The sequence below is a fragment of the Aristolochia californica genome, unplaced genomic scaffold, assembly GCF_029961685.1.
Source record: "Aristolochia californica isolate CCGP_79_NKW_82.1479 unplaced genomic scaffold, dmAriCali1.0.hap1 SCAF_6, whole genome shotgun sequence".
In the NCBI taxonomy this organism is placed as follows: domain Eukaryota; kingdom Viridiplantae; phylum Streptophyta; class Magnoliopsida; order Piperales; family Aristolochiaceae; genus Aristolochia; species Aristolochia californica.
In genome coordinates, this window is record NW_027182257.1 from 2,835,194 (window position 1) to 2,958,909 (window position 123,716).

A 123,716-nucleotide genomic window follows, 5' to 3' on the forward strand; every position below is an offset into this window, starting at 1 on the left:
TTTGCGTCTTTCAGACTCGTCGTAACTAGTAGTTTAAGCTTTTGTTATCATTATAATTATATTAGTGAGAATCTTTAGAGTAACAACACATTTTTTTGCACCATGTCCTTGGATTAAACTGGTCTAATACCAATTCATTATGAAATTAACTTAGGCTAAGTTTAGGCCTTTTTGAGAAGGCCTCTATGAAAGAGCTCTACCTAGTAAATACCTCTTTTAAAAAAAGAAAGTGTTGTTTGGTTACAACTATTTAAAAAGAGTGCATTTTATTAAACAAAATCAGGCACTATGTCTAATTATGCCTACATAAGACATAATTTAAATTTTTACTAAAATACCATTCCTTGTACCTCAAGTATTATAATATAATAAATATTATATATCATATAACCAATTTGAAGGTTAAAATATGAGACCTCAAGTTTGTAAGATTAGTGTGTCCTATCTCACATGTGTGTGTGATTTTTTAAATATTATAAGAATATATTTATCAAGTAAATATTTATTATTTACTATTTCCAAAAGAAAAAATATATTATTTTGGTCTTCATTTTGAATCGAACTTGTGTAAGTTTGAGCTTCGCTCGACCTTAAGACTTCAAGCTTAAGCTCAACACCGAACCATAAATTGAATTCGAGTTGGAGCTCAAGTTTAACATTGAATCTTAAATTAACTTTGAGATTGAGCTTGAAAACTTTAAATGAGTTCAAGCTCAAGTATATACATTTAAAATTATAATAATTAAAAATCACAAAAATGAATAGAGAGAATTTGGTGATCAGTTCAATGCCATTGGATTGCATGTTATTGCAGAGCAGTCAAAGATTTTGTAATGGATCATATTAAAATACAATAGCCAACTTAATAGACATAATGAAAAGAGCAAACTTTTCCCTGAATAGTGTTTATTCTATTGGCTAGCAACAACATCAGATGTTTAGAGACCCAAAAGGACTGACCAACTAATAGTCTTTGAGGTTTGAGGTAAATAAGAATAATCATCAACCAACTAAAGAGGGAATTGATGTGAATAATTAGGGTAAAGGATATTTTCCTAAAGAAATATATAATAACGAGTCGGCTCATAAACCGACAAGTTGAGTTTGGAAAATCTCGAGCTCAATTTGTTATACTTAATGAGTCTAATTCCAAGTTTGAATTCGAGCCAAGCTCAAATAAAAACTGACTTGAACTGGGTTTTTCTCGAACTGAGCTCGAGCAAGTAGCGAGTCAATTTGGTTTACTGCCACCCCTAACTATACCAAATCATTCATAAAAAAAATTATAAGATTAAAATTTGCCCTTTCTTTTTTGAATCCATTCTTAACTTAGAATTGACTCAGTATTAAAAAAACCAGGTCAGATCATTTGAGTTGGATCAACCAGATAGAAAGAGCAAAAATACCGGACTATCCTTCCCTCCCTTCCCTCCCTTCCAAGGCTGCCCAGCTGAGTTTCGGGTCGACTCGCCGGGTCGGACCACCCTGGCAGGGACAGGGCCAGCGCTGACGCATTGATGCACGTCCACGCGAGCCACGCGAGAGTCGCGTTAGCGCGGTCGTAGCAGTGGCGAGAGAAGTCGTAACGGCGTCTCTGTTTAGTTAAAAGGGGCTAAAGGAAAGCTTATAAGAAGTCCGGAGAACAAAAACCCCTAAACATTTCCCTTGCCCTCTCTAGCCTCATCTTTCCAGTCTCACCCGGTCTAATCGCCTTCTGCTCTTTCAGTTTTTGTGGATGCTTCGTCGTCAATCTCTTCTGATTTTGCTTGGATAATTTCTTCTTCCTTCCTTTAGCTGGTCGACGGGGACAGTAAGCTGTTAGGCGCGACATCCGTCGCTCTACTTGTATCGACGTTTTCGTGTTCGGGTACCAATCAAAATCTGTTGCAGATTTCCTGTCAACTTTTAGTTATTTGGTTTAAAATTTGATGGCTTTAATTTATGCTGATGTCCTCAATCTCATCAATTTGAAACTCTTTATTCCTTGTTTTATTGAACAACAAAACATTAAAGAATGGTGTTTCTTTTCTTGAAAAGGAAAACACTGTCATTGGATGTTTTAATTGTTTTTTTTTTTTTGTTGCCGAATTGTGATTTGTTGACGAGTCAATAATTTGTGTTGATGTTATTTGACCCTAGGAGGTCCCAAAATCTTCCAACTTTGTTAGTGCGATATAAGGTACTTAGTTCTGTAGATCGCTTTTTGAATCTCTCTGAACGCATCTAAATGTCTTGCTCTGGACCTATTTTTTTGGTCAATTATTATAGTAATAAATATTTGTAGGGTTTAGCGACTGTTGTATAAGTGAATCTGGATTTTATTAAATTCATTTCCGGTGTTAGCTTGGGAAGGGACATAATCGTCTTGGGGGTGGTTAAGTTTGGATAGAGCACAACCCAGTGCAATTGCATACTCTAAGAGTCCACCTGTGTTATCATGCCTCTTTATTAGATTGATCTGTGTTGTACGCTCTTACATTTGCATGTCCTAATTCCTCTAAAAGTTGGATGGGGTGATGCTTTTCCAGAGATTTTTGAGTTTTTTTTTTTTAAATAAATTCTTCGAGTGCTTTCTTGTCTTGCATGCAAGAAAGATTAACCGTCTGATCTGTTTAGCAATACCAACTGACATTTTGTCTTCATGCATTTATACAGGAGTTTTCAGCTCGTTGGTGGTGTTCCCATTGTTGTTTGTAACATTGAGGTGCTAAAGGTTGCATACAATATGGAGGATTGGGGTAAATATTCATTCATTTTAAGCTCTGGTTTCTTTTTTTGTGTACTGACAGATTCTTTTGTATCAGGTCTTCATATGTTGTAAGGTTTGTTTTGGATCTTTGAATTCCTTTACTCCAAATATCCAAGTGGCATATGGCTTGACCCATAAATTGTTCACGGCTAGATTCTGTAGCCACTTAGTTCTGAATATTTCAATGGAAATGCTGAATTAAGTGATTCCAAAGCTGAAAATATTATCTTTGAGTCCAGTGTTTTTCTTCTTTATATCAAGTATTGAAAATGGAATGGCAGCACGGAACTATTATTTTATATGTGATGGATACTCAATTTGACAGTATCAATGTGATGGAGAGAAAATGCATTTCATTAAAAGTACTGGAAGCATTTGGAAGTTGAATTTGAAAGATTCAAGTTGAAGATACTGACTGATTGATGTATTTTGTGGTACAATGACTGCATCCCTGTCTCTGAACATGAAGTTGTATAATCCAGTTCTGCTTGCTTCTTGGGTAGTCATTGTAACTAAACTGAAAAGAAAACTGGTAGAAGGATGTGGACAGACTAGTTAAAACTGTTAAATAAAAGTGGCCAGTGACGTAGAAGATAGTGAAGTGGAAGAAGTGCACAGAGGGGTAAAATTTGTTAGTTAACTGGTAAAAGTAAGATTTGACTTCATTTATTTATTTCTCTTTCTTTGGCAATTGTTCAGGATATTAGAAATGGAAGCACTGTTTCTTTCACTCTACCACACAAATTTTTTTATTTATGAAAATGAGAAATTTATAAAGAGAAGAGGAAGCTACATTATAACAAAGGAGGCACACCTTCAACAATGAGAGATTGAAGAGAGGTGCCTCGATTAGCTAGAGTAACAGCCAAAGAGTCGGCTGAACGAAATACATAGGACCAAGAGCAAGAAATAGAAGATACAATGTTCATAATCGAGTCGTAAGTCGCCCAAAGGTGCCAAGGAGGTTCAGCGGCTGTGGAGCACCAGCGGATCACACTCTGAGAGTCTCCTTCAATGATTAGAGGTCACCAAGGTGACAGGTGTAGAGCTGGAGACCATGGAAAAGGGCAGCGAGCTCCGATTCAATAGCATCAGCGAGGCCAAGAGGGCCAGCAAAGGAGAGGAGGGTGGTTCGTTGAGAGTCTCTGAACGCTCCCGCCACCCCAGCAATGCCCAAACAGCTTTTAGTACATCCATCAAAATTGAATTTTATGAGGCCGAGAGGGGGAGGAATCCAGGCATGATTGGGAGGTGCACGGGGGGGTGCTGAGAGACTGGCAATGGTGCTCCAATTGTGGCATGATGAGTTACCTTCGAATGAGGCGAACTCTTTCTTGGTATGGAGCTAAGTCACAATCTGACCAACAAGGGATACACTGAGCTCAGTTATTGATTTAGATTTGTGTGTGAACATTCTCTGGTTTTGCTCCTTGCATAGGGTCCAAGGAATATGAGGGAGACATGTAGAGAGGATTCGTCCAAGCTTTGGAAGACGAATCCCCAAGATGGAGTGGCACATGGAGGTGCATACTCGGTATGCAGGTGCTGAGGTGGAGCTCATTTAAGAGGCTGGACCAGATGTGCTAAACATATGGGCAGTGAAGTAAGAGATGAGAGTTGGTTTCGTCTTCAGAGCCACATAGGGGGCACAATTGGGAAGCTTGCTGATTGCCCCCGTCGTCTCAAGTTATCAGCAGTGATTGACCAAAAGAAGAATTTGATTTTTGGAGGTGCCAAGAGGGACCAGGCAGAGCTGGAGGGATGTGGGGGTTCGGCAGTGGACCAACCACCCAAGAGATGATAGGCGGAAGACACGGAGAAGTGGCCTCTGCGCTCAAGGTGCCAGACATTTTTGTCTCATGCGTGCTAACAGAATCGGCATTGCTGGATAGTTTGGAGAAGGTGAGCCAGTAGATTAGTTCTACGAGTTTGCATGTCATAAGAGGCTTCCATTGCCGATATGAGGATTGCTGACGGGAATTGGAATATGAACTTTAGAAGGGGCCTTTCATCGCAGAGGGGACCAGCCCCTATCCACCAGTCATACCAGAAGCAGATAGAGGTCCCATTACCCACATAGAACTTGATTCCGTTGTCCCAGTTCTGAAAGAGAGGAAAGTAGGAACACCAAAGTGGGGAGAGGCAAGCTCTTCGCCCACCCAAAATCCACCAGAAACAGTTAAAATTAAGTTTGGCAGCTCCCATTGGTCTCCAAATAAGGTTAGGACTAGAGTTAAATAGCCAAAACCATTTTTGAGGGAGAGTAACATTCATTAATTTGGTAGAGTGAATGCCAAGACCACCAGCATGCTTCGATTGACAGACCTCCTTCCAAGAAACCATGTGATATTTGAAATTTTCGCTACTTCCTCTCCAGAGAAAGCAGTGCTTTATGGCTTCAATTCGGTTGGAGATTGAGACTGAGCAGCGGAAGAATGACATGAAGAAATTGGGGATGCCCACAATGCATGATTTTGGGAGAGTAATTTGTCTCACTTTACAAAGTAAGCGACCCCTCCAAGTTATTAATTGGAGCTCAAGCCGTTCGATAACCGGAGACCATAAATGCTTATTGGGTTTGCTGCAGAATAAGGGAATACCCAAATGTGTGGTTGGGAGGGTGCCGATTATGCATCCATGGGAGGAAGCCATTTGCTGAAGCAAACTTTCTTCAATGTTTACTCCAATTATGGAGGTTTTCTTCCAATTGACTTCTTGACCAGAAGTAATTTCAAAGAGGCGGAGAAGAGCCTTAGTCTTGATTACTTGATTGAGAGTCCCCACTCCAAATAGGATACAAATTGTAGTAAAGGAATATCGAACTTTTGGTGAGGAGAGGTGGGCAGTAGCCAACCTTTTTCGTTAGCAGTAATGGTCAAGACCGAGAGGTATTTCGCCATTATATTGAAGAGGAGAGGGGAGAGAGGGTCCCCCTATCTAATTCCTCTAGATCCGTGAAAATAACCAATGATGACACCATTGAGTAGGAGAGAATAATGAGCTGAAGAAACACAGCTTCTACTCCAGAATCGCCACTTCCTCCCAAAACCTATACGATTCAGAATATCGTCGAGAAGAGCCCAACATACTCTCTTAAATCTCCATATCGAGTTTGAGAAGAAATCTGAGCTGATTCGAGGCTGAAAAGTGATGAAGGATCTCATGTGTCACCATGGTGGAATCAAGGATTGAATGGTTTTTTTATAAAGGCACTTTGATTTGGGCTGATGATGAGGGGGAGAGAGGTTTTGAGTCTTCTAGCTAGAAGTCTAGCAAGGATGTTCTAAGGGCTGGAGATTAAACTTATAGGCTGATAATCAACAGGCTGTTCGGGGGAAGATTTCTTTGGATTAAAGAGATAAAAGAAGCCCCGATGCTTTAGTAAGTGATACCATTGAGATAGAAGTCATGGATGAATGATTGAATGTCGGCTTTAGGGTTGATCAGCAGTTTTGAAGAATTCCCTGTTAAATTCATCTGGGCCAGGGGTCTGGTCCTAGGCAATTTTGAGGGTGGCTTTCTTGATCTCCAAAGGTGAGAAAGGGAGCTCAATCAGGGAGGCTAGGGAGGAAGGAATTCTGGAGAATTGGAGATGTGGAATCTTTGGATGGCTTGGCATCTCCTCCTTATATAAATCTGCAAAAAAATTACAGAAAATGTTAAAAGTAATGGACCGATCTGAGGTCATCTCCCCATTGACAAATAGGGAGTTGATTCAATTGGTCTGAAGTTTCGTAATTGCATGGAAGAAGCGAGCGTTCTCATCGCCCTCAGAAAGCGATTTGAATCTTGCTCTCTGTTTCCAGCGTGTGAGTTGCTGGAGACGACCTTGGAGTGAGGATCGAAGATGGAATTTATCTGAGGTGAGGGGTCGGATTTCGGCCAAATCATCAATGGTATTAATCTCGGCCTGGATGGAAGTTTTGGAGGCAGCAATAGCAGATCTTTTATTGGACGCCCAAGCCGTTAGAATAGGTTTAATTTACTTCAGTTTCTGAGATAGATTCCAATCCAGGGGGACCTACTATCACGGAATTGGGCCAGAAATCAGAAATGGTTTTGTCAAAATCCTCCATGGAGAGCCAGAAGTTTTTGAATCGGAAGGGTCTTGGGCCCCATTCACCCAACTTGGTGTCAAGAGCAATGTGCCAATGGTGAAAGCAAGCATGATTGAGCACGCAATCCGTCAATTGTTGATATAGTTGAAGCCAAACTCCATTGGCAAGGAAGTGGTTAAGCTTCGAGAGAATGGTCCCGATAAGCAGCAATTTGTCCAAGTAAAATTCTTGCCCGAGAGGGGTAACTCCTACAATTTATTTCCCCCAATAAAGTTAGCAAACATGCGCATGGCAGCGGTGATGCGGTTGCACGACAAGGACTTATCATTGCAAAAATGAATGGTATTAAAATCTTCGGTAATCAGCCAAGCTTGCTGCTTGAAATTGGGAATGGAGTCAAGTTCCTCCCAAAAAAGGTGGGGTTCCCAATATTGGGTTGGGCCGTAGACACCCGTAATTCTCCACTATGCACCATTACTATAGTCTTGGATTAGAATGCTGATAGAGAAAGTTCCCAGGTGTTGATTGAGGACATCGATATTGTTTGTGTCCCACAATGCCAGGATGCCCCATGAATGACCAGTCGTATGAACAGCCGTCCAGTCCAAGGAGGGGCAATTCCAGAGTTCTTGAATGAGTTGAGAATCCAGGAATTGTGCCCGTGTCTTGTAGGAAGATGGTTTAGAAGAGGAGAGGAGGTCATGGATGACTGATCACTTGTGGATGGATCCAATTCCTCGCACATTCCAGGATATCACAATCATTTATTCTTCTTTGATTTGGACTACGGTTTTGAGTTTGGAGACACCCTCAGAAGTTGACCTTGAAAAATAACCCTCATAATTTTGGCTAGATGTATCATCTGACTCCACGTCTCTTCATCAAACTTGTGTCTTTTTTTAATTGGAGAGCCTCCACAAATTTACGAGAATTCTTGTTAGGTGGAGGGAAGATCATGTGTCAAGTGTTGGGATCAATAGGATATCGGGTGGGGGGGGTTACTGGATTCGCTGGGGAGGAAATGTCGGGTATGACTATGCCTCCTTCTGCGATGATATGTGGCAAAATTTGTAGGATTTTTGGATGGGCTGGAGTTCGGGAAAGAAGTCTGGGGATGAGGGTGTGAAGAAGATGTACTTGATTTAGTATCACTTTCTAGTTTGGATGAAGGGGAGTTGGGATCTGAGATTTGGCTGTTATGGGTTGGCAAGATGTTTGGGGATTGGGAGGGAGGAGATGGAGGTGGTGAGGGCATGTTGGACAGGGGAAAATGGGGCAATTGGGATGAAGGTAGTAGAGAATGGCAACAGTTTGTTAATGCCAGTGTGGTGTGGGAGGGTTTTGAATGAGGACAAGGGAAAGGTTGTTTTGTCAAGTGTCAAAAGAAGGGTCTTCCTGGGGTTGGTCAGGTTCTGGAGGGGCATTTTGGGGAGGATGGTTTGAGGTTGCTCTGCCACACAAATTTAGACACCAATAGGAGTCAAATAGGCCTTTGGGTTGCGATGGGTTGGGGTTTGTTGAGTCCTTATATTTCAGAATTCAGTTGATTTCCATTTTTCAATATCACTTGATATTCATCTTACTAGAATTTTGTTGTTGCCCGTACTAACAACTAAATTTGGATTCTTGTCTTTATTTACATACTGCCTAATTTATCAGTTTTTAAGAAAGTATCTGAATTTGGTCTAATCCTGACTAATTGAATGGAAAAATTAGAATTAGATGAATGTGTTCAGGAAAATGTCAATATTGTTTTGGTTTGTTCATGAAAAGAAATTTTTAGTTTGATTTCTTTCTCCGTATGAGTAGATGCCGCATTTGAAGAAGATGATGTTATAAGGATATGAAGTAAATACAATGGAGTAATGCTTCTCTCCAAGGAATAAAATTTTAATAATTCCTTTCTAAACAGAGTGAATATGTTCAGTTTCCTTATATTCATTTCTCTTCATGCTTGTGCCTCTTTTGCCACCAGAGGATGAGCCAGCAGCACTTACTTTGAAAAAGGAGCAACCAATGAAAAATAAATGGGATGATGAAGATGTTGATGATGATGATGTGAAGGAATCTTGGGAAGATGATGATGAACCTGCCCCTGTGAGCTTTTTCTACATGCACTGCTCTAGTTTTTCCTTTTAAAAATATTTTTGTGAAAGCATGCCTGTTCAAATTGGATTCCAGTTTTTTCATACTCATTAAAAGATATAATGATTGGATGGATTTTCACCACCTATTAAAGAACATTTTTGAATTTCTGAAGCAGTTCTGAGGATTGCAGTGGTGCAGTTTCCTTTTCAATGTCTTCTTGTTAAACAATCAAATTGACGTTACTACTATACCTTTGTATTCAGTTGACTTTGAAATAATGCAACTTTCTCATTACTTGACTTTTTTTTTGTTTTTGAAAGTCAAAATGAGAGAAAGGGAGACACCACTATTAAAAGAGAGGGGTGCTGCAATCCTAGATTACAAATTTGCGAAAGAAACCAAGACGAATATGTTACAGCTTTGACATGAGCATTGGCTGCCATAGTTGCAGATCTGGGGATGTGTTTATTTGTACTGGAGAGGGATTGGAAAATGTTGAAAATTTCTGCCAACACGTGTAAGAGTCCTCGTGGGGGGTCATTGCTACTGCTACACCAGTTAATTACTGCGGTGGAATCACCTTCCGTGAGGAATATCGAAGTTGTTGGTAGTATCATTGTTCATAATCATAATTTTCATGAATCACTTTACAACTCTGATACTGTTTTTACTAGAGTTGACCAACTCTATATCAGAATGTGCTGCTGAGTCATTGACTCTTTATTAATAATAAATTATTCATTTTTTTACTTGAATGAGGGTTAATATTTGTGTCAGTGTACATTTCAAAACAATATTTGTGTTAGTTCATCCAACTAAGTATTCATCCAATTGAGGCACTTTGTCTTCTCTGAATGGACCTTGACTTCCTTCTAGAGGGAAAAATGTTTCTGTGCCTTCAAGGATGTCTCTGCTCCAGCTGCAAATAGCTTTGTACCTTTACTCCAGCTCAATGTGTCCCTGGTTGTTATCATGATGTCATGCGGAGATGGAATTTATATATTTTTGTTTTACTCTTGAATCTATGTTATGGTTATGAGATTCACTGGCAGAGAATAATACATTTTTTTTGTCTATGAGGCATATTTTGGTAGCTAATGAATCTTTGGCTTAGTTTTTATATGTAATTAATTATCATTTGGGGTGTTTAAATGCTGCAGGCACCTGTTCCACAGCCTCCTGCAGAGAAGCCAAAACTCAGCACAAAAGTCCCTGCTAAGAAAGGAAAAGCTGTGGAAGTAGCAAAGGAAGAGCCTTTGGATCCTGTGGCAGAGAAGCTTCGCCAACAAAGGTGGAGCAAATAAAATTTCATGTCATCTATTTTTGTTACTCTTTGGAAATATATCTTTTGATATTAGTTACTGTTTGTTTTATCTGTATCTTAACATTTTGTTCTTTTGTGATCCAGACTGGTAGAAGAAGCAGATTACAAGTCGACTGCTGAACTTTTTGCAAAGAGAGGTGATGAGAAATCTCTTGATAATTTCATCCCCAAGTCTGAAAGTGATTTTCTCGAGTATGCTGAGTTAGTCTCTAATAAGCTTCTTCCATATGAGGTAAGTTTGTTATTCAAGTACGCTCTCAGGGCAAATCATCTAGCGTTGGATAAGTTAAATAAGACACTTACCTACATCCCCATTGATGTGTGGAGATGTGGAGACATTGCCTCCTTTTTTTTGTTTTTTAGGTTTTTCTGTCGTAGTCATTTTGTACTATGTAAAAGGTGTAGGTCCAGGTCTGAATCCAAGGTGTGCAGGATGTGCAAGATGTGCCCATTACAAATGTTTCAAAGAATGTATGGGGATAGGTATACTGTTGGTGATGCGGATACTTGGGACTCATTTGTTGGGTCTGGCCGCAGATATATGGGCAACTGGGTTGCACTCGTTTTCTTGACCCTAAGCACATTAACATCCTCTCACAGCATTGAATTAATGTTGTAAACATAGCACTTAGGTCCTAAAGTTTGCCATGTTCGGATAGTTTCTTGTAACAACAATCTGTTGCCCGGGTTTAGGTATCAAGGCTTTGATTATACTTGCTGATTCCTTTTGCTTTTCTTCGTAATTTGTAGAAAAGTTTTCACTACACTGGCCTACTTAAGGCGGTGATGAGACTCTCCATGACTTCACTAAAGGCTGCAGATGCCAAGGAGATTGCTTCTTCTGTCACGGCTATAGCAAACGAGAAGTTGAAAGCAGAGAAGGAAGCCAATGCTGGAAAAAAGAAAACAGGTAAAAAGAAAGTTCAAAACCGAGATTTTTACTTTAATAATATTTTTATTACTTTTTTGGCTCTTCTAATCCCTTACTTTCTCTGCCCCAATGTCAGGTTCCAAAAAGAAGCAGCTTCATGTTGATAAGCCAGATGATGATGTGGTGGTAGCCTATGATGCCCTTGATGATTTTGATTTCATGTAAGAGCATATGAGCGACATGATCAAATTCATTCAATCTTTTTTTTAAACAAATAGACTAGGGGAAACCAGTTATTTAAATAGGAAAGCCTATGGGGGGGGGGGGGGGGGGGGGGGGGGGTCCTACGGCCGTAGTTGTAAGGGATCAATTTGAGTGTGGTAGTGATATTGTTGCGTTCTTCAAATAATTTGGTTTTGGTTTTTTGTTCATCTCTGCTACCTCAAATTTTTTTTCCTGTTATGTGTAATACGGTAGTCGAATTGAACGACTTTTGTTACTCCTAGTGTCTGTCTGTAACTGTTGTTGCCTATTTGAAATACCAATTGAATTTAGCAGCTGGAGTTGCCAATCAGCCTCCACTGATATTGTTCTCATTTTTTAGTGATGGTTTCATGTCTCTTAAACCACCACATCTTTTCAATCTCAGCCGTTTACCCAGGGCATGATTGATCATCTAGTATGTTAGAAGACAGGGTTATAAGGCTTGATCGATAAACCCTTACAGACATGATCAATCTTCGAGAATGTTGTCAGGCAAGTATATAAAATATTTGTGTCGATAATTTTCCTTATAATTTGATACATATTGCCTGAAAACTGACGCCTTCAACAGGCTTCAAAGGGGCCAGTGCGAGACAAAGTTGTCGTCCTCTTTTAACGGCAGCGAAGGGATTACTGAAGGCCGTCGGTTAAGCAAAACCCATTTGGAAATCTTATGAATGTGAAGAAACGGTTTCCTGGTTACTGTAACTGGGAATAAAATACAGATTGCCCTTCAACTTTCGGCTCAAAGATCACAATTCTACTTTCAAATCCCAAAAGTTTAATTGTTGCTCGATTCGCCTGATTTCTAACCGTGATTGTGAGTTTTTCTAGTGAGCGGGTCCCTGTGTTTCCGTATGCACATGGTATGTTTCATCTTTTTCTTTGATTGAGAGCATGCTTTCTACGGCTACAAACGGCTATTTTTTTTTTTATGTTCGTTCCAGAATTTGACCCGTTTGTTCTGTTTCTGCTCTTCAAAATTTTTATCCCGCAGTTTGAGATTCAGAAAACTGGTATAAATCTACCCAGAACTCTCCTGAAAGAGAATACGAATTTACAGATGTTGCAATGGACTGACCTGTCGTTTGCAGAAAGTGTTGATTCCGCCAGGTCGTGCATCACATGAACGAATTGGGTGGAGCTGGTTTTATTAGAGCGGTTAGAGAACTAAATGCCAAAGAAGTTTGTGATCCAAATTTGTCTTTCTGAGTTTAAACGACAATACAGAGAATGTTAAGAACAAGAACACCGAGAACGGCAACTCTTCTCTAATATGGTTGCTGGGTTCTTTGTGGCTATCTATATAAACCATACAAATCTTCATACAAGCAAAAACGGTAATTCCCCATTCAAAATAAAACCAGAAAAGATTAAAAAGTAGGGAAGAAAAGGAGTTGAGAATTGCAGTTGAAGCACAAAAACAGAAGAAACGGAAAGATTCGACTGTTTCTAATTAGATAAGCAGTACTTTACGTTGAACTTCTGCTGGTGCGCTGTCGAGTAGACCTCTTGATTGATTCGATCCTCTGTAGTCTGATCTGCTCTCTGAATTTGGCGATGAACTCATCGGCTTTCTTGTCAACCTCGTTCTCTTCGGAGGCACCTTCAGCAACAGAAGCTGATGCTGCGTCTTCTTCATTGTAGTAATTCGAGGTGAAGCTCTCATCTTCTGAATGATCAGATTCCACGATGACTTTCTCGGCGGGTTCCTTCTTGGGATACTTGGGCGGAGGGCGAGGAATCTCACGACTCGGTTTCTCATATCCGTTTGATCCTGCTGTCTCCATCGCTACTGACTCTACTTCTTTCGGCTTCTTCCCGCTGCTATTCGTCTCTGCTCCACCTCCGCTGTTTGATCTCACCGTCCGAACTGACTTAGCGACGGGGTTACCTTCAGTGTAGTGTTTGGCTCTCGTCTCTGACCTGAAAGACTCGCTGCCTGAATCTTTACTCCCCCATGAGTCTTGTCTTCCAATCGACAAGCCTTCGTTAAAGAGTTTCGACTTCCTTTCTAATCGAAAAGATTGGCTACCCAAATCCTTACTGCCCCATGAATCCGGCTTCTCCGGAGGAGAACTTTCACTGTACTGTTTGGTTTTTGATTCAGACCTGAAAGAGTGGTTACCAGTGTCTCTGCTTGCCCCGGAATTTGATATTCCCATCATCAAACCTTCATTGAAAGATTTGGCTTTCATGTCCAATCTGAAGGGCTGGCTCCCCAAATCCTTCGTACTGAAGTTGTTTAAGTTTTCTCTGGAACTTCTGTTCAGATCCTTCCCTTCATCTCTGGGACTTCTTCTAGTTTCTCTGGGGCTTCTCGCGGTTTCCTTGGGAGAAATCAAGGAAGAATTCACAGGATACGGTTGAGATTTATAACTGAAGGGTGGTGGTGGAGGTGGGGGAGGAGGAGGAGACCTATAAGAAGGTCCCTTCTTCTTCATTGAATCCTCGCCATTTTTACCACGAAATTCAGGCGAAAGAGATGGGGAAGGCGAGAGTTTTTTGGGCGAGGGGGTAGTAGAAGAATTTTGCCGGGTGAAAGAGAGTGGAGAATGGTGAGAATGAGACTCGAACCTGTCGAAATTTGATTCGTTCATAGCAGGAGGAAGAGAATACAGAGGTGGAGAAGCCGCACCAAGGCTACCCAGTTCATCGTCCTTCACCTCAATTCTTTCCGATCTGGATCTCCATGGAATCGGTGAAGGACGAACGACTGTTTCCTCCAGATTTTCCTCAAAATCGTCATTATCCATTGCTCCGAATTCGTCATTCGTGATCATCATTCTTTCAGGACAGTTCAGAGCACCCATCTTCACAGAGCTCCCATAACTTCTATCAACAGAATCCACCGTCTCCGGGTCGGAAACTCGCGATTTCAAGCTCCTAACTGGCAACAAAAGAGGCTTATTCACATCGCCCATACCGTTCTCCTCCGACACGACGACCATGGGATCTCCCCGAAAGTATTGGTGGTTCCAAGTTTGGATTTTGCTATCATCATACCCAGACTGGTTTTCGATCTCGTCATCGAAAACCGACGACACCTGCAGAATTTTAGACACATACGACTGGACATTATCGGGCTTGGTCGCCAAGCTTTCCTTCTCCATCTCCAAGTTCCTCCGACTGAACACGCCATAGGAGACGGCTATCCCAACCAAAAGAAGATGGAGCAGCTCCCAGCTCCTGGTAAAGATGGTCTGGTTGATAAATTCAGGCGCTTGCGGCGGGAGAAGCGGCAAAACGGCGATGATAACGACCACAAAAAGGCTTCTGAAGAGGAAATGAAACGAAGACTTACTTGGGTTTTCTGGGTTTGGAGGGACCGGAGAGGTGAGATCTGTGACCAAGCGCTGAGCAGGGATCTGTAGGCGTTGCGGGACGTCAAGGTTGGCCTCGCCCATTGAAGACGAAAAGGAGCTTCTTTTGGTGCGTTTCAGAGTTGCAGAGGCGCAGAGAAGGGAATGTGGGGAGGAACAAGAAAGGGAGAAGTCTTAGGATCGAAGGAAAAGTGGGATGGAAAAAGTGAAAGGAAGGCCAAGGAGGGGATCAGTCATGACTGAGCAGATTTTAAGCTGCGTTTCTGCTCCTTCTATCCACAGGGAAGACGTTAAAGGACGTAATTGGCCTAATCTTCACCTGAATTGGCGGGAATGCCCATTAACTCTTTCCTACCAAATTCTTCGTTTTTTTAATTGGTAATAAATAAGGTAATAAATAAAAAAAGAATGCCTTAAAATTCTTGGGATATTTTCATAAAAAATGACCAAAAATAAGAAATTAGTATTAATTAATTAAATATATTATTAAAATAATTTATATTAAAAAAAAAACTTTGCCTTTGCATTTATTTCCTATTTTTACATATTATTAATTATAATAGAAATTCTAATTTGGTATTATTGAAATTAAAAAAAAAGATAAAGAGGGAAGGAGAGTTTTGGCGAATAGGAAAAAAGAGAAGGGCAAGGAAGGAAATATAGATACGGTTGGGTTGGGATTCTCTTTTGGGTTGCGTAGGCTTGCCTTTTTTTTTTCGGCTTAGAAATTTGCGTGGTGAGAGCGCGCTTTTGTTCCATCTTCTTCTTCCTTCGACCCCTTTTCTGGTTTTTTCTCCACAGTTCTCATTTCTGGCTTTATTTTAATCGCAATAACGGAGAGATGCTCTTAACGACCACGCAGACATAGTTCTCTCTCTCTCTTTCTCTCAGTTTTTAACTGGTTTCGAATCGATTTTTTTCGAATCAAAATGAAAAATCATAGTTATATACATTTTTAATTAAATAATTATTTTTTTAGAGCACTACAGATCATAAGTGATATCAATGGTGACAAGTTCAGGAAAGAAGTGCAGTGAGAGTGGGATATTCTAATTTATGTAAGAATCATCTACAGATGATGTAGAGAACTCCAGTGAGACCCAGAGGGCAGAACTGAAAAGACAGAATCCAATCTCCCACTAGTAACAAAAAAAAAAAAAAATCTAGAAAGGGAAGTTTGTGGAAGAATCATCCTCTAATCAAGGGCTCTAAAGTCCCACAATAATCAAATGAAGACAAGAAGAGTAAGCAATCCCATTCTTTAAATCCTTGCTCACTGAAAGCTTTCTGCAAGAGAGTTTTGTTAAACCATGCAAGTACTGATTCTATTCCTTTCTACAGAGGAATCCACTCACTTCCTGCTCCCTCACCACTGTTTTTTATTTCCTTCTTGGAATATTAAATGCCCTTTGCATCAAGCAACCGCATGCTTGTCACTTGAAAGTATTCCCATATCTACAGTAAATTTTCTTCTTCCTCTTCTCTCTCTCTCTCTCTTTCTTGTTTTCCACAGTGCTGATGCAAAAGAGAGACAAGAAACCATCTGGAAGATAATAGTGTGAAGGAACAGTAAGGGGATGATGAACAAGTCTGGAAAGTTTTCTGGGTCAAACAAGCAGTTACAGTAAAATCTCCATTAAAGACTTTGAGGGAAAGCTTTTTGGTGTTAATTTGTTTGTTGTTTTGTAGTTTTTAACTGTCTTTTGCTTCTAAGACAGTGCTGATGCAAAAGAGAGACAATGAACCATCTGGAAGATAATAGAGTGAAGGAACAGTAAGGGGATGATGAACATGTCTGGGAAATTTTCTGGGTCAAGCAAGCAGTTACAGTAAAATCTCCATGAGACAAAGCTTTTTGCTGTTAATTTGTTTGTTATTTGTGTAGTTTGTAAATTGTAACTGTCTTTTGCTTCTAAGACAGTGCTGATGCAAAAGAGAGGCAAGGAACCATCTGGAAGATAATAGTGTGAAGGAACAGTAAGGGGATGATGAACATGTCTGGGAAATTTTCTGGGTCAAGCAAGCAGTTACAGTAAAATCTCCATTAAAGACTTTGAGGGAAAGCTAAGCTTGTTAGTTGGTTGAGAGAAATGATCAGATTTCATAAAAGAAGATGATCTCCCCTTATTATTTTAATATCAAATTATTATTATCTTTATTTAAAATAATAAAAATTGGCCTTAAAAAATGAATCAAAGCTGTCTATTGACTCGGATCTTGCATGTTTCAATAGCCCTGATTTAATCTCATGAGCCTCATGAAATTTAAATGCAATTGCTACGATAAATTCAATCTAATTGATTACAAATTTTCCATCTTTTTAATTAGTTTCTTTAAATTCACATCCCTTATTTTTCCTTTTTTATTAAAAATAAAGGATGACGGTCCTCACGATTAATCATTCGCAATGATTAGTAGCCATTCATCACTCTTAGCAAAGCGGCCTTGGATCGTCCCACTCTGTACATTCCTTCCGCCATTAGAGCCCCGAGACAGGAGAGACTGGGTCAACGGATGTGGCTTCTTTCCCGATGGGAATTTGCGTCGGCTCCTACGCTTTCGCCCATATAAAAATGTACGACGCTTCTTTCTCGCGGGGATTTTGCGTCTGCTCCTTCGTCCACTCTTTCATCCTCCCTCTACCTAGTTAATTTCGGGTTCGTGCTTGGGTCCAAGCTTTTCCTGTCAATTGCTGCACACCCTTGTTTTGTTTTTTTGTATCGGCTGCTTCCGTTTCGGTTCCCGCCGGCGGAATCTCTCGAAGGCAGCCGAAACATTAACCGACGACCATTTTGTTTTTGTTTTTTCTTCTTTTTCCGGTTATCTGATCGTCATTCTCTGCGAGTCAAAAACTAGTCTTGAAAACTCTTTGATGCAACAGTCGCCGGAGGACTGAAGATACGGCGCACCAGGTTGAGACTTTGGCGATGAAGAAATCGGCGCCGCAGATGGTGATGCGTCAGCCCACGGCGTTGTCCCGGGAGTGCCCCTCTACGAGCTCCAAGTTTGTGGAGACGGCTGGGGTGACGACAGCGGAGTGCGCCGCGGTCTTCTGCTGTTGGCCCTGTGGCCTCATCGACCTGGTGGTGACGGCGTTCGTGAAGCTGCCGGCGGGGCTCTGTCGGAGGGCGATCAGGAACAACCAACGCAAGCGACGGGTGAAGAGACTCTGCGCTCTGCCTCGGAGGCACGACGACGAGTACGACCTTCGGATTCATCCCGTTGACGAAATGATGATCCCCTGGCTGCCGGAGAGTTCGCCGTCGGCGGTCGTGTCGGCATTCGAGAAGGAGATGTGGGCCGAGTTCTGCAACACAGGATTTTGGAGGAACCCATCGGCCAGAGAAATGAAATTTTTTTTATTTCCTGAAACGAAAATGGACTCCATCGGAGCTTCCAACGAGTAAAATTTGTAACTTCGATTTTCTTCAAAATTATGGATTTCATTGTTTCTCTCCATTATCGTCACTCTCACCAAAAAAAATTGGGATCATGAAGGCAAAATAATGTTGAAAATAAATATATAATATGAAAATAAGGCTGAATCGTAACTCGGAACGTTACTCGAATATATGAAAATCCGAGTTAAATCAAATATCGCCAATTCGATTTCTGAACTCGGACGAGTTAAAAAGGATTCCGCTGCTGGGTCTCTTTCCCCACGACTATCTCCGACACGCCCGAAAGCATGCTTTGGAAGTCGACACTCCAGAATTAGCTTCAAAATCAAATTTGAGAAAGTAAGCGAGAACACTTTCATCTCTGAGATTCAAATGGTGGAAGCGGAGTTGGTGGGTGCAAATCCCTCCGAGCTGTGAACCTGTATTGAATACAACAATGGTCGGACACGAGGGTTTTGTGGAGGCAGATAATGCAGAAGCCATAATCGCTAGAATTGAGCACAAATCGCGTAAAATTGAAAGCTTACTCAAACTGTAAGGCGTTTCACTTTATGTAAAATAATTTTTTTGTCTTCTGCGTTCTCTATTTGTATAATTTGCATGCGCTGTTTTTTCATTTAGGTCAAAACCGATAGAAGCCCTCAAGACAGCTCTCGAGGGATCGCCGCCTAAGACCAGGGATGAAAGATGCAAGGTTATACTCTTTCCGATTTTTTTTTTTTTCTGTGTGTTGTTGAATTCTATGTTGGCCTTTTTTAAATACTTGATATTTTTTGCAGTCTGCGAATTGGATAGCGGTGCATCGGGCGCTCATGGCTATAAAAGATATTGATGCGTTGTTTTCCTCTTTGGATCCTGAGTACTACGACATCCTCATGAAGTGAGCTTTTTTCCCCCCTACCCTCTTGTCGTTTCCTATCTTGGTGTTATAACTGCGTGGTGCAAACACTAGGCAGTTTGATTTAGTCGCTTCTACTGATCTTTTATCTAAATAGCGCGCATTCTCTGTAACATTATTTACATGAAATGTCTCTTTTTTTGTGTTTAGCATCTGAGAGACAAGGGGAAATGTGGACTATCTTTTGTACAAACAAACTTAGGGATATGCAGTGATTGCGTGTCTCGTTTGTGAGAAAATTCTTGAATTGGGAATGAGAATATGTTGATGAAAGGAGGATGACTGTATCAAGACTTCTTCCTGTGAAAGACGACTATAGTAATTTGAGTGGTGAAGATCAAGAATGTGAACAAACCAATCTTAAATGAAGATTGTCTTACAGAAAGCCTGCCTAGAGTTGAATGGGCTGCTTCCCTTTCAAGAATCTTTATTTGACTGCACTGTTAACTATTTATAATGAGCATGAATTTGGGTGACCAAGTGATCTACCTGAAAAGATCTTTTATTTTGTTCTGTGAAACATCTAAAACTATTTACACCTAAATACATATGAACAATTGAATGTCTAAAGTTTCATCTCTCTCATTTGTTTATTTATTCTTTTGAGAGTATGCACTGATTTATTAAAAAAAAGGAAAGCTCAATTATGATACAAGAGGTTTTTCTCTGATCTGGTTTGCTCTTGTATTAGGTGACAGTATTGTCCACAAGATGGTTTTAAGAAAATGTGATCTATTTATCTACAATATCAGCTACTATTATAGATTAAGGAGTGCAAATTTTTTGATACAAAGCTTCTTATATGGAGGCAATTTTTTTTAATAAATGATTTAGCCTCCGTGGTGGAATTGAGCCAGACTGCAACCAAATGATGATGAGTAAAGACTGGTCTTCAATTCCATGTGACACTCTCTAGACATGGTTTGCTGACTTGATTGATGTGGCTTGTTTAGTCAAGTCAATTTGGGTTTGGAAGAGAGTGTCACGGTTCAAACCTTCCACATCACGAATATGACTTGGTGTTTTAGGCTGCTCAACCTGGTTCCAGATACCAAGTTGGCTAATTTTGTTATCTATTTTTAAAGTATGACATGAGCTTTGAGATTCCACACCAATTGGATCGAAAGTGGTCAAGAGGGCTTGACTAGAGGGTCATATTACTCCATCATGATCATGAATCTGCCCTCTGCATTCTCCTCGGCTTGGATTTTTCATTCAGTTATTAAAGACCATAAAAAAATGAGTGTTATAATGTTAAAAGTCAAAACATAATGTGATTATATATTTCAAATAAAATCTACTGCCAGTATGCTCTTTTCTCTTCTTTCTTTATAATCTTAACCTGTGAAGCTATATAAGGCTCAAGTAGACATAAGCCAGTTAAAATAAAACAGACATTTACAATTGCAACCCAAATAAACAACTAAATGTCAGTTTCTAAATCTACTTGAATTACACAAACTCAAAATTTAGGCTCTTTATTGGGCTAGATTGCCAAATTTATCATTTTCTTCTTTGAATAAACTTGAAACTCTTAGCCGCCAGCAATGATCGTACAAGGTATACAATGGAGGCTGCTGCTCGTAAAACTTCTTGAGCATACTTGCGCTGTCCCTTATGAGAGCGATGGAACCTTCTTTTTCTGGTCCACTAATTGGTCATATGGCTTTTTCTGACTTCTTTTTGTTTTAAGAATGTTTATATTGTTTTGAGAAAGGGGAAATAAGGAAAATAAGTCAATCTCAGTATGGATTTTTTGGTGGTTGTGTGGTTGGACTTAGGCTAGACATTTTTCAATTCAAAACTGAACTTAAATACTATACTTTCTACCCATATTTGTGGCAATGTTATTCAAGACTTTATAGATCTGAATCAGTTATCCAATGTATTGTGGGGAGTCCTGTCTAATGACATCCTAGATAAAGTTCGTGCTTTATAAAATAGCAAATTGGAGACAAGAAAAAAATGTTCTATTGGAAAGAATCGGCTTCACTTGAATTCCTAAATGTGTGTGTGGTTAAGCAGTTTGATTTTATTTTTTTGAGTGTCCATTCCTTTTTTTATGTAATCATAACTATCATAATAGAAAAACCCTGACTGCTAAAGTTGGATAATTTATTGTATCATTGGGTTGGGTTAATCTGTCAGGAAATCGACTACTGGATATATTTGCTGGATTATTATCGATTATTGGAATAAGCATTTCCAATATAGAACTCCAGAATTAGTTTGCTATCTGAAAATATAAAAAGAAACAAATTCAATTTTGAGAGCATGGAAATAACCTGTAAATTTATGCTTTGTCATGCTATAAAATTCTGTTTTCCCTCTGCATTGACATGGACTAGCTAAATTTTCGTTGGCCTTGGTTTTACTTATTGTAGATAGTTCAGAATTAAGTGCTCACTCAAGTCTCAACCTTAAATGTTGAGGGTATGTGAGTTATAAAGTCAATCATTTTGTGACAGAAAAAAACTTAAAGAAAGGAAACTAGCTAAAAGTGTCAGGTTTAACTTCAAGGACATCTTGACCTATGTTAATAAATTGGCTTCTTTGATTCTCTTGTCTATTTTTATCTGCCTCGGAAAGAAGCTTTTGTATCATTTTAGTTAAAATAGTCCCACATGATCCTGTGCTATTTACTGGGGAAGAGGCCTCTTAACTTCAGCTGGTCGTTTTGGGAGGGTTCCCAACTTTAATTTGGTATTAAAGAAAGTACTTGTATGTGGGTCTGCGCCCAAAGTTATCCATATGTAAGAACCCAAAAGAGTGTCCACACACGAGAGGGAGAGTTAAGAGTAGTCCTTGTTAGAAAAATCTTGTGGTTATTACATGGGAAAAGGCCTCCTAACGTCAACATATCATTTTGGGATGGACATGGACCCAACTTTAACATTTCCTCAATTTTTTTCTTATTCCAATTGCCCCTTTGCATCTCTATTTCCATTCAAAGGATTGATCTGTAACTGCTGCAAGGACTGATTTGATTAACCATAAAGTGTCTGGAAATAGTGTTTGCAATTTCTGATTCTTAGATATAGACCGCGATGGCAGGAAACTGCTGTTAAATTTATTTTGCTTGGGTGACTGACAGCAATGTTGGCCTCCTCTGTTGGCTGTCGGATCTGACATTTGGTTCTAGATGTCTGATTCTGTCATTTGCTATGTTAGTTTTTTCCATTGCCTGAGGTGATATCTACCACCTTACAACCAGATTTTAGTTTACCACTTCTTCTTTATTGATTTATTAACTTCTAGAAATTTTCAGTTGACTAAGCTGTTTGAGTGATATAATATGTTGTGAGTGTAGGCTCCTAAGCTTCTTCCTGAAACATAGGCTACCTACCAGAGTTGAGGACACTCAATTAAAAAAAAAAGGTTTGAGATGAATTTATATGTAATCTGACTTGGAGAATAAGCAAAATTTGTAGTCTAAAATCGGGAAATTTGATTGTTTCACATGGAGTTTGTTACATTTTCTGGATGGCTTATGCTAATTGCAGATGTTGTGTCTTTAGCTGTTCTGGTAGATGTTAAAAATCATTGATTTTGTTCCATATATTACAGTTTACATATTATCTACTTTTTACTGTCTAATCACGCTAACTTAAAACAACCGCCTAGCAGGAGAATTTTTTCTGTTAAGCTACTTTTATGTGTATGTGTTATCACCAATCTGGAAGGTGTTAATTTTTGCAAATCCACTGTGGAAACTGAGTGATCCGCAGACTTTGCCTGATTCATAGGCCTCCTAAGGATGGCAGTGGTGTTAAGCTGACCTGCCCCATGCTGCCATGCTTAGAGCATAAGAAGAGTGATTTCACAATACAGGTAGGTGGTGGTAAGGATTCACTGTCAGGATGAAAAACCTGTTTAGGAACAAACTGATGTAGGGTTTTTGTTAATCAACGCTACAGGGTATTGTAATCTTTCTGTTTGTGTGACTTTAAGAAGAGACTAATGGATCTCAAGTTGGTCTTTGAAAAAAAGGAATAGGTAAATATCCAAAAAATGCATAACTTTAGTGGGTTTTATGACCCTTACTGACTTCTTTTTTTATCAAAAGACTAAACCAAGTGAGTTTGAGTTGGTTTCTCGAAATGTGAACGGTAATAGCATACAATGCTAAAAAGTTTGACTTCAGGCTTATGACTTTTTCTCACTTGCATTAAATTAGAATACTTGCTTAAGTTGGTTGTGACAAGGGTTTATAATGATGGTTTTAAGAGAAGACTCTGAACCTGAAGAGCTTAAGTTGGATTTTGAAAAGAAAATTGAAGGGTATTAACACAAAAAGATACAAACTAAATCAGGTCTATGCCTCTTTTTTCCTTCTTAAGTACCTGCTGTGCCTCCTGAGCTATATCTTTGATGAAATTTGTGACCTCTGTGCCAGAGCTGTGGAGTCCAGTCATATTCCCAGAGATGCTGACAAGCTCTCTGATCATTTAGCTAAAGGAGTTTCTTGAGTGCATCTTACCCTCAGAAACTCCCTTCCTTTGTAATAAAGGGTTGCTGGTCCATCATGACATTTATTTTCCCCACTAACTAATAAAGCTTATTATTAGTTAAAAGAAGATGAAGTACTTGCTCAACCTAATGAGTTTCAGTTTCTGAAAATGTGAAAGTAATGGAAAAGCTAATTGAAAGCTTTCCTACTCTTTCTCCTTGCTTTCTATTTAAGACTGGTAAAAACTATAAATTATGCTACTTTTACCCGTCTATTATTGTATGAATGACTTTTATCTGATTGTCTGCGAACTTCAGGTACTTGTATAGGGGCTTGACTACCGGGGATCGACCAACGTGTGAGCAGTGCTTACGGATACATGACAAATTGACACAGAGAGCTGGTTTAGGATCCATACTGAGATCACTTGCAGACACTGTAAATACGGTTTAATGACATAAATCCCTATTGTGTATAGGAAAACAACTGATAGCTGTACTAAAGAAATTCAGTGTTTGGTGATGCCATAGTTGGCGAGTTGTCTTCTCTATGGCTGATCGATTTGTTCTTCTTGGTGGAAAGAATTTGTTTGCTCATTGACCAGGAAAGGAAGGCAACCCATAGAACCAAAAAAAAAAAAAATCTATATTTTGGAGATTAGTTGCTCTACCAGGCCTGCTCTAACCTCCGTTTCTTGTCAAGAACAACCCGATAGCAAAGAGAGAGAGAGAGAGAGATACTGGTCAAGTTGACCAGTTTGATTTAGCAGTTTAGCAACCATTAATCCTTTTGTAAGTTTTAAATTCGAAGAACCAAACATAGACTAGATCGTCAATTGATTTCAGTTCAATCAGCCGCCACGCATGGATCTATAAATGTTAAAATCATCATGGTGAGGAGAAGAAGGGGGAGAGAGAGCCACTTCCATTTCTTTGTTTGCAAGAGTGGTCATTGCCCTCTGCATGTTTAACACAGAGGATGCATCCCTCCCTCTTGCTTCTTTCTGAAGAGAGAAGCTCATACAACTTTAATAAAGCTAAATAATAAATATTGGTGCGGATGTGTACCTCTTTGTCGAACGACTTCACCAATGACATAAAATTTATATAAGAGACGTCTAGTCATTGTCTTTGAAAAAGATTCGCCTCCTAGAGTACATTAGATGTTGGCAAATCAACCTTTGAGGAGTATCATTAAGGGATTCTACTCATTTCATATCTAGTAAAGTAGAACACCTACTTCATAGAAATGCAACATGAAATACATTCACTTTAATTTGGGCTCCTACCAACCACTCAATTGGCTTGTTTTTTTAATTGAATTTTTGTCTATGTGATATCTAAGTTAGATAAGCTGGGTTGCCACTGATGGTGACTCAAAAAATAGGTTTTAATCCCATCCCCCTAATGCATATTGTGCTTGTCCAAGTCCTTTATTAGATGATATGTCAAGTTTTCCATTAATTTAATGTAACTCAAGGTTATAACTTCAATATATGCGACCTTACTTAAAATTTATATTGAAGCTCGATGGTTTATAGTTACCTGATTATCACAATTAATCAAGATTGATAGAATTGGTTTCATCTTGGAAATGTCTAATAACAAACCCCTACACCATTCAACTTTTCTACTAGCCAACTCTAAAGCTACAATTTCATCCTCTAATGTAGATTTGGTAATCAAGGTTTGCTTAGAAGATTTTCAAGTGACAACACCGCTACATAGTGTGAATACCAAACCACGAGTGACTTTTATCTTATTGAAATCAAAAACCTAATTACCATTTTAGTATAGTACGAAATCCAAAACAAGTGTATTCCGTAGTTAATAGTAATTTTCAAATATTTTAGATGTCTTTCAATAGCATTCCAATGAGTTTATCAAGGTTACTTGTGTACCTACTATATATTCATATTGTGTAGGAAATATCCAGTCTGGTATTGTTTGATAAATACATAAAACTTTTAATAATTTGAGAGTACCACAACTTAAAAATACTACTCCCACCGTTTTTTATTAATTATATGCTAAAGTCATACAATGTACTAACCGGTTTAAAATTTTCATAATTTAATCATTTTAACACTTATTCGCATAATAAGATTGACTCAAAACAATTTCATTTTCATTTTTTATAACTTTGATTCCAAAAATAATATTTATTAATCGTAGTTTTTTCATGTCAAAAGTTCTCACTAAGGTATTTATATACCTCTAGAATTTTAATATTTTTATTTCTAAATATTAAAATGTCATCTATGTGTAGACATAAAAAATAAAAAATGTCTCATATATTTTTAAATTACTTGCATTTTTCAAAATCTCATATTTTCAAACTATAAGAAAGAATCACTATATCTAAATTTTCATATCACTGCTTTAGAGCTTGTTTTAAAGCATATAAAAATTTAACCAACTTATACACCTTAGTCTCTTGACCATGAACTACAAAACCCATATAACCTTTTACTACTCCATATAAACTTCTTCATTCAGAAAGACAACTTTTATATCTATATGATGAATTTTGTGTTTGCATGATGTAGATAGTGCAATAAACACTCGAATTCTAGTTGCCCATAATTTGTTTCTAATGTTTTTCATAGCCCTCTAAGTAGATGTGAGATAAAATGTTCGTGAAAGCTCTAAATATGAAAATGGATTGGTTCATGCACTTCATTATGTTACCATTATATATATATATATATATTCAAGAGGCTATTAAGGGTATAAAAATTATATATTTGAAAATTGCCCAATTTTCGTAATTTTACGCCAGAGAAGGGGGCACGAAACTTCTTAACAGAAGAAACTTGTTCTTGAAGCCATGCAGAGTGACGATAAAGGAGAGGAAGAGGTGCATGAACCGACCGAGACACCTCATACACCCTCGAAAAGGTTAAACCATCTGGGCCCCCACTCCGCACGAAATGACTCCCCACCTAGCCCTTAAACGGACACAAGGGTTCAATCATTTGGCGCTGCACCAACCTGCCCTCCCTTTTCCTCTCTTTCTCTTCCGCTCCACGCCCAATAATGGACGCTTCCTCTTTTCCTGCTTTTCCTCCGCATTTCCCGTGCCTTTGTCCCCCACCTCCACCCTTCCTCGCTCCGGCCTCCCCATTTCCCCACCCCTCCCATGCCCAAATCCTCTTTCCTATCCCGTGAATTCCTCTTCAACCACAGCTCCGAAATCTTTACTCTTCAATTTATCATCATTCTCTTCCTCTCTCTCATCGGGAAAAAAATATACATCAAAGGGATTTCTGGTTTCTCTACAAAAAACATAAGCCTGCCAATCCCTGTTCCTTCAGGCTAACAGATCGATAGGCAGTTCCAACTTCGTGCCCCTTGTATAAACCATCTGTAAACCACGGAAATGCCCTCAAATCTCGTCTGCATTGAGTATCCTGTTTCTTCAAGACATGATGACGACGAGGGAGAGAGAGAGAGATTCAGGTGCGCTGGGAGGGAGCGATGGCGTCGAAGACACGGAGAGGAGGTTGGGCCCAAGAGGGGATAGGAATGGAGGGAGCGCCAGTTGGTTGGTGGGGGTTATGGTGGGAGTCGGACGATACGGCGACCCTCTCGCAGGACGGACACATGGTGAGAGTGGTTGGTGGAGTCATGTGCATGTAGAACTGAGGAGAGAGCTTTAGGGCCCTCAGCTCCTGCACCTCCTTCTGCAGTCTCCGGTTCTCGTCTGTCAGATTCTCGCAGCACCGTTTCAGAAACTCGCAGTCCACCTCCGTCTGCTTTAATTTCGTCCTGCGTATGTTATCGTTTTTATTAGTTTCGGTTTAATAATGCACAAAATCCGACCAAAAAACTTAGCAACAGTAGCTAGATGCCTCAAGAACAAAGAAGTTCTCCCTCACCTTGCTCTGCGGTTCTGGAACCAGACTTCTACTTGACGGGGCCGCAGATTGAGTTGCTTCGCCAATGCAAGCTTTTGTTTCTGCAGATAGAAAGAAATGGACATAAAGATGAGCTCCAGCAATACAGAGTAGTGCATGTTGTATCCCAAATCCAGATTTCTGAAATTGCAGAGCAGAGTTTTTATGCGTGCTTACGGGATTGAGAGTGTTGTGTTCTTTGAAGCTCTCTTCGAGAATGGCGGACTGATCTTTGGACAATCTCAACTTCTTTCTCGACCCATCGCCGTCTTCTTCATCACTCATCCCTCGAGAGCTGGCTCTTTCGATCTCATTCTCTTCACCGTTACGATCTCTCTCGCTCCTCTTCCCGCTCACGCTTGATATCGTGCTATTCGGAGACGACACAGCCGTTTCTTCTTCGTTGTCAACCGTAGACGGCATTCGATTAACGTCTATTCCTCTCAAAAAGGATCTGGCCTCGCCTCGATAGATCTCAGAATTTCTCTCTGAAAGATATTCGGCACAAGAAATAATTTAATTTTTGACACAGAAAAATATAGAAAGGAATTCCAAATACTTATTCCATCAGGACACAAATCCACGGCAAGAAAAATCATAAAAAAGGCACTTTTCCCTTCTGCACTTTTCAAAAATACGTCCCAAAATCGAACTTTCCATTACATAAAAAAGGCTAAAAAAGCAGAAATCCTCAGTATATCCGGACCTCGCCAAAACAAAAACAAGAACACAAACATACGACACAATCCAAGAACCACAAATTCCCGAAAAAGATTCACACACAAAAAAAAGCCAGATCAGAACATTCTTAACAAGAAAAAAAAAAATCAGGGTCGCAAATACCTGTGGAAGGAAAAAGATCACTCCAGGGATTCTTCTGTGCCAAAAATCCCGACTGCAACGATGCAATCGACGACGGTAAGAGATTCAACTGCAAAGGGGACCGGTTCTCCACGGAAGTACTCAACCCCAAGCTCAGTCCAAGATCATCCTTTTCAACCACCATTTTCCCCGCTTTTACACTCCCTCCAGAAAAAGAGCAAACAACCCCTCACTCGATCTGCGTTTCCGCCCCCCTTTGTTCGATCTTTTAGGGTTAGGGTTTGGCAGTTGGTATAGCTCTAGAGAGATGGAGGAAAAAAAGAAGGAAATCCGAATCGCGAGGGTTGATTCAGCTTTTCTCAGTACAGAGTGAGAGGGAGATGGGGGAGAAGCGGATTTATATAGAAAGCGGAAGTGTTCAATCATGACTTGTGTCAGAGCCTCAATTATCTCAATCATGACTGCCTAACCACACCCTTCCCTTCTCACACCTACTTAACCTGACCACCAATGGACTTCTTTAACCGCTGTTAAGCCGGTCGGCTTCCTCTCTCAGCTTCGCTTCCGCTTTGACCGTTGACTATCAACAAAGATGACTACGATGATCTCAGCGGAGATGATGTGAATCAATGGTAGGGATGCTTTTGACAGTTATTAGATGGGCCCACCCCAAGGGCACGGCATCCAATTAACCTCACATTTGTTTTTATTAACTATATAATAAATCTTATATTTGATCGGACACCAGGTACTAGTCGATCTGAGCCGGAGATTCATATGGGCCCACCTATGGTTGCCGTTCTGTCCGAACGGAACCAGGAGAATTACCCGATACGTATCTCTGACACCCGAAATAACTGACAAGGACAAATCGTGGGGCTTTCTGAGAATATCAAGAAAAAAGGGTGAAAACGTAATAATAATTAATAAGAAATTAAGAATAATAAGATTGTTGATATTGAGTGCTCCACCTGCCCGGGTCAGAGTCCTGAGACGAAACAGAGGAGGCAGGGGCACCCTTGTTGGAATTGATCATCATCATCCACCCCTATCATTATCATCATTATTATGATCATCATAACCGCCAGTGGGCCCACTTGCACCACGCTAATCATTAACGAGACAAAAGGATCTGGAATTACATTTAATAATTTGTACGTAGCAAATTGTGTGTATTAATACGGGGCAACTACCACGTGTTATGTTAAGTGGGGCCCACGTATAGTTCAAGCTTTTTTTTTTTAAATGTCAGGAGAAAAGGCTGGAGGCGGAGCCGAAGAGAGCTGCAGAGCCGAGAAAGGGGAAGTTCATATTTGATAGAGGACCCCGACAAGGGACAGTGGCGGTCACGTGGGGGGATTAAAATTCAGGGCCAACTCACGTGAAGCGGCATGAGCTGCCTGACACGTGGAAACGTGGTAGGGAAGGACGTGACATGTTGACCCGCATGTGGACGATCATGTCATGTTGTCCACCTGTGACCAGACACTCACTCTTCTCAATCATTGACCTCACTTGCCCCCTCATCATCCACTTGTTTTTACCCTTTTTCGTATAAATGTACCAAAATACCCTCTTTACTCCTTTTGTTAGGCAAATAATCAAGTGGGCCCAGTCATTGGGTCTTTTAGGTGGCTTGGACTGGGAACCCACTCAACCCGTTGAACAAAAAAACAGGCATTTGAAAGGGTAATTTGGTCAAACGACTATTTTTAAAAGGCTAAGATGGGACTGGATTAAGGTAGGAGACGACACAATTATTATTTTATCCAGGAGTAATGAAGCCGGGGAAATGAAAACCCGGCACGGTGTCGGACGATAATGGGTTGTCCCCACGAGTGCGTGATAGCTGTCCCACGTGTTCCCTCATTATGGATCTCCACGCCTAAATCCGACAACCTCCATCCTCACCTGCCCTTGCCGTACGAGGCTCCTTCCCCATGTGTCCCGCACGTGACTCCCTCCTCCCTCCCAAACCGGATTTTACCCCTTCACCCTTCTCGCTGTAGGACTCCCAGCCCTTAAAAAGGCTTTTTAGGTCATTTTATTAACAGTTGCATGTGCGTCCTACGTGTTACCCTGGAAAACCAGCCGAGGACAGCCGGGCGCACACGTGTGGTTAGGTCAAACGATCGGATCCTCGGTCAATGCCAAATCATTGCGATTTTATATCTTTTCTTGGGTTTCTTCGCGCCTTCTCGAGCTGCGTCAGCGATGAAATCGTACGGAGACTCCCCTCATCGTCAGATCAAGTCCGGTTTTTCGAATTCTTCGATCGGGGAGATCAACGGTTTCCAATCCGGAGCTCACTTTCGTGGAAATGGGACGCACGTGGGACCATAGGGAGGCGTGCGATCGTGGGACCCCCGTCGGTCTGGTGGCCATGTGACCGGGCCTGGCTGAGCTGGTCTTCATGTGGGGGTCGGTCCGAGAGAATCCCTGCATGGACTAATTTTTCCCCTTGGACCTGCACGTGGGGGCGTACGGTCCAGATTTGGTCTGGGCTGGTTGGACCGGGAAAAGACTTAATTAGTCTCAATGAGATGGTTAGGCAAGCGAGATTTTTAATGAACAAAGGCAACCAAGAGAGGGCATTTTCGGTATTACGAGGACCTAGATTGGATTGCCTGTTATATTCGGGAATGATGGGAAAATATCACATGGGCCAAATTGCCTATAATTAATCGTGATATAATGATTGTGCTCCCTTAATCATGATTAACTAATCATTTTTCTGAATTTGATCCACGTAGGCCCACTTGTATTTTTATTTTTATTTTTATTTTCCAAGGGTTTGATTTGTTCAATCATGTTTCCTTCCCACATGCGCTCTTTGGTTGCTTGCTTTCTGTGGGTTTACGGGTTTAGAAATAATTTTAGTGGGTCAGTGGGTGCCTGCAAATAATTCGGTTTTTGATTTGATTGATCGGGAGAGTAGTAGTTGGAAAGGCCCACATGTCTTCTATATGGGAAGACCAACTTTACTTATTTCTAGGGTCCAGTACCCCTCTTGTGACAGTTTATGGGTTAAATGGGACCTATACATCACATGGTTTGAAGTTGTTCCTGTTAGGTTTGGAAGGACTGAGATGGGCTAATTCCAGTTTTGGTCTTGAAAATCCACAGATTCTGAGCTGTGTCTTAGACTTATCTATTTCTAGGGTCCAGTACCCCTCTTGTGAGAGTTTATGGGGTAAGTGGAAGCTATAGATCACATGGTTTGAAGTTGTTTCTGTTAGGTTTGGGAGGAGTGGGAAGGGCTAATTCCAGATTTGGTCTTGAAAATCCACAGTTTCTGAGCTGTGTCATAGCATTGGACCAACTTACCAATTTCTAGGTCCAGTACCCATCTTGTGATAGTTTATGGGTTAAGTGGAACCTATAGATCACATGGTTTGAAGTTGTTCCTGTTAGGTTTGGGAGGAGTGGGAAGGGCTAATTCCAGATTTAGTCTTGAAAATCCACAGTTTCTGAGCTGTGTCATAGCATTGGACCAACTTACCAATTTCTAGGTCCAGTACACATCTTGTGATAGTTTATGGGTTAAGTGGAACCTATAGATCACATGGTTTGAAGTTGTTCCTGTTAGGTTTGGGAGGAGTGGGAAGGCTAATTCCAGATTTGGTCTTAAAAATCCAGAGTTTCTGAGCTGTGTCTTAGCATTGGACCCAGATCCCTGAACAGCCCTAATTCCATCTCAGAGGAGAACCAGAGGAGAAGCCTTAGTGAAAGTCTGACACCACATGGACTTCTGAAGCTTCCTCTATTCAATTAGATGATTGAGAATTCAAATTTTAACAAAAGGAGAAGCCTATCTGTCAGCAACAACATGTCATACACATTGAAAATGGAAAAAAATATTAAATCTTAATGCTGCTCTTTGATACCAATATATTGACCTCACTATTTATTTTTGCCCCTGTTTATATACAAAAAGTTTACTTGTCACAGCACTCATTCTGTCTATAATACAAAACACAGATCATCTTACAGAAACTGAAAATTCCCAACTTTGACATCAGCTCAAACTAACAAAATAGCAGATGTAACTAATATAGAGTTTACTAGTATTTCTAAAAATTCTATATGGTATGCAAGCAGTGCTGTCCCTCCAAATAGAAATAGCTGAAGGATCTTCCACTGCAATCAGAATTGATGGTTTTTGGACTTCCACTGCTTAATTGCAGATAGGAGGGTATAATTTGGTGTGAGATGTTTATGTGGAAGAGGTGCATTTCTCATGGGGGATTTGTCACTCATGCTCAATCAAATCTCGGTCGTATGTATAACCATCAGCAGCAACACAGAGATCATTCATCACATCCTGGAAACACACAAAAGAGCAATTAATACCATAAGAATAGTTTGACAGGATTTTGTGATTCATAAGCAACTAAAGGAGCCACAGAACAGCTGACTTCAGAGTAAATCGTAATCAACTAATATTCATGCAACTAAAGGAGCCACAGAACAGCTGACTTCAGAGTAAATCGTAATCGACTAATATTCATGCAAGCCGAAGAATTGGGCAAATGAATTGACTTGGAGGGATAGGCTGCACAAGTGAACCCAAATCTCTTGCCTTCTCGGCAAGCTTTTTCAATCTCTCCAACACAGGAAGAACTTGTGTCTCCAAGTCAGGTCTATCCCTTCGCCTTAACTCAGTACAGCGTAGTCCGAGAACAGCCAATTCTTGTGCCTGTTCTGATGGCCATGACCCAGCTTCAGAATCCAGAAGATGAGCTAAATTGCGCTCTTCTAGTGCATTTTCCACAACGTGGGCCAATCCCATAGGTGATTTTGCAGTCAGCAACTGCAAAATGACAATCCCATAAGCATAAAGATCAGATTTTGGAGAGACCAATCCACTCCTTTGGTACTCAGGGTCAATATAACAAAGTGTTCCAACAGGAGCCGTGTCTTTGAAAACTGTAGAGAGGGGATCATCTTCTGTAGGAAGTAAAGTGGACAGGCCCACATCACCAATCTTACTCACAAAGTTGCCATCTAGTAAGATATTTGAAGGCTTAAGGTCGCGATGAACTACTGGCTTTGGCTTTGAGTTATGAAGGAAGGCCAGGGCAGAGGCTACTTCCCAGGCTATACGGAAGCGATGGTACCATGGGATAGGAAGAGTATTATTTTTCCGCAGCAACCTGTCTTCGAGGCTACCATTTTCCATGTACTCATAAACAAGACAACCATGACCAGGGCATGCTCCAAGTAGCATGAGTAAATGAGGATGACGAATTCTGCTTAAGACTTCAAGCTGTATCCACAAAAAGTAAGGTTAGAAAAGTATAAGTCCAGTCAATAGTAAAATCCACTGTTACTTCTTCTAAATTCTTAAAGGCTGTAGAGCTTGCAGGACAATTATTATAGGCCTAGATTCCTTTGAAACGTTTACATACCTCTTGCTGGAATTGTTTGGATTTGTGCCCCATAGTGGAGTGGAGGACTTTCACTGCTGCTGTGGCATGACCCAAATTGCACTTGTAAACTAACCCATATGCCCCCGTTCCAATTTTAAGAGAATCAGAGAAAGATGAGGTGGAAGAAACTATCTCTTCCCATGAGAACTTCTTGTACTTCTGATCAATACAAATTAGGGACCTTTCAAGCTTTTGCTTCTCTTGAGTGTCCCGGGCTGCTTTAATCTCTGCTTCTTTTCTTTGCAAAGCTTCTCTTTCAGCACATTCCTTCACAAAGTCAGCTTCCCATTTTGCAGCTTCAGTCCTCTCCATCTCTTGTCTAGCCAGTTCCCTCGCTTTTTGCTCCCTTAAGGTTACCTCCCAAAGCCTCATTTTTTCTTCCATTTGCCTTCCACTTAGTTCATCCAACTGAACAAAAAGTACGCATATGAACATTCTCTATTTCAATTGAAATTAGCTAACAATAGGTGGTCAACTTACTTGTTGGGACGCCTCAGCTGTCTCATTTTTGGCCATTGCATACATTCCTCGAACATGTCTGAGTTCAATTCTCAGCTTTTCTAACTCAACGTCAAGGTTTATCTGCAATAAGACAAGCCACTACTTGTTTAGTTACTACTCTCCGGTTGCTACTTCCAAAAGTGCCTTGGACACTGGTAATCTGATTCACATAAAACATGGCGAGCTACACTGCAAAAAGGTTCCCCAGTCATTGAGCCTACCATTCGCAATTCAATTTTTATTGCTACTGGCTGAATTAGACTCTTTGACTATTGCTGGCAATCCATGGAATGGATCTAGAGCAACTGGTGAGATGCAAACCATGCAGCAGACTAGGATATCCTATTATTGATGTTGTCATGCTCAATCATAACTCTAAGTTCTGATATAACGCAACCTACAGTGTATTTTTAATCTCTCACATTCATGCGCATGACCAGTTACCTTATTTCTTTCCAAAGAAGAATCTGTTGGAGTATCCGAAGTTGATGCCTGACCAGAATAACAAGATTGATTATCTGTTCGAGTGCTTGAGAAACTTGAAGATAGACTTTCATCATACTGTAGTTCAGAACAATTGGCATCAGAACTCGTAGCATCCACCTCATAAAGGAGAGATAGATGTCTGTGGTGTTGTGGATCAATTGGCTTCGATTTTCTGTTAATAATAGCATGATTCACAGCTAAGAGAGCTTGATATCGCTGCATAGGTAGAGAAGAAGACTGCACAAAAGAGCCATTTGTGGAGGTGCTTGTTTCTGACCCTTCTGAATATAGAGATGTCCAAATTAGTAGTGGTTCTAAAATCTAAAGCTTTAGACAAGAAATAGCAAAAAAAGTTGATCAATTACAAAAAGGATATATAAGACATCTGATGGTTTGCAAGAAACGGTTGATCAATTGCAGACAAGGATCTATAAGACAGCCGATGGTTCATCGGGTCATTTGTTAGCAAAGCTGATTCATTCACTCTTAAAGATGCATGTTGCAACTAATGCATAGATTCCAGATAACACTCATGTCTTCCAGTTATAGTTTCTTACAGCCACTCAAGCCACATGTTAGTGAATTTCCCCCTAGACAGTGGACACCTTAAAAAAAATTCATCCAATTTTTCAGTTTGTTTCTATACCTGTTTGTGTGCTAACTGTGCAGCTTGTCTCACTGCCGGAGGAATTGCTTCTGTCATGCCTTTCATCATTGTTGCTATCACTAACATCTGATGTGGAGGGTCTAACAGAGCATAGTTTTCCTTTCGAAATGACATAGAGTGTACAGAAGGTTGGAATACATCCTGAGATTCTTGATGCCATTCTTTGGCCTCTAAGTTTCCTACAAACAGCTATCACTTAAAATCATGAGCCATGAGTTTGAAAAGACGCAATCAACCAAGCTACGACAAGTACACATTTGTAACAAGTAACAGACTGGTTTTGTTAGGTCAAGTCATGAGATATACATCTTCACATGCAACAATAAATAAATACATAGAGAAACATGATTATTGAGTACTATGCACATATAAGTCAAACAGCTCTCTCTCTCTCTCTCTCTCTCTCTCTCAGCATTCTCTATCACACTTAAAAAGGAAAATGATGCTTTAATTCTACTGTTTCTCTATCTAATTGCCACCCCCAAGGCCAGGCAGAGGAGTAACATTATCTCAGCTCAGCTAAAACTTTTCTTCAATTGTGCATGATTCCTTCAGACTGTTGAGCATGCGCAACTGGCAAAAGGGGATAAATTGGCTGACCACTAAACTTAGCCAGGAATGTCTAAGACAACGAGGAAATGGGCACGTTGAAAAGACAACAACAGCAGGGTACTTTGTTCTCTTTTGAATTAACAAAAACCCAGGAACGCGAGTGCCTTTCCAGCTACCTAAGAGCAAAGAGATAACGAGTATCCATAGTTTCATATACATGTGGACTGTCTCATAAATCTGCTTAGAATTTGCCTGTAAGAAGACAAAGTGCACTGATGAGGTGCCAGAGACTTGGAAACAACTTTAAGGGGAACAAACAGAGAGACCCTTCTTCCTAAAATCTATCTGGGTGTTTCCTTAAGGCAACCATTTTAGTCTTCAAAGAAAATAACGAAAGTCTTATTGTATCTACTTGATCCTAATCTCCAGATATTGAATCTTACCTCGTGAACACATTATGTGAGGAGGCTCCAATAACAAGAGTAGTGATGGAGAACTTAGAAATCTCATCAGATATTGCTGCTACGACATCATCTGCTTCAATCGCCACAGCCTCTGCTTCCACCTGCAGAGAAAAAATATGACATCGCATTAAATAAGTAGTTCCACTCAAATAGAGCCATGAAGAGATTAGAATAATACCCGTCTCCGAGTACACATCTGCTTGAAAGGGAGAAGCATTGAATTTGTTTGCCACTCTATTTCTTTTCTATAAGCAGAAACTACTTCATCTCGAACACTTGAGATAGGAATAGAGTTTCCCACTGCTATGCAACAGTTGTGAAACAAGTAAGAGATAACTGATCTCAGAATTAAGCACTAAACTGGTAATACATAAGGTATGGAGAAGGAGAGAAATTTAAATTAGCAGTTCTAACTGAGTGAAATTCGAGGACATGAAAATCAATCTAATTGAATCTGCTAAACTCATACTTGGTGTAGGAACAGATGTGATCTTTGGACGGATATGTAAGATTTTGAAAAGAACTATTCCTTCAGGAATGAACCTCTCCAATGCCCACTTCACCGCAAGCTTGCTGTTTCTACTTCCATTAACAGCGACTACCACAGTCAGGATTGAAGAACATGGTGAAACATCCTCTGGCACCACACTCTGAATTTCCATGGTGAAAGTCCCTACTCGAACCCTTCAGATAGCATCTGCGTGTCGACAAAGGAAACACCACTGAATTTTGCTAAGATGCAGTTGATATGTCAGTTCTCTAATCTCAGAGCAACAAGCATGTCAAAGCTAGAAGACCCTGTAATCTACAGCTAAATAACAGCCGAAAGAAATTTCATAGGAGTTTACGGAAGCCTGCCTGTGGCTATGCATGCGTTTGACCATGAATGGCATAAAAAAAATGAATATTTCTTTCAGAAAATCCAAAACCCGCCATTAAGTCATATGACTGAACATTGAAGCAAGGAAAATCAGTAATTTCCGAATGTTTGAGATGAAAATCAAGAGTGTGGAACCAAAAGAAGCTACAACCGAAGCATGTTACGGATGCTAGAAGAAAAACGAAATGCTTACAGAGCTTCACATCTCAACAATGGAAGTCGTTCTAAAACTTATACTAATATGCTCAAATCTCAAGCAAAAAAACTAAAAATCTAAGAGCAGCAACAAACAATTACTTGTATACACTACTTGTTCATAAACATTCGACGCCATACCAACTGAGAGTTTCAAATACAACGCAGAGAGAAAAGAAGTGGGGAAACGTCGACCATCTTTACGGAAAACATTGAACACAAAAGAATTTCCATACCCGAACAAAATTTCAACGAGATATCATCCTCGGATGGCGAATCGAACCCGAGTCAGAAACAAACTCAAAGAATCACTTAAAACATCTTTCGATGGCACTCGTGAAAGGACCCATTTGTTGTTTTCTTCTTTACAAATATCAAAACGCAGCGGTTCCGCAGCAAACGAGAAGTTTTAAATTCTTATGCCGACTGTTTTTCAAATGGATTCTAGTTTAAAAGTCAGAAACATGATGTGCTCGTCACACACGACCTATCCGAAGGAGAGAAAGGTAAGGGGACGGGAGGCGTAAAAGTATGGCCTGCATTTTGGTGGTCAAAGACTTTTCGCATGGCGGCAGTGTACGACTCGGTCAGCGGTCAGTTGTCACTCTCCGCCTCCTGTAGTCTGCACAGTTGGTTCATTTACTGCTTGGGTTCTTTCTCCAGTACGCGGAGAGGTGGTTCAACTGCTGTGAAGAAGCACTTAATCCGAATTGAATGTCGTATACTGAAAAAGAACGATCACGACGATGTTGGGCCATTTAGTCAATTATTTATTTGCATAGTCTGAATTCCTTCGGCCGACAAACGTTAGCATGAGATTGCAGAGATACCGCTGTCGGATGATTCGGAGGGGAAGCCAACTGTTTGGTCACCGGCCTTAAGCTCCATGAGAGAGTTATTAAGATTTCTGAATTCTCAGAAGACTTGCTCTCTCTCTTCTTTCTTTATGACGTAAGAAACTCTTTCGTGCAACATCTTGATTCATAAAAAAAATCTCTTAAGCATTAACAAGGGAAAGAGATGGTGTAGCAAGAATCCAAAAAGATTCCATCACTGACTTCACAGAAATCCAGCATCGCTGAGGAAGTTTCTTCGTGTTGACTCCATTGAAAAGTTGTAGTCTATCATCTCTTCCCACATCCACACGCTAGCAAATATAATACTAATACTAATATACTATACATACTGGGTTATTGCCTGTAATAAAACAACAAAAAAAGGATCAAAGAAAGATTAATCGTCAACAAGAGAAAGAGACGGAAACGGATTTTTCTAATGCCATTGGTGTTATTATATGTGTTTAACGTCGAAAAATCAGATTCTGAGATTTAAAATTTGCCGATAATGAAGCTGAGAGGCATTTGAACACAGACAGCTACAATGTAAGATTCAAACGGAAGGAGAAGAAGACTTTGAATTCTAAAATAAGATCATCCGAATTATGGATTGGTAAAAATAGATATAAAACAATGTTTTGGTCTATGAGATTTTTATAAAGAACTTCGATTAGTTCTTGAAAGGATAGCTGCTACAAAGACAAGTGGAGAGGAAGCGTGCCCCCTCCATTCTGCAAGGAGCACTGACTGAGAGAACAAGCAAAGAAGAAATGAAAAAGGAAATTGTTCAGCTACATCAAAGCACAAACCAAATTCTGGGTAGCTATTGAAATTGAGACGATAAAGTACAAATCATTCCCCTTTTATAAAAGAGGAAAATTACAGTCACAAATGACTCATAGCAAGAGAGGATAGGAGACTCATCAAAACAGTTTGTGTTATTTCTGTTCTTTTTGTTGTTTTAACAAATACCCTGTCTCCTCTCGGAGATAAAGTCAAGAAGAAAAGCCATTCCATTTGGGAACCTGAAAGATGAATTCCCTTCCAAAGATCTCAGACTCTCTACTGGTTGAGCCGATAGCTTCTTCCGCGAAATGCCACACCTGCAGACGGATTCGGCGGCACCGGACTGTTTACCTGGGTTCCCTCACCCCAGTACACAACCAGCTTGTGACTGCAGAAATTTTTTAAGGAAGAAAAGAAAAAGAAAACTCACCGCACAAAAAGCCACATCACTTGTAAACAATTCACATATTCAAAACAGAAAAATACTACTCGAAAAAAGTTCAAAACGAATCTGAAAACTGCATAGAATCAAAAAGGATACACCCATACAGGAGTCTTCAGTATGTTCCTTCCTGTGGAGGGAGGATAAAGAACTGACAAGAAGTAATACAAATGACCTGCAGCAATACCCAAGAAGCCAGTCTTCAACGGGATTCCAAAGATGAGATCCAGAGCAAGAAAAACCCAAGGAAGATAAAACCCCTGCAAGATATTGTGAAAGTAAGATACATGAAATCAGTTCCCGAATCAAAGAACAATTTGTGAAATTGGAAAGGTCAGACACGTCTGAAACAGAATTGAAGAACAACCCATCTGGAAATAATTGGTAACTTCACCTTGATTGTCACAACACCATATATGTTAATTCTTGCATTTGGATTCTCTCTACTCCAAACATAGACAATCATGAAAACCAACGAACAACCTAGGAAGGGAGACGATAATGGTGGCAAGGCTGCAAGTACCTAGACATCATATGAACATAGAAAAGAGTTTTGAGATGCTTGTTGGGGTGGCAATGGAAACGAAGAACATACCAGAATAAAAAACAGTGCAAATATGCAAACAAATGAAATATTACCAGAAGAGATGCTGCTCCAAAAATCATCATCCACAAAAAGTCTGCAGTTCTCTTGTTAAATGCCCCCTTCTCGAGCAGAACCCCGTATCTTGCTCTGTGCCCCAGGCAACAAGTACAAATTGGAACAAAAAATGAAACATACTATGCATCTTTCAGGGTGATTCACAATCCTTAAAAGATTTTTTTTTTTTTTTTTTTTTTGTGATAGTACATATTTAAATAGCAAGTATTACAAAAAAAAAAAAAAATTGAGATGAAAGATGACATCTTCTCACTTAAACATTCTTTGGCCTTAAATGAAATTTATTCTTTAAGATAGAATTTCACTTATTCATTTTTTCCATAATCAAAGTAACTTATTTTCTCTAGGTAATGCTAATTCCAAGCAAACTTTCTATATATACTATTGCATTTTAATCATTTTATCTAAAGAATTTACATTTTGCTTTAACATTTCTAAGTTTTTTAAGGCTTTCAACAACTACTATCTATGGAGATAAGAAATTTGTGGAGATGGATGTGGGGAATAATGAGAAAAGGAAGAATCACAAATGAACATATAACTAGAAAACCCCTTTAAATAATTTTGTAATTTTGTGTAAGGCATGTTTGGAATCGACGGAAAAGAAAAGAAAAGGGGGGAGAAAGTTATTTTCTATTGTTTGGTAACAGAGATTCATTAATGGAAAAAAGTTTTATTTAATAAATTTTCTCTCACAAAATGATGGAATTTGAGGAGAAAAAAAACGAAATAGAAACTTGAAAGAAAATCTTAATCATCAAAATTTTAAAATATATCTATTTTTTTTATTTTTCATTTTCTTCGTGTATCCAACCAAGACAAATTATATTTCTCTTCCATTTTCTCTCTCATTTTCCACGGAACAAGAGAAAATAAACTTCTTTTCTCTCCACTTTATGTGTTCCAAACATAGCCTTAATGTCAAGCTAGATAAATAATACAAAAGTCAATCGATTTCTTACAGCATTATAAGATGTATTGCAAACTTAATGGAAAACGGAGCAAGGAAAAAGAAATTTGTAATAAGCCTCCACACCTGCATGATAGAGACTTTGAGAAGATGAGTAGGTGATAGAACAATACCATATAAGCAAATTTAGAGAGAGAAAAAACAAAAAACAAAATCTTAAATTAAACATAAAATTGGGATCATAGCCGGGTTAATTACTCCCACCCTCCTAAAAAATGGTATTTTAAAAGCTTGTACTCTCACCCCTTGGATTACTTTTATGACAGACAAGCTAAAATAGACAGCTCTGTTCAAGTAATGGCAGAAATGCTAAGAAAGAATTAAAGTGTGATTAATTAAAGCTAATCACCTGAAATTTTTTCAATACAAGCCCATAAGATAACATAATAACTGCTGGGTCATACAGTTGCAGATAATAAGCTGATGAAGTCATTAAACACAGCACACCATAGGCCTTGCTAACTGGCGGAAGAGACCGGTAGTATCTGAAACACCATTAAACAACAACAAAGCAGAAACCAAGAATTAAAGAACTGATCAGATGGAACAGACTTTTACTAAATAAACCGCAAAAAGAAAAGTTCTAAATTATTTGCAGAGAACTGTGTGATTCACGACCCAAGAACAAGAAGAAGAAAAAACATGGTAAGAATCATCAGATGAAGTCCTCAGTGAAGCAAGAAATGGTAGAATCAGAACGAGGACAGGAAGAAAAGCAGAATGATCAGAGAATTCACAACTGCATGCAAGGAGATGAGTTATGCAGCTTACTCGCCGGGAGTAGACATTGAAACAGTCGGTGGTGAGTACCGCAGGAAGGATGGTGGTGGAGTCCCTGTTATAAGATTCCTCGAACATGAACGAGTAGAAGACTTTGGGGAAGACACAAATGACCTTTCAAAGAATTAAATGGTGGGAAGCTTCAGGCCTGACTTCTTCTGAAGTGGGTGGCATTGAACCTCTCGAGCCTAAAATGGTTATCGAGCTCGAGCCCAAAATTTTTAACCGAGTTCGAGCCAAGCTTTGAGCCAAGCTTCCAGCCGAGCTCGAGCTTTAATATACATTTAAATTTTTTTTTAAAATATATATCAAATAAATTATATATAAAATTATGCATACATTTTACATAAAATTGTGCATGACCTCTATATAAAATTGGGAATAACCTATATATATAATACATGTATAAGATTGGACATGACCTCTACTTAAAATTAGGCATAATCTATGTATATAATACCTGTATAAAATTTGGCATGACATCTACTGAAAATTAGGCATAATGTATATACATAATACCTACATAAACACTCCATAAAATTGTCTATACATTCCATAAACACTCCATAAAATAGTTTAAACACTCCATACACTGTATAACATTATGAATAAATTCTATACAATAATCAAACACAACAAAATTAAATGAAATATCACTATCAATTTACAATCACCCAAATAAAATCTATAAATCTATTATAAATTTACAAACTATAGTTGTTTCTCTTCATGCTAGAAAATAATATACGTCCCTGCATGAGCAAAATCTCCACCTACGACAAAAACAAAAAAATAAATTTAATTATTGTCAGATAAAAAAATACTCTTCCACTACTAGTTACTTAATGTCGTTAAAAATATTAAAATTACTTCATTGTCAGGTGGCAGAGCAGCGACACAGGAGACGGCTGGTGCGGACGGAATTTTATCGTCAAGTGGAAGAGCAGTTGCATTGGAGGTGACTGGTGCGGACGGAATTTCATTGTAAGGTGGCAGAGCAGCGGCACTGAAAACGTTTAGTGTGGACAGAATTGCCTCGTCCGGTGGAAGAGCAGCAATACTAGAGGCAGTTGAGGAGGATGAAATTGCATCGTCCGAAGGAAGGACAACGGCTGGGGCGAATGGAATCACATCATCCGGATAGGATGAAGAGTTTTTTTTTAATAAAAAAAAATCCGCACGTGCGAAACTCTTACGTGTAAAAGCCCACGTGCGAGTTCACACGTTGTGCACGTACATGCGCGGGACAACCCATCCAAGGGGGAAAATAATTTTCCCCCTTGAACTTAGGTTGTCTCGTTGCCCCCTCTCCTATTCTTGAATCGACGAGCCGAACTTGGTTCTGGTCGAGCTCGACTTGTTAATTTAAACGAGTCAATTTCTGATCTTGAGCTCGAGAGATAACGAATCGAACCGAGCCGAACTCGAGCCACTCCTAGCTCCAGCATTTGGCTTGTATGTTGTGTATCAGTAATTCAATTATGTAAACATGAGCAAACTTACGTATCTCCCTTATTAAATATAATAATAAAACTCTCTTTTATATGTGCATATACACGATTTGTGTGTAGCTAAAATAAGCTAAAACATAAGCAATATGGATGATATAGATGAACCTCGAAGTTGACTTGTTGATTTCATCTGTGCTTGTACTAGGCCGATGCACTTTATTAGTAGTTATTGATAAGTAGTGGGCACGGATGATCCGATAGGAAAAACCATTTGATGTGAAACATGTAAAAGGAATATCCCAACCGTCCGAACTTATACTAAGTTGATGCATTTTACTAGTAGTTAGTGTCAAGTGACTATGTTAGAGGTATAGTTAATCCAATACGAAAACCCATCTCAATCGTTCAATCATAATTAGATGGCTGAGATAATCGTTGATCATGATCGGACGGGTGAGATAATATTTCGCATATTTTGTACTAAAATAACTTTCGTATTAGATCATCCCTTTGTTAGAGGGTATGGGTATATAAAATAATTTTGGTGCTACATGTAAACACTAATTTAAAACCCAATAGTACATTTAGGCGATCAGACTATATTTCAAGGGAATTGATTCTTTTTAATTCTCCATTCCCTACTTTCAGGAAATCATGCACGAATACCTCCATCTTATCCTTCAAAATGAAGGTATAACTGAAGAATTGTAAATCTACAAATACATTATACCTAATCTATGAAAGTGAGAATGAAATTTCTTCTTACTTCTGCTTTTTAAGCATGGTTTTATGACTCTTCAAGTTGATTTAGGACGCACTTAGGTTGACTAATTGGGATAAGGCAGGTTGTGGCAGGGAATCAGACTCCACCCTACTGCAATTAGTACTTCTCCCTGACTTTGGCTCAGTCTGGTCACCATCCAACTACATAATAATAACAAGAAGGTAGAGATAAGATGGATCAAAAGTCATGGATGATCTTAATGCTTTTTTTATATGTTTTTAAAGTTTCCTGTGGTTGCTAATAAAAAAATTATTTTTCTACCCTCTAAAACTGATATAAATACCAGAAAATTTTGGTCCAACAAAATATTTTCAGTATATTTTAGCAATACCGACCCGTATATAGCCGGTATCCATCATAAAAAAAAAAACAGAGAAAAGAAAAGGCAGTAAGTCTTCAGTTCCTATCATCTGCTTAGACATGTTTTTTTCTTGCAAATATTGACTGACTCAACCCCCTTTATTTTCCTTTTGTATCTTTCCACACCTGCTTCTCTATAATCATCCGATTGTGAAAATTCGGTCCAATTAGAAACAACCTAAAGCACTTTCTGGATCATGAATTCGATAACAAAGACCCCATTTTAGTCACAAGGTCGAAGACCCTAAGCCCCATCTATAGCTCTCGAGGTTATGTCAATCAGAAGTATGCAGTAAAATTGCTTGGTGATTTCACCATTAATACATATAGTGTATCAGCATATCCTTGTCTTATTTCTTCTGTGACATTCACTTGGCTGTGTACCAAATTCCTACATGGGAACTTATCAGAGTTAGTGCAAAAAGCATTTATTTACAAAGAAACAGGAAATTAATAGGTTTCAAAGTTCAAGACCTTGGTTATAAAGGGTCAATTTGCCATGAAGAAATGCTGGAAAATCACGAGCTTCACGCCCTGGTATGATCATAATGTAATTCATTGTCAAGAATATTCAGAGCTATGGAATGCAGAAAGTTAGACCAATCTTTCAGAGAAGGAGCATTTCGGGATTCTCACCTTTTAACTACAAATACATGTTCTACACATCAGGCCCAGATGCAAACATGCTGATTAAACCTCTGAACACCTGTGCAGAGAGTTGGCATGCTGGAAAGAGCTCTCCATCCAAGTTCCAGGTACTTTCGTCGTTTGATGTCGTGAAGGTGAATGCAGTTGTCTGGGATCATGATTAAATGACATTTTTTTATTTTCTTCTAGAAAAATAAATGAGTGATTTAGATGATAATCATACCTTATGATGTTCCACAAAATCTAAGTCTAAAGGACGACCACCTTTTCTTGCAAGCTGCGTAAGGTGCCTACACCATCCAAATCACTTGATTTTAGGGACAGTCGTAATCATGGTTACAACATGTGTACACATTTATGAAACTTTTAATAGCTAAAGATTTATGCAAATTTTCTTCCAGTTACCATAAAAAGAGAGGATGAGGACAGTCTTTAACAAGTATCAGATGCATGAACCCATCAGCAAGATGTGCATCAGCCACCAGGCCATCAGGAGCTCTTTCATTGCGGCATGAAATCACTGCTGCACCGACACTTAGGAAACGCCCCTTGCATTGAAGCCATTTTAGATCTTCAGAATCACAGCCGGATTTTGTTTCTGCATCACAAACAGGACAATTCACAGAACAAGTCACTTTATCGTGGGTTTTTGGCAATCTCCACCACTGTCGTGTACCACTGGCAGTAGAAGTTTTTCCAGCTGGTGGATTCACAGTTTTGACATCTACGTATGCTACGTCTGCCTCATATGACCTGAAAGAAGAAACCTTCATAAGAATGGCTACTAAAGGAGTGAAAGCCAGACTGAAGAATCAAGCAGTTGGAGCAGAGGTAGGAAGTTACTTGTGTTTCAAGAACACTTTTGTTCCAGCATAATCATAGCGTTTAGGGCCCATCCACCGATACCTCTCACTTTCCTTGATGACATCCCCATAGAATCCATACCTGTTAGTTGGTTTCCGAAGTTAAAAGAAATGAAGAAGACTTTAGCATCTTCCATCATCTTCCCTACCATGAAATGCTTCCCACTCAAGCTAATTTGTCTTGGTTTACTTGTCCCCATTATTGCTTTGACAATTGCCAAAGACCAAAGAGTGGTTGAATTTATTTTTCTTCCCCTAGCTGAACTTTTCAAGATGCATTAAGTCAGCATGACAAATACTAGGTACTGTCACTGCACAGTGACACTGTATTTGTAGAGGGATCACACCTCAACTGCTTAGAGATTGAAGGAGGTGGAACTAGCAATTTGAGCAAGTGGCACTTACGGTGCCAGGCCTAGTAACCTTAACATAATGCACCCACTTTCAGTAACTATGATAGTGTATTCATATGCACATGTAAGTGTCTTAGTAGTGTGTGTGTGTGTGTGTGTGTGAGAGAGAGAGAGAGAGAGAGAGAGAGAGAGAAAGAGAGGGAGAGGGAGAGAGACCCAACAAAAGAAGCTGCATAACGGACAGAAGGTGCATCTATGGATGAAGGGCTAGTTTTCCATCTGACAACTTGAGCAATATCCAGATGTCGCTTTTTACCAAGGACAATTTGCAGAGCAGATGTAGCAGCATCTCGAGTGCCAGTAGTACTGCAAAGAAAGACATTGGATTGCTAAAAAGGTCTCAAAGAGTTTCACAACTTAAGGGAAAATTTAGTCAAAAACCAAAGATAAAGCCATGCATAATAAAAAATGGCAAGAAATATTCATGTCTCTGTTTTTTTTTTTTGGATTATGCTCATATGTCTCAGTTTAACCCTATGAAGAATTGAAGCAGTCATTTTATTTTTGTTTTTCTGGGTAGTTATATCACTTAGTTATCCTTCTATTAACTTATTGAGGGGTATTTTTGTACTTTTGATACTAAGCCATCATTAATAAAACCTAGAGAAGGGTTGAGCTGAGCAACAGAAAATAATTCTACTACTTTCCCACTCTCTTTCTATATCCTCTCTGCTATATCCTTTCTCACTCTATCGTAACTCTCTATCTTTTCTCAACAGAAGGTATCAAGCTCCGTTTTTCTCTCCTTTTGTTTTATCACTCTTGTCAAAATAGTATTAACATAAAACCCTGAGATTCCAACAGTCTCGTAGTGTAATTATCAAAATCAAGGAATCACCGATTCCCTATGCATGTGTCAATGGGCTCTCAAAAAACTGGTCCATTCTTGCAGACATGGAAATTATGTAATTACTCTCTTCCTACATGGATAAAAAAATTTTACACACATCAAGAACAAACACACTCAAAATAATGAATATTTTGAATAAAATGATTTGGAGAATAGAAAATTTTAGCCAAAATTTCCTCTCTTGAAAATAGAAAACATTACAAGTTACCTTCTTCTTCATCATTAAAGCTCTTCACAATAGGGCCAGTTTTACTGTTGGTCTTTATTCCCCAATTCTCATCTCATTTATCTGTTTCTCCCAAACAAATACAATAAAAAAGGAGAAGACACTAATTTCAGTTCCATTGCTTTCCCAATGTTATGCACCAATGGGCATGATAGCCTGCCTAGAAAAGTGTGCACAATCTTTTTTATCATTATGATCATCGTCTTATCTTAACTACAATGGCACCAGTAATGTGAACCCTCGCACATTCAACTCTATCCTTAGCTAGCTCCATCATTACCTTTCCTCACGACTTCCGTCAATGTCATTTGCACTTCTCTATTTCTCTATTTGTTTGTCAGTCCCTCAACTGTTATGACAAAATCTCTCCTCATCAATGCACTATAATGCCTCCTTTGACATGTCCAAACCATCTCAAGTAACAAGCCTATGTAAGTGCCCATTTGCATGGACTACAAATGAACTTAAAAAATTAAATGGAATTATGAATATGAGAAATACCAAATCACTATGGCATCAGTTGAGCCTGCAGGTATAATTCCAAATCTAAACCATTCATGTGGCAATGAGAGTACAGGCTCTCTATCTGCAATACCAAACCAACAACAGCATAATCATCAAAGCTGAAGGCCTTTAAGATACTTCATTCCAATAAACCACCAAAAAGTTATATTAATCACAAGTGTTCAATTGTCCAATGCAATTGTTTAGGATAAAAGAAAAGATATAAACTAACCCAAGTTGTGTGATCCATCCTTCACTCCTGTCATCCATGTAAGCACAAGAACATATTAGGGCCTAACCATCATCTGCGAATTCACCCTAACAAGTAAAATCCTAGACAAGAAAACCCAGTAATGCATTAGGGCCTCCATATAGAAAAGCAATTTAGGGCACATACTGAAATTTTTGTGGACTGAAGCAATGGCCTCTGGACTACGAAGAAGAGGTTCTTGGTCTTCACCTTGATCCAACGTAGGGCCAACACTGCTGCTGCTGCTGTTAGATACTCCCTGTCCACTGTGATTCTTGTTATTACTAACAGAGTTCATAAACTCTGCAGGAGCTGGTGGGTAAGGGGCATTGTGCCTTGACAAGAGAAACCCATTCAATATTTCATTGAAGAAACCATCTCCGCCCTGGGCATGTATAGAAACCGAATCAATCTAAGAATCAAGTAACTATGGAATAAGTAGGTAAGAGTCATGGAAATTTAGTCCTTAAAACAAATGACAATCAATCTTCCAAACAGAAGCGAAAAACATCTCACAGAATAATGTCAAATTTTCACGGTGTTGATGTAGAATCATTTAGATATGAATGTTAAGACTAATATCAATGCATTATCATTTTTTCAAAGAAGTAAAGAAGAGTTTATAGGAGTTAAGCTAGTGATCTAGCACAGAAATTAGCGACTTACTACAGCAATAACACCATCATAGGAGTTAAGGTCACTATCTGTAAAAGAAGTCATCATATCAAATGCATGCCCAGCCCTCTCTGTCACCACCACCTGAATACATCAGAGTTCAGTGGAGAAGTTCTTTATACCCAAAATTTGCTCCCAACTTGCAAAAAAAATGGTGTTCGTTTATTTTAACCTACTTATAAAAATGCACTCTGAAAAGTCACCTTTGTTTTTACTTTAGCACGGTTGAATATAGGAGCAACACTTTCCCAAGTTCTAGGGCCTTTCCCTTTACCACTTAATGGATGGACAAAGACCTGATCGTTGAGGCAGAAAGAAAAGCTCAGGGATGCCTCTTCTCAAAACCATAACTGAAGCAAAATTCAGACATCAAGAATTAAAAAGATGTACCAATAGGTTCTTAGGCCTCCCAGCTTGCAAACTTAAAGAAGCATTAATTCTTTTCGTCCACATGAGGCATGTCTGAGTGTCATTGTACCCAAAAATGTACATAACTGGTACCCAAGGGGAATTTTGAGTCTGAGATTTTTGGAATGCATGCACAGCAAAACGATACATCTGCATGCAGAACAAATCTGTCCTATGAGATTTACAAAAACATTGATTTAAAAATATCAAGGAGAAGCATAAACAACAAGAGACCATAACCATAGAAACCCGTGATAAAAAGTGTGCTCCAGATTTTGGGATGATTGGTTCATGAATTGGTCCCCATTTGATGAAATCGGCAGCATAAATATCTGAAAATCTAATCTCAGTCTCAACGTTTGAGCCAAAGCACAGGCAATCCCGCTTCTGGCAACACAATTAACAAATTTTCAGTATTCAGTACTAATTGAAAATTTTCTTTGAAAGGCAATAGGAGCAGAGAACTGAGCTATCCAAATTGAATACATTGAAATGAAAGAACCAAATTGCTTGATTATAGCATCCAAATAATTCTTACTATTCCAAAACCTCTTTTTGATCGTAAGTATTCTTTTTCTAAAAGATGACAGTCATATATATTCAGAGTAGTAGTTTTCCAACCCCAGATATCAATCTTTGATTAGACAAGAAAACAAACTTGATGTACTCCACATCCTCAAACAGAGAATCATCTAATGCATGGTTACGCATATGTAACTAGTTTTTGGAATCATGATGTCCTTAAATTGTACAAAAATAAATAAATAAATAAAAAATAGAGTACTAAAATAACAATCTGTTGCAAAAGGCAAGTAACTCATTTATATTATGCTGCAAACTAGGGAACCCACCCTCAGAAGCAAAATTCAGTACTAAACTACTTAAATTTGTAACAAAATGCTAGTATGAAATTCCTTTTTCAAGTAAATCTAAATCATTTAACAAATTTGTTTTTCAATTGGCAATGGCGAAAAATTCCTAGTTCAATAAATCATACAGAATAACTAAGCTTAAGACGAGTCCCAAAGTTTCTCTCGTTTCCAGGTATCATGGCATACATAAATTCATAAAACTGCAACGGTAATCAGGTCTCAAGCAATTCCATCTCCACGACAAAAGAGCAAGTTCGGTTCTAAAAAAAATAAATTGTTCACCATATCAGGTGAGTCCCACCAACAAAAGATGAATTCGACGAGCATAAGCATCACAAGTTATAAATTTAAGCGACAAAACGCCTAATCAGTAGCATACGCGAGAACTCAACAAGACAAACTTAAAACTTAAATAAGTTTACAATCAAGCAGCATGAATATAATTATAATTGCTCGTTTATCTAGTAGGAGGAGGAAAGTTGAGAATGAAAAATAAATAAATAAACCCACATTTTCCTCGGCTCTAACCGTCTTCCAGGACAACGCATCCGAATCTATGGTGACGACGACCTCTCCGACATGATCTAACCGGAAAGTCGCACTCATCGAATTGGGGAGAGGTCTGTCACCCTGATCATCCTTAGACCCATCTGCGTTGCCTTCCATAGAAGGTAAAAGCAGAAGTCTCCGAGATCCCAATATGGCCGCGGTGATATCCTTGAGAATTCAGCGAAAACAAAGCATTCTTTTCTTCTGTAAGAGAGACATTCGCCACTAAAAAACCGGAGAAATGGCTTGATCCTGACAAAACAGAATCATATATTGGAACTTTCCGTTCCCTTGACGGCTTCACCCTTATTCCAGTCGCATTCTGTCGCCACAGTTTCTCCTCCGCCCGGTTGCATGTACGCGCGCAGCCGTTACCATGACGTAGGCCCACAAGAGGTCAAATATCCGACTCACAAATGTGACGTAGGAGCAGGGTTTTCCGACCTGGAATCAGGATAAGCCCAAACTGATCTTGATGACTCGTGAAATTGGGTCAAGAATTATCCCAGAATGACTAGCAACTTTAGATGCCTATTGCTCAAGCTTATAAAACCAATCCCTAAACAATTTTCAGATGAGGGACTAATACCCAAGCTAACACCACTTCTCATCTCCGAGCCCAATAGAACAAACAAATGAGCCTACAATATGCACTAATACAGATAGGGCACAAACAAACACTGAGGCAAAAATCTAGCTCTGATACCACGATAAGTTTGAGCTTGGATCCATCTTAAAATGATTAGCCTAGTTATGAAGCCTCTTCCCAATAAATAAGCATAGGATCTTTCCAATATTTGATCTACGTGGGACCATTTTTAACACTCTCCCCACGTGAGCTCTCTTTATGGCTCTTACATGTGGACAATTTTGAATGGGGACCTAATTTAAGACAGGCTCTGATGCTATGTCAAAGATGGGTCAAGTTCTATCCCAAAATGACTACCAACTTAGGATGCCTAGAGTTCAAGCTTATAAAGTAACAGATCTCCAAGCATTTTTTGAAGTGGGACTAATAACCTGAAGAGAGTGCCAAATGCGGTGAATCTGACTGAGCAGAACCAATGTTGTATGTAGGCATGACTGCAATCACTTTGTTTGGTGGATTTTCCCTAAATAAATAAGAAACAGCGAGGAAATAAAAGACTAAGACAAAAAGTGATAAAAAGAAGAGTAATTGAAGAGACATGGCAAAAAGAAAACATAAAACCTCAGTATGTTGGCAATTTTCTCCAAGGCTTTTAACACTTCTTGGATGCTACCTGAGACCTGTCTTAAACAATTGTAAGGAAATTGTTGATTGCCAATTCAAACACAAAAGCATTATATAGAAGTTTAAACAACTACATGCTATTAGCTTCAGGCATAGAGACAATTCAAAAAAAAAAAAAAAAAAAAAAATTGGGCGCAACCTGACGCACCTAATGTAAGAAGAATACCACTAGACCACACGGCCATCGATAAAGTTTTTTGGGAGTTAATGACCAGTAAAATAAATGATACTTATATTAAGGAATAAGAAATTAGATGAGGACCAGTGACATAGGCAAGCATCAAATTTCAAATAGAATAGAACAGTAAAATAGAATAATTAATTTTTTCATTAAAAGCAACTTGTGTTTTTCTTCGCTCGAGTCTAAAGGTAGTCAACTACCTCACTAGTTCACCAGTGAATTTCGAAGCATAAACCAGTTTTTTTAGAAAAGTAGGTCAAGCATATAACAGAGAGAGAGAGACAGAGAGATCTGAACTTTTAGGATTCTTACTCATTTTGCTTTTGATTATCTATTCTTCATAGATACAAATATGTATAGTTCACTGAAATTAACCTTCACAATAAACCTCAAAATATATGCTATACATACACTTAGTGTTATGTAATTAGAATTAGAGAACATTAGAAGAATTGGAATTTTCTTGAAAATTTTGAGCCAAAATAAGATATATTGCAAGTGTGTTAGACTTAAAGCAAAGGGCATTTAGATAGATCTTCCAAGATGAACCACACCATCTACTGATTGTAATTGTGGTCATTAAGCTTTTTATTCAGAATCCTATACATAATCCGCTTACTTAACAATTTCAACTCATCCTTGGGTTAGTCCACAACGAGCTTGAAATAAAGTGAAGATTTCAATTCATCTTAAATGAATTGATTAAACTTCAACTCATCCTTGGGTGTTAAAATACATTGGAAAACATATTCCAGTATTAGTGCCCCAAAATGAAAAATATAATATAAACAGGAGAATGAATAACTTTTTGTAATATATTTAAATAGAGCATATACTCAAACAGATAATTAACCAAAATAAACATGGTTACTACACTTATAAGTGATTTAATGTGTAGTATTAAAATATATAAATAAAGTAATTAATGAAAGACTATATTATATTACTTAATGATTACAATTTATTTTAAATTAATATAATAATTATGTGTGACTAGAATAAATTATAAAAAAAGTAAAAAATAACATAAACTAATATAATTAATAAATAAATAAATTATTTTTTAATAACATAAGATATATTTTAACATTAAAAATGACTAATTTAATACAATAATAAAAAGAATGATAAATAAATAAATTATTTTATCAATAACATAATATATATATTTTTCGTATTATTAATTAATAATATATTGCCACAAAATTTAAAACCATTGATTTAATTAATTATAACAATGGGATAATTAAACCAAAACAATTTATCAAATATTTATTTTAATAATATTTTAATTATGACTGTTAAATCACTAATTTAATACAATAATTACGAAATGAAAATACTAAATAAATACAACGTAAAAAATCTAATAATTATCCCATTTTTATAATTAATTAAACTAATCATTTTTTAATTTTGTGGAAATATATTATTAATTAATACAACGTAAAAAATCCATATTGTGTTATTAATAAAATAATTTTATTTATTTATTCATCATATTTATTTTTAATTACCGTATTAAATTAGTGATTTAATAGTGGTATTTAAAATATTATTAAAGTAAACATTAATTAAACCAAAAATTTTAAATTTAACGGAAATATATTATTAACTAATAATACAGAAAAATATATATTGTGTTAAAGTAAGCATTTGATCAATTATTTTTGTTCGATTGTTCCTTTTTATATATATATATATATATATTTATTATAAGCATTCATGTTATTTTTTAATTTTTAATTTTTTAATTTTTTATAATTAATCACTGCATAGTTAATTGTTACACGTAATTATTGTATTAATGTATAATAAACTATAATCATTAATTAATATAATATTTTTAATTAATTAATTAGTATATTAATATATTTTAATTATATATTAAATTACTTATTAGTTTAGTAATCATGTTTATTTTGATTAATTTGGTATTTAGGCATATATGTTCTATTTAAATATATTATTATAAGTTATTTATTCTCGTTATATTTTTCATTAGGGGTTATTCACAGTTTAAACTGTTTTCTAGGGCACTTATTAATGTTGACGTAGTCGTACATGTTGACCCCCCCCTCAAAGTCGAAATTCAATTTCTCCTCCCCGCTTTTTGTCCGGAAAAGGGGAGGTTGGGAAGAGGAAGTGAGGAACAGCCGACGCGTACTCCTTTTCGACCTTCTCGAGTGAGTGAGAGAGAAAGAGAGAGTGAGAGAGAGAAAGAGAGAGAGAGAGAGAGAGAGATGAACTCCAAGGAAGCCTATCGCAACGAACTTCGAACTGCAATCCGTCAGCTTTCCGATCGATGCCTTTACTCCGCTTCAAAATGGTCTCTTACTGTCTAGTGGCCAGTGTTATCCCCTCTTTAGAATTTTCTTCATCTCGATCTGGGTATGAACTGAACGCCATTTCCATTTTGTGGCTTCTCAGGGCGGCAGAACAGCTGGTAGGGATGGAACCGGAATCCGCCAAGTTCACCCCGTCCCGTTACACCCCGGCTCACCGAGGTAGCAGTTCCTATACCCGTGCCCACAGGTTCCGCGCAGGTGACATTACTTCGACCCCCCTCGCTGGCGTCTCCTATGCCTGCACTCCTACTCTTGTTGATGATGAAATGGAAAATGATTATTACTTATTAGCAAAATCTTATTTCGATTGCCGCGAGTACCGAAGAGCTGCTCATGTTCTTCGTAGTCAGACAGGAAAGAAGGCTACGTTTTTGCGATGCTATGCCCTTTACCTGGTTTGTTCTAGTCCCTTCTGCTTATAATCAGAAAACTGTTTTTCATCTTGTTCATCTTGCTGTTATGGGTGTCAATGCCTGAAGTCTTTTTATTTTAAAGTGGGCGTGGAGAAAATAGCAATTTGCAAGAACTCTGCTTTCCTCAGAGAATAACTATGCTCTCCTCTTTGAGGTTTGATCCGGGTCCTACAGTCCTACTGCGAGCAATTGAAAACTCTGTTGCATTTTAGCTTTTTTCTTTTCTGTCGTTCTTGTCTTGTCTTAAAAATTTTCTCGCAGGATGGCATATAGTAGGTGTAATCGTTGTTAGGTTACTAGCTATATGGTCAAAAGGATGAGACTGGTTACTAGTTATATGGTCAAAAGGATGAGACTGGTTACTAGCTATATGGTCAAAACGATGAGACTAGCTACTAGTTATATGGTCAAAAAGAGATAATGCAAACTTAGGAGTAAAAGAGAAGAAGGAAGAAGAAAACGACGGTAGAAGAATAGAGAAGAGAAAGAATAAGAGAACAAGAAGACATCAGAAAGAGGGCAAACCCTGAAATCCAAGGGCTACTACACCCCTACTCGAGCTCCTCATTAATCTTCATATAAATTTTTTTCATAATAACATAAATGCCTTTAAGGTTCGTAAAAAGAATAAAAAATTACATCCAATCACAAATAGACTCAAGTATTTAACTAGTACAATAAACTCTTTAATTCTAACGCTCCCCTTCAAGTTGGGGAGTAGGCATCAGATAATCTCAACTTGGAACACAATGATGCAAAGCGAGCTCCTTGTAAAGACGGTGGAAAGATCTGCAAGTTGATGCTCAATTTTCACATGTGGAGTAGCAATTTCTATCACTCAGCACTTGATCTCTGATGAAATGACAATCTACCTCAGTGTATCCTGTTATCTCATGAAAGACTGAATTATTTGCTATAAAAATTGAGGATTGATTGTCGCAATTCATAACCATAGGTAACTTCATATCCATGCTCAATTCAAATAGAATGATTGTACCCATATGATTTCACACTGTATATGGACCATGGCTCTGTATTCAGACCTTGCTATTGCATTTTGTTTTTACTCCATGTCACCAAGGTGCAAAAACCAAAATTGATTTCGTGTCTATCTTTGATCTAACATAGTCTGCATTACATTATCCTTGTACTTCTATATGACCATAGCACTTGTAGAGTAATCCTTGTCCTCCCTTTGAATGCCTTAAAATTTCTATTCATAACTTTCATATGAGTTTTCCGAGGAGCCTCTATGAATCTAATAACCAAACTCACGACAAACACAATATTTGGATTAATTGTCCGACCAGGTGCAGGTATTGAGTTTTGTCTTTTAGAACTGGATAAGTCTCACTAAACAGGTCTATATTTGCATCTAATGGAGTGTAAACTAGTCTTGCTCCCAAAAATCCAACTTCACTCAAAAGATAACAGACATACTTCCTTTGAGAAAGAAGAATACCAGACTTGTTCCTTGTTACCTCTATTCCCAAAAAAACATTGAAGAGTTCCCAAGTCTTTAACCAGAAAATGCGTATGAAGATGAACTTTAATTTCAACAATTCCACTTGTATCACTTGCTGAGATAATAATAACATTTAAACACAATTAGTATCACAGTACCAATCATCCTCTTCAAAATAAATACAGACTGATCGGAATTGCTTCTAGTAAATCGAAAGTTTAGAACAACTTGGCTGAACTTATCAACCCAGGCTTGGGGACTTTGTTTAAGCCTATAAATAGTTTTATTCAATTGACACACTACTCCAGACTTTTCCTAAGCAACAAATCTTGGTGGTTACTCCATGTATACTTCCTCATTCAAGTCTCCATACAAAAAAAAAAAAAAACATTTTTTCACATCAATTTGCTGTAACATCCAGCCTTATATACTGCCACAAAGATTAATATGCAAACTGAATTAATCGAGCTATTGGGGAAAAAATTCTATTCGTAATCAACTTCATAGGTCTAAGTGTATCCTTTTGCCACCAACTGCAGCTTGTATATTTTAATAGACACATTTGATTTGTGTTTAATGGTAAACACTTGTCTACAATCCACAATTGTCGGGGTGGAAGGAGGAGCATATAAAGTCCAGGTACCCTTGGATTTTAAGGAAAACATCTCTTCCTCCATAGCTGCTTTCCAATAGGGACATTGTAGAGCCTCAACATAAGGTTTAGAATAGATACAAAATAGAGATTAGATAATAACATTTTGTAAGAAGGAGAAGACCTCTCAAAAAACACAAATTTTGATATAGGATGTTTAATACATGCTCTAAACACCTTTTTTTGACAGCCACATGCAAATGAAGATCCTCAAAAAGAGGAGAACAGACTCACCTGAAGAAGAAGGGTTGGAGGAGAACTTGGAGAGGTGGTGGCTCTACTACCTGTGCATTATTTGAATCCTCCACGACATCTCTTGGTAGTGGTTTAGGCATCTCTAGAATGGACATATTTTTTTACTCAACTTGGAGTATAATATGGATATCTTCAAAGAATGAGACATCTGGTGAAACAAGCCAAGTCTTTGAAAGTGGGTTATAACACCTAGAGCTTTTTTGAAGTTGAGAGTAACCAAGAAAAATACATTTAATAGATAAAGGAGATAACTTCTTTTTGGTTGGATTGATATTATAGACATAACAAGTACAGCCAAAGACTTGAGGTGAAAGGGAGATAACATTTGGGCTTCAAAATACATATAGGTATTTTGCCTCCAAGCACGTAGGAAGACATACAATTAATGAAAAAAAAAAAACAGTTGTAAGAACAACCTCTCCCCAATACCTGTAGAGGACATGCATATAGAAAAGAAGACTACTCGTAATGTCCTTGATATGTTTATTCTTACGTTCAGCTATTTCATTATGTTTAGGGGAATAGACACAAGGGGTTCGATGTATAATTCTGTGAGACAAACGAAAACCTTGAAAAGAAGAATTGAGAAACTTTTTAGCATTATTTGGTCGGATAGTAGCAATGGACATTCCAAACTGATTTTGAACTTCAATATAACAATTCCTAAATGTATCAAACACTTCATTTCAAGACTTAAGTAAATACACCCAGGAAACTCTATTGAAATCATCAAGAAAAGTAAAAAAATAAAGATTTCCACTACTACTAGGGGTAGGACAAGGACCCCATACATCAGAATGAATTAATTGAAAAGATTTAGTGGAGTGCATGTTTTTGCTAACCAGGTAGGACACACTATGTTACTTTCCTAATTGACATGCTTTGCATTGAAATGTTGATGCACCAGCGAAGAAACCAAGGGAGGGCAGCACTTGTTTCATTTTCTCAAGGCTTGGATGTCTGAGCTGGAGATGTCAATCGTATGTTGTAGTTGAACTTTTAAAGGCTGTAGGAGGAGATGTCTGTTGCTCCTTAAGATACTAGAGTCTACCATTGAAGGCCCCACCCAATCTTTTTCTTCGTCTAGAGATCACGAATAACAGACATACGAGGATAGAAAGTAATTGAATAATTTAAGCTTTGAGTAAGTTTATTGACAAACAGTAAATTAATAGAAAAATCTGGGACATATAACACATCAGAAAATGACACTGAAGAGGTAGAAATAGGATCAATACCAGACACCTTTGAGGTGTTTCCATTTGCTAATATAACAGCTCCAAAATTAGAAGACATTTGAAAAAGAAGGTAAAGTACCTGACGTATAAGCTGAGGTTCTAGAATCAATGACCCAAGAAGAGGATGAAGAACTCCTTCCAGTTACCCACAAAGTGCATTAAAGGCTTATCACCTTTTTCCCTAGTGTAAGATTTTGTGTACAACTCATAGATTTTGGATAATTTTTTCTTGTAAGAAAGTCTTTTCTTCAAACCTCTCCAGATATCATATGTTGTGTGACAAAAGATTACCTGATTACTGATATGAGGTTCCATACTACTAAGCAACCAAGTCACAACTTATAAGTTCCCGACTCTCCATTTAGATAACCTTACGGTTGGAGGTTCTTGGGAAATATACTTGTCTTTACTCCGAGAACCTATATAAATTTTTGAAGCTCGTGCCTAGAGTATGTCATTATTACCATTTAATTTTGAAGTTGTATGTTACCAAAATGTCCATCCTTCTTTGATGAATCATCTGACCCAGTAACTGAATTAATAATATCACCAACTCCTTCCAAAGGTTCAACTTAAATATATATGTTAAACTTAACAAACTCACTAATAACCACAATTTTTTGCGCATGTCCCATGGTGCCTATGACTCGAGTGAAATAACCGGAGATTCAACACCAAGGATACACCTTGAATAAGACAATTTCTCAGGCAGTGGGCCTTATCTCAAGTTTGTTACATACTAGGAAGGAGTTTGCCTCTCTATCAGGCGTTTCCTTTCGGGAAAATTGGAGTTTTATCGCGCATATGGTGGGCCCCTGCAGGAATCCGGTTATGGCCACCTGGGATCCTCCCCCTTATGATTGCATCAAACTCAATTTTGATGGCAGTGCTTTAGGTTGTTTTGGGCCGGCTGAAGCTTGTGGTGTTTTCAGAGACAACAGTAGAAACCCTATTCTATCCTATGCTGGGCCGGTGGGTATCGCTGATTCAAATACTGCTGAAGTGAGTGCTCTTCTATTCGGCCTCCAAATCTTTAAAGAATGACTTCATGGCAAGCTGCTTATTGAATGAGACTCAAAGATTGTCATCAGCTGGTGTTCAAAAGATAACTCCCCCCCTTGGTGCCATTGGCCAATCACTGATTGTATTATTGACATTGTGTCATCCATTCATTGTAATTGGAACCTCGTTCCTAGATTAGCCAATTCTTTGGCTGATAAATTGGCAAAATTCGGAACCTCTCAGCAATCTCTCATTGTTTGGGAAGGCTTCCCCTCTTGCTGCTCGTTTGAGCTATCTTAATAAAATTCAGCATCACTTAAAAAAAAAAAACCAATCACAATTTTTTCATGGAGGAGAACCAACTTCATACATCACTAGGAAGATGAGTAAATATAATAGGATCCCATGCTCTACATAAACCACATGCACGTATAACCCAGTACATCACTTATACAATAATTGAATCAAAATGAATAACTTTGGCAAAGAGTTAGAAACCTGGTGAAACTCTTACATGTAAGTTACCCAAAGAGCAATCTCACATGTGATAACAACTTCCGAAACTTTCTTGAGCTCTACAACTCCATAATGAGATAAATTCCTGTTCTTTCAATCTCCGCTTTGCAAACATGATTCCACAACAAATTAAACATCATCAAGTGTGATAAACAAGCAGTTCAAGGAATAGAAGAATAGAACTCTCTTTCTTCCTCCCGACAATTCGCAGTAATCTAATGGTTTTTTTTTTATAAAGTAATCTAATTGTGATTTTTCTTTCCTTTTCCTCTCTCCATGAGAGTATACTACTGAGTTGTAGACATTCTTTAAATAGATGATGTTAAGCTCAAGGAGCTTACCTCATTAACCTCTGCAGGTTAACACAATAAAAGACGAACTGAAAAAGCTCAGAAGAAGAACCAAGCGCTGAAGCTTCTCTACTTGACTTTCGAGTATTCTTCCTCCAGCCAAACCTAAGTTTTTCACAAAAAGAACACCCTCTAAACTGCCTGCTCTGATACCATAATATATTTCAGAAGTTGTGTTTAATAGAGAATGTAAACTTAGGAGTAAAAGAGATGAAGGAAAGAAGAAAATTGGGTAGAAGAATAACAGAAGAAGAAGAAGACATTCAAAGAAGGCAAACTCAAGCTCATCATTAATATTTATATGGAAACTTTTACATAATGACAGAAATTCCCTTAAGACTCATAAAGAGAATAAAAATTTGCATCCATTCACAAATGACCTCAAGTATTTAATTACTACACTAAAATCATTGATTTTAACAGTTTTTATCCATTGTTCACAGTAATCCCATCTGCTTGGGTTGTGATATGGTTGTTTTATAAACTGCCTTTGAGGTTTAGCCATTTTGCTTTTGGAGAAATGTGAAGGAGATTCAGTATGAGATTTGTATCTTTTACAATAAAGGAGATCCCCCCTTTTTCATTTACTTGCAAGTTTTAATGTGCAAAAATGATACTCTAAGAGTCCCAATGGATGACCTTAATTTGTAACCTGAGTTTTCATCATGGAGCACTCTTCAGTTTGGTGGACAAGTCAGTCATCAGATTTGGTAAAATTTGTCATTGTATAAGAATTTCTTTGGTGGCTGGGGCCTTACAAATGGTGAATGCAAATCGCATATCAAGTGGATGGTGCATTCACACGTGTATTTCTTGAAATAGCACATTTTGGACTTCAGATGTGGCACACCTAACTTTCTAAGAATTGTGTTCTTGATGTTTCCGGCTTCTCTACTCTGTTTTGTACCTCTATTTACTTGAATATGAACAATTTAGAAACTACCATCTGTTTTACTTAATTTATCAGTCTGTTTAGGTGATGAGATGTTAATCTAGGAAAGAAGTTGCATTCAACATATTTGTGAAATATAAATTATATAAATAAAACTGCACTTCTAGCAATCTAAGTTCCTGTGCAAGAGAAAATTATCTGGATATGTATTTGATATTTCTCACGGTGAGATTTAATATTTGACTTTCTCAAGTAAAGTTTTTTTTTCCCTCCTGATAATGCTCTTTCTTGTAATTCTATTCAGTACATCAAAAGGACCTTTGTTTTCAGGGCTTAAAGTTTGTATTTGATTAATTTTTTTCTTTTCCATCTGTCTTTGTTCCCCAATGAAGGCAGGCGAAAAGCGAAAGGAGGAAGAGCTGATAGAGCTTGAAGGACCTTTAGGGAAAAGTGATACAGTGAACAATGAGTTGGTTTCCCTAGAAAGGGAATTATCTGCACTGCGTAAAATAGGGAACCTTGATGCCTTTGGACTCTACTTGTACGCCATAGTGCTTAGAGAAAAGGGCTGTGAAGATCTTGCTCGACCCATTCTTGTTGAGTCTGTCAACCTATATCCTTGGAATTGGAGTGCATGGTCAGATCTACAAACTCTGTGCACCACTCCTGACATCTTGAATAGCCTCAATCTTAAAAACCACTGGATGAAAGAGTTCTTCCTTGCTAGTACATATCAAGAACTCAAAATGTATGGTGAAGCTCTGTCAAAATACGATCATCTGCAGGGAGTTTTTCGTTTCAGTGACTATATTCAGGCTCAGATAGCCACATCCCTGTACAGTTTAAGAGAACTTGATGAGGCAGAAATACTATTTGAAGAGCTTTTAAGAAATGACCCCTACCGTGTAGATTCCATGGATGTATACTCAAATGTACTATATGCGAAAGAGAGTTTCTCTGGTTTGAGTTTTCTTGCTCACCGGGTATTCTTGTCTGATAAGTACCGACCTGAGTCTTGTTGCATAATTGGAAATTATTATAGCTTGAGAGGACAGCATGAGAAATCTGTCTTGTATTTTAGGAGGGCTCTGAAACTAAATAGAAAGTATTTATCAGCTTGGACCCTGATGGGTCATGAATATGTTGAGATGAAAAACATGCCTGCTGCAACTGATTCATATCGTAGGGCTGTTGAGATTAACCCACGTGATTACAGGGCCTGGTATGGTCTTGGCCAAACTTATGAGATGTTGGCAATGCCATATTATGCCCTACATTACTATTCTCGGTCAGCCTATTTACAACCTACAGATTCTCGGTTATGGAATGCGATGGCGCAGTGCTACCAGTCAGAACAACTTAATATGCTTGAAGAAGCAATTAAGTGTTATAAAAGATCAGCAAACTGTAATGACAGGGAGGGGATTGCACTATACCAATTGGCAAAACTGAATAGTGAGCTTGGGCATTCTGATGAGGCTGCCTTTTTTTATAAGAAGGACTTGGAGAGACTGGAAGTTGAAGAGAGGGATGGGCCTAATATGGTTGAGGCTCTGCATTATCTTGCAAATTACTGCAAAACCCAGGGAAATATTGACGAAGCAGAGGTGTACTACACGCGCCTCTTGGATTATGCTGGTCCGGTAAGTTTTTTGAGTCTCGTTGATACATTCTTTGAAAAACAATAAAAAAATTCTCTAGATTGACAGGGATATTGGCTGGATTGGAGATTTTAATTTGCTTTTAACTTAATTGAGTAACACTAATGATCACATTTTCGCTGCAATGTTTTGTACAAACACAACTCATGAAGTTCTTTTAAACATAGAATCTAAAACTCAGGGGAAGGGAATGTTCTGTTCCCCTAGAATGCTGTTATTCTAAATGTGCATATATTTGTGACAGGAAAAAGAAACAGCAAAGAGTCTTTTAAGAGGACTTAAAATGGCTCAAACAAATCTTCCTTCAATGGATGTTGAGCATTTCACCCCGTGAGTGCCCACCCCTGCAATGAGCATGTCACTCTGAGAGATTCCACCCCTGCAATCAGTTACCCGCCATCCATAAAAGTGATCAGGTAACACAAAATAGCTATTACACTGAAGTATACGGTAGAGAGTGGATCAAGAGATTAAAAAATTAGGGTGTATAAAATTTCTTCTGTACATCCTGATAAGAAGTATAACATTTGAAGAGTATCAGTCTGGTGCTTTTACTGCATAATGTTGTATTTAAGTGTGGAAATCTTGTTGACATGTACACATATTAAGCTGTGATCTACCGAAAAGCAAATTCTAATGTACTTGATGAGTCGCTGAGGCCTGGTGATAGAGGTATGAATTCTTCACTGTAGATGAAGAGCTTATCTGTACAGGTGATCCAAATGTCATATTCCAGAAATGTTTAATTTTTTTCTAGTTTCTCTTTTTGGTAGAACATAAGTTTAGTAGTTAAAGTTTGCATTGGAAAATCTGCTGCCCTCCACTTTTTGTTGTTGTTTACTTTGCACAAGAATCTGCTGGCAGTAAAGTGTTTCATATTATACTTGAAATCTTCTTGCACCTTGTTAGTTTCTTCATCTTTTTGGAGGAGATCTAACAGTTTACCAGTTAGAAAGTTCCAGTATTGATCCGAAGAAAGTTAACCTTGCACAAGAGCTATCAAATCAAACAGTACCTAATAGAGAAGGATTCATGTAAATCATACCAAGAAGTAAAGTTGTTTTAACGACAGTGATTATTGTTTTCTTAATTTGTTTTATGGAAACAATTGAAGCTTCTGAGCGTATTGATATATGTTTGTATTTTTTTATATTGTATTTACAGTGTTTAGGCCAGTCTTGGGCTAGTCCTTCCTGATCACATGAGGGTGAATGTTACCCGTTTGGATAAGGAGATATCCCATTCACCTCCCATGGGAAGGGACAGGCCCCAATGTTAGTCTATGGACTAGTAAATCCTTCTCATTCTAAAGTACCATATTTCTTATAGTGGAGTACCCCTATTTTAAAGTTTTTAAGTTTCAAAATCTGTGATGGTTATCCCAATGAAAAGCATGGTTGGATTGCATGAGCAGTTAAAGTATGATGTAAATATGAGTTGAAGGCATCCTAAGAGATTTTGCTTGGCAATGTGAAAAAAACTAAATCATCTCAATTCTGTGAGAAAAAAAAGTTGTGTAAAAATGAAACCTCATCTCAGTTATTTCTTGAATTTTTTTATTTATTTTCCTAGTCAATAGAAACTAAAGGTTCTTTACTAGGTTAACTGGACCTTATAACTAAACAAAATCAAACTGAACAATTCACAGCCACTGAGATAAACAACCGAGTGTTTGAGTTCTTTTGGCCAATTTGGGTGGTGATTGGTGATGGCAGTTCCCTCCCTCATCACTTGTGTTGCAACTGCCAAGGTTAAATTAGAAAAATAGGTGGATTTAACATACATGGACTTGACCTTATATTCCATTTCACATGTCAATGCACTATGCCAATATGAACAGGATCAGGATGCTCCGCTGCACAAGTACACCGGTAAGGATTCTTTGATCCAGGGAAGTGGAATCGAAGGGTATATATATATTTTTTTGAAATAACAGGAATCTTGAAGATAATCGTGCAGAAATGCTGCTCACCTGATCTGATGTCAAAAGGAACCAAGTGAGTCTGCAATAAATTCATCGTATACTTGCACAAATATGATCGAAGGTTAATTAATATAGCACGAGCAATTGAAAACATTTGGATGTAGCTCATGCTCTATATTCCTCCGCTTGAAAACATTGATAGGACTGGTTCAAGGATTCTCTGGTTGGTGAACTTTTCTTCCCTTTTTTTGTTGAAAATGTCACCTTGGTGAACATTTATTTGTGTTATTCTTTCTTTTAAGGGTCCGTTTAGAATCCCATAGAAAAGAAAAAAATAATAAATATTTAACTTTTATTAATAAAAAAATAATTAATAAAAAAGAGAATTTGATCATTATCTCATTTTTATTAACTATTTGTTCTGTGTAACGATTTTTTCTACGCATTTCCCATATGCCCTTGAGAATAATCCTAAAACCTTGGATTAGAAAACCCCCTTAATGGCCAATCAGCCAAATGTGATTCGCTTTATCTATGACAATTATCACCAATTTGACAACCAGTTGGATGTCATGGATAGCACAAGGAGCCCAGATTTCCAATGTTAGCATCTAGTACTTTTATAGTCCACTGATCGCCTTCAGGAAAAATCGAAGGTTGATCAATTCAGCTAAATGTGTGAAGAGTTTGAAAACCCACCTAGTACATTTGCTAAAATTAGAGTCAGTGGTCATGTTGAGGAAAAACTGTAAACACTTCCACATCCTCCATGCCAGGGCTTCTAACCGAGTATTGAAATATCCATCCATGGCAAGCTCCAGCATGCACACCCTCCTTGTTGACAGCAACAACAGCTCCTACAAAATCTGGATATTTGCGTGCTATTCGCGCTATTGCATCTACAGCAGCATTATGAGGCTTCATTCCCAGTCTCATGCTTTCCACAACTTGATAGCTGTTGACCAAAGAGAGTTTTCATTTTTCAGTCCATGACTCGATTCCATCGTTATGATCTGATAAAAAAAATGAAGCTCCAAAGCTTTGACTTTTGAGACAGAAACATTACCAGGGAAGGAATCGCATCACGATATCTCCATCCCCTGTTGCACCACAAGCACCAACCTCATCATCAGCATATGCTGAGGATCCAGCAATAGGTCCATCACCTACCCTGTAGTTTCATGCCCAATTTAGCACAGTAAGAGCATAATACTTTATGGAATAATCGTTTAGAAGTGTTTTAATCAAAGCACAGAGATTGCAAACACTAGGTAACTTCAGGAGCACCTGTTTCATCTTTTTAAATTACTTCCAGTTATTTTCTGAATCATTATACAATTGAAGTGGGTCTGTTAATACTAACATGTTCTTTTCAAGTAATTTAGGTGCATTGTAAAAATCAAGATTTGGGGTGAATGAAGAGGAAAAAATTGAGAGAAAAGGAGAATGGAGAAGAAAATTTTTCTAAAGAGCCTGAAAAGGTCTCGTTGGGAACTGTGCACGAATTCCCAGACTTCTTAAATAAGTGTTTTGAGTTAAAATTACAAAAATACCCCTATACAGTTAATAAACCCTAATCTCCTTTTATTTCTCTAACTACACATCCTATGTAAATAAAATTTTGACCACTAAAGTGCTAAAATGACCAAAATACCCTTGGAGGTATTTTCTAACATGCATAATACTGTTTTATAATTTAAAAAGATTACCTTCCAGGAATTTTAAAAGTTGCACCATTAGTTGAAGTGCCAACAGCAATATGGCCTGCCTGCAGAGACAACATTTTTATACGGCACCCACAAAAAAATCTAAATATGTAAATAATCATGACTTACTTTATCAATCACAGCCATGGAGATTGTGTCATGGTTGTTGTAGTTGATGAACTTGGAATTTGATTTGAGAGCTCCAAGTAGATTGTGTTTCTGTGTCTCCTCGGTGTAGTGTCCAAAGCCATCCTCAGCTATCAAAGGTGTTATGTCACTTTGATGGTAAGGGCCACAGCCATTTATAGGTATAACATTTTTCCAAAAATTAGGCTGACAGGAATTCTCCTTCCATTTGGTCCACTTCTCAATTGATTCTGGTGAGGTAAGGTTAGTAGGCCCAGGAAGCCCCATGGAAATGGCAAAGACTGATGCCTGTTCCCCAACAAGTAATGTGTGTTTGGTGTGTTTCATCACTAACTTTGCAGCTTTTATGCCATTAGTAACATATCTCATAGCAGCAACAGCCCCAACCTCCATTGTTGTCTACTGATGCCCTTGTCAAAAAAGTTGCAGCAATATTGTCCTCAGTATGTAAAGCAGAGGGAGAGAGAGAGAGAGAGAGAGAGAGAGAGAGACCCCATCCATGACAAGTGCATCAAGAGTAGTTTCTCCGTTTTCATCTGGACTGCCTCCAGGCCCAACTGAAAACTCGAGGTAAGTTAATGAGGTAATGATACCAAAAGATGAAAAAACAGGCACATGAAGTGTTGCTAGACTAGATGCTAATAAAAAAGAAAACAACAAGCAGCAAGTTAAGATGCAGATAATTCAGAAATTGCAAAAACATCTCATGACATGCAGCAATGCATGGGTGAAAAATGCATCTTAATTTTATTTCTGGTTGTTTTTTTAATATCATTCTGTCTGTACTTCAAGCTACTGAAGGTTTATCAGTACAGAACAATTGCAGAATCACTGTAGTGAGGCCCTCATACATTTCAAACAAAAAAATGAAAATGATTAGACTCTTACCAGTACCATCACAACGCAGTTCCTCACAAGCGGAGCAGCCTTCCACCACGGCATCCACGGCTGAAAGCCCATCTTCAACAGCTCTCCAAGCAACTCTAACCGCTTCCAAGAAAGGCCAGGTGCTCAGGACCAAAGGAAACTGCCTCGAATTTCTATCACCATCTCCCAGGACCTGGGAATGAACACCCAAAAGAATCACAGATGATGGTTAGAAAGCAGATCATCATTAACTTTGAAGAAATCAAAGAGAATGAACGCCGATCATCAAAACAGTCAAGAGATGCACAAGAATAAACTCATATGAAGGATTTTAACTCACAGTGGTAGCTATAAACAGTAAGAGAAGGAAGCTGCTGGTGAGGTTTCTGATGGCCATGGAGATAGAACCGCTGCGAGGAACAGAAATGGGGCTGACTTCCCTGCCCTAGCCGAGGTTCCTTTGGGACCATGAATCGTAAATTATATTTTATGTGTATTAAATCCTAATGTATTATTTATTTATTCGTATTGAATATTCCTATTTAAATGTTCACATAAACACTAGTGAGAGGGCAAAAGAGGAAAACCAATCGCTCATCTTTAAGACTTTAACCTGCAAGCCCGGCAGTACCTGAAGCGGCTGCACTTCCTGAGGTCCTCACTCTTATCCATGACGGAAATCTCCGCAACCGAAGCATCGGAAGTAAAAAGCAAAGGTGGGATCTGGTGGTGGGCTGCCTCCTCAGCCCAATTGGCAGTTGGTCTTGCCGCCTGTAGACGAGGCTCCGGAGATTCTCTCATGCCCTTCAAAGCATTCGGCGTCGCCTCCCTCTTCGTCGGCGCCGGAGCCACCGGTCTGGTCGGTGTCCTCCGTGTCAACGGCATACATACGGTATTTTTCTTTTAAAGCTTTCTGGCAAATCTCGAAAAGTTCTTTCTTATTCATGAGGGAAGGACTAATCGTTTCTAAATCCAACGGGGTTTGTTGATTAAAGTCAAGTTCTTCTTTCCTTCCTCATCCTAATTTTTGGTTCATTTATATTTTTATTCGAAAATATGGTGATGCAGGTAGGTGACTTGAGGGAAATGGGCAAGAGCATAAGGAGAGGGTTGGGAATTCCGCCGAGGAAAACTGCCTAGTCCGGATGTGCTTTTCTCATTTTATTGTAACGTGTTTCCTTTTTTTTTTTTCCTCTCTCTCTCTCTTTTATTGAATAAGAATAGCAGAGGAAGTTCTCCTGTAACTTTTGATTGTATTCAGGATGCCCAAAAAAATTGGTCTAACGAAAATGAATCAAAAAAATGATTTCTCAATTCCCTTTCTAAATGGCTAAATTTAGACTTTCGTTTTTTGAGTGCAAGTGATCTCAGTTTATGTATTCAAACTTTTGCATAAGTTTTAACAGACACAAGTATTTTTCTGTGTAATTCATTAACAGTTCATGCTAGGTTTTGAAGGTTTATATGAAGAAAGAAAGCATAATTTACTTTCTGCTTGATTCAATCATAAGCTGCAGTAAACCCACTTTACTGTTCATATTTCAGCAACCATTGCAAACTACTGCCACTGATGAACTGCATGAATGATTAATATTAATTTTTCTGTTTATTGCTTTCTGCATTTCTTTGAATAGAAATATCATGATATATTGTTAAACTCATCTTTCTGATCTAATGGGTGCCATTCATTTAAAAGCTCAAACCAACAACCAAAATCTGCTGGCCATCCTCTACTCACTCAAAGAAATGGTAATGAAGGCAGAGAGCTTGTTCATTTAGTGGTTGTTATCTTCTTGAAGAATCAGGATCTCCATAATGCTGGTGGAAAATACTTAGTGGGACTTGAATTGGATACTTTGGCTTGATTAACAGTAAAACCTAAAGTTAGGGCTCAATTTTTCCCTCCTTTTTTAGAGGGTAGAATTTCATAATAATTGAGGAAGGGATGTCACTTAACTGAGTAGTCTTTTTGTTTTCCTTTTATTCTGGCACTGTTTCTCTACAAGTTTCGATCTTGGCAAAGAAGTTTCATTTACCACCAGCAGCAACTCAGATTGAAGACGGCTCTTCCTTGCTAGTCAAAAAGGCAGTTTTTTTAAATCTCGCGAGGACAGCCCCAAGATTACTCAGCTGAGAAACAGAAATGACCAGATTGCTATGTACTGAATTGCACTGATGTGTGACAGTGAATTTATGAGTGATATTCTCTTGCCTTGGTAAAGTTAGCATCTTAAGCAGCAGAATCCTTCTGGCAGAGTATTTGAGAACTATGGATTGAAATAAATCATGTTTTATATTTTCCGTCCAAACCATGTTAGAAAAATCATCTTCTTTTGTTCTTTTGTTCTTCTGTTTGGTTTGAAAAGAAGTTGTTACTTGGTTGATATCTTGACTGGCTTTTTTGACCAATTGTTTGATAAAATATTCTTTTTTGGCTCAATAAAATGTTCCAGATGAACTTGTGAAGACTTCACAGATTTCTTTTGTTTATTTCACCATTTTCGATCCATTTGAAACCATTTCTTCCATCTTTTTAGGTGGGTGCTTTCTTAACATCTTCTATCGTCCTTACATGAAAATGTGTGATTCACTTCACTTGCTCTATATCTTCTTCTTGCTTTTATATCATAAACAATCGGTAAAATCGATTGAACTTAAAAACCAGATTGGCCATTTTTCATGTTCTACATATAATTGTCATTTGAAACAACCATAAACTGCACTATTATACACATACTTTTGGATCAAAGTGGCTGTAGAAGCTCAACTACAGGAGATTGCCACAGGGCGTGTTGACGAATGGTGATCAAGTCCTCTGGGCTCTTGCAACTAAAACCACAAGAAGCACCATAATGGACAACATGAAGGAGGATCTCAATGTTTCTTCTAAAGGGTTTGCACCGTCTTCCTCCCTTGGTGCCACGAAGAGATCATTCACCAGTTTTGTTATTTTGTCGATGAACTCGATTAACTTTGCCTTGGCACTGCCCAGAATACATTTCAGAATCCTTGCTGCTGGTTTGTCATTGGAGTCATGGGGACTTTCGCTTCCTGATGGACAAGCTGAGTGGACAACAGAGATGAATATTAGTCGGAGGTTTTCTTCCTCTTCCGTAAACTATGCAAAATGCTCCAGTAAGGAGGCACAGTCATGTAAGTAAATCGCTACTGACCTCCACAGAGGGACTGCTTCATTTCTCGCACAACCTCATTCTTCATGACTGCGTCCCATATAGCCTTATCAGAGGACAAAGAGACGACCATTCTCTGCAAAATTGCAGAAGAAGCAGAACAACATTGTTAAAGCGAAAAAAATGATCACCTACTGCATAAAACATGGTTTTATTCATAAACGTCATCGTTAAGATTAGACTAGAACAAAACAATTTGTAATTTGCACAGTCGATTTTTTAGATTATTCTCGTACCTGAACAGATGGATTTATTTGGAGCAAATTGAACGCGGCCATGGCGTTGTCGTATCCATCTAATTGCATTTTTCTTGGATCACGAAGGTGAAGCGTGGGCTCAATCCAATCCGGTTCCGGTTGCGGAGAAGGCGCATGTCTGTTTGTACTGGATGAGTATCGATCTTGGACTCTCGCAAACGAGCGGACGACTCTGAAAGTAGAACATCATCTAACTATTATCGTCGAATCACTTGAAACAAAATGAAAAAAATGGACAATGACGAAACATCCCACGAGTAAGGTGAAGGAGATTCTGTATATTGAGTTGGTTTTTGTTTCGTTTAAGACCAGAAACCTATTGTTCATGTGTTTGGAAATGGTGGATTTGAGTCGGCGAAGGAGCATTGAGGCTGTTTGAGAACGGAGCGAAGAGACGAAGTCCCATTATCGCAGAGTCTCGAAGAAGGGCAAATTTGTCAATTTCTGTGGTACCCTTGTCTGTCTCTTTGCATGTATGCCACTTCAGCTAATACCAGTGAGGCTTTCTCTAGCGTCAGCTCTTCTGGCTTTGGTTCGATTCGGTTGCGAGTTTCGGAGCAAAATTGGGCATCTTATCCACATTTGTGAATTGAAAAGGGATGAAATGAATCAACAAAATGAGCTTGAATTTACAGAATGGTTTCACCTTAACAGAAAAAAATTCATGAAATTTGACGTGAAAAAAGAGGGAAGAGAACGGAGATTCCAATAAGAAAACGCACTGTTGAATTGCAGAAACTGCATCTTCCACTTCGTTCCCGGAGGGAGGATGCCCGAAAACGAACCGCTCAAAGAACTCATCCTCTCCGCCTACTTGATGTTCTTCTTCCTGGTGGATTACCCAGTCGTCGGTGTCGCACAAACAGGAGGAAGAGCGCCAGGCGGAAGCCGCCCCGGAAGTGGCCGACACGGGAAGCGTCAAGGAAGACGACGAGGAGGGAGACGAAGAGGAAGATACGGAGAGAAGGTTGGCGGGCTTCGGCTTCGAGGAGGAGAGGGCTTCCTGGACTCCGCCGACGCCGGCACCCACAGTGCGCCCCACCGACCGCAACATGCCGCCTCCCATTCCTCCGCCCCCGAACGATTTTATCCGAATGCCTCTAGAGGGAACGTGAGACGGAGAGTAGTCTCATATAATCACAAACGCACCATCGTTAAGTCCAAAATTATAGACTTAAGGGTAATATCGGAACCAAATAAAGTTAATAACGGACGGCGTAGATCTGAGGTGATGGACGGCAGAATTAGCCGCTACCTAAAACCCTTTGGTTCGTCCACTTATACTTGGTATCACGAGCGGTACCTCGCGCCTCCTGAACGAAAAACCCTAGAATTGCGTTCGTCTCCGAACGATGGGTAAGCCTTTTCCTTCTCCGATAATCATCGCAACATTGTTTTCTTCTGAGGCGAATTAATCCTTCGTGGTTTGATGTTGTTTGTATTTTAGTAGTATCGTATTCTGCAGATTTGGATTCATGGTACCAGAGTTTGCGTACTTGGTTTTGGATGTATTGTTAGTTCTAGGCATCTTGTTCTGTAGGCGAATCTTATTTTTTCATACCTTGATTCGATTATGGCATTTTGGTGTGGAAGTGGGAATGATAGTGCCGTGCTGTGTTTTTGGCTTCAGGTGCTTACAAGTACGTTTCGGAGCTATGGAGGAAGAAGCAGTCCGATGTGATGCGCTTCTTACAAAGGGTTAGGTGCTGGGAGTACCGTCAGCATTCATCGATTGTACGCGTCACTCGTCCCACCAGGCCCGACCGGGCCCGGCGTTTGGGTTACAAGGCCAAGCAGGTGTATTGCCTTCCCAACTTATTTCAGCCTGTTTATGTTGCATCTTTTGTTTTGGCTCTTTTATATAAATTATTGTTTTTCATGATAAGTTTGTTTCATTTTCGAGTGAGACAGAACTGTTGAAACTGAAATGCTATGTATGAGTAGCATGAGGCTATTAGAAAGATCTGTGAACTGCTCTTTGTTGTTGTTGTTTGGTCATAGTAAATTCACGTAGAGGGAAAGCATTGCTCTCAAATGGTTTTGACTATTTTCAACATGTTTCTCATTGGTTCTGAATGTGTATTCCCAATCCCTGTCTTTCCTGTTTACTCATGGAACTAGTCAGTGTTTGCTCTTTTTTGCCATTCGTTTTTTCTTCAAGAAAAGCGCTCTTCAACCCTTAGAAATTCGTGCTTCATGTTCTGTAGTACTGTTCTGTCTTTCTCATTATAATTGTAATATTTTTCATCATTCATTCCTCTAGTTTTTATTTTGCTATCATGTGTATAAATGCTGTTGTAGTTGCATTTGGCGTTGTTTCTCATAGCTATGTTGTTCTTTTTTCAATGAATAAATTTTCTATGTCAATAGTAAATACCTTGAATAATTGCCTTTAGATCTATTATGTCCTTGATTGTGCATGTTTTATATGTAATTAAGTCTGTTGATCTAGCGTTCATTGATAAGACCATTTGATTTTGACCTTGTTGTTATGATAGTTCTCTTAACCAATCTTGAACTGACTGAAACAGTTACGTATATACCATGAAAAAAGGAAATGAAAATGAATGAGACAATGAGTGCTGACCTTTTCATCTCATTTCTAGCTTTTGTTTTTGCATGTGCATTCTGTTGTCTTTGTTATGTCCTAGTGGACCGAGAGTAACCTTTTTTTTGCAGTTGCATCTACTTCTCCTTTTAACAATAACCACTTGCTATTTCAGTTTCTATTCCAGAAATTTATGCTTGCTTGCATTTGTTATTTTGAACTGCCTTCTACTTTTAATCAATTTTTGAGGGCTAAATAGAATTTTGCCTTAACCATTATTTATTTGATTTAGGATTGTTGAGGGTGGTGTTCTGGAGTTGGTTTTTTTCATTGTCCATCTAATACTTTGCACTTGCTGGGACATTATTCAGCCTGGCTTGATCATGTTGTTGTATAAGCCTTAGAGCAGATATCTACTGTTATTTTATTTAGTTGCTTATAGTAAAATTGCTATTTAGATAAGATATTAGACTTACATGTAATCACTTGTGTTTCATCTCTGGTTCATGTGGCTGCAATTTCTATTTGTGATTTTTTTTATTGGTGTTCTGCATCCTTTCATTGCTCAAATCTCCCAGATTCTGTTTTCTGAATTTATAATTTGTGGTGTTGCTCATGAGGAACTATTTCTAAAATTAAACTTGTTATCTTTCATAAATTGATACGTGCTGATTTATTCTTTAGGGATTTGTGATCTACCGTGTCCGAGTCAGACGTGGTGGACGTAAGAGGCCAGTGCCAAAGGGTATTGTGTATGGGAAACCCACTAACCAGGGTATTACCCAACTCAAATTCCAGAGGAACAAGCGTTCAGTTGCAGAGGAGAGAGCTGGACGGAAATTGGGTGGCCTCAAGGTCCTCAACTCTTACTGGGTCAATGAGGTAGCGAGACTCTCTCTATGCTGTAACATTGTTTTCCTTTTGTTGGTTTCTCCTCGTGTTTGGTTCTGAGATTTGTTCTCTCTTTGCAGGATTCTACTTACAAGTACTACGAGATCATCCTTGTAGATGCTGCTCACAATGCCATCCGCAATGATCCTAGGATCAACTGGATTTGCAATCCTGTACACAAGCACAGGGAGCTCAGGGGTCTCACATCCGCCGGCAAGAAGTACCGTGGTCTCAGAGGGAAGGGGCACCTGCATCACAAAGCCCGTCCATCTCGAAGAGCGACTTGGAAGAGGAACCAAACCCTTTCCCTTCGCCGTTATCGTTAGACATAGACAAGACTAGTTTTACTGCTCCCTTCTAAAGATTAATTTGAGGAAAAATGGAGTTTTCCTATCGCTTTTAAACTCGATAGCATTGGCAATTTTTTTCTCCTAATTTGTAAGAGGCATGTTATTGTAAGATTACGTTCAAAGTCATCCATTTCATTAGAGTTCCTTGTTATTGAATGATCTTATCGTCATCTTATATTAAAACGTGTTTCAAGAATAAGCCAGGTTATTTCTTTTATAAGATAGAAGGTTATTTTTCCGAGATTCGAATGAGTTCATTCATTCACCGGAGTTGAGGGTAATGAAGGGGCGGGAAGAGGTACAGGGATGTCGATGAATGGACGATGAATTCTAAACGAAAGAAAGATTCGGCAGAGAAGGTCAGTTTTCCTTTGTTTGATTCCATGTTTGGATGTTTCTTTTCTGAAAATCAGTGAATCAAATTGCTCTTTTGTTGCACTCTTCCTTTTCTGAGTTTTTCAACTCTTAGGATAGGAATCGACTTTGTAGATCACATTTCGAATTCTTGCTGGAATTTTGAATAATTGGCTTCCATTACTGTTTAGTGGTAGATGAATCTGAGAGGCCTGTTGATCCAGTACTAGTGGAAAGATGTTTCAACTGGCTGGAGCAATGGATCCCAAAAAGTAGCGGGTCCGGGCCTCCACCGTCATTGGTGGCTCCTAACAATCGATTGTATTATTGGTAATGCGGGTCCTGTTCAGAAGATATGCCAAGTCTTTGTTGTTTTCATCGCTTCTGACGTCAAGATTCATGATGCAAATCATCTCTTCTCAATGGCAATGCATTTGTTATTCATTTTTTTCTTTCACTAGTGTAATTTATAAGAATACTACTTGATATTTCTTTACCGGGTAAGGAATTAATGGACTCGTTTATCTGATGAATAACTGGATTTTCTTTAATACAAGAGAACGAACATGGATGAAGTTGGAATGAAACCTGATACTTGTCTCTTTAAAAGACATGCAGGGGTTCAAGAGACGATCTGGATGGAGCTGTTTTCATTAGAAGATTAAAACTCTCTTTTTTTCTTCTCTTTCTATTGGAGAGTATAACATTCACCTAGTCTTGGAGAATGTTATAGATTCCAGAGAGAAAGGGAAGATAAAAGATACAGTTTGAGTTCATGAACCGGCACAAGTTGTCCAATATCTGCTGGCAATTCGGATTTTTCCAAGAGGCAAGAGTTCTACTACTTTGGAGCTATCAACTCTGCTCTTCTTTGTGAGGATATAAAACATGTTTTTAGTCTACCAGAATCTTTGGATAATTTTCTTTTGCTTCTCTTCTGCTGTATCTCTTTACTGCAAAGGCTACGTGCTAGGCAAATGTGAATGGTCTAACTTCCATCTGGTCATACTCAGAGACATAGTTGCCCACCGAGTGGCTGTGACTAATTCTTGACTCATATTGTGTAATCCATTATTTTCTTACTGAGATTGGATTGGACCGTTGAACTTATCATACCTGAACAACACTCTGCAGTTGGAACTTATCAGACCAGGACTGGATGGTGCAGTTGAACTGGAGACCTGATCTTTTATCCAGGTCTGAATTTTTAGAACTTAGAGGTGAAGAACATAAAACCGTAGTTTTCATGGTTCGATCGATCGGTTGGAGAGTGGGCGATCTTGGGTGGATGTTGAAATATTTGTTTGTATCGACCGGGCCGTGGGGTTGTTTTCCTAAGAGGTTCGAGCCTTTTAGCATAATGGTTTTAACAGAGGATGTAAGATTCTTTGTGGTATCATAAATCAAGATTTTTTTTGTATGATTTTGCACTGAATATATATGTTTTATTACCTTTTATTTATTGTAATAAAATATAATTTATATGTTAAGTAATAAAAAATCATATTATAATCGATTTAACATATTTCATTATTGATTTAAGATATTTATAAAAAATAAGTATTGGAAAAAAAATTTGTTTTTAAAAATCTTATTTGTCGGTACCTATTTTATTACCTTGTATTTATTTTAATAAAATTTGTATATTAACTAATTAAAAAATATATTCTGATTTATTTAACACCTTTCATTATCTTAATATATTTTTTTAAAATTTAAATATTTTAAAATTCGTTTTTAAAAATCTTATTTATTGCACATGTTTTATTACCTTCTATATATTGTAATAAAATATAAATTTTATAGATTAATTAGTATAAAATTTTCAATTTAATTTGATTAACTCTCATTATCCTTTGAAGAAATTTTTTAATTTAAAAAATATATTTTAATTTTTAAAAATCTTATTTATCTACACATGTATCATTACCATATTTTTATTGAAAAAGAATATAATATTTGTAAATAAATTAGTAAAATATTTAATTTTAATTTGATTAACACCTTTTACTATCTACAGAAGATATATTCTAATAAAAAAAATTAAAAAAATATTTTAATACTTAAAAATCTTTTTTCTCGCATCGTGTTCATTTCATTTTATTCAATGTAATAAAATATAAAAAAATTATTAGTTATTTAAAAACATCTTTTTTCTAATGTAATTAGCATATTGCATTTTCAATTTAAGATATTTTCTAATTGAAAATATATATTATAAAATATTATTTTAGTTTTATAAAATATTATAAAATATCTTTTTAAAAATATTTTTAAAATTTGTAAATATCTTAAATCGATATTCATAGTTGTTAATAAGATTTGAAGACGCTTATTTTTTATAATTAATATACTAATTTTATATTTTATTTCATTAAATCGAAGGTAATAAAACGTTTTTTGATAAATAAGATTTTAGAAAACATAAATTATTATTTAAATTAGAAAATATATTAAATCCTTAATGAAATGTATTAAATAGATTAGAAGAAGATTTTGAATTAATTAATACACTAATTTTATATTTTATTATCGTAAATATAAGGTAAGAAAACAAGTACCGATAAATAAGATATAAAATTTAATAATCATTAGAAAGAGTTTTTATAGTAATTAATAATCAAAATTTATATTTTTATTATATTAAATTGAATACTAATTGGATTAACCTAATTAAAAGGAGGGTTTATAATAGATCGAATATCTACACGTACTTTCTAGCATGCAAACCGCCAACACTTTGAAGCAACTGAACGCATGAATCTGCACTCATCCTTCTTTCCTTTTCTGCTCTGGAATTATTTTAATGAAGTCGTCCTAGACTGAGACTAGATCCACCAAGTCCGCATAATTTATGCCTTGGATCCGATCTCGTTTCTCTACTCCGTTTAACGAAGCAAAACCTTCCACTTGCAAAAAGAATACGGCCACTGGGTTTCATTTTCCGAGGTATTTTCTGTCGTGATTCTCCTTCTGGGTTCTCTATATAAAGCTACGCACCCTTCTTCTTCTTCTTCACAGACTACTTCTCCATTCTCGTTCACGTAAGAGCTCCTGCAGTAGTGCAATTATGGCTTTGATCCCTTCTGCATTCCTTCTCGTCTCCCTTGCCATTTTCTCCACCGGCGCCCCGTCAGCCGCTGCTCTTCTCTTCAATAACGACCCTATTGCCGCCGTGGATGTGAGGGGTGTTCTCTACTGTAGCATCGATGGAAACCTACCAACGCTTGGACTAGCCTCAGTCGTCTCCGGTGCCCCCGTCGATCTCCGCTGCCCCAATGGCTCCCTGACACAAGTGGTGAAGACCGTGATAACCAGTCCCACCGGCGCTTACATCTTCGCTTTCAATACAGCCGAGGTCCTTCTCTTTGATCCTGCCCAGTGCTCAGTTGAAGTCAACTTGCCGCTGCTCAACTGCGACGTCTCTCTGCCGACTGGCATCCTGAGGGCACCCATCCGTGTTCTTGGCCTGCTCGAGCTTCTCCTTGGCAACTTACTCTACGGCCTCGTCGGCACTTTCGTCCATATTCTCTAGTTATGCTCGTAGCTAGGAACCCTCGTTAATAAGACTGCCTGGAGCTCTCCCCTTCTGTTATCTTCTTCAACCTTTACGGAGCTGCAGGTCCATGTAGCGTCTTTAATACTAAAAATAAGTGTATCGGTGGAATAATAAGAAATGGACCTGGTTTCAGGTGTTTTACAGAATCAAACTTGTTAGATAGGTCTTTATTTGATTTTCGAATTACATTTTACGTGCATGGCATAATGGTTAATCAAAAACTTTACGTCCTGATCCGCCCTCTATGATTTGCAACCAAATCAACAATATCGTCTTTCTATTCTGTTTGTTTGCTAGCTTCTGAACCAGAAGCGACCTGGTAGACTGATTGGGGACGACGATGTTCTAAGCATGTAGAGTGGTTAATATTGTTTAGGAATCCGAAGACGTACTTTAGCCTATTCCATGCTTAATTAACCTGCTTAAGATTCCATCTAAAATTATTAAATCTAATGGAACCTACAACACTAATGTGGGATTTAACCAAACCCCTCCTTATGCCAAAGTTAAGAGCAAATTGCTCTTCTAAAGTAGGACTCGAGAGCAATCCTGCTTGTATCAATCCACCAAGGTTCACACCGAACCTTGGAACATGATCCACTAGCTATTTATAATTACTTATGTTTGAACAAACCCAAAATATTTTGAATTTTGGAGCACTTGGGAATGTGATTTGTAAATCTCAATGCAAAGTATTCTTAAGGATTTCTGAAGTTTCAGCTCTTAAAAATGTGGGTGCTTATTTATTTTTATTTTCACTCAAAAGTCACTTCAATGGGGTATTAATAGAGCTTGGAAAGCCACTAGCTGTTTTTTGGCCAAGCTAACTTGAGTTTTGTGAGCATGCAAAGCTTCACATGTCTATTTTTTAACTCGGGCAAGATAACGTGTCTTCAAGTTCCTTTTATTTTGTTCACTCTAATATTTGGAGCTTGTTAATGTACCGAATAGTTTCAATTTAAGTATTTTGTGATATTTGTGGATGATCATACTCGAGTAACTTAGCTTTAATTAGTGAAAGATTTATCAAAAGTTCTCCATCTTTGATTCCTTTTGGGTTGTGCTTGAAATTCAATTTGACAAAAAAAATCAAGTTGTTTGATCTAATAATGTTAAGGAATATTTCTCTTCTCTGTTTATGATAAAAGAAAGGTATTGTTCATTAATCTTCTTGTGCCTAGACACCCAACAAAATAGTATCTCTGAAAGGAAAAAGAAGCATCATGTCGAAGTTGCAAGAACTTTTAGGTGGTCCATGAATGTTCCTTGCAATATTATTGGTTACGTGTTGTTTTCACGACATGTTTACTTATTAGTCAAAGGCTTTCAAGTTTTTCACAAGACAACACAACTTTCTCAAAATTATTTATCAATTCATCTCCAATTCCACTTCCCCCTCTTGTGTTTGATTGTGTTTCTTTTGTGCATAATCTTTTCGCCATTAAAAATAAATTTAGTTCCAGGGTAGTAAAATACATTTTTATTGGCTACTTAAAAAAAAAACAAAAAAAAAAAGATATTTGTGTTATCCCCCTTCTATGAGGAAATCCATTTTTCAGTTGACACACATTTTTTGAAGATTAACCCTTCTATTCCAATAGTTCTCCTCTTGGGTTTTAGTCTTCTACAGAGATACCAAGGCCTTTTGTTCTACCAGACCCACACATGTTACATGATGAGTAGACTCCTTCAAACTCTTGAGACCTTCTCTCCCATTGTTGATCACTCACCTATGATGTTCCCGAGGTAAGTACATCTCCATGTTCTCCATCAATGTGCTCATCATTTGGTTTATACCTACACTATGTTCATCTCCTCTTGGAGATTGGTCAACCTCATGAAAATCATTCAAAAAATGCAATTATTCATTGAATAAAATTATTAATTGATTGGTTGATTGCGTGATTGATACATAAACTATTTATACAAATCTTTGTTTTGAGAAAAAAAATAAAAAATTTAAAAAGGGTAATTGGCTTTCCTCTTGAGTGTTTCAAAAAATGTGGTGGAAAAACTTTTGAATTTTGAATTATCCTTCATCTCTTGAGTCCTCAATTTTAGGATCTTGGTCGATTCTATTTGAGTGAGAGGTTGTAGGATCTTAAATAATATGTAGAGATGATTGCGTAGAATTCTCTCCATATTATATGTATCTTGAGAGATGGATGATCTTTGTTGTGGGTCACATGAACGAGTGATTATAGAAGACTTTCTAGAAAATAATTTGTCTTAACTTTTTCTCAAACAAAATGATAGTCAATCTCTATGAGTTTACTGTGAGAGATAAATGTGTAGCACTCAAGTTATCACATAGAAGAGTAGGAGAACGAGATGAGTAAATGGGTAAATCTTTTGGAAGAAATTGGATCCTTGTAATTTCAACGCAAGTAGAGGCCATGGCCCTATATTTAGTTTTAGTTGTAGAGCATCTTGTTAAGGGACAACCAGCCCAATTTGCATTAGAAAAGGTAAATAGATCTAACAAGGTTGAAATGCGATATTTTAAGTACTAATTTCGCCAAGGTGATATGAAACTTATTAGGGGAGTGCATGTATTAAGCAACTAAATTAATAGAATATGAGATGGCTAGTCTCGTAAGGGTTGGATATTGAATTGCTCCTATAAGACTGATAATGTGTGGGATAAAAAAAAAAAGGGGTTTTGGAAATCAATTTTTGTATTTGGGGTAATTGTAGTCACTGATGAGCATGATTCTATGTTGACCCTATGTAAAATGTCTTTTAAATATTGAGTCTGAGTGAGAAAAATGTTATTGGAAGTCCTATGTACTTGGATCCTTTAATATATGTCTAAGGTTGAAGGCTTTTAACAAAAAAGACTAATGTAGGGTTTTTTCAACAATATGAGAAATGTATCATTTATGATAAGAAAGATATCATTAACATAAAGCAATAAATAAAGATGACTAGAAGAAAAGTGATAACAAAATAAGGATCAACTTTACTTGTTTGAAAACCAAAATAAAGAAAATTTACTAAAGTCAGGATACGAAACTTGAGGAGCTTGTTTAAGATAGTAAAATGTCTTTTTAAGGTGACATACATGATGTAGAAAATTGTGGTCTTTAAAACCAGGAGCTTGACGCAAGTATACTTCTTCTTGAAATGCCATGGAGGAAAGCGTTACTTACATCAAATTTTCTGTCTCATATGCCAAAAACAATTTAACAATGCTTATACTGAGCTTCACTATAAATGCCAGCTTTATTCTTTGAAGTGTATACAATTCCATATTGGAGTCAAGTACTTTCCATTCTTGTGACATTTTCCCTACAAAAAAACTTGTGATATGGTTAATATTTCAATCTTGCCCCTCTTCATTCTCAATTCTAAATTTCTACATAATATCATATTATATACATATATTCTATAATTTTATCAAATAAATTTCTATGCATTACTAGGTCAGGTTGGGTTTTTAGGGTTAAGCAATCCTTGAACCTATCCGTAACCTGCCCCGCCTCAGGCAGTGCAGGTCGCAAGTTCCCTCTTGAACCCCATCACTTTTTTTGTAAAGCTTCAAGAAATTTTGACAAAGTTGCAATAGAATTTATGTTTGTTATGCATTTTATGAGAATTTTGGCACATAAGTTTCTAGTGTTTCTTGGATTTGGAACTCTAGTAGATATTTTTAACAATTTCTCTTCTCCAAAAGCTCTCATTTCTTGAATTAAACTCTATTTATAGATCAAGAGTGGTTCCTCAATTTTCTCCTCCTTGTTGTTTACTTTGTCTAAATCTATGGGAGTGTGTTAAATGTCATTTTACTAATTCTTCTCTTAATGAAGAATGATCAACCATTTGGGGCCATGAGGGCCCGGCTGGTGAGTGGCCGGGTTCAGGTATTTTTGGGACCGCATCGTGGTGAGCTGATTGCCTTGCTTTTGTCACTCTGTCTCGGAAATCAGTTTCTTAAAGAGAGGATAAGATCGTAAGGATCAAAAGCGGTGGCGCCCATGATTCGCTTGTCGGGTTCGCCCCTTCGTCAGAACTGGCGGCTACGCTTGTCCGGTTCGCCCCTTCACGTGTCTCGGCTTGAGGCTAAAGGCAACCGGTCTGCGCACTCGGCCTTCACTCCACTCTCGCTGCCGGAAATGGGAACCCCCAAAGGTGCAGTCTTCTTCTCAGTCGTCGGTCGTCTCTATTACGGCTTCGACATTTACTCCGTCAAACTCCCCCCTCTCCTCCCCTGCGGCGATGCCTACACCGATCTTACAGAACGACGTCTCACTGACGGAGTCTCCGTCAATTTCAACGGCAACTTCATCGATGAAACCGGCTCTCTCGCTTACGTATCTGAGCGAACCGGCTCTGCGCGGATTTACCAGAACCGCCCCGACGCCAAACACCCTAAGGCTCTTCCGTCCATCGCCGGCAGCCTCTTTCACGACCGTCCTACTGTGAAGAACGGCAGCCTTTACTTCGTTTCGGCTCACGAACCGGCCGATCAGCCGTTCAAAAGCTCCTGCGCTGTTTACGTCTCTTCGGTGCGGGAACAGGGAATCGTTCGGTTGACGCCGCGGGGAGCGGTAGATTACAGCCCCGCCTTATCCAGGAGCGGGGAGCTGATCGCTGTCGCCTCGTATGGCTTCCGTCCGTGGCCCGGCGAGTTTCACGATCTTCAAACTGATATCATTGTCTTTAGGGGATCTGAGCCGGAGAAGCGGACGGTCGTGTGCGAAAGAGGGGGATGGCCGACGTGGTGCGGGGATTCGACCATCTTTTTTCACCGGAAGGCTGACGACGGCTGGTGGAGCATTTTCCGTGTTGATTTGCCGGAAATTTTTGAAGCAGCTTCCGGCGATATCAGAAAATTCGTTGAACCTCGAAGGATCACTCCGTCGGGTGTGCATGTTTTCACGCCATCGGCATCCCATGACGGGAAACGCATCGCTGTCGCGACTCGACGGCAAGGGAGCGAGTTCAGGCACGTTGAGATTTATGATACGGAATCCGGTTCGTTCTTTAAAGTCACGGAGAAATTAAACTCTAGCTTCCATCACTATAATCCGTTCTTCTCTCCGGAATCTGGACTCCTCGGTTACCACCGATTCCGAGGCGAATCGGATGCGGAACCTGGCGAATTGACGGTTCCTCATTTGGAGCACATAATTTCTCCGATTAAAGACGTGAAATTGATTCGTATAAATGGATATTTTCCTTCGTTTTCACCAAAGGGTGATCTGATCGCCACTAATCACGAATTCAGAGGTTTACAGATTCTAAAGAGGGATGGTTCGAAGAGATGGACAGTTCTGAAAGATCGAATGGCGTTTCAGACGTCGTGGAGTCCGACGGAGAAGGGCGTAGTTTACACATCAGTAGGACCTATTTTCGAATCTTCCCATTCGGCTGTCCAGATCGCGAGGATCTCGTTCGAACCGGCGGACCTAACCGATCGGGAAGAGATCCCGGCAGAGGTGAAAACCCTGACGAAGGAAGGTAGCGGCAACAACGCGTTCCCTTCCTGCTCGCCGGACGGGAAATTTCTGGTATTCCGATCCGGCCGGTCAGGGCACAAGAATCTCTACATCATCGACGCCGTACAAGGAGAAACCAAAAGCGAGGCGAGGCGGCTGACGGAGGGACCGTGGACCGATACGATGCCGAGCTGGTCGCCTGACGGGGAAATCATCGCGTTCTCGTCCAACCGGCACAACGATAATCCGGAGGCTTACAGCATCTACATTATCCGACAGGATGGAACCGACCTCCGGCGTGTCACGCTGGCGGGGCAGGAGTCAAATAAGGAGAGGGTTAACCACGTGTGCTTCAGTCCGGACTCGCAGTGGCTTCTTTTCACGGGGAATCTGGGAGGGGTGACGGCGGAGCCAGTGTCGCTACCGAATCAGTTTCAGCCCTACGGGGAATTGTTCATCTCGAGACTGGATGGCAGCGAGTTGCAGAGGTTAACATGGAACAGTTACGAGGACGGGACGCCGGCGTGGCATCCGTGGGAGCCGGACGAAGTCGACTTGGAGGGGCTGTCGTTGGGGATAGAATGCGGCGAGCCGCTGCGTGGGCAGTTCGAAGAGCCTCGTTGGATAACTTTCGATGTGTGAATTGACACGGTCGCCGCCTTGATTTTTAAGTCTTTAAATAAATTATTAATAAATTCGTCTTTGAGAATTACATAATCTGATTTTTTTTATATAAATGAGATAAAATATTATAATTTAATTATAATTAGACTATACTATTTTTTTATATTATAAATTATAATATAGGGACAGTTAGGGGTGGCTACGGTATCGGTTCGGTTCGACTCGTCATTTATCGAGCTCGAGCACCGAAATCGGCTCGTTTACCTTAATGAGCCGAGCTCGACCGAAGTTAGGTTCGGTTCGTCGGCTAGCGAACCGGCTCGAAATGAGTCGGATCGGTATGAATCGGTATGGATCGCGAGCGGGGGAGCGGGAGCGGGAGCGGGAGCGAGAGCGAGGGGGGAAAAATTTTTCCTCCCCCCTCGTCACCGCCGTCGTAGTTGTTCGCTGGCGTCTATATCGTTGTCGCAACTTTTCGCCGGCCGTCTGTTCGATTTTTTTCTCTCCTCGCAGTCACCTCTGTTTCCGTCACCGCCGACTCTGTCGTGGCCGTCATCCCCGACGATAGGTCCTCCCCGGCGCCGTAACCCCCTTTCCTCCGTGTCGTCTCGGCGGAAAACCAGAACAGGGGAGAAATAATCTCCCCCTTCTTCGCAAGAAGATGATCTCGCACGTGCGAGATCATAAAATAAAATAAAAAAAATTTTTCCTATGGAAAAAATTAAAAATAAATTTTATAGAAATAATTTTCTATAAACTATTAGTGTCTCATGTTTTTTTAAACATTTTTCTAATTGAAATTTTTTATTAAAAATTATATAATTTTCTAAGTAAGATTTTTTGTACCAAGATGGGGTAGAAAACTATATAAAAAAATTTTGAATAAGTATTTAACAGTTGATGCTATAATACTTTTAGCATGAAGCAATTTTCATTGCAATTTTGTGTTTGATATTTTATTTAATTAAAAATTTATCGATAAGTATAATAATATATTATATTGATTATTAATTTTTATTTATTTCCCTATAAGAGACAATAAAAGGTCCATTTAACTTTCCTAAGAAAATTTTAAAATATTTCCTGTAATTTTCTAATAAGTCACTAATAGTAATAAGATTTTATTTAAAGGTTTTTTTGGGAATATGTATCATAGGAAAAATATTTTTAGTTTTTCCTAGAATATAAATTTTTATTTAGGGGCACTAAGGAGGCCATAATAAATTATGGCCAGATTCAAAAATTACAAAACAAACTAGACAATAATTGGAATAAAAAATATTAATATTGGTGCATTTTAATCCGTTATTGAAATTCAATCCTGAACCTCTCCTATCATTATATTTTTTAAAAATGTATGTATAATTTTATATATAATTTATTCAAAGCCACCCCTACGTGTGAGATCATAAACAAGGAAAAAAAAAACTCTTTGTCCCTTCCTCATGGCTCTTAAATAAATTGAAAAGATATTTTAGTAGAAATACGTTTCTAGAGACTATTAGTGGTTTTTTCAATAAATGTTGAAAAAACATTTTTAATAGAAATATAGGGACCATTAGTGCCTCATATTTTTTCAAAATATTTTTCTAAATATAAATTCTTTTTAAAAAATCATATAATTTTTCAAGTAAGATTTTCTTGCCAAGATGGGTTAGAAAACCATATAGAAAAATTTTGAATAAGTATTTGACAGTTGATGATATAATACTTTGAGCATGTGACAATTTTCATAGCAATTTTGTATTTGACATTTTATGTGATTAAAAATTTATCGATAAGTATAATAATATATTAGATTAATTATTGATTTTTATTTATTTCCTTAGAAAAGGCAATAAGAGGTCCATTTAAATTTCCTAAGAAAAATTTAAAATATTTCTTGTAATTTTCTAGTAAGTCTGTAATAGTAATAGGATTTTATTTAAAGGATTTATAGTTTTTATTTGGGTGATTGTAAATTGATAGTGATATTTTATTTAATTTTGTTGTGTTTGATTATTGTATGGAGTTTATTTATAATGTTATGCAGTGTATGGAGTGTTTAGATTATTTTATGGAGTGTATAAACAATTTCATGAAGTGTTTATGGAATGTATAGACAATTTTATGGAGTGTTTATGGAGTGTTTATGTAGGTATTATGTATATTGATTATGCCCAATTTTAAGTAGAGGTCATGCCGAATTTTATACAAGTATTATATATATAGATTATGCTCAATTTTAAGTAGAGATTATACCCAGTCTTATACACATATTATATATATAAGTTATGCCCAATTTTATGTAGAGGTCATGTCCAATTTTATGTAAAATGTATGCATAATTTTATATACATTTTATTAAATATATATTTTTTGAAAAATTTTAAGTGTATGTTGAGGCTCGAGCTCGGCTTGAAGCTCGGCTCAAACTCGTTGGGCTCGAGCTCGATAACAATTTTAGGCTCGAGACGAGGCTCGACTCGAAGCTCGGCTCAAAATATTTAAATCAAGCTCGACTCGAACATAGCAGGTTCGGGTTCGGATCGGCTCGGTTCGATGCCAGCCCTAGACTTTGGACCGTAACTCGCACGATGATCAAGGGTTTTTTTCCGGTCCTGTCATCGGATCCTAGCTACCGATACACATAGTCCAGCCCGGCTCCGTTTAGAGCTCCCTATTCGTTCTCGATTCAAATCTTTGAAATACGCAGAGCTGCCACCGATACTTTACTGAGTTTATTTGCTGTTATCCTTCACGGAAGATCTGAGAAGGTAAAAATGAGAATGTTGTTCCATTATAACCGCAGGATCTGATGGTCTGAGAGAATCTAGGAGAGTTCCTTGCGGCAGTTTGGCGGAGATTGGGGGTTTTGCCCATTTCTGAACTTAGGTCCGGATTTCGGCATTTTTCCAGTTTCTGGCACTTGACACAGTCACATTTCGAGAGTCATGACAGTTCAAACATCGCTGAATACCGGTTTAATTTAAGAATCCTCTGGTTCCTTTTACTGTGAATTCGCAATGGAGTTCACAGATGCTTATAAGCAGACGGGTCCATGTTGTTTCTCCCCTAATTCCCGTTTTCTTGCTATCGCCGTGGATTCGCGTCTTGTTATTAGAAATGTTCTCTCTCTCAAGGTACGTCCAATTCCATTGTGCTTACTCACTTCCTGAGGGCTTTGCTGGTTTTCATCGTTTCGCTATGTGGAAAATTATTTCGGATTTTCTCGCTTACTCTCTATGAGCTGAAACTTGAAGTGATATATTTGTTTTTCCTTCTTGACGAGCATCCTGCTCTTCTTTCTAAGTGTCTGTGCTTAAAGATTTCAACGTATGCACTTGAAGCCAAATGCGTATTGGAGGAAATCTGCGTTCGTGGCTAAATCCTTTCCCATCAGGCAAACAAGGTCGGCAGGATCCAGTTCATCAGTTTAGCGCGGGCTGGTGTACTTAATGCTCAGTGTCTTACTGGAGCCGAAAGTGCTTACATTTGTGAGCAAACCCCGCAAATTAGGATATTTGCATACGGCATTCACCAATCTCTTCTTTCTTTGGCAGTGTTTACTAGTTTGAAAGGGAAATGACATTTTAAGCATCGTTTATAAAATTGTATTTGCTGTAGGAAAGGCTTTTACACCTTGTCTCAGTACGTAGAATATTTTTATTGGGGAGTGTCTAGAAACTGAATCTTTCTTCACATAAAAAACACTCACATACTTCAGATTTCATCAGATACCTGAACTGTCCATGAAACAGGCATGTCTCTGGTGACTTAGTAATTCAGGACAACCATCTTGATAAACATCGCACTGATGAGCTACCAAGGGATGTTGGAAAGTAGAACTTATTCATGATTATATGGACACAGATTAATCTACACTCCAAATAACGAGGAGATCAAGTACTAGAGCTGATGTAACTTTAGACCCATAGAAAAAGTTTTCATAACCCACATTGTGACTTGCCATAGTTTGCTAAACCTGATCCTGGCTGCTTAGCTTTGCACATAGCAATGGCGTGAAAGTCCTCTAAAAGGGTATATGCCCACATTATAAAGGCACTATATCATTTCTATGATGCATAGCGCCTTCAATGCGTTATCCATTTTTAACTCTGATCAAATTCAATTGGTAGCTTGAAGCCCCAATATCATCTGGATTTGGTGCTCTTGATGCAAAGAACTATTTCCTTCCTTGGATTACCATGATGGTAGATGTTTCTTGTTACTCCCTCCTACCAAAAAAATAGTGAAAGAGAAAGAAAGAAAGAAAGAAAAAAAGGTAGATAGTTCTTCTTATTTGATATGCTAATCATATTTCTGCTCATGGTTTTTACTCTTGCTGACCGCAGGTTGTACAACTGTATTCATGTTTGGATAAGATAAACTTTATTGAGTGGGCTCTTGATTCAGAGTATATACTTTGTGGTCTTCATAAAAGACCAGTAATTCAGGCATGGTCATTGACACAACCTGAGTGGACATGCAAAATAGATGAAGGTCCTGCTGGCATTTCTCATGCAAGATGGAGTCCAGACAGTCGTCACATTCTTACCACGTCAGATTTTCAGTTGAGGTTGACTGTTTGGTCACTAGTTAATACTGCATGTGTTCATCTGCAGTGGCCTAAACATGGTTCAAAGGGTGTATCTTTTACCCAAGATGGAAAGTTTGCAGCAATTTGCACTCGGCGGGATTGCAAGGACTACATAAATCTACTGTCCTGCCATACATGGGAAATTATGGGCGTTTTTGCTGTTGACACAATAGACTTGGCTGACATTGAATGGTCTCCAGATGATAGTGCTATAGTAATATGGGATTCTCCTCTTGAGTATAAGGTATAAATCCTTCATGCATTTCTTTTAGTATAATCTAATCCCTCATGAAGCTACTGTGGCCATCTGTTATAAATTGTTTGCGGAACTGCCAAAAGGGCTTGAAAATTGTTATGATTTATATACGAGAGAACTTGGGGCAGCCTGCTGACTCTTGTGCACTCAACATAGGATGAGCTATTCCAAGGCCCTAAATAAGGCCAAACATGTATCAAATTCAAGGGTAGTATTTCTTATTCAGCTGTAAGAAAAGATCTAATGAATTGTTCTGGTGCAGATTCTGATCTATTCGCCAGATGGTAGATGCCTATTCAAATATCAAGCATATGAAAGTGGCTTAGGTGTAAAAACTGTTGCATGGTCCCCTAGTGGCAAATTTCTGGCGATTGGTAGCTATGATCAGATGTTACGTGTATTGAACCACTTAACATGGAAAATCTTTGCTGAATTCACTCACATTTCTACTGTTCGTGGGCCTTGTAACACTACCATTTTCAAAGTAAAATTCCCATTTTCTTCATGATTTAAAAACCAGTATATTGGTCAGCTGCATTACCTGAACATAAAATACTAAGTATGTTGAATTATTTGCAGGAGGTAGATGAGCCTTTACAACTTGATATGTCAGACTTTAGCCTAACGGATGATCTTCCTCATAAGACACAAGGCAACTGTCCCGGTGGGTTTAATGAAGAATTCTTTTTTGCTGCTCAGTATAGTTGTTTGAAATTATCTGTCTGCTTAAATTTCTCTCTTTAGATGTTCTAGGAAATTACTGGCCAGGCCACCTAAAATGGTCTGTGCACGTCTAATATAAACTTCCCAAAGATATCTTGGTCTCCTCTACCATGTTTGACTTCTCAAAGAGTTCTCAATAAGTTCTCCATCTCACTAATTTGGTCATGAGAATTAGCACTTTGCTCTTTTAGCAGCTTTTCCGCTATGAGTTTGTGTTCTTGACTTTTGGCTTCTCTATGTGATGTCTTCCCTCCTACTTCAAATTCATTCTCATGTATTCTTTCATTCATTTAGGAAAAGTTTACCGGAAACAGCCTCTTGATAACCAAGACTTGTGGCTAGTCGTATTTAAATAAAAATGCCTGTGGAGAATGTAAGAAACTCCAGTTTCTTATTTATATGCTATTTCTTTTGTCAAATCATTGAAACAAAAAAGGAGCTATCACTAGTTATCATTACTGGAATAGACGACAAGGTTGCTAGTTTATTATCACGACCCAAAAATATAGTTTTTTATTGAAGAAAAAAATTGTACATTTTTCGATAAAAAAAGCTCTGAACTATGACTGTGAGGCAACGATTTATCAAATCCTATGACAAATGAATAGGTAAAAATGTTAAAGAGGCAAAATGTTTATGGATTAATTAATTGATAAGTTTCTATAAGTTATTCATAGAAGGTGGTGAAAGACATTCATCTAGCAATCTTTGTTTAGGGAAAATCTATGTTTTGAATTATTAAAATTTTTCAGAAAAAGGAACTGCTCTCCCCCTTAATGGTTGGAGCATTTGTATTGTTCTAGACTTCTGTAGCTCTCTTTCCATCTCCTGGAGCAGACTCATAGGGATGCAAATTGAATTGCTAATAGCTTGGCTAAAAAAGGAGTCTTCAGACAGCATTTTGCCATGGGTAGCTGTCTCACTCTTGTTCCCTGAGGCTTGCAGATTCTCCCTCCCTCCCCTTTGTATACTTCTTCTCCTCTCATAAAACTTCTCTTTTTTCTACAAAAAGGGTATTCCTGAAAGATCCTATTGATATACCTGTTAGATAATTCCAACATAACTAGTTAATAATTACTTAATTTCATTTGTTTTTTTTTTCCTTTACACTTAGAGAAGACATTTCTATTAGATCATTGGTAGAAAATGTGTTGTATATAATTTGCTTTCAGAGGCTCATTCATAAACTACTTGTGAGACAAATGAGGTACATACACTGATGCCAAAGTTGAGGATTTTTACTACCCTCAGGTTGAAGGAGTCCTAAAAGATATCACCAAAGATAGCTAACTTGAACTGGCTGGATTTCCTTTAATATTTATCTTAGTTATTGACCAGAGATTATAACTCTAAAAAGAATTATTGGTTAGTTAATATCAGCCCTAATCATTTATGCACCATACTAAATTCGTTTCTTCAACTATCTATTGGAAGTTGCTACTTTATTTAGTTTTAGTTATTTATTGCAAAGTTTGCTTTGAGTGGCCTATTCACTGCTTAAGCAATGTGTGGACCAGATTTGAAGATATAGTTTGCTAAATATTTTCAGCTTTCCACACTTCTAAAGGTATTTAAATAGGTAAAAAATAAAAAATAAATTTGAAATATACTAGTCTTCACAATGATATGTTTTTTACTTGCCTGATGTGCCAAACTATTGGAATTTTTTTTTTGTCTTCTCAGCTATTTTTATTATTCTAATATGTCTTTTCTTATTTGTCTTCTATGATACACACCATGCAAGTAAAATGTTTCTCTTGTAAGTTGGAAGTCTTGACAAATACAGAAAGTTGAACCATTTCGCTAAATTTTAGCTGAATATAGAGTTGGTAGTTCTATAAAATTATTTTTTATAATTTTCAAATATCATAAAACATAAACCAGCCATAAATAGAACGTAATTTCTATAAGAAACATCAAATTGTAGAAAACATGATGAATGACATATGCACTCCAGCTTATTCACTAAATTTACTACCATGTTACAATGTCATCGTTCAACTTTAGGAGCCACAAATGAAACTTATTTTGTGTCTGTTTTTTCTAAGTCAGAGTCATTTGATGTGACAGGGTAGGATTTTTTTGTGTGACCCGAAAAGGCTACCGTATTTAGTTCAATTGGGCTATCCAATCTAAGTCTCAGAACGCCGGACATTTGTATGTGTCGGTGGTAAAAAGTTCTACCATTTATGGTTATACTTGTGCTCCATGTCTTAGGCCAGTTGCTTGAGACTGAAATTTGGAGTGTGAGAATAGTCCTGCAATATTTTGGGACTGAACAGATTTTGTACTTTTTGGTTGGAATTTTTTTTCTAACTGTGGCCAATCGTTTTGGGATGGGCAAGTGACTCAACTTTAATTGTGTGTTGGTGTGAAATTTACTATTAGTAAAATGTTGTGGCTCTTACTACTTTTATCTGTTAGTTTTCACATATGCTCCATCTGCAACTTTTTATTACAATATAGTGCTTTGGGCCTGCTGCATTGTCCAACACGATCTATTTTCTTTTTCATTCAGAAAATTCTTCAGAACAACATGTCAGGGTTAGATATAAAGTAATGGATTCACCAATTAGCTTACCATTTCAGAAGCCTCCCCATGAAAAGCCCAATCCCAAGCAAGGCATTGGTGAGTTTGTCATTCATATTTTTTACAGTGCATTTAACTGCTCTCTCTTCCGCTTTATTTTTCTATGCATATCTCTAATTTAAATATCTTTATATTGTCTTTTGCTTGTGTTTATTTATTTACTTGAATGGTTGGTCAGGAATGTTGTCATGGAGCAATGACAGTCAGTATCTTTTCACTCGTAATGATAGTATGCCCACAGTTCTTTGGTTATGGGATATTCACCATCTTGAATTGGTTGCCATCTTAGTGCAAAAGGAGCCTATTCGTGCAGCAGCATGGGACCCAACTTGTGCTCGTCTTATTTTATGTACTGGAAGTTCCCATCTTTACATGTGGACTCCTTCTGGTTCCTGCTGTGTGAGTATCCCACTTCCCAACTTTATGATATCAGACCTCAAGTGGAACTTAGATGGTAGTTGTCTGCTTCTAAAGGATCGTGATTCATTCTGTTGTGCTACCATTCCTGTTCTGGTAGATTCCAGTGAAGATAGCTCAGATGAGTAACTTGTATTGGCTTTGAAGTTGAACTAGCAGCTTTGTAATTATATGTTAGCAGCAAAAACGGGTTATTATGATATTCTTCTTAGAACTGCTATCGAGGGTTTTAGCTGTGTGTATTCGTTGTTTCGTGTTTTGAGGATTACATATGGTAGGTTAGATGTTATTACCCTAACGCAGAATTAAATGGCTAGAAAGAAAGAGTTTGATGCTTTTTTCTTCCTATTTTATACCAAAAACACTTATATAAATGTATTCCCAATTTTCAATTCCATTAGGTGGTTTGGAACTAAGTAGAAAAAATAGAGAAGTTTGATTTGACTGTCATCTGATTCTATAACTGGTTAAAGAAACATTTCATTTTAGGCCTCTGAAATGCCAAGCTAGCAAAACTTTGATGCAATAAATTCAAAATCACTATTGATTAACTCATTATCTGTAAGAAAATAGATGAAGCTGTCTACAATTCAAACATTGGAAAATTTTGCAGGAGGCCAGCAATTCTTCTGCAAACTGAAAAATCACATTGGAGCATACTACTACCCTCACGAAATCTTGGTTGTTGTTACCGCAGGATTTCGGTTTATGACTCTGGCCCATCCAATACAACCTATTACACGAGGAATCATGCTTTTACAACAGAGTTTCAGTTTACCGAAGGAATACAAATGTCTATAATAATACAACATTTATTTGTCAAAATAAGAATATAACAAACACAAGATCTGGCGAAGGTGCCTATTAAGTTGCTTCTGATGAGGTCCTGTGATAAGCTATTACCTGGTCTGAGTCCACTGGATGTGCATGATGCTGTCCGTAGAAGGCATAAATTCCAATTGTGATTATGCTGAGGATGACAAATCTAATCCATGCTTCCTCGTGTAGCTGCAGAAGTCATAGGGTAACAATAAATTCAGGGAACTAGATTTCGTAAGGTGACAAGCTATAGGCTAACACATCAATCCACGGAATCAAAAATGCAAGTAATTGCTCAAAACAAACCAAGATTCACAACCCAATACATGCATAGGCAATATTACACTGGAGTGGACTGAAACGCGGCTGCATATAGCAAAATATGGTAAATAAGGGGATAGCAAAAAGGTAACATCAGGCGCTGCAAAGGATTTTGGTCTTTTCAGGGGTATCGTACTTTGCAGGACTATCAAGATAGGTAATTCAACCAGAAGATTTGATAGGTGAGAATGTTAGGGACGCTCCCGGACCAATTCTGTGCAAAATGGGCCAAACCATTCTCCTATAAGCAGCAATGAAGACACCACATATGACAGCATAAAACACAGTAGAGTTAAGATCCTATTATCTAATGAGTCTTTCCCCAGCTCAGTTATGAGGAAATATTGGCAGCAGATAATTCAATTTGGAACTTGGAAGCCCCAGTTCTGTCCCTTGGGAGCACCTTCCGACAGAAACTATTGGCAGCAGATAATTCAATTTGGAAGCTCACAGCAAGGAACCCTCCCTGCCCTGTGCCAAAAAAAAAAAAAAAAACCCTGACCCAGATGGCACTGGTGGTTTTTTTCATGAACTCAATGGCCAAACGAGGCTGAATCCAAAGCTTGCTAGCAGACATTAGATTATTTGGCCAAAACTTCTATAGCAATTGGTTGTAGAAGGTGATTCAGCCACGTATTGGCTGGATGAGTAAGGATTTAGCTCCCCCTTCAAGATTAAGATACATGTTTGATGAAACTGCTGCCCTCAAGGATTCATGGGAGATGATGTGAAATCATGTCTCTAGATCAGCTTGGTAAAAAGGAACTTCTTTAAAGTGTCTTCGAGTCCTTGGCGCCTCCCTTCACCTCTAGTCATTGAGGATATGTATGTACTTAATGTTGTATCATATAGTTATACAACCTTCCATGCTTTGAGATACCTCTTGTCCTCGGATATCAATGTTTACAATCCAATTTTCAGCACTTATACATAATTTTGTCACAATTGTCATGAATAATGAACTTCCTTGGAAAGAAATAAAAGTAATCCCTGAAATGCAAACCTGGGCAAAGAGAAAGATGTTGAAGAAGATGGAAACAGATGGCAGAAAGGGAACTCCTGGACAAACGAAGCCTGGGGGATCCACATAAAGCTGCAAAAGAAGAAACCGGGTCATTTATCTCGCTTCTTCATAGTTTTAAGGCAGTTTGTGCAACATGGCAAAAATTAAGTCAACACTTGCAGTTAAGTTTGACGCTTTTGAATTTGGTAACCATGTTGATGATCAACTCAATTGCTGCTTGTATCTCATGATGTCATGACTAGAAACCGACAAATTGCAGAGTTTGAAAGTTGGTTGTGCTAACTGAAACTAATCCTTCATATGTGTGTTATGAATTCTTATTTGGAGCAAATGCTATACTTCAAATTTAGAAAGCTTCACACAGTTAAGAATGTAGCTACAAGTATTGTAAAAAAAAAGAAAGAAAGTGAAGCTACAAATGAAAAGGACCGAGATCTCTCTCTCACTATTGTTGCGAAATAATTTAACTTACTTTGCGAAAATGAAGAGCAATAATAGCAAGCACTGCTAACAGTAGAGCCACAACTGAAAACACGAATGGAGCACCATAGCGGTAGCAGAGTCCACAAGCGAATCCACACAAGCTAATTCCTATAAGACATGTAACACCTTCATGCCACATAGAAATCCAACTCCCAGACACTCGATCCACTGCCCTGTCCTTCCAACGAAGGACTATTACACTAGCAGATACAACAGAATAGCCAGTCTGCAAGGATCTCATAATCAGTATCCATGAGGTTGGAATATGTCAAAGGAAAATAAATGCTTTGAAAGTCATGTCAAGAACAGAATCACAATAAATATTGTCCAAGGATTGACAAGTATACCAGTGAGCCAACTGAAAGAATGTGGGACAGTTCATGCACATTGAGTAGCGCTGCCATGATGATAGCAACAAAACCAACCCAAATCTGAGAGCAAATTGGAGTATGACGTTTGGAGTCGACTTGAGAAAAAAATGCAGGCAATAATCCATCCCTTCCAATCCCAAGATACAACCGAGACTGCTCAAAGAAATCAGCCCTTGTTATTACTAAGGAGAAGAAAATCTTAAATTTTTTATCCTTAAATTGCAGTCCTGTCCTGATATAACTCACCTGAACATACAAACCAACAAGAAGAGTTGTAGTAAGACCTGCTACAGCACCTATACTGATAAGTATAGTTACATATTTCATTCCCTTGGCAGTAAATGCTTCAGACAAAGGTGCATCTTCACCAAGAAGCTTGTATGGCACCATTCCAGTAATTACTAAGCAGACAGCAATGTATAATATTGCACAAAGGAGGAGGCTCCCAAGGATACCAATGGGTAAATCTTGCTGCAGTTAAAAGGAGCAGGATGAAAAGATCAGGAAAAGGCAATGGTATTTCAAAAACTGAACACTTGACTCAAAAACTGGTCTGGACATTGAACATCACAATTAGCACCTGTGGCCTTTTGGATTCTTCAGCTGAGTTTGCCACTGCATCAAATCCAACATAAGCAAAAAACACAACAGTTGCTCCAGTAACAACAGCTTGAAAACCATTAGGAGCGAAAGGAGACCAATTTGACACCTCCACTTCAAAAGCACCAGCGAAGATGACAAAAACAACAATGAGGACCTGCAACGTAAGAAAGGAGAGGCACATGAAAGTCTTCAACTAATATTCTTGCAGTAGCTCAAAATTAAATTAGCACTCTCATTTCATCATGCCTGATACCAAAGTAAACAATTTGAAGATTCATAGATGTCACAGCTGAGGTTTGATAATGATGCAAGGGGATGTGGAAAAGGGAAGCTAAATCAGATTCTCATATAGGACATTCAGATCCTAAAACATTAAGACAAGAAAAGAAAAAAAAAGCTTGAAGTAAACCTTTGTCACAGTCATAATTGAATTCACAACAGATGACTCTCCAACACCTCGGCAAAGAATTATAGTCAGAAGCACCAGTAGGATAGGAGCCAACGCATTGATGGAAAGAAATCCTCCAACCTCTTTGCCATGTCCAATCCAACTAGGAATATGACCTTTGAAAACGGGAAAGAGCTCTACTATTGTGATCAGATAGCTTGCCAAGCTTCGAGCAATACTAGCAGCACCGATATGGTAATCAAACATCAGTTGAGCAAAAACAAGGAAAGCAGTCAGCTCATTAAACGCGGCATATGTATACATATAAGCCCCGCCAACAACAGCAGGGAAGCGGGAAGAGAGCTCCGCGTATGATAATGCATTGAGCATACACGCAGCTCCAGCAAGTATAAAACTAATCGTAACACCTGCATTTGACAGAAACAAGGAAAAGAACATAAAATTCTAAATATTCAACATAAGGAAATTTACAAAGAAAAATCAACCCAAACCAAAAGCAAATTCATAACGAAATTAGCTAGAGGACAAGTAAATATTAACCAAACGAAAAAAAAAAAATTACAAAAACAACAACAACGACGGCTTAAGCTTAACTAAAAACACCATCCAAGCACGAGCGAGTTCCAAGATGAAGAATACTACACTACTACTAACTTGGTCCGGTATCACGAGCGACAGTTCCGGTGACGACAAAAATCCCAGCACCAATCGACGCCCCAACGCCGAGGAGAATCAGGTCGAATAGGCCAAGACGGCGAACCAAGACGTCACCGACGACGGACCGTTCTGAAGGCCCGATGAGGGTTTTGGATCTGTTAGCCGAAGCCCAGAAGTTAGAGAACCATGACGTAGGAGAGGAAGACGAAGATCCCTTCTGCCTTCTCATGTTCCGTGCGACTGTCGCCAGGTCGAAGGCAGAGTCCAGGGGTCAAATCACGAGATTTTGATCAGAAGTGTGCCTCCACCGCAAAAGGACTAATACCAGCCCCTCATAATGGGCTTCTTTCACTTTACAGTACACGTAGAGCAAAAGAATTATTTCAGCCCAAAACAATGGGCTTCTGCTAAAGTTGTTTCTTTCAGACCCAATAACTTTTAGTTTGCTGTAGATGGAAAGTAAGAGAAACCGCGAGGCAAGTAACAAAAGCCGGGCCGCCCCTCCTGTGTCTGCATCAGATCCTTCAAGCTCCATACCTCCTGAATATGGAGTTCTTTGACGAGGAAACCCGACCAAGATTCCTTTTCCAATCCCGAGCGTGTTCTTCTGATGATTCCAGTTCCGAACCCCATAAAGTTAACAAATTTCACCTAGCAATTTGTGCCGCTGCTTCTCTAACTACTGCTGTCGTTACATTCCTCTTCGTCGAATCGCAAACATTACAATGTCTGTTCTTTTGGGTCGCCATGTCTCTCCTCGTTGGTCCTGTTGCTCCTATCTCTCACACCGGTGGTGAAATTCGTGTTGGTGTAGGCGAAATTGTGGACTTTCCAGATCAAGATCCTGCAGAAAATGAAGAACCCAAGAGAGTAAACCCTAGTCGCAGATCCAAGGTCAGAAAGGCCGAGGACATTCGGGTGAACAGTCCCGCGCCTGTGGCGAATCCGGTCATTTTGGATAAATCTGAAAAGAAGATCGGGAATTCTGTCTCTAATGCTGTTGAATCAACGAAGACAGAAGAAAAGGAATGGGTAGAGGAAGATTTTGAGCTTTTGAAGAAACAAATATTGAAACATCCGGTGGGGGAACCCAGACGCTGGGAGTTAATCGCGGAAGCTTTTCGTGGGCGCCATGGATTGGATAGTGTGATCAAGATGGCAAAGTCGATGTCAGAGAAGAGAGCTAGTGGTGGAGACCCGTTTGCGCAGTTTCTGAAGCAAAGAAAGCCTCTGGATAAGCGAGCTGAAGCTAGCATCGGAGTTTTACCGGTTATTTCTACGGAGAACGGCGACTCTCAGAAAGCGAATGAGAAAGAAGGCGAGAGTTCAAGTTGGACATCCGGAGAAGACCTTGCTTTGCTTAATGCTTTGAAGGCTTTCCCAAAGGACACTTCCATGAGGTGGGAAAAGATTGCCGCTGCAGTTCCTGGGAAACCTAAGGCAGCATGTATGAAGAGGGTTGCGGTGCTCAAAAGGGATTTTCGTGGTTCAAAGGCTTCTGAAACTAGGGAAAACTAGGGAAAGGGACTGAAAGCTTCGTGGTCTGTTTCATGTATTCTTTCTAGGGGCAACGGTGAGGTAATCTTTGTAACGGTGATACAATTTACATACAAAGAGTTAAAATTCATTTGTTAACGTGCTACTTGGAGAGTTGGAGTTTTTCTCCAGAAAAAAGAAAAATGCTACTTGGAGATTTTCTCTTATTTCTGGAGGCTATAGTTTCAAGTTATTTTCCTTTTCTTCCAAAGACTGGTGTTGGACTCTTAGTTACAGGCACAGGTTCAAAAAAAGCAACTGAAAATACAGCTTTTATGACTGTAACTTCAAGCAATTTATTGCAATAAAGCCTTATACTGTTAGGAGTGATTGCCAAAGAACAGATGAGTTTAGTGGTGTATAATGTTGTTGGTTTTCTAAAAGTTTATTGCATCTGTGACCTATTATTGCCATTTTATGAAGCTGTTTGTTGACATGGCTGATGCACTGGTACCATTAACTATTTATAACTTTGTAGAATGTAAAATATGGATCTGCAGTCGACCAATGAGTTATGTTGCTGTCAAGGACATGAGAAAAAAAAAGAAATCTCTGATGAATAAACATCTATTGCCACATAGAGAGTGATCCTTGCACTCTTGAATCTTTGGTTACATTAAAATGCCAACTTACAGAAAATGGGAGTGGTTTTTGTGTTCGTTTTGAAGAATTTGACAATCAAGAAGGATTACATAAACCTTGTAGTAGTGGATGTCATGCAGTCAGTTCAGTATCAAACAAGTTTTGCAATGACCTTTTAGTTAGAACTTCCCATCTTGAACCTGTTTGCTGGGGTTGAGTTCGATCTCGCTTACATCTCTTTGTCTGCAATGGCATCCACCCTAGTTTTGTCACTTATTGTCAAGTTTCAACCTTGTTATGTTTTAAGGAAGGTTTTCAAAGTTCTTATTTTAAGGCATGTTTAGTGTAGTCTCTTCTTAGCCAGATCACTTGTAGCAGTACCTTTTGTATTTCTTAGTATCTTAATTTATTTGGAAAGAAGAGAAGTTGTGCAGAGGAACTGTGTTGCAATTTGGTCTTCAGTTAACCTGGTGAGCCAATGATCCAAACCCAAACTAACCTTGGTCGTGTTTCAACTTTGAATTACAATGGATCAAGAAGATTGAATGTGCCACACTTGCTTCAGTTCTATCTAGTTTTTAACTTATGCACAACTAAAGATCAAATGCCAAATTCTGGTTCTTGAAGGGGCTTGAATCTTTTCCTCTAGATTTTAAGGTTTTGGAGCTCCATTATTGCTTGGTGAGGAAGAACTTAAACCTGATCTTTGGGAACTCCAGCCAAGCAACTGGTTACAACACATCCACACACACAAAAGCAACAGGCCTAGAGAAAATGCACAAGGTTTTTACAATTTGATAGTACTAGAATATCGAAAAGATTGTGATTCCATCTCTGCCAACCTAGTATTCATCACTAAGATCTTCCCACATTTCTATAGAAAGTTTCTTTGCAAAATTGAAAATAATGTTATCAGAGTAAAAACAACAGCAGAATTAGATCTTAACGTTCGGTTTCAGGTCTCACATTTGTGATTGAATTTGAACTATGTTGCATAAAAAACAGATTAGATTCCTCTTTCTTTCATCAGGAAGTCCAGCATTTTGATTTTTACTGTAATTTTCAGGAGTGACATTCAAATAACCAAATATTACGCTTGACAAATCAACATAGGTGACACTTCACGGCCATTTTCATTATCTGTTCACTGCTCATCAATGAATCTAAGACCATTGCAACCTTCCATTAATTTCTGTCCACTCCAAATATCTAATATCGCATATGGAGTTCAATCTTTTCCACTCACAACCCATGCCACCCACTTTCTTGTTTTTAGATGAAACATCAAGGCAGAATCTGTAGGATGGACTCGCTCACAAATTTATTATTAAGCAGCCAGAAATCTAAAACCATTAATCTAGTTTAGCTTTGTTTTGCCTGTTAGATAGTCCAGTAGAACTGTAACAGTAGCATATTTTTCTCTAATTCTAAGGTAGTCAGAAATTAAATGGAGAACATTACAGACCATTCATTTAGCATCATAAAGCTTTTGATCCCATTAAAGAGGAGACAAGTTGATGCTCTAACATGTTTCTGAACATATGAAAGATATGGAAAAAGGTCATGGCTTTCTTCCATTTCATTACCTGAACATGTTTCTGAAGAAGATATGGCAGTTGTTATGAAGACTAAAATGACTTCCTCCTGAGCACCCAGCACCTTCTCAAGCTAATTTGAAGTGTTCTTTTTCTCCATGTTGATAACAAAGGTCAACAAAACCCCATTGCAGTTTTTTTCTTTTTTCCTCTCTTTGGAGGAAAACAGACTTATGAACCCAAGTTACATATCCTGTTAATTTTTTCCTTTCTTTCTCTTTTCTTTAAATATCTTGTTGTTTTCCTGTACTCAATGTTGTTCTCCTGCAGTTACATAATCCTTTAAACTCATAGCCATGCATAATATAGAAGAATTAATGTCAAACACACCAAAAGAACTTCGCCATCCGAACTGCATCATTCACAAGCTTTTTGATTTGCCACCTTTCTGTCTTCAACATTTCAGTGTTGTTGTTTATATCATTTATTTTATATAATTCTCCAGCTCCTATATCCTGAAGATTAACTCATGGCCGTCCTTAATTTAGACCGATCTGGTACAAGACCTAAAAGACAAAAAGGCCTGGGATTTTAATTGCATTTTTTGCAAGCTTTTTAATATCTCACACATGATGCAGAAGGTCATGGCTTTCTTCCTTTTCCTTAATTTTTCTTTCCTGTAGACTCTTCTGCTACAGTAAACCTGTTTCATGACCAACAAATTTGATGCAGGAGGCATTAAGCATCAGATAAGTTGAACTTAGTAACCTGAATTGGAAAGAATAAGAAACCGACCCATAATTTTTCTTTTCAGTCTAGTAACATAAACGTTTCTGATGCAGCACATGTCCCCAGTAAGGGCTGAATTTTTTTTAATAGAACACTAGAAATTTCATTGCACAAGCTTTGCAATCATGGCAAATACTCGAACAGCGATGAAAGAATTGGAATGAGAAAGCAACACAAGAAAACATAAGTGCTATACAAATGGAACTATGACACACCTCGATAATAACATAGAGCATCGGAGAGGTATTAGCACTCAAAACATGTAGTAGTAGTCATCATTAGAGTTTTGTAGATAATAAACAATTGCAAGCACAAAAAGTAAGAAGGAAGACAGCTGCATTGCTAGAGCCCCCCAACAAATAACATTTGCATGCTTCAAGATAGCAGGTATTGCGATGCTTCCTACTGCTGAAGCTCCAGTCAAGAACTTGGTAGCATCCACCCAACTGAGTTATCAGCAAGACAGAGAAGATTGTTTTAGCAAAAAATCTTCCATAAGACAACAGAGATAGTTTTTTCAAGCTCAAATAACCTACCTATCCCCACTACTTGACATGATGGAGGCTGTGTCAGACCCCGCAAAAAATAATAGAGGCATAGGAAGAATTACATACATTGATACTGCACATAGATCAGTCAAAACATTATTATAGTTTTACTTTTTGTAATGCCCAAAAACTACATCTTCTTGAATGAGAGAAGAGATGAAAAGAGAAACTCTATAACTGATTGATAATTTACCAGTTAGCATCGGCCACCAGTTATTATATAAAGCACATGACTGCAACAAACAACGTTATATATCTGTTAGTTATCAGTCATATTCAGTAAAAGCAACAGCAAAACATAAACTGATCAGGATACTGACCAAGATCTGCAATACTACTCCAGAAGAGACCAAAATTGCTAAGAAAGCAAGTCTTCCAGTATGCAGGCAGGTTCGAACATAACCTGGTAAGTCTGCCATAACGCGATTTGCTTACAACCAAATTGATATATCTGAATGAAGAAAGAGATTTCAACAATGAGAAACCTACTGAAAGGAACTGCACGAGCAGTATCACCAATGAGATCATCACTGAGAACTGCAAAATAATTCTCACGATATTACCCAACATGATTCATAATTTTGATGTTAGTGAGGTTAAAAGAAGCTATTTTCTTAGTAAAGGAACCAGGAGATATCTTAATTCTCCCCACATTGCAGTCCTTGAACACTACCTCCAACGTGAATTATAATTTAAGCTTTCAGTGTGAACTCAATATCTACACACACAAAAAAAAAGCGTGTAGTTGATCCCACAGTTGGAAAGGCAAATCCCTATCCACACCGTAGTTCCTAATTCCGTTTTGAAACTAAACTAATTCAAGCATTCAAAATAAATACCACAGATAAGACACAGAAACAACATTTGAGCAATACGAGTAGAAACTTCAAAATTGAAACCACCAATTATACGAAAATCAAGTAAATTCAGAACTGTAGATAACTTCATCAACCCATAAAGAATTAGATAACACAGAAACCAGGAGGTTGATATCAGGTCCCCAGATATCTGGTTACTCAAGTTTCACAGAGAGGAGCGAAGAGCGGGAACTCACCCCAAGAATCTGTTCTAATTAGGTTCTCTCGTCACGAATCTAGGTTGTCTTTTGATCTCTACATTCGTGGAAGATGAAACCCTCTGGCACTTGCCCCGGTATCGTCCGCCGTAGGGACTCGACAGGCAGAGTTACGAAAATAACCCCGCTTTTTTACCGAAGTCATGAGTTAGTCCTTTGATTCAATCTTTGAACTTGATTACAGTTCACCTATTTTGTTATCATAAAAATAGAGGGAGATCAACATACTTCTGGTGTAACATTGAGATTATTCTTATAACAAATAGAGTTTCGCCATCAAATTTTCTCTCCCCAAAAGGTGCTTACATTTCAGGCTGCCTTCTGTCTCAATGTCGCTCTGATTTTCTCTCCTTCGCCAATGACGCGCTGATTTTGATTTCGGCACATACGAAAGAGCTTCTCCGGCTCGAGAACAATGTCTGGTCCCGCCAGAAAGGGCCGGGCATCAGCTGAGAGTACAATTTCTTTCCAATTGCCGTTCCTTGGAGAACCTTCTCCGGGTTTCTTCCCTTCCATGGAAGAGTTTGTAAAGCTCTTAACAGTGGTCGCTATTGCATCTTCTGTCGCGGTGATCTGCAACTACGCTGCAACTGTTCTCACTCGCCCGCCGAAACCCTTCTGTGATAGTAATGAAACCTATGATCCATTTCTATCTGGTTAGTCTTTCTCTATATGCACTAAACAACGGGTCGGAACAATTTTTTACTTTTTATTTATTTATTTATTTATTGTCTTCCAAAATGCAAGCTCTGAATTGAACTCTCTTTATTTTTAAAATGGTCCGAAACTTATGGGAAAAAGGGTATTAGTTCCCTCCTTGTGAATTGATTTTTTCTCTTGTGCTGTTTATTCCATATAACTGATTTAACATAACTCTTCCTTTCATTGTATGTTTAGTTGTTCACGAATCACGGTCGACAGGTTACTTTGTCCAGTCTTTTCTATTCACGCCACTCTTTTTAAGTTCTTTTTTTGTCACGTTACAGAATACAGTTATTCCTGTTTAACCTTACGAACTTCTGCAGACCATTGTGAGCCCTGTCCTGAAAACGCAGTGTGCTCTGACGGCAAGTGGGAGTGTCTTCATGGCTATAGAAAGGAGGGGAAAATATGTGTGGAAGATGGAGAAGTTAATCAAGCAGCTAAGAAAATTGTGGGTCCTTTTAACAACTTTATTTTACCTTTTTTAAAGTTGAACTTTGATACTCTAGAGAATTTTGAATATATTTATGGATATCTTCTAATCTATGCAATACATTTATAATGTAGTCAGACTGGGTGGAGAATCGACTCTGTGAAGCATACGCGCAGGTTATGTGCAATGGGCCTGGGATGATTTGGGTCTGTTATCATGGCCATCTTCTGACTTTCATGAAGCTCATACATAGTAATGACTTTATTCATATCAGTTGGTGTATGCCTGTTGAGCTGTCACTACTAAAGGCACGAAAACTCTGGCAGTATTATATCAACAAACTATTTTTTTTCCAGTTTCAGGAGACAGAAATATTGAAAGAGCTGGAAGAAAACAACTTGAAGCAAAATTTTGGTTTCAATGAGGAGACTTTTATGTATGCAAGAAAAAAGGGAATGGAAAATGTACAAAAATCATTGGATAAGAGGGAGACTCTTGAGGGGTATGATATTTTCTGACAAAATCAATCTTGTAAAGTCCAGATTGTTGAAACTAGAAGCAGCCTTGGCTGTGAAATTGTGCCAATCAGTGCAACTCATGTGTTATCATGAGATGTCTCAGACATGCCCTGAGATTCCATACTCTTGAAGGGACTATATCACTCAGCCAGTGTTTTTTCGGCTCTGGTTCCAATGCATAGTGTTATAAAGAATTTTTTTTTGTCTGTTTAATTTGTGCTCGTTTATAATTCCTTGTTGTTGTTTTTTTTCCATCACAGGCTTACAGAGTTTAAGTGTTCTGAGTGGCTCGCAGAAAAATATAAACCACTTCTCTGTTGTGTTCGGGAATGGTTTTACCAGCATATTTTATTCATATTGCCAACTTTGGCCATGGTATGAATTATAGCATCAAAAGCTTATATCATAGAATCTATATGGTGAAGTCTGCTCTTATTTAATAGAATCAATTTGTTGAAGTTTGCGCCTATGGTTTGAAATTGACAGCTAGCAGGGTTGGTAAGAGTTTTCTGGAAAGTCTGCCAAAGTTGGTACAGAGCCAGTAGAGCCGAGCAGCTATATGAGCAGGTATATTGATGTTTTGTTTTGTTTCTTTTCAATTTTCAAATATAGTAACTAAGTATTAGAAAAGGCTCGTCTAGCATTTGATCTCCGTATGAAAAACAGTGAAAATGTGAAATGCTAATCAGTTTAGTTGCAACCTTTTCTGAAGACAACCTCTGCTTTTGAAATTGTAATAATTTGGTTGTTGCAAATAATTGACACTGATCGACAAGGAGGTGAATTACTTCTGCAAAGAATTCAGCAACTAATTTAAGCTACCAGCTTAGACCAGCTTGTCAGAAGTGCAATCTCTAGGATGACATAAAGAAAACCAGAAGCAAAATTCAACTTTTAGAAATCTGCTAATAACTGCATTCCATATTCACAGCAGGAGTGATCAGGAAACAAGACCATCATATGAGAGACAACACTATAAGATGTGGGCAAAATGCAATAATCTAGAGAAATAACTTTCATTTTCCCCCCTCAAGATCTTCACTTGATAAAGCTAATCCCCTTATGTGTTCCAACCAAAGTTCCAGTTTATTCATCTCTAGATCTCTGTCGTCATTCAAAAATAATTTTTTAAACAAGAAAAGAGAAATTTTGTAGACCTGTCTTTTTCTGATATCAGATCTCCAAACTATCTGTGGAGTTGGCATGAAAATCCATTTGCTTGTAATGTAGTCACATATTATCTGATCACGTGTGTTTGTGTTTTTGCTCATCACCAGATACATTGCTTGTTTTTCTGCACCTTTAACACTCTTAATGTATTATGTCATTTCACTGAAGTCTTGCAACAATCTGACAGGCCTGTGAGATACTGGAAGAGAATGCATTGATGGCAGCGAGTGGAAGTGATCAAGGTGAACCGTGGGTGGTTGCATCACAATTAAGGGACCATCTACTTCTGCCTAAGGAAAGGAAGGACCTCATCTTGTGGAGAAAGGTTACAAATCCTCTTAAATATCTGTTGTATTAGTCAGCTGCATGCATTTTTCAATTTGGTGGAAGTGGAAGCAATTGCCTCATAGGGCCTTGTAATTCCTGTCTACAAACCTTTCTTTACACCAATATCATACATATAACATGGTTCATGAGTGCCAAGTCACCATGATTATGTGAATGCCTATTCGCATAAACAGTTTTTCTCTAATATTTTGTAGTGGCTTGATATAAGTTTGAATAAGATTTCAATCCTTCCAGAGTCTTTTGTGACATTAATGTTGTTTTTCATACTGTAGGTAGAGGAATTGGTTCAAGAAGATTCTCGTGTAGATCGGTACCCCATGTTGGTGAAGGGCGAGCAAAGAATTGTGTGGGAATGGCAAGGTGTGAAATATGTTTTCCTTGTATTTTGAACTATTGTATTCTAACCCTTCCAGTATTTTTTTTAAACTTGACTTCTTGTTGGATTATTTGCTCGCTAGTATACTTGTAATACTAGCATCTTTCTCTCTTTTAAATGAAATGTTTATCTTCATACAACAAAAAAGATGTTTAGTTCAACTCTTGTCTGGGAATGCTCCACATTGATGAAGACCAACTAATGTTCTAGTAATTGGGAAGCTGGATTTACATACCTTAATATCTGTCAGAACCTCTAGTTGAAGAAAAGCAAATCTTACCCGTTATTGTCTCGAAACCTTGTTCTAACAGCGGTGGAGCAGGCCAAATAAATCCCCTGATGGTAATTTTATTGTTAATTTTGTCGATGATGTTTTAGATATTTTATTTCTAATTTATTTGATTTTGGTAAAGGCCAACATTGACACTTTTTATATATGAAACATGTTGCTTGCTATTATTAAATAAAAAAAACCAACCGAATTTTTCATCTCCTGCAAAATTCCCACCCATTGAAGAAATTTGATGTGTAAAAACCCATACAGATTCCAAGATTTTCATTTCTCTGCTAACAAGGAAATACCATTAACTAGCTCCTCTATGCCTCCAGATAGTATGGTAATAGATACAGTTCACCAGCTACTTGGTAGTAAATAATTGTTTAGGTTTCTTTAGAGGGTAAGATGTCTGCCTGATGCCCACATAGGGCAGAGCAGCAACACTAATCATAAAGCTGATATTTTATGGAAAAACATCTTATGTAGCCTCAAATTTATTATCCAGCATACAGAGACGTTATGTTCAAATAAAATACCTCAAACAGCATCAGTATCTGATTTCTTGTGGTACCCCCAAACACAGTAAACTCCTAGTACATGCAGAAGCATCTCCAGAGTGAGAAACCTGATCTTTAGTTTTCCAGCTCATTGCCTATATTAGCCATGAACTATCAATGTAAGAATATTATTATGGGTTATTTAACTCAAGCTGCTGGATCCATGGCAATCTGTCTTAAGGTGGGAATATTAAGTTTCTATTTTTACAACTTGTATGCTTTGGGTTGGTCAATATGTTCTTTGTGTGTTTGGCTAGGGTTCCACTTTTCCCTATTCATGTATTATCATTTGTTGTGATTCTCACTTGCTCCTTATCTTGCTTTTCAGTCAAGGGGTCTCTCAGCTCAAGGATGAGATTAAAGAAAGCAGCAAGCAAGGCAAAGTCAGGTGTGGGTGAACATAAGACTTCTACTCCCTTATCGAAAATGCAGGCTGGCAAAGTTCTCCACTCTTAAAATTGTCTGTGCAGTAAGTCGAGATCCCGAGTGGTGCCATTGTAACAAATGGTTGAGTTTTGTAATGGCTTTTTTTTTCCTGTAGTTTTAAACTGGTGTTTTATGTTATAACCATTAGCATGTTGATGGAATGTGAGGTTGTGTGCATTTAAAACTCATGCAAACGAGGTGTTTGTTTGTGCACTGACTGAGACAAAGAGGAAACACAGGTTGAGAAATCGTTTCATCTTTGGGATTGATTCGCTTTTGAGCTTAACTAAAGAGTAAGCAAGCAATCCAAAGAAGATATATTTAAACTAAAATGGCCTTTTCAAATAAACATTAATGGCTTTGGAGTAGTCAAAATTGAACATAAAAATTCCAAGAAAGAAGATTCTCTAGTGAGATTAATGTGCCAAAACTGCCTACTCAAAATGATTTTCCATTAGCCAGCCCCATCCCTATTTCTTTACTGGTTAGATTTGCTCTAATCACAAAAGAAAAAAAGAACCCAACAAGAAGTGTATATGGTGTAGGGTTTGGGTCAAATTCTTATATGATTCAGAGAAAGAATTTGGAGGAGGCAAATCATATCGACAGTTGACATGTCATGGCAGCAAGTGGAATATGCTGGGGGACATCATATAGTGCTTTTATGATGAGAATCTTTGCTATCTGGGCCATAGAGATTATCATGTTTTGGATCAAGCCTTTGGGGCACGTCTTGAAGGACACTTCCATGAAATATTCTGTGCCCTAGGGACACTTTCATGTGACCCTCCATTGTAAGAACTAGAGTTACGAAATGAAGTCAATAATTGAACCAAGTTTAGGATTTTTGTTAATCTACTCATAATTTATAGATTTGTGAGTGAATTACTCTCATTTCGACCTACAAATCTCGAAGATTTTATTTGGGATTGCATTTATCTGACAATGCATCCCAAGAACTACATGAAGAGTTTGAGAAAAATCACTTCATGTAGGTTTAATATAAACGAGTCTAACACATTGAACTTGTTAGAGAGGGACAAGTGAGCTCATACTCACTCTTAGGGTTAGGTATATCGGTCGGGGAGTATTAGTATTGGAATTGGTTTATTTTAAACGTACGAGGAGAATGCATGGGACCTATCTTTCTATCACTTTTCTTGTGTTTTTTTTTTCTGAAAGCGAACAAACCAACTTTAATAATGATCAAATTCTTATTTTTACTAACTATTTTTTTGAATAATAATAGTTAAATTCTTATTTTTTTTCTTTTCTTTTCCATGGGTTCCAAATAAACCCTTAGAGATATATTAGTCGGAGAGTATTAGTATTGGAATTGGTTTGTTTTACTCATAGGAGGAGAATGGATGGGACCCAACTTTAATACATGTACTGACATATCAAAACTCTTGATACCCTGGACATGAGAATTGGCCTGTTTGCAAAGAGGCACCTTTACAGCAAGATAACTCCATTAGACAAAGCTTGTCATAACTCTTGACTATCTAACAAATCTTGAACCCCCATTTGACAGCACAAGGGAAAACGCCTCTTCCCCACCATTAAAGAGACATCACAGAATTGGCTTTCGACTCTCATGACAATGATATTATCTTCATCAACATCTACAGATCAGATGATGTGATCATCGCCCAAGTCAAAAAGGATTTCTAACTTTTCTGGAGGAAACACCCAGCATGTGACCGAATGCCGTCTACCACCATGCTATCTCTGCAAAAGCTTGTTATCCACGGGTTTAGATGATTCAACCTGTCTGATGGTGAGAAGACGATGGTCAATTCAACATAGCTCCCTTTTCTTTTTCTTTCCCTGGTCTTTGAATCTAGCATTACCCTACCATGAGGGTTGCGGAGGACCCACCCCTCTTGAAATGCACAATAGCACCATGAGGCTTCCGTATTGTATTAAAGCTCTATCAAGCTATGGTAGTCCGTCATCATCATCAAAAGTGCAAACTGCACCATAATTAGTGGTGAGGAGGAAGAAGACGTGGGACGATGAACTCGGCAAACGAAGGTTAGAGCGGACTCCGAAGGGTAGGATTTGTATATGGTAAGTTATGGTTCTGGACGTGTGATCTGAGAGATAGAGATAAACATAGTGATAAATATAAAAATAATGATAGAGCTAAAGATAATTAATGTTTGAATTAGAGATAGACTCATATTTTAGAGTCCTAATCACCTACAATTTCTCTGTCTAATTCTATAAATAGTTTATACCTTATCAATAATAATTACGACAATATTATTCTTCATTCCTATATTCTATATGGTATCAGAGCTTCCGATCGATTAATCAGAAATAGTCTGTCGTCGTTGGAAATCTTTATCGGAAGCCGTCTCCGTAGCTGCAGCCCACTGCCGTCGCCCATACCTGCTATTTTCTCTTCCATTTCTCCGTGCAATCTCTCCAGAGGAATTTTGAAATAAAAAAAAAAAAAAATTATGTTGTCGACCATCCTCGCAGTCGCTGCTGCCCCACTGTTGACGACTACCTCCTGAGTCTCGACCTCCCGACACCAAGCTCAGCCTCTAGCGACCTCTGGTCCCTCTCTATCTATATCTGCAGCCCCTCTGGTCCCGCTGCCATAGACATTACCGTGAGCCTCTCTGGTCGCTCTGGTCCTGCTACCGTCGTCGCTACCACTCGTCGCCACTCCCCATCGCCAAGCAGCCGCCGTACGCCATCGCCGCACGCCACCACGGCCAGCCAAAGTTCCAACACTCTGTTTTGACGGTCTTGCGTCGTGTCGTCGTCGAAAATCATCGCCACAAGCAGTTGCACACAGTTGCCGCACCCCACTACAGCGAACCAGTGATATTCTTCTTCTCAATTTGTTTTTTTTTTCTCCTTCCGTGGCTGCCACACGCCTTCACCACTCACTGCCGCAAGCAGTCGCTGCACACCGCCGCAACGAGCCAGGTATTCTTCTTCCCATTTTTGTTTCCAGCGACCTTCAGTTTAATCCGAGGTCTGATTAAATTTTGGGATGAAGAAGACTTGCACGTGTGAATCTCACGCGTGGGATTTTCCACACTGCGAAGCAAAAAAAAAAAAGAGATAAACTCAATCAAGAACCTCTTCATCCTATTCGGATGGTGTGATTCCGTTTGCCCAAGCTATTGTCTTTCCACCGGATGATGCAATTCCGTTCGTACCAACCACCTCTAGTGTTGTTGCTCTTCCACCAAACGATGCAATTCCGTCCGCACCAACCGCCTCCAGTGCCGCTACTCTGCCACCTGACGATGAAATTCCTTCTGCACCAGCCTCCTCCAGTGCAACTACTCTTCCACCAGACTGTGATTCCGTTTGCCCCAACCGCCTCCAGTGTTGCTGCTCTGCCACCTGACGATGAAATTCCTTCTGCACCAGCCGCTTCCAGTGCAACTACTCTTCCACCAAACTGCAATTCCGTCCGCTCCAATCCCCTCTAGTGTCGTTGCTCTACCACCTGACTATGAAATTTCGTCTGCACCAGCCCGCCTTCAATGCCGTTGCTCTTTCTAAACCACTTCCAAGAACATTCTTTTTGAAGATCAAGATTGGATTCTTTTGTCGCCCTTCCATCTTGTAGGGGCATGATAGAGATAGAGATAGAGATAAACATAACGATAGATATAAAGATAATGATAGAGATAGATTCAGATTGTAGAATCCTAATTACCTACAAGCTCTATGTGTAATTCTATAAATAGTTTACACCTTATCAATAATAATCATAACAATATTATTCTCCATTCCTATATTCTATATTTTATATGATCAACAATCTTTTATATAAAATTTTCTTGATTATTACCATGAATGAAGTTTGGTAAAATTTCGTTGTTTTTAATAAATTAGAATCGGAAAACGTCAGAGAATCAAATGAAATTGATATGAAGAGAGGCAGATAAGAACAAAAGTTTCAACAGGTGGAAGGGTGTGGAAACAATGGGATTCAGGGAAGAGATGACGACTGAAAACTTAGAAAAGGATAGCTTGCTCCAGATAAGGGAAAACAACGCTTCATGTCGTTGCAGCATTTATGGCCAAAAGAAAAGCTTGGCGGGGCTCCGTCTTCTTCATCAATCCACATAAAGCTGGGTAGTTCTTAGCTTGCTGTGAACGCGGTAGTTCTGTCTTCTCCTTCTCTTTCCAACTAAACCAGTTGATAGCTCAAAAGACAGAAGAAAAGAAGGTTTTCTTTCTGGTTTTTTTTTTTAAGTTTAATTTGACTCTTGATGCTGCTAGTTGAAGTTGTTCTTACGTAATATTCTGGAAATTCATTGAAACCACTTTGAAGTCTGCTTTTAATTATCGATACGGGCAAATATTTATCAGATTTTAGGTTTCTTTTTATCTAGCTATAATAGTTGTTGGTAGGGATACTTCTTACGACAAGCAAGAGAGGGGTATTTTGGTAAATTAAAGCTCCTCCGTCCGCCGGCCAAAATGCGCAGACGCTCAGGGGAGCGCTCCTCCGGCGTCTCGTGAGCCGGGAAACGCTTTTCTTCGGCTGACGTGTCATTCCGTAGGCGATGACCCCGGATCCAAACACGTTTGCACGCCGCTAATTAAACTACTAAAATAAGCTTCCGACTCATGAACTAAAGCTAATGATAATTAATCATTTGAACGCCGTTTATTTCATACTAAATCCCACGTCAGTACTTTTAATATTAAATGACTATAATACCCTTCTTCTGATTTTCACCAGCTGCTGTACTACGGCATGAATGTTCACGTACAGTCAGTCCTGGCGGTGGGGCCCATATAACCTGTTGGGCTTTTCGGTAACTTTACCCCTGAAAGACGTGGCACCTTCTTAATTAGTGATAATTAAGTAACGATAATCGAGTGATCGAGTCTTTTTGCATATTAAGTGATCCAAGAACCTGACAGCAACAGTAGATGAAAAACGCCGCAACCGCACCAATCCCACTTTCTGCTTTCTCATTCTCTCTCTCTCGATTTCGATTTCCATTTCCATTTCCTCTCTCTGAAATTGGTTTGCAGAGAGTGATATAATAGCTAGCTTTTTCTCTCCTTTTTTTATTGCTTCTAAAGCTGAGGAGGGAAGTCTTTTGGGTCCTTTTTGGTGGGATTTCCAAAATGCATCTCTTTGAATATGCCCACTTTTTGGCATTGCAAAAGGAGCTTTTGATCATTTAGGTGTGATTTTGCTGTTTTTCGTCTGAGCAAATGTTTATTTTTTTCATGCTGCTGTTGTCTAGTTTTACGTTGTTGATCGGTTTCTTGTTTTGGATTTTGGTTGTTTTAGCGGTTTGTTGCGGTTGGGTGGGAGTGTAGACGCTTGAAATGTTTATTTCACTTGGTTTTGAAGAGTTTTTTTTTTGTCGAACGTTTGGTGGGATCTCTGTCCTCTGTCTTTCTTAGCAATTCAATGTTGTTGCAGGTCTGGTAGTGACGTTTGGTGCTTGAGATCGAAGAGCTTCGTTGCAGCTCTTTGCTTCTGGGTAGTGGTAGTTACGAGCTGCTGACGATTACTGGTTTATCGTCTCTGCGCCGAATTGAGGAGACGTTAACTGTTGGCGATCTCCGATACTTGTTGACAGTCTGAGAAAGGATGCAAAACCAGCTATGGTTTGCTCTGCTGATGATCTGCGGGAGTGGAAGGATTTTCCCAAGGGCCTCAGAGTTCTGGTTCTTAATGCAGACACCACTTCTGCTGCTGAAATAAAATCGAATCTCGAAGAGATGGACTACATTGGTAAACATGCTGAACCGAATTTATCTTTTTATTTTGCTTGAATTATTGAATTTGAGTTGATTTCATCTCTCCGTTCATGGGGATGGAGGATGAAGCTTTTAGATGTAGAACTTCTTCTCTGCCATATCCAAATTCCAAAATAGTGAGAGAGAATGGTAGCTTAGAGTGGCTATGATGAAAAACGAGAAGCACTGAACTTGGGTAAGAAGATCGGATCCTCCATTATTTGACAACGAAATTTCAGTTGCTTTGGATCAGTGGGTTAATAATTGCAAAGGTCTTCACCTGGGTGAGAAGCATTGGCATCACTGCACTTCGTTTTGTTTCTCTGGTTCTGTAATGAGTTCAGAACATAGTGATGAATCTAGATGTTGAAAACTCTCTCTGGCCAGGCAAGATAAAATCTTTAATATCGCTTTTCCTTGACCAGGAGCCTTGCCTTCTTGATAAAAAAGCTATCTTTCTTCTAGTTTCTGGATTGCATCTCTCTCTAGCCTCTGCTAAGAAACTATATAAGTTTACTTTATAATAAGTGCATTTATTTAATAGAAATTGTTTTAACTGTCCTGTTCACTCATCTCAGTTTCCATATTTGGCAATGAGAAGGAAGCATTACAAGCAATTTTAAACAGAGGAGAAAGCTTCCATGTTGCTTTAGTTGAGGTAACAGATTCGATATTTTATATTTGCTGAAGCTCAAAATGTTTTTAAAATTTATCTCTTCATCTTTATTGACATGATTAATCATGATAGGTGAACATTGAGAATACTGATAGGAGTTTCAAGTTTCTGGAAACCGCTAAGGACATACCCACCATTAGTAAGTTTTCGAATCCTTAAAATTGCTAAGTGGAAATTTAGGTGATTTTGCTTTATTCTGTAGGACAATTACACTGAACCTCTTTTAAGATAAAATGTTTAACAGCTGCCATTCTCATTGACATGGTTTCCTTTCTATACCACTTCCTGAACTTTTTGTTTATTATGATCCAGTGATTTCGAGCAACCATTGCCTAAACACCATGATGAAATGCATAGCAGTGAGTTTCTTCTCCTCTCATAACAGAAAAGTGTTTGCTTACCCCTAGCACCTGATAGAATATGTGCTTCGGATATAATGCCGAAACACATCAATAAGCATAGACTAAATGAGATAAATGAGACAAGTCCATTCAAAATGAAAAGCTCCAGTTCCCATAACTTTGTCACATATATTGTGACATGTTAAAATTGGGTTGGACCCAGAAGGACTTCATATATTGACACTTGGTATTATAAATTTATGCTTTTCATATTGACATTCATTTGTTGTTTGTTTTTGCATGTATGTTGGATTCTTGAATCCTGTAAAATACTCAGCTTGGTGCTGCAGAGTTTCTCCATAAACCGTTGTCTGAAGACAAGCTGAGAAACATTTGGCAGCATGTGGTTCATAAGGTGTATGGACATTTCAAACTTGTATTCCATTTTAGTTTTTATCATTTGTCAAAAAATTTCTTTAAACTTCAAGAAAAATAATTAATTGCCCTGAACAGGCGTTCAATGCAGGGGAAAGTATCCTGTCTAAATCATTGAAGCCCATCAAAGAAACTGTAGCATCAATCCTTCAGCTTGAAACTGGAAATTCTGAACCTGAAATTCAAGATCCATCTCAAACAGAAAAATATGTCCAAGCACAAGAACTTGAGCAGTATCCAGCACCTTCAACCCCTCAACTGGAAAGAGGTAGACTTGTAGGTGATGGAGATTTGCCAGAACAGGTCAAGTGCTTAACAAAAAGCGAATGTAAGGAGAAAGTTGGAGAATCAGTTGAGTTTGGAAAAAATAGTTGCTCAGAATCTAAATTTGTCGACAATACATCTAATCATTCCATTGGTGAAGTTACTGTTAAGGATTCACCTTCTAGAAATGAAGAAGCCTTGCATGAGGAGGTAAACTCGGGTATTGGCCCAAAAACAGACAATTGCCACAAAAGCGAGGAGAATGTCATATCTTCCATTTCACTCAATGGAGAAGGTCATGTTGAATCTTCTGCAGAGGATGCAAACCCGAAGAATCCTGGTTCATGTGGCACCAAGGGAAATAAAAAAAAATTGAAGGTAATTACTTCAGTACAGTGGCTTTGTTTGGATATTTAGGACCTTCGTTTAGTTCCCCCCAACAGTCTTCATAAAGTGTACTTCTTTTTCATCTGATTTGTGATCTTTCAGGTGGATTGGACGCAAGAACTTCACAGGAGATTCGTCCAAGCTGTGGAGCAACTGGGGATTGACCAAGCCATTCCATCCAGGATTCTGGAGGTTATGAAAGTTGAGGGATTGACCAGGCACAATGTTGCAAGCCACTTGCAGGTTATATCTCTTTCTTATAATCAAATGCATGAGATTAACCTGAGATGCACTTTTCTTATTCAATCTGGAGAGACCTGTCAAGAGATGGGAGAAGACATCTACTTAGATCAAATCTATTCTATGCTAGAGATTTTTCTGGGTGATAATTGCATAAAGTAGCTTGATAGCAAGGATGTGATCTGCCTCTTGGCTTTATCATGTTAACAACTATGTTGACACTGTCTATATGCTCTACAGAAGTACCGGATGCATAAAAGACACATAGTGCTTAAGGAAGATGACAGAAGATGGCCACCTCATAGAGATTCTTCGATGAACAGAAGTCACATACAGAGGCCCCTGATGGCCTACCCTCCTCACCATTCAAACTATGGCATTTCCACTGGCCAGATTTACCAAGTTTGGGGCCACCCGAGCTGCAATCCCTCCATGCCAATGTGGGGTAATCCTCGGTTTGCAGCTTGGCAGCCCCCTGAAAGTTGGCATCGGAAGTCTTATCCGGTGGTAAGTTTCAAAGCATTTGCATATTCATTGTAGCATCATAGCTATGAAATTGTTCTTGGGAGAGCGTTGAGAGCGTTCGTTTTGTTTTGTGGTCATTTGCTGTACTTTTAACAGTTCGTTTTATTTCATTCTATGCGTGGAGAACAATTTCACTGTTCACCATGGATTTCCTGGGCCAATTCTCATTCTGAGATGGAATCATGGGGAAGACAGGGGGAACACAGAGCCCCTTATCTCGTCTCCATGCCGAGATGTGGCTCAGAGAACCCTGGAATCCTAGATTAATATCTCCAAACTGCTGACTGCCCTTGGAATGGCTCCTGTTCAGATGCATGCTGATGCATGGGGTTGTCCTGTTTTCCCACCTCAAGTGCCCTGTATCACAATCCCTCCAGTAAGCAACTATTCTTCCATTGAAGTTACCATAAGAAAGGATAAGGTTCATTTTCCCATCATCTTAAATCTAATTTTATGATTGACTGATGCAGAATGGTCTGAGATCTCATCTCCCAAATGTGGTTGAAAGTGGGAAGGAGCTGCCATGGAATTCCTTTGACCTCCATCCGGTAAATCGAACTACTCCCTTCCAACACTTCCATCGAGTACCTTTACTCCATTAGTTGCTAATGATTTTTCTGTTTCTCCTTGACCAATAATGAAAATGGAAGGTTTTGATTGTGCATGACAGGCGGAGGAGGTGATTGACAAGGTGGTGAAAGAGGTAATCAGCCAGCCATGGCTACCACTGCCATTGGGACTAAAGCCGCCTTCCACAGAGAGCGTCTTGACGGAACTCCATAACCAGGGAATCCCCAACATCCCGGCCCCTCACCCTTCCTTCTAGAACCCAAAGCATCCGTTCTGGTCTTCAATAAAACAATACCACGTCGCACACTGAATCGACGATCATTATTTTCCTGAACCCAGAAGAAAACAAAGATCTAAGTTAACAGATAAGTGGGCGGCGGGGAGGTTGACAGGAGCAGGAGCTCAAACCGGACGAAGGGAGCTGTATGATAATGATTGGACCTGACGCTAGTGCTGGAGAACCCAATAATTACTTGGAACATAGCCGTCTGCATCGGACTCTATACAAATCGACCAGGACGCCTCAGAGAAGTAGTTGAAGGACCAATCGAGCGTTCTGCGTAGGGTGTCTGTGGCTCCACGTCGTGGATTCTCTACCACGGAGCGTTCTGCGTAGGGTGTCTATGGATCCACGTCGTAGATTCTCTACCACGGAACCGCTTCTGTGGTAGAGAAGAAGGGAAGGACACTCTGGTCTGGGTAGTGAGGGACACGTCTGAAGCCTGCGCAGCAGGGTTGTTGAATTCCGCGCTGCTCTGATTTCTTTGACTGTCGGCTGGCGATTCTCCCAATGGTTGGGCCGCTGTATCTCAGTTGAGAGCCAGACCCAGAAGGGGAGATGCTCGAGGGATTCTTGTCTTGTCTGGTGCAGAATTGATCAGGTTGGTTCATGTCTGTAGCGGCTGTAAAGAAACCAGTGAGATGATCAAAGGTGCCTTTTTCCCTTCTTCCATGGGTGCGATATGACCATTCTTTTATACTGTCATCCAAATTGCCATTAAAATTTAATAAAAAAAAAACTATGCACCAGACAATTTATAAGATCAAGGCATGATATAAAAGAATAAAATCAAATTATAAGCTCATGGTCCAATCAAATAGTATTCGATGCACATTATTTAATGTAAATTTTGGGCATAAATCCCTAGAAAGTAGTTTCATAAAATCGTGACACTCTATGCTTAATGATCATGCTAATTGACTTTCCCTCACTGTGACATTCTCCTCTAGTGAAGGGCCCCAGAAGTCTTGGATGTATTCTTCCTTGTAATGGAAAACTCAAAGCAGTTCAAGACTCCACTGTAAATAAGGAAAAAATAGCATCATTTGAGAGAATTTAGTGAGTGGCATTTCACCGAACACCAAAAGGGTCCGTGCTTTTCTATTTCAGCTGGCAAGAACGAACTGCACAGAAAAGTGAATCTTCATTTTAATGGAGCGATGATAGGTAAAGGATTGCCTGGTTCCCACTGATGTCACCCACTGACGTATGGAAAGAAAAATAAAAGCTTATCCTATGAATTTGTTCCCAAGTGGGTAGGATGTGAGTGTCTGAGAGATGGCCTCCTTGGAATGTGCTCTTCTACTAGGTTCATGAAAAGACAAGAGGGTTGACTGAGAAATTTGAAAAAAAAAAGCAGAAATGGAATAAATACCTCATGACAAACAATTAAAAAATTTGTTTCTGCATTTTTTTTTTTGTTTATGATGGAATAAATACCTTTCTGAGCTATCATGAGAATAACAGATTTCCTCTACTTGAACATAATTTGGATGCTGCCAATATGATTTCATTTTATGATATCTCAAAGTATATATTAGATATAATTTATGTTCATAATTATTGTATAATTTGGGTTTTGTACATAAAGTTATTAGATTAGACTTAATAGGATGGGTGGCATTATATTGGGGCCATGGGCCATTTTTTAACAGTAAAACCTAAGTTTAAATACATAATGAAAGGGGAAAAAACTCTAACGGGAGGAATTATTTTTGTCTCTCGTCTTCCTTGTCTTCGCTGAGAAACCAAAGAGCTCAACGCTCTCGTCTGGACTATTCCGTTAATCCCCTGAGGTAGTGGTGGTTTCGTCCACCGCGATAGGAACTGTGAGCTCCCTGTTAGGCTGTGCTGTCAGTCTTTGTCCGACGCATTTCGTCTCCATGAAGACCAAAGTTCTGTGAGTCTTAGTTCGTCGTTAGAAACCTATATTGACATGGTATCAAAGTTGGGCAACATGTTCTACGTTCGAATCCCGGCGGAAGCGGTAGGGAACGGGAACGGTGGGTGTCAGAGCTAGGTGGTTCCAATCCACTTGGGTTAGGTTTCGTCCACCCCTGGTCCACCTGGGTTAGGTACTTGGTTTTTCGCACTTAACAAACCCGTCTGTTAAGTTATATTGGCTAAGCGTTTGACAATTCAAAGATAAAGGAACGAAAGGAACTTCAAAGGTCTTCAGAACATGAAGATTTTGAAACTTCAAACTTGGGATACCAAGTATATTAGGGGTAGCTATATGAATTCTCATCCATTTTGTTAAATCACTTGCCAACTTCAAGTTTTCTTCACAATCTCCATCTTTTTTTCTTTTTTTACCTCATACTAATTCTTATAATCTGATAGTGTCTTCTTCTATTTGTTACCAGTCAATGAACCATTACTACAAGACCCTTTTTACTGGTGCACCATTGAACCTCTCTCCTGAATCCCTCTTAACAATTGTCTCTTATTTTCTTATCTACTAATACTACTATTAAATGTATCTAAACATCCATTTCTAACTTTTTGTTTTCTGGTCTTGTTACAAATCTATCTCGAGATGCTTACTTAACCGTTATTCATTTTCTAAATGTAATTTTGATCCATCTAACATTCCAGTCCAAAACACATGTTTAGTCTAATGCCATGTACTTATGGTTGTACCCATCAGCAATCTCTATAGCTTTCTGCCATCTGTTGTGCTTTCTTTATAACATTGCGTGAGTTTCTTTATGGTATTTACTAACTCTGCACCCTTACCTGTAAGGTTCCTTTATTCTATGTAGCTAATCCAATACCACAACTTATCCCTCAAGATTCTTCTTACTAATTTATTTATCTGTAGACACCCAATTTCTTGCAGAAACCCTTCTTCTCACACGTCCCCTCCAACTTCTCCACCTTCCCACACGTCTTCACCAAACCCAAAATTCCCAAACCCCGAAATCCCTAAAATCACCCTCTCGCTTATCAAACCTGACTAACCCCCTCTTTCAAAAAAACCTCCCCTCCCTCTCCTTTCCCTCCTGGTCCCAAGAGTCCTCTTGGAGCCCGAAATCCAGAGACCTGCAAACTGCTGGTTTCAAGCAAAGTATAGGCTTCGAGAAATCAATTTTCTCCTCCACGACTCTTGAGGCAAATTATTTTCCCTTGCCTCTCCCTAAAATCCAGCTCAACCAAGTCTACCATATTTTCCATTCCGATACCCAGTGTTCTTCCAGAAACCTTTCGCCTCTCCCAAAAAAATCATAATCATCGACACCTCCCATCTCGTTCCTCCATTCATCTATGGAACCCGAAATTCCTGAACATACACCTTTCTTAAACCCAACGTCCCCCCTGTCATCGCTACATATCCAAGAAGACCGTGATGCCTAGAGACAGAGATCAACAAAGAAAGTAAGTCCTCAACCATCTTCCAAATGTCTGAGAGACATGACAGTCCTCAGCTCCCACCTCCCTCACCTGGTAGACCTGATCGTTTGGTGGAAGAACTCTAGGTCGAGTGACACAAATATGACGATGAGACATGGCAACAAATGATGAGTCTCGTGCGTCTTTTGGGGGCAGTTTAAAGAGGTCAGTTGCCTGGAGACAACACCTCGTTGGGAGTTCCAACACTCAATTCTAGATGATTGTGTTATCCTGGAATGTAAGGGGTATTGGTGGTTTTCGGAAGAAGGAAATGATTTCAAATTTTTTCTCCCAATTTAAACCCTCCGTGGTTATTTTACAAGAGACAAAATGTTAGGAGATGTCTGATCCTATCGTTATGGAGATCTGGTTGAATCCTTCAATTAAATGAGCGACTGTTAACGCAGTAGGCCATTTCGGGGACATCCTTGTTGCCTGGGACACTTCTCTTTTGAACTCCCTTCATGTGACTGAAGGTTGTTTCTCCTTGGGCATCCAGTTCAGGGATCTCACCTCTGGTAGGATGGGATGTGGTGTGTAGGGGGAGTGTACGACCCAACCAGATATCAAGAGAGAACCCTCTTTTAGGAAGAATTATGTGAGTTATATCAATCTTGGAGGCTCCCATGGCTTTTTGTGGGTAACTTCAATGTAATCCGATACTGTAATGAGAAGAAACACCCGACCACCTATATATCTGCTTCTATGAGGGGTTTCTCATATTTCATTGGCAATTGTGGATTGGACGAGATCTCAGTATCCGGGAAAAATTACACATGGTCAAGTAGTCAACAATAACCGATTTTATCAAAGTTGGATCGTTTTTTGACATGCCCTAATTGTTTGTACTCTTTGGAAATATCTCAGGTCACGTTCTCAACGAGGTGGGGTCAGATCACTGGCCAATCATGATAACTACTTCCTTTGAGAAATGGGGACCTTCTCCTTTCAGGTACGAGAACTCATGGTTGTCTGTGAAAATTTTTGCTACCCTTATTGATGGCTAGTGGCCGGAAGGCCCAAGTTTGGGCAGACGAGAATGGGCCTTCCCTCTGAAGCTTCGATTCTTAAAAGCCAAAATCAAGGAATACGCCACCTGCCACCGTACCATGTTGGCTGTTGAAAAGTCCTCTCTCCTTGCTCAAATTGCAGATTTGGACCTTGCGGAAGAACAAATGTACTTTGACTTCGAAGGAATATTCCTCCCGAGTCTCTCTCAACTCTAACCTTAATTCTATCCTTCATCAAGAGAAAATCTGATGGAAGCAATGTGCTAGATTTAAATGGCTGAAAGAAGGAGATGCCAATACAAAATTATTTCATTTTGTGGCTTCGGCAAAGCGTAGGTCCAATCGAATACATAATGAGGTAATATCTTGTCGGACCGTGATTACTAATGTGTTGTTTAAGTATTTTACAAACCTATATTCGGAGGAATACTTCAATAGGCCTAACGTGCAGCACATCAGATTCTCTCAGCTATCTCCAGTCACCGCTTCTCTATTAGAGCTTCCTTTCTCAGTCAGGGAAATTGAGCACGTTGTTTTAGGCATGGAAAGTGATAGAGCGCCGGGCCTTGATGACTTCAATGGAGATTTTTTAAAAAGATTTTGGCCTCGGCTCAAGGAGGACATCTCAGAAATGATTCATGGTTTTTTTCAAAAATGGGGTCACCTTCCACATTATCGGTGTGTCATTCATTGCCTTGGTCCCGAAGAAGGCTAGTGTTGAGAGGCCAGAGGATTTCCGACCAATCAGTCTCGTCACAAGCACCTACAAAATCATTGCTAGAATTTTGGTTCATCATCTAAAAGTTCTTCTTCCAACTATCATACACAAAGGGGCAAGGTGCTTTCTTAAGGAAGAAAGATTTTAGACTCCACTTGGGTTTGCACATGAACTTATTGATCATTTCAGGTGTAATGAAGGTCCTAGAATTGTGCTGAAACTTGATTTAGAAAAGGCGTTTGATAGAGTCAA

At 38.6% G+C, this 123,716-nt stretch overlaps 20 protein-coding genes across 28 annotated transcripts; 11 read left to right on the forward strand and 9 right to left on the reverse strand.

Annotated features, from left to right (window-relative positions):
* The first annotated feature begins 1,648 nt into the window (after positions 1-1,648).
* Positions 1,649-11,402, forward strand: LOC137934591 (uncharacterized). Its single transcript, XM_068779027.1, has 7 exons — positions 1,649-1,867; positions 2,656-2,738; positions 8,783-8,904; positions 10,056-10,186; positions 10,304-10,451; positions 10,970-11,129; positions 11,227-11,402. Exons 2-7 carry the CDS (start codon positions 2,726-2,728, stop codon positions 11,313-11,315), a joined length of 663 nt encoding a protein of 220 aa, XP_068635128.1. The 5' UTR covers positions 1,649-1,867; positions 2,656-2,725; the 3' UTR covers positions 11,316-11,402.
* A 1,121-nt stretch (positions 11,403-12,523) lies between these two features.
* On the reverse strand, positions 12,524-14,921 carry LOC137935164 (uncharacterized). The gene has a single exon (XM_068779848.1). The coding sequence runs from the start codon at positions 14,759-14,761 to the stop codon at positions 12,827-12,829; it is 1,935 nt and encodes a 644-aa protein (XP_068635949.1). The 5' UTR covers positions 14,762-14,921; the 3' UTR covers positions 12,524-12,826.
* Positions 14,922-17,604: 2,683 nt separating this feature from the next.
* LOC137934318 (uncharacterized) lies at positions 17,605-18,084 on the forward strand. The gene has a single exon (XM_068778601.1). It carries the CDS (start codon positions 17,605-17,607, stop codon positions 18,082-18,084), a length of 480 nt encoding a protein of 159 aa, XP_068634702.1.
* Positions 18,085-18,355: 271 nt separating this feature from the next.
* On the forward strand, positions 18,356-23,974 carry LOC137934856 (actin-related protein 2/3 complex subunit 5A-like). The gene is made up of 4 exons (XM_068779407.1): positions 18,356-18,612; positions 18,700-18,772; positions 18,858-18,958; positions 23,744-23,974. Exons 1-4 carry the CDS (start codon positions 18,515-18,517, stop codon positions 23,877-23,879), a joined length of 408 nt encoding a protein of 135 aa, XP_068635508.1. The 5' UTR covers positions 18,356-18,514; the 3' UTR covers positions 23,880-23,974.
* Positions 23,975-26,129: 2,155 nt separating this feature from the next.
* On the reverse strand, positions 26,130-28,501 carry LOC137934373 (homeobox-leucine zipper protein HAT4-like). Its single transcript, XM_068778659.1, has 4 exons — positions 28,168-28,501; positions 27,502-27,812; positions 27,307-27,386; positions 26,130-27,196 (listed from the first exon to the last, which is right to left on the reverse strand). The coding sequence occupies exons 1-4, from the start codon at positions 28,328-28,330 to the stop codon at positions 26,884-26,886; spliced, it is 867 nt and encodes a 288-aa protein (XP_068634760.1). The 5' UTR covers positions 28,331-28,501; the 3' UTR covers positions 26,130-26,883.
* Positions 28,502-32,306: 3,805 nt separating this feature from the next.
* LOC137934036 (U-box domain-containing protein 35-like) lies at positions 32,307-37,797 on the reverse strand. 2 transcript variants are annotated; one of them, XM_068778230.1, is made up of 10 exons: positions 37,560-37,797; positions 36,718-36,945; positions 36,427-36,548; positions 36,228-36,349; positions 35,212-35,411; positions 34,524-34,846; positions 34,059-34,160; positions 33,558-33,986; positions 32,729-33,415; positions 32,307-32,470 (listed from the first exon to the last, which is right to left on the reverse strand). In XM_068778230.1, exons 2-10 carry the CDS (start codon positions 36,908-36,910, stop codon positions 32,399-32,401), a joined length of 2,250 nt encoding a protein of 749 aa, XP_068634331.1. In that variant the 5' UTR covers positions 36,911-36,945; positions 37,560-37,797; the 3' UTR covers positions 32,307-32,398. The 2 variants fall into 2 exon arrangements, with proteins under 2 accessions (XP_068634331.1, XP_068634330.1); XM_068778229.1 differs by having other exon boundaries at positions 32,381-33,415.
* A 1,128-nt stretch (positions 37,798-38,925) lies between these two features.
* On the reverse strand, positions 38,926-41,806 carry LOC137934037 (derlin-1.1-like). Its single transcript, XM_068778231.1, has 7 exons — positions 41,790-41,806; positions 41,368-41,503; positions 41,011-41,084; positions 40,027-40,120; positions 39,782-39,910; positions 39,487-39,647; positions 38,926-39,333 (listed from the first exon to the last, which is right to left on the reverse strand). Exons 1-7 carry the CDS (start codon positions 41,804-41,806, stop codon positions 39,222-39,224), a joined length of 723 nt encoding a protein of 240 aa, XP_068634332.1. The 3' UTR covers positions 38,926-39,221.
* A 2,685-nt stretch (positions 41,807-44,491) lies between these two features.
* On the reverse strand, positions 44,492-51,068 carry LOC137934449 (ceramide kinase). Of its 3 annotated transcripts, none has more exons than XM_068778785.1 (15): positions 50,613-51,068; positions 49,471-49,617; positions 49,213-49,380; positions 49,026-49,118; positions 48,814-48,906; positions 48,295-48,532; positions 48,130-48,156; positions 47,895-47,979; positions 46,474-46,623; positions 45,885-45,986; positions 45,447-45,794; positions 45,265-45,331; positions 45,030-45,189; positions 44,868-44,927; positions 44,492-44,784 (listed from the first exon to the last, which is right to left on the reverse strand). In XM_068778785.1, the coding sequence occupies exons 1-13, from the start codon at positions 50,766-50,768 to the stop codon at positions 45,052-45,054; spliced, it is 1,812 nt and encodes a 603-aa protein (XP_068634886.1). In that variant the 5' UTR covers positions 50,769-51,068; the 3' UTR covers positions 44,492-44,784; positions 44,868-44,927; positions 45,030-45,051. The 3 variants fall into 3 exon arrangements, with proteins under 3 accessions (XP_068634886.1, XP_068634887.1, XP_068634885.1); XM_068778786.1 differs by having other exon boundaries at positions 48,358-48,532; positions 49,465-49,617; XM_068778784.1 differs by having other exon boundaries at positions 49,465-49,617.
* Positions 51,069-54,256: 3,188 nt separating this feature from the next.
* On the forward strand, positions 54,257-63,653 carry LOC137934616 (anaphase-promoting complex subunit 8-like). The gene is made up of 4 exons (XM_068779058.1): positions 54,257-54,434; positions 54,536-54,848; positions 61,629-62,879; positions 63,142-63,653. Exons 1-4 carry the CDS (start codon positions 54,349-54,351, stop codon positions 63,229-63,231), a joined length of 1,740 nt encoding a protein of 579 aa, XP_068635159.1. The 5' UTR covers positions 54,257-54,348; the 3' UTR covers positions 63,232-63,653.
* Positions 63,654-65,248: 1,595 nt separating this feature from the next.
* On the reverse strand, positions 65,249-68,010 carry LOC137934147 (probable isoaspartyl peptidase/L-asparaginase 3). The gene is made up of 7 exons (XM_068778394.1): positions 67,882-68,010; positions 67,563-67,734; positions 67,167-67,231; positions 66,657-67,073; positions 66,531-66,589; positions 65,888-65,992; positions 65,249-65,776 (listed from the first exon to the last, which is right to left on the reverse strand). The coding sequence occupies exons 1-7, from the start codon at positions 67,936-67,938 to the stop codon at positions 65,545-65,547; spliced, it is 1,107 nt and encodes a 368-aa protein (XP_068634495.1). The 5' UTR covers positions 67,939-68,010; the 3' UTR covers positions 65,249-65,544.
* A 2,175-nt stretch (positions 68,011-70,185) lies between these two features.
* On the reverse strand, positions 70,186-72,069 carry LOC137934148 (uncharacterized). Its single transcript, XM_068778395.1, has 4 exons — positions 71,712-72,069; positions 70,969-71,161; positions 70,715-70,808; positions 70,186-70,604 (listed from the first exon to the last, which is right to left on the reverse strand). The coding sequence occupies exons 1-4, from the start codon at positions 72,053-72,055 to the stop codon at positions 70,348-70,350; spliced, it is 888 nt and encodes a 295-aa protein (XP_068634496.1). The 5' UTR covers positions 72,056-72,069; the 3' UTR covers positions 70,186-70,347.
* Positions 72,070-72,265: 196 nt separating this feature from the next.
* Positions 72,266-76,446, forward strand: LOC137934055 (large ribosomal subunit protein eL15-like). 3 transcript variants are annotated; one of them, XM_068778254.1, is made up of 6 exons: positions 72,266-72,345; positions 72,620-72,786; positions 74,222-74,419; positions 74,509-75,137; positions 75,743-75,961; positions 76,267-76,446. In XM_068778254.1, the coding sequence occupies exons 1-4, from the start codon at positions 72,342-72,344 to the stop codon at positions 74,752-74,754; spliced, it is 615 nt and encodes a 204-aa protein (XP_068634355.1). In that variant the 5' UTR covers positions 72,266-72,341; the 3' UTR covers positions 74,755-75,137; positions 75,743-75,961; positions 76,267-76,446. The 3 variants fall into 3 exon arrangements, with proteins under 3 accessions (XP_068634355.1, XP_068634354.1, XP_068634356.1); XM_068778253.1 differs by lacking the exon at positions 76,267-76,446 and having other exon boundaries at positions 75,743-76,242; XM_068778255.1 differs by lacking the exon at positions 76,267-76,446 and having other exon boundaries at positions 75,751-76,242.
* A 1,756-nt stretch (positions 76,447-78,202) lies between these two features.
* Positions 78,203-78,667, forward strand: LOC137934319 (phylloplanin-like). Its single transcript, XM_068778602.1, has one exon. The coding sequence runs from the start codon at positions 78,203-78,205 to the stop codon at positions 78,665-78,667; it is 465 nt and encodes a 154-aa protein (XP_068634703.1).
* A 4,010-nt stretch (positions 78,668-82,677) lies between these two features.
* LOC137934645 (uncharacterized) lies at positions 82,678-84,849 on the forward strand. Its single transcript, XM_068779096.1, has one exon. It carries the CDS (start codon positions 82,807-82,809, stop codon positions 84,772-84,774), a length of 1,968 nt encoding a protein of 655 aa, XP_068635197.1. The 5' UTR covers positions 82,678-82,806; the 3' UTR covers positions 84,775-84,849.
* Positions 84,850-87,468: 2,619 nt separating this feature from the next.
* Positions 87,469-93,629, forward strand: LOC137934424 (uncharacterized). Its single transcript, XM_068778749.1, has 6 exons — positions 87,469-87,878; positions 89,091-89,579; positions 89,854-90,075; positions 90,171-90,255; positions 92,833-92,943; positions 93,083-93,629. Exons 1-6 carry the CDS (start codon positions 87,762-87,764, stop codon positions 93,448-93,450), a joined length of 1,392 nt encoding a protein of 463 aa, XP_068634850.1. The 5' UTR covers positions 87,469-87,761; the 3' UTR covers positions 93,451-93,629.
* A 200-nt stretch (positions 93,630-93,829) lies between these two features.
* Positions 93,830-98,283, reverse strand: LOC137934145 (cationic amino acid transporter 9, chloroplastic). 2 transcript variants are annotated; one of them, XM_068778392.1, is made up of 9 exons: positions 98,006-98,283; positions 97,352-97,758; positions 96,920-97,096; positions 96,586-96,810; positions 96,316-96,492; positions 95,958-96,194; positions 95,465-95,554; positions 94,225-94,329; positions 93,830-94,054 (listed from the first exon to the last, which is right to left on the reverse strand). In XM_068778392.1, exons 1-9 carry the CDS (start codon positions 98,235-98,237, stop codon positions 94,028-94,030), a joined length of 1,677 nt encoding a protein of 558 aa, XP_068634493.1. In that variant the 5' UTR covers positions 98,238-98,283; the 3' UTR covers positions 93,830-94,027. The 2 variants fall into 2 exon arrangements, with proteins under 2 accessions (XP_068634493.1, XP_068634492.1); XM_068778391.1 differs by having other exon boundaries at positions 93,830-94,329.
* A 472-nt stretch (positions 98,284-98,755) lies between these two features.
* On the forward strand, positions 98,756-99,526 carry LOC137934320 (transcription factor MAMYB-like). The gene has a single exon (XM_068778603.1). The coding sequence runs from the start codon at positions 98,756-98,758 to the stop codon at positions 99,524-99,526; it is 771 nt and encodes a 256-aa protein (XP_068634704.1).
* Positions 99,527-102,609: 3,083 nt separating this feature from the next.
* Positions 102,610-104,109, reverse strand: LOC137935526 (vacuolar protein sorting-associated protein 55 homolog). The gene is made up of 5 exons (XM_068780176.1): positions 104,053-104,109; positions 103,319-103,449; positions 103,192-103,231; positions 102,987-103,071; positions 102,610-102,896 (listed from the first exon to the last, which is right to left on the reverse strand). The coding sequence occupies exons 2-5, from the start codon at positions 103,415-103,417 to the stop codon at positions 102,704-102,706; spliced, it is 417 nt and encodes a 138-aa protein (XP_068636277.1). The 5' UTR covers positions 103,418-103,449; positions 104,053-104,109; the 3' UTR covers positions 102,610-102,703.
* Positions 104,110-104,307: 198 nt separating this feature from the next.
* On the forward strand, positions 104,308-109,034 carry LOC137934977 (uncharacterized). 2 transcript variants are annotated; one of them, XM_068779582.1, is made up of 9 exons: positions 104,308-104,729; positions 105,060-105,226; positions 105,343-105,414; positions 105,565-105,710; positions 105,987-106,101; positions 106,213-106,293; positions 107,084-107,221; positions 107,517-107,604; positions 108,783-109,034. In XM_068779582.1, the coding sequence occupies exons 1-9, from the start codon at positions 104,489-104,491 to the stop codon at positions 108,908-108,910; spliced, it is 1,176 nt and encodes a 391-aa protein (XP_068635683.1). In that variant the 5' UTR covers positions 104,308-104,488; the 3' UTR covers positions 108,911-109,034. The 2 variants fall into 2 exon arrangements, with proteins under 2 accessions (XP_068635683.1, XP_068635684.1); XM_068779583.1 differs by having other exon boundaries at positions 104,309-104,729; positions 105,099-105,226.
* Positions 109,035-113,789: 4,755 nt separating this feature from the next.
* Positions 113,790-119,026, forward strand: LOC137934845 (two-component response regulator-like APRR2). 2 transcript variants are annotated; one of them, XM_068779393.1, is made up of 12 exons: positions 113,790-114,061; positions 114,306-114,620; positions 115,204-115,283; positions 115,374-115,440; positions 115,614-115,660; positions 115,980-116,057; positions 116,156-116,719; positions 116,831-116,971; positions 117,209-117,475; positions 117,804-117,869; positions 117,964-118,041; positions 118,164-119,026. In XM_068779393.1, the coding sequence occupies exons 2-12, from the start codon at positions 114,491-114,493 to the stop codon at positions 118,317-118,319; spliced, it is 1,674 nt and encodes a 557-aa protein (XP_068635494.1). In that variant the 5' UTR covers positions 113,790-114,061; positions 114,306-114,490; the 3' UTR covers positions 118,320-119,026. The 2 variants fall into 2 exon arrangements, with proteins under 2 accessions (XP_068635494.1, XP_068635495.1); XM_068779394.1 differs by lacking the exons at positions 113,790-114,061; positions 114,306-114,620; positions 115,204-115,283; positions 115,374-115,440 and having other exon boundaries at positions 115,620-115,660; positions 115,993-116,057.
* The last annotated feature ends 4,690 nt before the right edge of the window (positions 119,027-123,716 follow it).

Bases quoted from the DNA above. Each gene is read 5' to 3' on its own strand.
- LOC137934591 (XM_068779027.1), top strand. The intron at 8,905-10,055 runs GTGAGCTTTTTC...TAAATGCTGCAG, and splicing joins ATGATGATGAACCTGCCCCT to GCACCTGTTCCACAGCCTCC. The intron at 10,187-10,303 runs GTGGAGCAAATA...TTTGTGATCCAG, and splicing joins GAGAAGCTTCGCCAACAAAG to ACTGGTAGAAGAAGCAGATT.
- LOC137935164 (XM_068779848.1), bottom strand. From the start codon at position 14,761: ATGGGCGAGGCCAACCTTGACGTCCCGCAACGCCTACAGATCCCTGCT.
- LOC137934318 (XM_068778601.1), top strand. From the start codon at position 17,605: ATGAAGAAATCGGCGCCGCAGATGGTGATGCGTCAGCCCACGGCGTTG.
- LOC137934856 (XM_068779407.1), top strand. From the start codon at position 18,515: ATGGTCGGACACGAGGGTTTTGTGGAGGCAGATAATGCAGAAGCCATA. The intron at 18,613-18,699 runs GTAAGGCGTTTC...TTTTTCATTTAG, and splicing joins ATTGAAAGCTTACTCAAACT to GTCAAAACCGATAGAAGCCC. The intron at 18,773-18,857 runs GTTATACTCTTT...TATTTTTTGCAG, and splicing joins CCAGGGATGAAAGATGCAAG to TCTGCGAATTGGATAGCGGT.
- LOC137934373 (XM_068778659.1), bottom strand. From the start codon at position 28,330: ATGGTGGTTGAAAAGGATGATCTTGGACTGAGCTTGGGGTTGAGTACT. The intron at 27,387-27,501 runs GTAAGCACGCAT...TTCTATCTGCAG, and splicing joins AACACAACACTCTCAATCCC to AAACAAAAGCTTGCATTGGC. The intron at 27,197-27,306 runs GTGAGGGAGAAC...TAACATACGCAG, and splicing joins TTCCAGAACCGCAGAGCAAG to GACGAAATTAAAGCAGACGG.
- LOC137934036 (XM_068778229.1), bottom strand. From the start codon at position 36,910: ATGGAAATTCAGAGTGTGGTGCCAGAGGATGTTTCACCATGTTCTTCA. The intron at 33,987-34,058 runs GTAAGTTGACCA...CTTTTTGTTCAG, and splicing joins CAGCTGAGGCGTCCCAACAA to TTGGATGAACTAAGTGGAAG. The intron at 33,416-33,557 runs GTATGTAAACGT...TTGTGGATACAG, and splicing joins CCAAACAATTCCAGCAAGAG to CTTGAAGTCTTAAGCAGAAT.
- LOC137934037 (XM_068778231.1), bottom strand. The intron at 39,911-40,026 runs GTAATATTTCAT...TATGATGTCTAG, and splicing joins TTGGAGCAGCATCTCTTCTG to GTACTTGCAGCCTTGCCACC. The intron at 39,334-39,486 runs GTATCCTTTTTG...AAATTTCTGCAG, and splicing joins CTGAAGACTCCTGTATGGGT to TCACAAGCTGGTTGTGTACT.
- LOC137934449 (XM_068778784.1), bottom strand. From the start codon at position 50,768: ATGGAAGGCAACGCAGATGGGTCTAAGGATGATCAGGGTGACAGACCT. The intron at 48,907-49,025 runs GTGACTTTTCAG...TGATGTATTCAG, and splicing joins GTGCTAAAGTAAAAACAAAG to GTGGTGGTGACAGAGAGGGC. The intron at 45,795-45,884 runs GTAACTTCCTAC...TTCTTCTTTCAG, and splicing joins AAAGTGTTCTTGAAACACAA to GTCATATGAGGCAGACGTAG.
- LOC137934616 (XM_068779058.1), top strand. From the start codon at position 54,349: ATGAACTCCAAGGAAGCCTATCGCAACGAACTTCGAACTGCAATCCGT. The intron at 54,435-54,535 runs GTCTCTTACTGT...GTGGCTTCTCAG, and splicing joins CTTTACTCCGCTTCAAAATG to GGCGGCAGAACAGCTGGTAG. The intron at 62,880-63,141 runs GTAAGTTTTTTG...TATTTGTGACAG, and splicing joins TCTTGGATTATGCTGGTCCG to GAAAAAGAAACAGCAAAGAG.
- LOC137934147 (XM_068778394.1), bottom strand. From the start codon at position 67,938: ATGGCCATCAGAAACCTCACCAGCAGCTTCCTTCTCTTACTGTTTATA. The intron at 66,590-66,656 runs GTAAGTCATGAT...TTGTCTCTGCAG, and splicing joins CCATGGCTGTGATTGATAAA to GCAGGCCATATTGCTGTTGG. The intron at 65,777-65,887 runs GTAATGTTTCTG...TTTGGTCAACAG, and splicing joins GTGATGCGATTCCTTCCCTG to CTATCAAGTTGTGGAAAGCA.
- LOC137934148 (XM_068778395.1), bottom strand. From the start codon at position 72,055: ATGGGAGGCGGCATGTTGCGGTCGGTGGGGCGCACTGTGGGTGCCGGC. The intron at 70,809-70,968 runs GTACGAGAATAA...GCAATTTTGCAG, and splicing joins AAATAAATCCATCTGTTCAG to AGAATGGTCGTCTCTTTGTC. The intron at 70,605-70,714 runs GTCAGTAGCGAT...TTGTCCACTCAG, and splicing joins GAAGCAGTCCCTCTGTGGAG to CTTGTCCATCAGGAAGCGAA.
- LOC137934055 (XM_068778254.1), top strand. The intron at 72,787-74,221 runs GTGTATTGCCTT...TTTATTCTTTAG, and splicing joins TGGGTTACAAGGCCAAGCAG to GGATTTGTGATCTACCGTGT. The intron at 74,420-74,508 runs GTAGCGAGACTC...CTCTCTTTGCAG, and splicing joins ACTCTTACTGGGTCAATGAG to GATTCTACTTACAAGTACTA.
- LOC137934319 (XM_068778602.1), top strand. From the start codon at position 78,203: ATGGCTTTGATCCCTTCTGCATTCCTTCTCGTCTCCCTTGCCATTTTC.
- LOC137934645 (XM_068779096.1), top strand. From the start codon at position 82,807: ATGGGAACCCCCAAAGGTGCAGTCTTCTTCTCAGTCGTCGGTCGTCTC.
- LOC137934424 (XM_068778749.1), top strand. From the start codon at position 87,762: ATGGAGTTCACAGATGCTTATAAGCAGACGGGTCCATGTTGTTTCTCC. The intron at 87,879-89,090 runs GTACGTCCAATT...TGCTGACCGCAG, and splicing joins GAAATGTTCTCTCTCTCAAG to GTTGTACAACTGTATTCATG. The intron at 90,076-90,170 runs GTAAAATTCCCA...AATTATTTGCAG, and splicing joins GTAACACTACCATTTTCAAA to GAGGTAGATGAGCCTTTACA.
- LOC137934145 (XM_068778391.1), bottom strand. From the start codon at position 98,237: ATGAGAAGGCAGAAGGGATCTTCGTCTTCCTCTCCTACGTCATGGTTC. The intron at 96,811-96,919 runs GTGCTAATTGTG...TTTTAACTGCAG, and splicing joins AAGAATCCAAAAGGCCACAG to CAAGATTTACCCATTGGTAT. The intron at 96,493-96,585 runs GTGAGTTATATC...TTCTTTGAGCAG, and splicing joins TTGTTGGTTTGTATGTTCAG to TCTCGGTTGTATCTTGGGAT.
- LOC137934320 (XM_068778603.1), top strand. From the start codon at position 98,756: ATGTCTCTCCTCGTTGGTCCTGTTGCTCCTATCTCTCACACCGGTGGT.
- LOC137935526 (XM_068780176.1), bottom strand. From the start codon at position 103,417: ATGGCAGACTTACCAGGTTATGTTCGAACCTGCCTGCATACTGGAAGA. The intron at 103,072-103,191 runs GTAAATTATCAA...ATCTATGTGCAG, and splicing joins CTGGTGGCCGATGCTAACTG to TATCAATGTATGTAATTCTT. The intron at 102,897-102,986 runs GTAGGTTATTTG...CTGATAACTCAG, and splicing joins ATGTCAAGTAGTGGGGATAG to TTGGGTGGATGCTACCAAGT.
- LOC137934977 (XM_068779582.1), top strand. From the start codon at position 104,489: ATGTCTGGTCCCGCCAGAAAGGGCCGGGCATCAGCTGAGAGTACAATT. The intron at 105,711-105,986 runs GTATGATATTTT...TTTCCATCACAG, and splicing joins AAGAGGGAGACTCTTGAGGG to GCTTACAGAGTTTAAGTGTT. The intron at 106,102-106,212 runs GTATGAATTATA...TGAAATTGACAG, and splicing joins TATTGCCAACTTTGGCCATG to CTAGCAGGGTTGGTAAGAGT.
- LOC137934845 (XM_068779393.1), top strand. From the start codon at position 114,491: ATGGTTTGCTCTGCTGATGATCTGCGGGAGTGGAAGGATTTTCCCAAG. The intron at 115,284-115,373 runs GTAACAGATTCG...TAATCATGATAG, and splicing joins TCCATGTTGCTTTAGTTGAG to GTGAACATTGAGAATACTGA. The intron at 118,042-118,163 runs GTAAATCGAACT...TGTGCATGACAG, and splicing joins ATTCCTTTGACCTCCATCCG to GCGGAGGAGGTGATTGACAA.